Source organism: Anabrus simplex, chromosome 6 (assembly GCF_040414725.1).
Source record: "Anabrus simplex isolate iqAnaSimp1 chromosome 6, ASM4041472v1, whole genome shotgun sequence".
Classification (NCBI taxonomy): Eukaryota; Metazoa; Arthropoda; class Insecta; order Orthoptera; family Tettigoniidae; genus Anabrus; species Anabrus simplex.
Window position 1 is genome coordinate 268722661 of NC_090270.1, and position 111832 is coordinate 268834492.

The window sequence follows — 111832 nt, forward strand, 5'->3', positions numbered from 1 at the left end:
AAACCTTTGGAGAACGGAAATCTAGGTGTATGAATATTAAGAGCTCAGATGGAAAGCCACTTCTAGGGAGAGAAGACAAAGCAGAAAGATGGCAGGAACATATCCAACAGTTGTATCAAGGTAAAGATGTAGATAATTTGGTTCTGGAACATGAAGAGGCTGTTGATGCTGATGAAATGGGAGACCCAATTTTGAGGTCAGAGTTTGACAGAGCTGTGAGTGACCTAAATAGGAACAAGGCACCTGGAATTGATGACATTCCCTCTGAATTACTGACTGTCTTAGGAGAAACCAGCATGGCAAAGTTATTCCATTTAGTGTGTAAGATGTATGAGACAGGAGAAGTCCCATCCGATTTTCGGCAGAATGTTGTTGTACCTATTCCCAAGAAAGCCAGTGCTGACAGGTGTGAAAACTATCGCACCATTAGTTTAGTATCTCATGCCTGCAAAATTTTAACACGTATTATTTACAGGAGAATGGAAAAACAAGTTGAAGCTGAGTTGGGGGAAGATCAGTTTGGCTTCAGAAGAAATGTAGGAACACGTGAAGCAATCCTGACTTTACGTCTGATCTTAGAGGATAGAATCAAGAAGGACAAGCTCACGTACACGGCATTCGTAGATCTAGAAAAGGCATTCGATAATGTTGATTGGACCAGGCTATTTATGATTCTGAAGATGATAGGGATCAGATACCGAGAACGAAGAATTATCTACAATCTGTATAAAAACCAGTCTGCTGTGATAAGAATCGAGGGATTTGAAAAAGAAGCAGCAATCCAGAAGGGAGTGAGGCAAGGCTGCAGTTTGTCTCCTTTTCAGTGTTTACATAGAACAGGCAGTAAAGGAAATCAAAGAGAAATTTTGAAAGGGAATCAAACTCCAAGGAGAGGAAATCAAAACCTTGAGATTTGCCGATGATATTGTTATTTTATCTGAGACTGCAGAAGATCTCGAGAAGTTGCTGAATGGTATGGATGAAGTCTTGGGTAAGGAGTACAAGATGAAAATAAATAAGTCCAAAACAAAAGTAATGGAGTGCAGTCGAACGAAGGCAGGTGATGTAGGAAATATTAGATTAGGAAATGAAGTCTTAAAGGAAGTAGATGAATATTGTTACTTGGGTAGTAAAATGACTAATGATGGCAGAAGTAAGGAGGACATAAAATGCAGACTAGCACAAGCAAGGTAGAGCTTTTTTAAGAAAAGAAATTTGCTCACTTCAAGCATTGATATTGGAATTAGAAAGATGTTTGTGAAGACTTTCGTGTGGAGCGTGGCATTGTACGGAAGTGAAACATGGACGATAACTAGCTCAGAAAGAAAGAGAATAGAAGCTTTTGAAATGTGGTGTTACAGAAGAATGCTGAAGGTGAGATGGATAGATCGAATCACGAATGAAGAGATACTGAATCGAATTGGTGAGAGGAGATCGATTTGGCTAAATTTGACGAGAAGAAGAGATGGAATGATAGGACACATCTTAAGACACCCAGGACTTGTTCAGTTGGTTTTTAAAGGAAGTGTAGGTGGTAAGAACGGTAGGGGTAGACCAAGATATGAATATGACAAGCAGATTAGAGCAGATGTAGGATGCAATAGTTACGTAGAAATGAAAATGTTAGCACATGATAGGGTGGCATGGAGGGCTGCATCAAACCAGTCTATGGACTGATGACTCAAACAACAACACATTCCACTGAAGCTCAACTTGTAGGATTCCAGAAAGATATAGCAGATATCTTGGATTCTGGAAGTCAAATGGACTGTATCGCGATTGACCTGTCCAAAGCGTTTGATATGGTGGATCATGGGAGACTACTGGCAAAAATGAGTGCAATTGGACTAGACAAAAGAGTGACTCAATGGGTTGCTATATTTCTAGAAAATAGATCTCAGAGAATTAGAGTAGTTGAAGCTTTATCTGACCCTGTAATAATTAAGAGGGGAATTCCTCAAGGCAGTATTATCGGACCTTTATGTTTTCTTATATATATAAATGATATGAGTAAAGGAGTGGAATCGGAGGTAAGGCTTTTTGCGGATGATGTTATTCTCTATAGAGTGATAAATAAGTTAGAATTTTGTGAGCAACTGTAACGTGACCTCGAAAATGTTGTGAGATGGACAGCAAGCAATGGTATGTTGATAAACGGCGTTAAAAGTCAGGTTGTGAGTTTCACAAATAGGAAAAGTCCTCTCAGTTTTAATTACTGCGTTGATGGGGTGAAAGTTCTTTTTGGGGATCATTGCAAGTATCTAGATTTTAATATAAGGAAAGATCTTCATTGGGGTAATCACATAAATGGGATTGTAAATAAAGGGTACAGATCTTTGCACATGGTTATGAGAGTTTTTAGGGGTTGTAGTAAGGATGTAAAGGAGAGTGCATATAAGTCTCTGGTAAGACCCCAACTAGAGTATAGTTCCAGTGTATGGGACCCTCACCAGGATTACCTGATTCAAGAACTGGAAAGAATCCAAAGAAAAGCAGCTCGACTTGTTCTGGGTGATTTCCGACAAAAGAGTAGCGTTACAAAAATGTTGCAATGTTTGGGTTGGGAAGAATTGAGAGAAAGAAGAAGAGCTGCTCGACTTAGGGCCGGTTCTACCACCTACTGGTAAAGTAGCGCGTAATTTACCCTCCGCGTAAAAGGATATTTCCGTCCGACCACTCCCAGGTAGCGCTATCGGCAGCATAAATCGTCGTTACCCGGCGCGTAATTTATCGGCCACTTCGAGGGCCCGATAAGACTTTACCTGCCGGGAAAGTTCTGAGAGCTGAACATTATTAGCTGTATTTCTGGTGATATGCAACTCAAATTAGCTTAGTATACTGATAAAAGCAGTATACTGTAACTGTGATCGATATTGTATTGCAAGATTTTGAACATTAATGCTTCCCTCTAGTTGCAACGGTCACACCAGCCTCTCTCATCGGCAGCGCAAGGAACACATTTTATACGTCAAGCTTTCGTAAAGAAACTCTAAAAGGATATAAAATCAAAATCTATTTGGAAATCATTTCAAATGGGCTTTAATTTTCTACTTTTTCAGTTTTCGGACACGAGATATATATTAATGTATGTATCCTACCTAACTCAAGGGTTTTCGTAGCGTAATGGTTAACACGTTCGGTTCGTAATACGAAGTGTGCAGGTTCGAGTCTTTATTATGACGAGCCTTTTTTAATTCCATTATTAGCGTCGTGTTAATCTGTATACCTCTTTTCATACGTTCTTATCGCAATATTATGTCTATTAGGAAAATTGCTTTATATGTATGCTACTTATAGCAAGTGATGTTATGATTAATAGCACATAGGACTGTCGCCCAGGTAGCAGATTCCCTATTAGTTGTTTACATAGTCTTGTAAATTATTTCGAAGAAATTGGAAACTATTCCATTCCAGAATTCCTCTTCCTATGAATGGATATTTATCCCGATTAGTTCTTTACATTTACAGTACCGGTACCTTCCAACTTTATCTTCATAAAGTTAAAAATTAAAATGAAATGCTTTATCAATAAATGGAAGCATCTGGAACTAAACGAGGTCACATAACTAGTTGCAAATAGAGCATCGCGGAGATACTTAATCAATTCACAGAAGCCTGCAGATAGAATGCTCAAAGGCAATAAGTCCGTAAAGAAGATGTGTATGTATATACGTATATGGAAGCGCGTAAAAGAGAGTTAAGAACAACGACAGGGAACGGAAATACATTTTAAAATGTAAATTAGAAATACGATGAAAACCTGCGTACCTTCTATTACGGAACGAGTGACTTGACCAATCTACTACGAGAATACTTTTCAAAAACGCTGCCTTACATGACAGGTTATAACTGGCGTAAGAAAATGTAATCTCGAGATTTGAATCCCAATTAGGTATTGATATTGAAGATCATAGATTAAAATCACGGAAGCTTGACATGAATCGTTGTCCATAACTCTTAAGACTCCCCTTATTAGGCTTTTTGGTGATAATCAGCAGACGCAAGCACAGGGAAATAAGACAATCGAAATGGGTTTCATGCATCTGACGATAGATAGCACCACACTCGAAAGCGAGAAATCGCTGAAAATCAGTCTAGCCAACTTCGTATATCGGTGTCTAGCTCCGGGTAGCTACCTAGCGCTTGCGCGGAGGTGGTTGGACGCAAGCCAAAGTACCAGCCGATTTACACCTCCAGGTAGTTTACCTCCCGGGCAGCTGCCAGCCACTTTACCAGCAGATGGTAGAACCGGCCCTAAGTGGTATATTCCGAGCTGTCAGCGGAGAGATGGCGTGGAACGACATTAGTAGACGAATAAGTTTGAATGGCGTTTATAAAAGTAGGAAAGATCACAATATGAAGATAAAGTTGGAATTCAAGAGGACAAACTTGGGCAAATATTCATTTATAGGAAGGGGAGTTAGGGATTGGAATAACTTACCAAGGGAGATGTTCAATAAATTTCCAATTTCTTTGAAATCATTTAGGAAAAGGCTAGGAAAGCAATAGATAGGGAATCTGCCACCTGGGCGACTGCCCTAAATGCAGATCAGTATTGATTGATTGATTGATTGATTGATTGATTGATTGATTGATTGATTGATTGATTGAACTGTCATCCAGCATTCTCAAGTTTTGACTGGTCGCCGCAGGGCTCTCACTGGTGCGGCTTTAGTCAAAGAATATTTCCCTCCTAGTCTACTGAAGCTGTCATTGGCGCGGCACAAGGCAAGGAGCATCAAAGCCACACCGCATAGTAACATTTAGAGAAGCACAATAATGGCTATGCTGTCTTCGCGCTGCAACAATGGGGGTGGTGCGTCCGCAACATGGTGAAAATAAATCCTACAAAAACGCCAAGCGTCGGTTTAAATTTGGTCATCTTACTATTAACAATGCCCCACTGTCTTGGATAAACAAAATTAATTATATCAGATTAATTACGGACCGTGGTTTGTCCTAGAGACACAATAGGCCTACAGAACAGGCAGTATAACGAGCCATGGCACAGGTGGCTGCTCTGTGACCTGGGCTGTGGAATAAATATATATCTTTAAATATGAAGAGAAATAGTTACCTAGCATGTGTCAGACCCATCCTGCTGTATGGTTGTGGGGCCTGGGACTATATTCCTAAAACTCCACTTTCAAAATAACAAGTTTTCTAAATAAGACACTAAGAATGATGCTATTTTTTTGGCTATTTGTTTTACGTCGCCCCGACCCAGATAGGTCTTATGGCGACGATGGGATAGGAAAGGCCAAAGAATGGAAAGGAAGCGGCCGTGGCCTTAATTAGGGTACAGTCCCAGCATTTGTCTGATGTGAAAATGGGAAATCACGGAAAATCATTTTCAGGGCTGCCGACAGTGGGGTTCAAACCCACTATCTCCCGGATGCTAGCTTACAGCTAGCCTAATTGTCGTGCATGAGTACGAATTCAGGGCCAACACCGTATGCAGCAACCAACACACGCTGTAGTAGTATCCGCTCGAGTACCCCGCAGCGGTAAGATTACCACGGACGACGGCAAGATCCGTACGGCCATCAATACTGATGCCACCCCACACCATCACAGAATCTTGACCGAATCGGTCGCCTTCCTGGACAACATTTGACATGTACTGCTCACCACGGCGTCTCCATACACGTTGACATCCATCACGCTGTGTCAGGGGAAATCTGGACTCGTCTGTGAACAACACAGGTCTCCATTGGCGAAGTTGCCAGTTGACGTGGGTACGGGCAAACAGAAGGCGAGCTGTGCGATGTTGCTGCGTTAAACGGGGCACTCGAACAGGACGTCTAGGTCGTACGGACACTTATCTTAACCTCTTCCTTACTGCCTGGTCAGACACCGTGTCACCAGTGACCCTGCTGAGGTCTTGTTGCAGTTCTCTGGCAGTTGCTGAACGACGCCGCAACGCACTGATGGCCAGATATCGGTCATCCTGTGGGGTTGTCATGCGTCCATGACCTTGTTCAACTCTTCTTGTGAACTGGCCCGTCTCATTGTAGCGATTCCACAAGCAGTGAATAAATGATGGAGAGACATTGAGATCCACAGCAACACGACGAAAAGTCCATCCTCCCTGGAACAAAGTGACGGCCCTTGCGACTTTAACCTTGTTAAGATGTCTCATGGGATGTGCCGGTTGACGTACAACGTGCTCAAATGACTGCAGTAGTCTGTGTACCTCACAACGACACACGGACGCACCGCTATTCACTTTGTTTTGCGGGGTCACATGACTTTTTAATGTATGGCTGCGCATACAGATGGACTATAACTTCGATTTGACATACACTGAGTAGCTAAGGTCTCAAAATATGCTGTACGACCATTGGAACCCCCATTTACCAAATTAACGTTCACATACCAGACGTTACAAAACATGTTGCCCTAAGTTCTTTGAACTGTGTATTAAATATGACAACATCTAGAATCCTCCTTAGCCACTCAAACGATCCTAGTATCCTAAGCTTAAAACGGGTTGTAAGACCAAGAAGCCGAACACACGTTTCAAACACCGTGGCTCTTGGCTTACTTACGGCCTGTTTTAAATAGGAAACCTAAGTCGTTTCGGCCTTTTCTAAATTTTTAAAACTCTTTTCACTAACGAACTTCAAATTAAACCCCTGAAAGGGGCCGGTTGCTAAGAAAGGAGGTTTTTTCCTCCACTCTCCCTCACCCTCAACACACCCCGATCTCAAAATTTTATGAGTGAATTCAGTGATGATGGGGTTTCTTTTCTGACGGGAGCCGAAATACTGCCTATTTCTCTGCTATTTGCTGATAATAATAATAATAATAATAATAATAATAATAATAATAATAATAATAATAATAATGTTATTTGCTTTACGTCCCACTAACTACTTTTACGGTCTTCGGAGACGCCGAGGTGCCGGAATTTAGTCCCGCAGGAGTTCTTTTACGTGCCAGTAAATCTACCGACACGAGGCTGTCGTATTTGAGCACCTTCAAATACCACCGGACTGAGCCAGGATCGAACCTGCCAAGTTGGGGTTAGAAGGCCAGCGTCTTAATCGTCTGAGCTACTCAGCCCGGCTGCTATTTGCTTAACGCCGCACAGACACAGATAGGTCTTATGGCGACGATGGGACAAGAAAGGCCTAGGAATGGGAAGGAAGCGGCCGTGGCCTTAATTAAGGTACAGCCCCAGTATTTGCCTGGTGTGAAAATGGGAAACCACGGAAAACCACCTTCAGGGCTGCCGACAGTGGGGTTTTCCCGGATATGAGCTCACAGCTGCGCGCCCCTAACCGCATGGCCAACTCGCCCGGTAATACTGCCTATCTACTTTTTTTTTTTTTTTTTGCTATTTGTTTTACGTCGCACCGACACAGATAGGTCTTATGGCGACGATGGGACAGGAAAGGCCTAGGAACAGGAAGGAAGAGGCCGTGGCCTTAATTAAGGTACAGCCCCAGCATTTGCCTGGTGTGAAAATCGGAAACCACGGAAAAACATCTTCAGGGCTGCCGACAGTGGGGCTCGAACCCACTATCTCCCGAATAATGGATACAGGCCGCACTTAAGCGACTGCAGCTATCGAGCTCGGTATACTGCCTATCAGCCTGATCGATTTCTCCCCGCCAGTGCAGTAAAACAGATATTTTTTCGCACCCATCGGGTATTCTCGGAAACAGATGAGTAGTAGGGCATAGTTTTCGCCCTGGGACTCTCATTTCCTTGCGCTCAAAAAGAACAAAAGAACCTTTCCGAAACATGTATAACAGAAATATTTTTCTTTTTTTTTTCTTTCGCACACCTTGTTTCTATCCAAAAAAGTAATATTGAAGAAAAATTGAACAACGTGGTTTCCAGGTGGGAAAAGGTATTATTGTATTGTATAAGGCCTATATTTCGAGGTCATAGTCACTAGGATATTAAATAACAGAGTGTGATTGTAATCTGCGGATGTAGGATTTGAGAGATATAGCTCCACGTCCTCTAGCATTGCCAGTTGGACCGACCATGGCGATGAGAATTCCCTTGGTAATACGCGTTATTCTGCAGACTGTCATCGCCCTAGTTCTCGCAGAGGTAAGTATAGGAGGAAAAGACTATTATTTTTCATGCATGACGTAGGCTAACGTTTCTGTAGAATCCAAAACTTGAAGTGTTACCTATTTGGAGTTAATATTATGCCGGGATTACGATCCACTTAATGCAACACGAAGTAACACGAGATAAACTTTAGGAAATGGGTTCAAAGTCGGAAGAGGTAGTCGGATTCTTGAAGGGCAGAACAATGTCCATTCGACACTCCATATCGTACGGCGTCAGCGTGTCCGGTGACACATTTGGTGTTCATCCGACACATTTTTTACAACTCAGCCATAGATCACACAACAGAGATCCATATAACCTTCTGAACCCAATGTGGCAAGTTCGATCCTGGCTCAGTCCGGTGGTATTTGAAGATGCTCAAATACGTCAGCCTCCTGTCAGTAGATTTAATGGCACGTAAAAGAACTCCTGCGAGACAAAATTCCGGCACCTCCGCGTCTCCGAAAACCGTAAAAGCAGTTAGTGGGACGTAAAAAAAAAACCAAAATGGAACATCGAAATTGCGCGCAAGCTGTTAAAAACGAGTCAAATCAAAATACCTCCACACGGTCGCAGAGGCCATATTATTGTTATGATCTAGCATGTTCCGGCAAAAGAGTATAAGTCGAAAATATACTATTTCAGTAGAAGCATTTTTCTTTATTTAAGTAGTAGGCCTATATCTATTGCAAAACCATGCAAGTGTTTAAAAATGTTACGTTCTTAGTCTTATATCATTTTTACCGCAAGTGTGTGATCAGTGATCACTACGTCACAGAATCCGGACTTATCTCATTTTGGCAATTTTTGACTTATACTACTACTAAAAGGTTTTCATTCCTCCCCTGAAGGTGGAGGCGGGCCTTGTAGACGGTGACGCCGTCTCTCAGGCCGGGAGATTTGTTTTTTGTTTTTACGTCGCACCAACACAGATAGGTCTCATGGCGGCGATATGACAGGAAAGGGCTAGGGCTGGGGAAGGAAGCGGCTGTGGCCTTAATTAAGGAACAGCCCCAACATTTGCCTGGTGTGAAAGTGAGAAACCACGGAAAACCATCTTCAGGGTTGCCGACAGTGGGGTTCGAACCCACTATCTTCCGAATACTGGATACTGGCCACACTTAAGCGACTGCAGCTATCGAGCTCGGTCGAGATTTGTTACGGTGAAGGAGATGCACGGAGAAGTTGACGGGGTTGGTGGCCGTGGCCTATACTAGGAACTGTCCTGACATTCGCCTTTGTGCAGGAGAATGGAAAACCATGGACAACCATTCTCAGGACAGCCAACGGTTGGGGCCAGCCGTAGAGCCACGGTGGAGCCGTGGCCACCCTTCCTCTGCTCGGTTGGTCGGTCAGAGTGCAGAGCTGCGGACCAGCCGTGGCCATTTATGGCCCAAGACCCACTCTGCATCTACCGACGGACTAATACTCTTTTGCCCGGCCGAGTTGGCCGTGTGGTTGGGGTCCCGCAGCTGTGAGCTTGCATGCGGGAGATGGTGGGTTCGAATCCCACTGCCGGCAGCCCTGAAGATGGTTTTTAGTGGTTTCCCATTTTCACACCATGCAAATGCTGGGGCTGTACCTCAATTAAGGCCACGACCGCTAAATTCCTACTCCTAGCCTTGTTAAGGCTTTATTTTCCTGCTTAACAAAAGGAATGACTGACTCAACTTCGTTCATTTTCTGTGCACGCCATGGTTTGGTTGTCTGCTCAGAAAACGTTACATTGCTTTCAAAGAATGCAATGTTGACATCATCCTTCAAAATGTTAACGAGGCGCGATCGTGCTATCTCTGTGTTTGCCTTTTTAACGTCAACTCTTCCCAGGTTCGTTATATTTACTTTGATGATAACAGCTTGATAGATTCGTAAGTTCTTATTTTTCAGCGCAGACTTCGCAGTACCGAGCGAGTTGGCCATGCGGTTAGGGATGCGCAACTGCGAGCTTGCATTCGGGAGATAGTGGGCTCGAACTCCACTGTCGGCAGTCCTGAAGATGGTTTTCCGTGGTTTCGCGTTATTTCCCATTTTCACACCAGGCAAATGCTGGGGCTGTACCTTAATTAAGGCCACAGTCTATTCCTTCACATTCCTAGCCCTTTCCTATCTAATCGTCGCCATAAGATCTACCTGTGTCGGTGCGACGTAAAGTAACTAGTAAATATATTAAAACTTCGCAGTATGCATCCTGTCAAAAAGAAAAAGAAACCACCTTTCGCTTTTCGAAAATCAAATGGTCATAAGTATGTCTCCCGGTCATGGCCATCCAACGGCTGCTAATTTTATTTGGCACCTAACCATAAGACATATCCTGCACGGTTGATAGGTAACATTGTCTGACTATCCATCCATACCTTACACCACTGCCTGCACGGTTGCTATGTAACCTTGTCTGACCATCCATCCATACCTTACATCACTGCCTGCACGGTTGCTAGGTAACATTGTCTGACTACCCATCCATACCTTACATCACTGCCTGCACGGTTGCTAGGTAACCTTGTCTGACCATCCATCCATACCACAGTCTAATATACACAGTCGCGAAGCTCCTTAGTAATGAAATGGCATCCTGTTGTCAGGCGGAACGACACTAGCGCTCGTAGCGGCCAGCAAGCTGTAACTGTCCGGAACAATTCTCTACCCAACAGTTGAATGCACTTTCCCACGTAAATTATAAACTGTAACCACCTCGACAACTATATTAATCGTACATTTTAATAAAATACGTTGATACACTAGACTACAGCGTGGTAATAATACCGAAGGAAAACAACAATAGTTCATTTTCGAAGGAACAGCTTATCATACCACTGTAATTAAGGTCTTAGCCATTTTCGAAATCCTATTATTGAACTGAATTTGGTAATTTCACATACATCATAAAAATAGTAATGAACTATAAAACAATTCAAATAATATTCAAACATCTCAGGAACCTAAATGGCTGGATTTTGAGCTTTTTTGTTTTATGACACTGAAAACTTTCATTGCAAAATATCACGAGGTAATCTAATCTTAGTTTCACAAATAATTTCAACACTAATGACTTAGTACCTTCACAGCATTAATGTGGAAAATCAGGTGTTAACATTAGGGAATTAATAGTATACTACATCGAAGTTAGTGAGCATACAGCCCATGTTCTCTTGGCTCCTCTGACAATCGCGCAAGTGGCTGGGCGGCTTATCAGCTTACATTTCGGAGATAGTGGGTTCGAACTCCACTGTCGCCAGCCCTGAAGATGGGTTTCCGTGGTTTCCCATTGTCAAAACAGTCTGTACCTTAATTAAGGCCATGGTTTCTTCCTTCTCGCTCCAAGCCCTTTCCTATCCCACTGTTGCCAAAAGACCTATCTGAGTCGGTGCAACGTATGACTGTGTGTTGTGCTCCTTTGAGACGGGCTAATCTTCTCTTATCAATAACTTTCGGTTCGAAGAAATCTGCGGAGATTCCATACTAATTTCTTCTTCTCTGCTGACATAAACTGGCTGTCTCCAAAATGATTGGAACATAACGTGATGTTATTGTACAAATAGTTCACATTTTTCTTCAATAAATCATCCCCCCTACTATTTACAAGCAATGTTCTTGCCTTTCTTCCTTTCTTAATCCGTTTACCCTCCAGGGTTGGTTTTTCCTTCGGACTGAGTGAGGGATCCCACCTGTACCACCTCTAGGGCAGTGTCCTGGAGCGTGAGACTTTGGTTTGGGCGATAAAACTAGGGAGGAGGGCCAGTAGCTCGCCCAGGCGGCCTCACCAGCTATGCTGAAGAGGGGCCTTGTGGGGGATGGAAAGATTGGAAGGGATAGACAAGGGAGATGGAAGAAAGCGACCGTGGCCTTAACTTACGTACCATCCCGGCATTTGTCTGGACAAGTGGGAAACCACGGAAAACGACTTCGAAGATGGTTGAGGTGGGAATCGAACTCCCTTCTACTCAGTTAACTTCTCGAGGATGAATGGACCCCGTTCCAGCCCTCGTACCACTTCTTCAAATTTCGTGGTAGAGCCTGGAATCAAACCCGTGCCTCCGGGTGGTGGTAGCTAATCACATTAACCACTACACAGAGGCGACAAGCAATTTTCTACACATTGAAAATCAAAACACCGCTACGTGTTAGAGGTTACGGTTGTATTAAAACGTTATTTAAGTTCATATCATTGGATGGATTTCACTACGAGTTACATTCCTAAATTAGTGATGAACGAAATGCCTACTTATCTGAAGTTAATTTCTGAATCTTCACAATATTGTTCTCTTATCCGAAAATTTAAACAGTAATTAAGGCTTTAATGCTCAGGATCTTTAGACAGCCTAAAGAATGATAGCTCTGGTGTCTTCTTGTAACTGAGCAATTTATTGCGCCACTCACACCTCCTTTCGTACATACCATGTCAATTTAATAGTAAACCGATCATCTATAATGTAATTACCTCACGCTTACCTCGCAAAACGTATACAACTTACACATCCCAGAAGACCGGCAGCTTGCTGGCCACGTGGAGCGCTGCAGTCGCATGGATGAAAAAAATAAGCCGAGCTTCGCGACTGTGTATATTAGACTGTGATCCATACCTTACATCACTGCCTGCACGGTTGCTATCGTTACACTTCCGTCACACATCTTTGTCGCGTTACGTTACGCAAATTTTCGGATGACCCCCAGTCGAAGATGGTCTTGAATGGAAGATTAAAACGCATCAGCATTTCATAATTGTTGGCTGCCGTATAGCTGAAAGAAAAGCAAGTTCCTGAAGTAAATTCAAAAACTAAGTGACTTCAGAAAATAATCTTGTGCAATTGTGCTTTTCACGTCCGAAACATATAAACAATCCATTAAAAACATAAAACAGATATATTAAGTGTGGTAAAGTGACTGGTGATGAACAAATACAAGTGATTAATTACTCCTAACTGTGAGCGAAGTGAGTGCTGTGGTAGTTAGCTCTTTTGGAAGGGTTATACTGTAATATGTGTTCTGTGGTCCCCTCCGTGGCAGGGGCGGGGTTGATGATAGTCCCCATCGCCAAATGAAGATTTTCCTCCTTTACCGTCAACGTCAACAGACGAAACCTACTGTATATGTCCCACCATAACCACCAGTCAAATACCCGCGGTAGTACAATTACCGTCATGAATCCTGGAACCTTCGGTATTACACCGGAGATCCTGCAGCTTTTAAGGATTTAAACATTAATCTCCGGCCCGTAACTACTCCTCCAGTTACAACTACCAGGAAACCAATCATTGTAGTGTCATCTACAGTAACTTCAAAAATCCTCCTGCCGCTCCAGAATGGACTGAGAAATCGAGTAGGGCAAAACTATCCTTCCCCACAAGGGTTAGAAAGACAACGGCACAGAAAAATGCACGGAAAACAAGGCGTTTGAAGTATTCGCTGGGAGTAACCAGCTGAGCGGTACCTAACATGAAGCAGTCGGCTTCAACTGGAAATGAACCTAGTGTGCAAGCCAACACTCCCGCTACAAGTGAACCCATGACTGCAGTTACCAAGTCACAACTTGGGGATCCCATATCGGTCCCCAGCGAGGTCTCTCAAATGGATACTGAAACCACACCAGTGGTAAGTAAGGCTAGGGTACACCCCCCCCCCCTAAAAATTTAGCTGATTGCGAAAAGCTAAAAAAAATGTATTTTTTGAGACCTCTGCAGCTCCACACTACACACATCAGCTGCCCCACATGAGACCTTTAAAAGTAATAATTCGTAATTTAACTGAAACTGTCGATATTTATGATATTAAAATTGAATTAAATGAACTAGGGTATGCACCTATGGATGTGCACCAGTTCACCAAGAAAGACAACTCAACTAAGAGTTTTATCAAGCTCCCTGTTTTTTCACTCACCCTCCCAAGGGGTGAATTTTCTGAAACTATATGCCGCGTGCGGTACATCTGCGGCTGTAAAGTGAAATTTGAGGCATTCAAGAGTGGCAATATCCAATACTATATATGCCAGAGACTGGGTCACTCAGCAAATTACTGCTACATGCCCTTAAGGTATGTTAAGTGTGGTTCTTCACATGCACCAAACCAATGTTCTTTAAAACCAGAAGAAAAAGCACACTGTGTTAATTGTGATGGTGACCATCCTGTTTCCTGGGAAGGTTGTCAAGAGACTAAGACGCAAAAATCACCCGCACAAAGGCGATTGAGTATACAGCCATCAAGACCTGTAATAACATCACCTTCGCTAATGCTGCAGAAGGAAATGCCCCTCCTATCTCAGATATTCCAGGAAACGGGGCAAATGACCTCTGCGGTATAGGATAAATTCTATCCCTTCTCCGAGAAATTAACCTCCCCGGGTTACTTCCCATTTTAAGAGATACCGTACAGCTAACAAGCTAAGGCATATTTACAAAAATCTGAATACCAGGCTCACATTTGAGACTAAAGACAAAATAAACTTTGCTATTACACAGGATCACCTACTGATATATTCAGTAAAATTGAGTTACTAATAAACGCCTTTATGAGCAATTATGGCTCAGATTAGGCGACTGTCTGTCTATGGAGTCACTACATGTGCTTTTGTGAAGGTGTCACGGGACAGAAACTCGAACTCGAGGCTTTTGTCTCTGACAACGAATCGAACACGGCCGACTGGATCCCTCGCTGCGCTCCAAGGAGCTATCTAGAGCGACGCATCAAGTCGGCCGTGTATCGACATATAGGGCAATTCAAAATCATGGACCCGATTTCATAAATTTATTCTGTGAAGTCTAATAAACATATCGTAATGTGAGGCATGTGTTAAGAACTGTAAACTCTCAAAGTTTTATTTCAGTCATATCACAAGTGTTCCATGTGAGCACCTCGCGTAACACGACATACATCAAGCCGATAGTCTATCTCCTGCCAAACCTTGTGTAGTGTGTAGCGGTCAATCTCTGCGATGGCTGCTGTGATGCGGGCACGAAGGTCGTCCAATGTTAGTGGAAGAGGTGGTACGTAAACATGATCCTTTACGAAACCCCACAAGCAGAAATCACATGGGGTTAAGTCGGGGAACGCGGTGGCTAGCGAATGAGAGTTCGATCCTCCTGAGATGCACAACCTATCCATCGTTGTGCCAATGTCTCTTGCACCAGTTGCAAGCGGTAGGGTTTCATTCGTAAACGTTTCCGCAGAATACGCCAAACAGTTGCGTGTGGAAGTTCAAGTTGCCTCGCTGCCCGGTAGGCGGACTTCTGCGGACTCCGCACGAAACTGGCGCAAAAACATTTCACTGTCTCTTCCCCGGTCGAAGGACGGCCAGTAGACTTTCGCTTGATGCAGCCCGTGTCTCTGAATTTTGCATACCACGCACGAATGGTTTTACCAGCAGGTGGGTCTCTTCCATACCTGGTACGGAAATGCCGTTGACACTAATCACAGACTTGTTTACATCGTAATCAAGCACACAGAACGACTTCTGCTCTCCAGCCGCAGCATTTTCTTTACTCGCTTCCTGCGCGCTCGTAACGGCTGAATATGAAACCGCGTGGGATGAAATCTAAACTCAACTAAACTTTGAAAGTTTACCTTTCTTTCCGCATATCTCACAGATCTCATATGTTCATTAGATTTCATAGAATAAATTTATGAATTCGGGTCCATCTTTTTGAATTGCCCTGTACTATTATTATTGGAAACCTTTCTTAAACCACATATGAATTTTAAAATACGAAATACGACGATCTGCCGACTTGCCCAACTGAACCACCTCCACTACCGTACATATTCCGTTTATTCAAGACCTAAGAGTCCTCTGCTACCAGCAGACTTGGACTATTTACTAAATCAGAAAGATAGGGTTCCGATAATAATAGCTGGAGATCTGAGTTGATTTCAGTTCTGAGCACATAGACTTCAAATGTAGGGTTACTACTCCAAAGGGAACGCTAGTAAATTTTCTACGAGAGAGAAAAAAAAAGCTCTGATTTCCACTTCTGATGAGCCCACATATTTTAAGTATTCATCAAGTTGTAAGCCGGACATACTGGACGTAGTTCTGTGTAAACATTATTATAACCCGATTGAGGATAATGTTCACAGAGTACTAAATTCAGATCATCAACCCATAGTATTCAATATTACGTGGACCATTCAGTGAGCGTCTATGCCTGACGTCAGGCCTGATATAGATTTTCGTAAATATAATCGACATATTTATAAAAATCTGAATACCAGGTTCCTTTTTGAGAATGGAGACAAAATAGACTTTGCTATTACGCATTTTGAAAACAAATACGGTGACTATAAATAGCGTGTACCAGTAAGACCAGGCAAACACAGGATCACCTTTGCCTGGTATTGAACGTATTTTTAACTACGACTCGCCTGACCATAATACGTCCACAGAACTGAGTTAGCAGACAATAATTCACGGACTCCAGATCTCCTGGATTTGATTAAAATTAAAAGCATTGTCAGGAAGCGCTGGCAGAGATTTCGTGATCCTGCTGATAGAACTGAGTTCAAAGAATTAAAGAAACTCGTCCAGGAAATATTGTTTGAACGTAAGACTTAGAGATGGGAGTCGCTCACTGCGACTTTAGAAAAGAGCGAAAATGACTTTTGGCGTGTCACTCGCTCACAATCATGTAAACGTGCTGTTCACGGCAGACGAAGGCTAGCTTTCTCCCGTCTGGAAAAAGCCGAAGCTTTCGCAGACACATTAGAAAGTCAATTTACAGCCAACAGGGCTACGTACGACGATGACGTTGAGACCATTCACGACGATATTCTGCGGCAAGTTTCGAGACTTAGAAGACTTAAATTATGTTGACTATAATCAAATTTCTCCTATGGGAATTAGGCGGTCATTAGAAAACTCAGGGAGGGCAAAGCGGCTAGCCCTGACAGCATAAAGACAACGCATTTAAAGCATCTGCCTCCCAATGCATTGACATGCTGATATGTTCAATGCATGCATTTCGATTGGCTACTTTCCTAGCGAATGGAAAACTGCAAAGATCATAATGATCCCCAAGCGCGTTAAAGACCATCTTTTCCCGCAAAAATACCGTCCCATCTCACTGCTGTCCTACATTTCATAAACCTTTGAGAGATGCCTTCGTAAACTCCTGAACCGACACCTTACTAGCCATGATATCATCCAACCTGAGCAGTTTGGATTCAGATCCATGCGTTGTGCCCCTCTACAGGTACTGCGCTTGGCTTATGACATTACCACTGGTACTGACCTCAGATAGCCGGTTCCGGCGGTATTTATGGATATTGAACATGCATTTGATACAGTGTGGCACCCACCGTTATTATATAAAATGCACTTCATTGCTCATGTGCCGCCATACCTGCCTCGGATGGTAGCCAGCTTTCTGAGCAGAAAATCGTTCTTCGTGAGTGTAGATGGAAAGAGTTCCTCTATTCGCGGAATAGAAGCGGGAGTACCCCAAGGCAGTACTCTTTCACTGGTGCTGTACAGTCTTACGGGAAACGATCTCTCCAGGTTACCACATGTGCGTATAGCGCAATATGCTGATTATGTTGCACTGTACGCTATGGCTAGAGAGCACCTGAGCTTTACATATTTATCTGAATATTTAAAGCTCTTCGTGAACTGGTGCAACGTTAACTGTATGAATGTTAACACGACTAAAACAGTTGCCATGATGTTCACTAGAAGAAGACTGGACGTCCCACTCCTGATTTTAGATGATACTTCACTACCATAGCAACCCAGGACTAAGTATCTGGACATGAAGTTGCTCTGGCGCGATCACATTGCACAGGCTATCGTCAGAGCGAAAGTTCGTATGTGCGCTCTGCATCCTCGATTGAGAGACAGACATTTCGATTCAAAAAGAGGTTAACAGCCTGCATTAGGCCCGTCCTGATGTACGGCTGCGAAGCCTGGGGATATATCCCTAAAACCTATGTGGGAGCGCTACAAGTGGTTCAGAACAGGGTCATATTCATAATGATAAACCCCCCCACGATACACGAATTTACGAAAACTACACACATCCCTACAGAAACCGACGATACGCCGCTATATTAATAAGACAGCTCTAGGTGTACTTGAACGTATCCATGCTGGTCCTCATGATCGCGGCATTATATTAATTAGGAGACTTTCTCAAATTTCAAAATTGCCCACCAGGCGAAAAACCCGAGGACCGTGGCTTTTATATAAAAGATAAACTGATGTGTGTTAAAGTAGGGCTTTTTTCATTCTTATTATGTGTTTAATACATAAACGGCGAATTTATCCCCGATAGAGAATATCTTTAAGGTAAGTAGAGACCTACCTTAGGTGAGTTTCTCCTTCCTTAAAAAAGTCCCTAGCTTTGATACATACACGTAGAAGGACCAAGTTTAGGCCCAGGGATATGCAGATCCATAGGAGAGGTTAAAAAAGAAGACCCCCAGCCATAAGACATATTTACATCAAAATGTCTTCCTGTGATCCACCAAAAATGAGTTCCATTAAATCCTTTGGGATCTGTGGTCAGCTTCCGCGTTTTTACTTTTTCAGTGACTCCGAAAATACCATCACATGAAAGAAAAGTATGGTTCATTTGGGGAAATCGTGTGTTATTTCATCAAAATATCCCTTTGATACAAGTTTGACATACCTTGGTTCTTGTTCTGGCCGTTACAGTTGTCCGACCAGAGCACCAATCTTCTTTTGATCGGTGTTCAGTTGAGGAGTTACATAGTCGTAGAGGCAGATTGCTATTTCATTGCAGCCCCGTCTTCCTGCAATTTCCTCCCGTAAGTACATGCATGTACTGCCATTGTCTTCGAGATGAATACCAAAGTTTACGCACGCCAACTATCTCCGGTAGTAAATCTAGCCGTGGGTCAAAGGAGGTACACACATCTGCTTCTGTAAATCGTATGAAATAACTCACACTTCGGAGGATGACAGTTTAGCTGCTTTCCCGTCTACAGCCATAATTTTCTGTTTTGGCATGGTGTACGTCACGTTTGATGATGTTCATGCGGATTGGTGGAAGCTTCAATGTTGACTTTGGGCCGATAACAATTTGGCCATGTATCATCACGAGGAAGTTCAAACGACAGGATAAATTCAGTCTTGAAAATGTGATTTAACCAATGCCTGGGAACTTTTAGGCGTAATATTCTCTTCAGTCTCATATTTTTCAATGAAACACATCATCTATGTATGCGAAAACGTGCTCCAGTTTTCCAACTTCATCTCTGCTAATAAGTAAATAAGCTACTTTTCCTTACACTTTTCTTTCACCCCAGAAAAAGCAATGAAGTTTGTGAATGTTCAAATCTGGTGACAAGTAACCCCATTATGGTTATCCTCCACGCCATAATGGTTCTCCCTACAAGGTCTGCTTGCAACATATTTAATAACATTTTCCGTTCTAGGACTTCTCTTTTCTTCAGTGGATATATCATCACCAGAAGCCACTTTTGCACAGAGCAACTTCACTCTCGCTGATATGGCAAAGGAATCACAAAATGTTCTTCCAACACGAATTGAAGAATGTGGAAGGGGAAGAGAAAATGAAAATGTGTGTTGACGCTTACTGTCGTGTATCCTGATATGTTCAGTGATTTATCTATTAACAGCCATTGTGCGAATAGGATTTCTCAAAAAGCTATGTTGTTTAGTGTAACTTGAAAGAGTTCAAACGTCCTAAATACAACATGTCTTGCACTCACTTTTAATGCTGCGCAGTCATAGCTGCACTTGCAAGACATCTACAACAAAATTAAAATTGTGTTAAAAAGTACAAGGCCACAAAGAACTTTCAAGGGATGAGGTCGCTGAAAACAATACTGAAAACATTATTAAACACTCTTACCTCATCTGGAAGCTTTTCCCCAGAAACATAATGGTTAGATTTCGGTTTTTTGTAAGGCTTTTCTGCATTAGGTTTGAACGGACGCTTTTCACTACGAGATCCTTGTTTCGGTCTTTTTCTTGAATAAAGTCACAAACACAAGATGCCGCAATGAACACAACCTCTGAAGAGAGTGTATAAGAGGGCGGGAAGTGAACTCTTCTTCAATTTTATACCACTTCTAGCAACACTAGCGACGTATCACTTCGTGTGCAAGATAGAACGTAAATCGCCAAAAAAATTGTTTTAGTAACTGTTCATATGTTGATCACCCAACGAAAATGCATAAGCGTTACGCAGAACAGAAATAAAAAGAAAAACAATGTGACGAATAGCTTAAAATCACACAACAATGAGGCAAAGGTGAAAATATTATGGCAAAAATGAAGAAAAATAACTATGCATGTCTGTAATCAGGAGGCCATGATCAGGATTTATGTATAAGTTAGCATTGTGCACGAATTAAAGTAATAAATAATAATAATAATAATAATAATAATAATAATAATAATAATAATAATAATAATAATAATAATAATAATAATAATAATAATAATAATACCGAGCTCGATAGCTACAGTCGCTTAAGTGTGGCCAGTATCCAGTATTCGGAAGATAGTGGGTTCGAACCCCACTGTCGACGGCCCTGAAGATGTTTTTCCGTGGTTTCCCATTTTCACTCCAGGCAAATTCTGGGGCTGCAACGTAATTAAGGCTACGGTCGCTTCATTCCCATTCCTAGCCCCTTCTTGCCCCATCGTCGCCATAATTCTATCTGTGTCGGTGCGACGTAAAGCACTTGTAAAGTAATAATAATAATTTAGGCATAGGGATGTGGCGACCCCATCGTCCAGTGGGAAACCACTGCAATCAGCCACCCGATTGTTTACGGGAAAACTATAACCTTTTGGTTTTGAAGGAAATGCCTACCCACAGCCACGAACATCTCGAGGCACCTCTCGATCTCAACAATCGAGTTGTATTTTCGTGATATTTCCCAAAAGATCACCACTAGATGTATTTTCAAATTGTAACCCTGACATGATGGAACACACGCTACCAAAGCAACTACACCAGGCCCCGGACGCACGTCCGGTTTCTCCCGATCGTCGTATTCCGGGGGATCGGGAACATCATGCACCAGAGAAACATCGGAACTTCTTAAAATGTCTTCGCCCCCCCAAAAGGAACTTCCTTGGTACTATTAACATCAACACCCTGCTGAAAACTAAAAAGCTTAAACAACTGACTGACGCCCTGGACAAATTTGATATTCAAATCCTAGTGGTCCGAGAAACCAGGTTCCAAGATAAGAACCACTTTGACTCTGAAAACTTCAGGATATTTAAGGGTAAACCAACCATAAATATCAAAGGGAATTTATCAATACTCGGGACAGCCTTTGCAGTAAGGAAAACTATCCTAGATTCAGTTATCGACTTTACATCACAATGTGAAAGAATCTCAGTGCTTACAGTGAAATCAAGCAACAAAGAATATGAATTGATAAATGTCCGTGCCCCCCACTAACATAGACAATAAGAAAAATACAAGAAAGTAGAAGACTTTGGGGAACTGCTTGAAGAAACGACTAGCAAGACCCTTAGACATCACGTTCAAATATCGTTAGGGGATTTCAATGCGCAGGTTAGCAGAGAGAAGAAATACATATCAATCGTAGGACTTCATCCTGCACATCGGCGGAGTAATATGAATGGAGAACGTCCAATAAGCTTTTGTACATTATTCATGCTGAGAAGCATGTCCACGGACTTTATGAGAGCTTTACATAAAAATAAAACTTTGAGATCACCTAACCAATTACTAGGGGAATTCCAGATTGTTAATGTTGCTATTTCCGAAAAGAAAATGTTTGGGATTCAGAATGTTTTCACCTTTGCCTCATTATTGTGTGATTTTAAGCTATTCGTCACATTGTTTTTCTTTTTATTTCTGTTCTGCGTAACGCTTATGCATTTTCGTTGGGTAATCAACATATGAACAGTTACTAAAACATTTTTTTTGGCGATTTACGTTCTATCTTGCACACGAAGTGATACGTCGCTAGTGTTGCTAGAAGTGGTATAAAATTGAAGAAGAGTTCACTTCCCGCTCTCTTATACACTCTCTTCAGAGGTTGTGTTCATTGCGGCATCTTGTGTTTGTGACTTTATTCAAGAAAAAGACCGAAACAAGGATCTCGTAGTGAAAAGCGTCCGTTCAAACCTAATGCAGAAAAGCCTTACAAAAAACTGAAATCTAACCATTATGTTTCTGGGGAAAAGCTTCCAGATGAGGTAAGAGTGTTTAATAATGTTTTCAGTATTGTTTTCAGCGACTAGTACGGACGGAAGTTGTCGATTCGGATCACTACCTTACGCAGTCCGACTCGATGGCTGAACGGTCAGCGTTCTGGCCTTCGGTTCAGAGGGTCCCGGGTTTGATTCCCGGCCGGGTCCGGGATTTTAACCTTAATTGGTTAATTCCAATGGCACAGGGGCTGGGTGTACTTGTTGTCTTCATCATCATTTCAACCCCATCACGACGCGCAGGTCGCCTACGGGCCTCAAATAGAAAGACCTGCACCTGGCGAGCCGAACCCGTCCTGGGATATCCCGGCACTAAAAGCCATACGACATTTCATACTACCTTACGCAAATCAAGGATAGGTTCCAACCAAACAGATCCAGATCAAGTTCCTAAGGTGTGGCCAAATATTTGCAACACATTACAGTCATCAGCAATGACATTCGGGCAGCCACTCAGGAAATGTAAACACAGATGGTGAAACACAACCTGTGATGAAGCTATCAATGACAGAATCAAACAATGGAATCAATGGAATGGACACCGAACAGTCGATAGATCGGAGAATCTCCTGAAGACTCAAGAACTGACCTCAAAAACAATCCGCCGCGAAAAACGTACATGCGAGAATAACAAACTCCCAGAGATGGAACAGGATTTCCAGAAAACCAACACTCGGAATTTCTACAAGATATTCCATGAGGACTTGTCAGGGTACAAACCACCAATATTAAGTTTTCGTCGACCTAACGGATCACTAGAGACAAACAAGATACTGGATGACTATTTCCAAAATCTACTGAACTGCGATCCACCAATTGATGACTACCGTTTGAAAAACCTCCACCAAACTCAGACTCACAACCCCCAACAACTCAAGAAATAAAAGAGATAGTCCAATCGCTCAAAAATAATAAAGCCCCTGGGAACGATGGCAGAACTGCAGAGATGTTGAAAATAGGACGAAATGACCTCATCAGAAGAATTCATACACTCTTAACAGAAATGTAGCAGACCATGATGATTCCGAAGGACTGGAAGAAAGCCCTTATCCATCAGTTACATAAGAAAGGTGATCGGACAGACCCAGCAATTACAGAGGCATATCCCTTTTACCAGTTATATACAAGGTTTTATCTAAAACTCTGTTAAATAGAGTTGAACAACAAAGAGATCACTTGATTAGTGAATACCAAGCAGGCTTCAGAAAAGGTAGATCGTGTTCTAAGCAAATTTGGAGTCTGGAGACAATATTAAGGACACGCCGCAGTACCACCACATTTGTCACCTTTGTGGACTTTAAAAAGGCGTATGATTCTATCGACAGACAAACTGTCGTGGACAACCTAGGAAAGCTAAGTGTGGATAAGAAGACCACAGAATTAATCCGCCAGACTCTCACAGACACAACATCTCAAATGAAATTTCTAGGTGAACTATCAGAGCCTTTGGAAGTGCATACAGGAGTACGACAAGGAGATGGCCTCTCCCCGATCCTTTTTAAGTTAGTGTTAGACAGTGTCATCAGGGAATGGGGAAAAGAATTCGAAGGTATAAACATTGGTACTTGGGGACAAAGAATTAACGTGAAGTGCCTAGCTTTTGCTAATGATCTAGCTACCTTAACCAAGACTAGTGAAGAAACCAGGTATGCCATAAGAAGTTACATGAGATAGCAACAAAGACAGGCCCCCAAATATCGTATGAGAAGACTCATATCATGACTAATGGCTACCAGAATATCCGAAGATCCCCACTACAAACAAATTATGGAATAATCGCACAAGCCTCTTCCTTCAAATATCTAGGAGAAATCATTGTACCATCCGGATTGGACAGGAAATCTAATTTAGAAAGAGCCACCAAACTCCTGAAAGCATACCGAATAACATGGAATCACTACAATTAAAGAGTGATATCACGAAATGTAAAACTTAAGCATTACAAGACTGATGTTCTTCCGGAAGCTTTGTGCTGTATGTCTCAGAAAACACGTCTCTAGGAGGGCATTCTAAAATTGATGCAATTGAAAAACAAGAACGAAAAATTCGTAGAAAAATATATGGCCCCGTTCATGTAAATGGTATATGGATCAAAAGAAAAAGTGTAGATTTGTACAAAGCAATCTACAAGTTAACCGATACCGTATGCAGGAGACGATTGAAATTCTATGGCTACATTTGTAGAATGGACGACACTAGATATGCAAAAGTACTGCTTGTTATAATGAATTCAAAGAAGGTCAAAATCAGCTGGTTAGAGGAAATAAAGCAGAACATCACAGAAGATAACATCAGGGATCGCAAAACTTGTGGAACTTTGGTTACAAAGCACACGTTTACGGAAAAGGCTAAAAGAACCACAGGGAAACAATGGACTGAAGAACGCGGAAATAGCATAGCGAGTTTATGAAGAGATTTCGGGAGGAGAAGAAGAAAGGAAAACCATCATCAAGTTAACAAGTTCCAACGTGCTCTGTAAACGGGCATATCGAAGAAAGAAGAAGAAGTTAAAGGATGGCATATCATCAAAATTCGGGCCCTGATAATAAGTAAATACCAATACATCTCTGCTACAACCACGAAATATTATTATTAGTATCATCATACGGACGTCACCTTAATACATCAAAGGAGTATGCGAAAACGTACTCCAGTTTTCGAACTTGATCTGTAAGTATATAACCCCTTTTCATTACACTTTCCTCTCACCCAAGGAAAAACAAAGGGCACCTCTAAATGAACTCCTTTGATATGTTTGTTTGTTTGTTTGTTTGTTTGTTTGTTTGTTTGTTTTGTTAAGTCTTTAGCCCGGAGATAGGTTGCATCTTCAAATAGCACTACGGAATGTTATGTATTTATTGGGAAACCGCAAGAACCGATGGCAGCTCTATAATGAGACTTGTAAGGCGAGACGAGGAGTGAGGTAATTTGTAATTGCCTTCCTCACTGAGCCAGAAAGTGCTCATGCAGCACAAGCGAGCCTATGAGTAACAACTTTCAAATCATTCAGACGCACTAGCCGTGCTCCGAATGTCATTACTAAGCACCATTCAGTAGCTTTCATACTGCCACAGTCAGGTGGTGGTGGTGATTATTGTTTTAAGAGGAAGTAGAACTAGGCAACCATCCTCTATATAACACTAATCAGGGAGAAAAATGGAAGGGATCCGACACTTCGAAAAATGAAGATATCGGCCAAAGGAAGACAAGGGCCACGAAGGGCGTGAAAACGAAAGACTCCCTAGCCCTCGCAAACCTAATAGCGTCGGGGTCGGAAAAGAACAAGAGTTGACCAAGGGAGGTCGGATAGGATAGATGAAAGTGAGGAGCCTGGCACAAGTAAGTGGAAGAAATGCCAGGACTCAGCTGAGGGCCCCGTGGTCGCCAACCGACGCTCCAAAGTTCAGAGCCCCTGAGGCCCCTTTTAGTCGCCTCTTACGACAGGCAGGGGATACCGTGGGTGTTATTCTACCGCCCCCACCCACAGGGGGAACTGCCACAGTCATATACAAGACTGACTTCGGTGGAAGTACACTCAACCACACAAACATTGGCCGTCAGAGAAGATGACTTTCAAAACCATTTTGTTTGAAATAGGATGAACATATCGTGCAAGTGGTAGGATTCCAAGAATCATCTTTTCGGCCATCGACTATCCACAGTTTACGAATATCCTCACCTTTCGAGAACGTTTAAAAATGAATACAGTCGAGCTGTTATTTGCGACATCGCGTTTAACGACGTAATGAATATAACGGCGAAATCTAACGGTCCCGTCTAAATCCTATATATACACTGCGTTTAAAAACTCGCTTAGTAAGACGTCGCCTATTACGACATGTCGTATAAAACGACGTATTTTGATCACATTTTCGGAATAATGTATCAACTATAACGTCCTATGTTGAGTTTTTGTTACGTACCGTATTTGGGGATTGTTGGCAACAATGTAACGCTTATTATTGTTGATTTAAAATCAGTCTGTTAAACAGGCAAGATAAGCATCGCTGTGAAGACGTCGCAAAGTAAACGGAAAGTGTTTAATGTAGAAAAGTCACACACAATATGGCGACTTAATGTCCCACCATGGACTATTACTCTTCCAAAAATTAACTTTGAAATAAATTACAGTGTCAAAGATGAAACTGACAGATCTCACTACCATCAATTATTTCTTTACTATACTGATGGATCAAAATGTGAGGAAAGAAATGGATGTGGGATTGTATATCCTGAACGTGCCATGCTATACCGATTGCCTGACTACTATACAGTCTTCTCTAATGAGCTGTACGCAGTACAGCAGGCTATGCTATATATTTTGAAAACCAGCACCTGTAATAACTCCATCATTTTTTCTGATTCAAAAAGTGCATTAAACGCAATAGAAAGTCCATCATCGAAACACATCCTTGTACAAGAAATACAACTGTTGTTTAACAACATCATGAAAGAAGGCAAACAAGTCATCCTTGTGTGGATACCCTCTCATAGAGGTATTCAAGGCAATGAATCTGATGAACAAGCAGCTAAAGACGCTACTTACCTTCCGCTAGGCGATCTAACAATAGCCACCCCTCACACTGACATTATTGCCTATGCTAAAACAAAATTATACCAACAGTGGAAGATAAAATGGCTTCAAACTTCAAACAGCAAACTCCATGAAGTAACAACGGAATCTACAGTACAACACTATCTTCACACAGGCAAGTCCTAATAACTAGAATACTAGAATACGGCCACTCCAATAGTGTGTTGACTGTGAAGCACATCATAACAGACTGTTCACTGTATGACAAATGGCGCCAGCACCACGGTATGCCTAACGATATTAAGGGGACACACTCATCTCCTTCACTGTGCAAACAAATTATCAAGTTTTTCAAAGACACTGGTCTGTATTCAAAAATTTAACTGTTCAGTTTAAAATACCAACATCTTTTATATTTTTTTCATTCTTCACCCTACTGTAATTTAATGTAAATTCTACAGTTAGAGGTCACGATAAGACCTTAGGGTTAAAGTGACTCTAAATTATCTTAATAAAAAAACAATATGGCGATACAAACGATATAGGTATACAGCGTGCCAAAATATCTGAGGGAGACGTTGACCTAGATGTTAGGCCCCTTTATAACGACAAGCACCATCAGAATATCTGAGTAGAAAGATATTGAAGAATATTTACTTAGATGGCTTAAAAAGCGAAGTACAAATAATAATGTGCCGATCAGTGGACCTACTCTTCAAGCGAAAGCCAATTAAATTCCTCGCATTCACACTCCACAAATACTGTACTATAATTACAGTACTTCTTTCAGTTACATTTTTGTTTTGACTTAATTCTGTTACTTAACCATGTACGTGTGCAGCGTTAACCTTACAGATATGACATTTTAGCAACAAAACTAAAAAACCGGCGTTGCAATTATCGGCTATAACGACTGGTCCGTTTGGAGTCATTATAACGATTTCTACTATACTGGATTTCTTTGCCAGCCAATGTTTGTGCGGGTGAGTGTACACTCTACTCTGGTCTGTGCAACCAACAGCCAGCATTGATATGAGTGTAACTGTTAACGCCAATAGAACATGCAGCCTATTGTATGATTATTCTACACATTTTGCACAAGAATGGTTCATGCTGTGGGTTAATGTAGTCACGTCCTATTTCGTGAACCATGGGCAACGGCTGGGTGGATAATAAGTGGTCCTTAGGGTCGGGATACCAGTTGTTATGGAATGGGAGTGGGCATCTCGGACATATTCTGAGTCATGGCCCTCCTTGTTCTCAGGCGGCTAGGACTATACAACCCACCGTGGTCCCCAACCCGTTAGAGGAGATATCCTCACTTGGGCTATGTGTAAGAAGGGCAGCATCCTACTCCATGAATTTACCGAGCTCGGGACATTTTAAGTAAGCCTCGGACAATGGGAGTAACGGAGTTCCACTCCCATTTGACAGGCGAGGGACTCCTTGGAAACAACTTGGCGAACGAAATGGAATTCGATGGGGAGCTATCAATACTAATGGCGCTTATGGAAGAAAGAAAGTAGAACTGGCTGAGTCAGCAAAGAGGATGCATCTGGATGTCTAGGAGTAAGTGATATTCGGATAAGGGGAGATAACGAGGAAGAGATAGGAGATTATAAAGTGTACTTGGCGGGTGTTAGAAAAAGAAGGGCAGAGTGTAAAGTACGGCTATTTATCAGGAATACTATTGCACGCAACATAGCTTCTGTTAGGCACGTAAATGAGTGAATGATGTGGGTAGGTTTGGCAGTTGGAGGAATTAGGACGATAATTTGTACTGGTACCAACCAAACAAAAAGCTCCACAACGTGATCACAAGCTTACTAGGACTCAAACTGATAACGTTCACTTTTGTACCTGCACTAAACAGGGTGATTCTCATATACATATAATAATAATAATAATAATAATAATAATAATAATAATAATAATAATAATAATAATAATAATAATAATAATAATAATAATACATTATATAATATATAGATAATATTATATTATAATATATATATTAACTGCTGTAGCACCCAAGTGGCATCTACAGCTTTCTGGGCTCCCCAGTACATTTACACTTAATTAATTCAATGTTGTTGAACACAACTAACAAAAGGAAAACTGATTGGGTGCCAGTGTACTTGATGATACACAATATGAAATAAGCATGAGATTGTTATTATCCAGGGTGGGGCATTAGGCAGACGATATCCTGACTTGCTTACCTAACCTGATGGCTTGTTGAACTGAAAAAGGCATGACGATATACTGGCTAGGTTATATTCTTTTTTGAAATGACACACTGTCCACTAAAATATATAAATATTCTTCCAAACTTAACCACCTCAATATTCTTCACAACAGATATCAAAACGACAAGGCAAGAAATAGACACTAACAATTTGACCACATTGATACATGTATAGCATACCACCTCCAAAACACAAATTACAACATCATAAATACACTGTTTATATCTTCTTATTCACAATCCGTACTGAATTTACATGTCATAATAACAGACTCAATAAATTAGCTGGTACGACGACCTTGCTATCAAACATTATATTCGAACTTTCTCTGCCCTTCGCCACACGCTAAACTCAACTGTATATATATACACAAAACCTACTTAGCTTGAATTTACAGTATATGTAATCTGGCTAGTCTGAATAACGGGATCACGAACCTCAGCCCTATAACCCGCTACACCATCTCGATTTGATCTGTAATGAATGCCACCATATCTCGCCAAACTCGCCGATAACTTTGGTGACAAGTTCATGGTTTGTTATTTTATATTGAAAAACCATACTCACGTTATATTCAGCCAAGCTTAGCAAATTCATAGCAGACTTCTACCGTAAACAACATAATATGATGATCTCTAACCCTGTAGTGTGTCCCAACCGGACGTCCATCGACGAGACAAATCTCAAGAGGTAGACACACGCAGCATTCAATAGGACTAACTTCAAGTAGGACAACCAGCCGATCATAACATTTCCACTATTCAACGTCAATAAGACCAACCCTCCGTTTTTTCTCCAAACTAGCCATAAAATAAACTTCTTCAAGTAACATGATTTTCTCTGTCCTGGATAATCACAGTCTTCCATATCTGTCATATGTGGCACGCCGTTTTCGAAATTGTGACGCTCAACATTGGCGTATTGACGCCTTGAAAACTGTTGGGAGACACACGTTATGTTGGGCAAACAAACATCTTACCCAACTTTCTCTATATTTAGTACTCTTGCTTAACCAAGATTTCCTACTTTTGGCTACAGAATACCACGAATTTAATACAGAGTTCTTACAATGCCTAAATAACATTTATGATACATTAATATATACGTACAATATTCCTACAAGGAAATAAATTATATTGACAATACAAAATAAACACGTAATCTATACCATGGCGTAAATATTACCGTAAATAAAAAAAATGACTTGACGTGGGGTTGAATTTTGTACGATAGCAAACTGTCCCAGTGTATTCACCATGTGAGGGTGCAGATAAGGATGACGTTGACAAATTTTATGAAGCATTGAGTGACACAGTAGTCAGGATCGACAGCAAAGGTAGGATAGTGCTAGTGATTTCAATGCGAGAGTTGGAAATAGAACTGAAGGATACGAAAGGATGATTGGTAAATGTGGGGAAGATATGGAAGCTAATGGGAATGGGAAGTATTTGCTGGCCTTCTGTGCTAGTATGGGTTTAGCATTTACGAATAAATTTTTCAAGGATAAGGCTATTCTCCGCTGCACATGGGAAGCTAGGGGTACCAGATCCATAATAGACTATATCTTAACCGACTTCGAATTCAGGAAGTGTGTTAGGAATGTGCGGGTTTCCATTCTATTTTCGATTGTACAAACTACTATATGATGTGTAGTGAACTAAGTATCTCTAGGCCTAGGGTAGAGAAAGTGAAATCTGTCTGCAAACGAATAAGGGTAGACAATTTCCAGGATGAGGAAATTAGACAGAAGTACGTGGGTATGATTAGTATGATGTTTCGGACAGTGGACAGTAAGCAGGTTCAGGATATAGAAAGAGAATGAGTGAGTGGCATATAGGAATGCTATAGTAGTAACAGCAAGGGAATGCCTAGGAACAACTGTGTGTAAAGATGGGGAAAAGCGAACATCTTGGTGGAATGATGAAGTGAGAGCAGCTTGCAAACGTAAAAAGAAGGCTTATTAGAAATGGCTCCAAACAAGGGCTGATGCAGACAGGGAATTGTACGTAGATGAAAGAAATAGAGCGAAACAAATAGTTGTTGAATCAGATAACAAGTCGTGGGAAGATTTTGGTAATAACCTGGAAAGGCTAGGTCAAGCAGCAGAGAAACCTTTCTGGACAGTAATAAAGAATCTTAGGAAGGGAGGGGAAAAGGAAATGAACAGTGTTTTGGGTAATTCAGGTGAACTCGTCATAGATCCCAGGAAATCAGTGGAGAGATGGAGGGAATATTTTGAACATCTTCTCAACGTAAAAAGTATCTTCCTGGTGGTGTCGCGAACAACCGAGCTCATGGGGACGAGGAAAATGATGTTGGTGAAATTACATTTGAAGAAGTTGAAAGGATGGTAAACAAGACTCCATAGTCAAAAAGCAGCAGGAATAGATGAAATCAGTCCTAAAATGGTGAAGTATAGTGGGAAGGCAGGGATGAAAAGGTTTCATTGAGTAGTAAGATTAGCATGGAGTGTTGGTACGTCAACCGCACCATATAATTTTAGGCTACGTTTGCCTGTTCTGAAGACTTCACGTTCCTAGCGAACTCTTGTATCTGTTGTGAAATGTTACTCTTTCCCATCATGTGTTGCTACTACTACGTAATCTTTCCTTAGTTTGGTAGATGGTATCTCATGCGTTAACATAGGTCAAAGCATTTCTTTTCTGCCCCGTCTTGTTGGGTTATCTTTCTGGTTGGTTGTGTGGGGTTTTGAGTTGAGAAGATGGAAGCATTGGATTTTCAAGTCGCCTTTAAGGCGTATAAAAGATATTTTAACAGATTCAAGTTGTCTTTGTACATATCTCGACCTTTCGAGAATGTTAATTGCCTATGTATCTGAAGTGTTTATTTTTCTTTAATCTTTTCTTGGTTTTATTATTGCTTCGTTCTGTGCTCACCATGGTTGGGTTAGAAAGGTTTCTCTCATTACATGTGTTTCTAATTTATTTGTGTGTTAACATTGCTTTTACACGCTTCGTTCGGTATTTTCCTTTACCGATCCACTATGTTTGTTTTGAAGACAGAAGGTGACACGGATTCATATATATGTGTATGAGATTGGTTACTGTGTGCCGTCCGAGACCTTTCACTCATGTCGCTTCTTTAACATACCGCTTGAGCTCATGTTCTATTATTTTATCGCGTGTCCTGTAATTTCATGTCCACCACATTTGCGTGGTATGAATACAAGCTGACAAAGCGATTGGCCTGTTTCTGTGTGTTTTGGTGTTGGAGATACTTCGTCTCTCAAAGACGGACCACTTTCTGCTTCGTATTTTCTGTTTGAGCTCGAGAACGATATTTTATTTGTTATGTGCTGTGTGTTGACGTTCTTATACGTCCCTTTATTCGGCGACCTAGCCTCAATGGTCTCTGTGTGAGCGTGGGTGGTTCTGACCCTTGGCTCCGTGATACCTTTTATGTCTAATTTACGTATTTATTGTTCGTTTCGCATTGTCGTCATTGGCTTTCTTTACCTATTTTCTCGTTTAATTTGTTTTATACTTTACGGGACGTCTTTCCATTTTATCTTAGTTATTTGGCGTGAAAGCAGGGTAACCTCCCCCTTTCTCTTTTCTCTTCGATTTAATTTTATGAGCTCGGTGCAACTTCCCTCTTCTCCTGTTTTAAGCTCTTTTACTCAATGATCTTATATTCTCGGGGGACACGGATGTTTATTGTTGAGAGTGTTATGTCTTACCTTGTGATGGTGGTGGTGGTGATTATTGTTTTAGGAGGAACTACAACTGTGCAACCATCCTCTCTTACCTTATGAATTGCAAGGGAGAATGTTATGATAATGTTCTGTTTCTCCCTAAACTTATGGTTGTTTAAACCTGATGTGCATAAAAGAAATACTTTGCACCCACCTGAATTTATGTTCTTCATTTAATGATGGTAGATGCCAAGCGATTGTACCTAACTTTTCATAACGTCTTTTATTAAGGTAAGCGAGTGTGAAGGTCTGATAAACAGTGAATCATGTGTATTTTGATTATGGGCCACGTATGATTAATATTATCTATTTGATTTTTGGCTCCCTTGTTTCGCCTATGCGACGTTTTTGAATTTCTCTTCATAATAAATTTATGTTCTTTCCCTTATTCCTGTTATATTTTTATTTCTTTGCTTCTCCTATATGTATGTTATCTGTGTAAGAAGCCCGGGTCCAGTTCCTGGCAGTCTGCTGGTTTTTACCAAATTCACCGCATTGGGTCTTCGTCGTGTTCTTAGTGTCAGTTCATAAGGTACCTTCAGATTGGACAAAGCAATAATTGTACCTATCTCTAAGCAAGAGAATAGGAAGGATTGAATAACTATCGAGGTATCTCATTGATTAGTATACCAGACAAAGTATTCACTGGCATCTTGGAAGGGAGGGTGCGATCATTGGTTGAGAGGAAGTTCGATGAAAACCAGCGTGGTTTCAGACCACAGAGGAGCTGACAGGATCAGACTTTCAGTATGCGTCAGGTAATTGAAAAATGCTGTTGTGTTAATATTTCGTAGATCTAGAGAAAGCATATAACAGGGTACCGAAGGAAAAGATGTTCGCTATACTGGCGGACTATGAAATTAGGGTAGATTATTAAAATCAATCAAAGGCATTTATGTTGACAATTGGGCTGCAGTGAGAATTGATGGTAGAATTAGTTCTTGGTTCAGGGTACTCATAGGGTTTACACAAGGCTGTAATATTTTACCTTTGTTGTTCGTAGTTTACATGGATCATCTGCTAAAATATATAAAGTGGCAGGGAGGGATTCAGTTAGGTGGAAATGTGGTAAGCAGTCTGTCCTATCCTGAGGACTTGGTCTTAATGGCACATTGTGCCAAAAGGCTGCAGTGTCATATCTTGGAACTTGAAAATAGGTGCAATGAGTATGGTATAAAATTAGCCTTGCGAAGACTAAATTGGTGTCAGAAGGTAAGAAATTCAACTGAACTGAATATCATATTGGTGATACAAAGCTGAAACAGGTAGATAATTTCAAGTATTTAGGATGTGTATTCTCCCAGGATGGTAATATAGAAAGTGAGATTGAATCAAGGTGTAGTAAAGTTAATGCAGTGAGGCCACAGTTGCGATCAGCAGTGTTTTGTAAGAAGGAAGTCAGCTCCCGGACGAAACTATCTTTACATCGGTCTGTTTTCAGACTTGCTTTGCTGTGTTCTCCCAGGATGATAATATAATAAGTGAGATTGAATCAAGGTGTAGTAAAGTTAATGTAGTGAGGTCACAGTTGCGATCAGCAGTGTTTTGTAAGAAGGAAGTTAGCTCCCGGACGAAACTATCTTTACACCGGTCTGTTTTCAGACCTGCTTTGCTTTACGGGAGCGAAAGCCGGGTGGACTCAGGATATCTTATTCATAAGTTAGAAGTAACAGACATGAAAGTAGCGAGAATGATTGCTGGTACGAACAGGTGGGAACAATGGTAGGAGGGTACTCGAAATGAGGAGATAAAGGCTAAGTTATGAATGACCTCAATGGATGAAGCTATACGCATAAACCGGCTTCGGTGGTGGGGTCACGTGAGGCGAATGGAGGAGGATAGGTTACCTAGGAGAATAATGGACTTTGTTATGGAGGGTAAGAGAAGTAGAGGGAGATCAAGATGACGATGGTTAGACTCAGTTTCTAACGATTTGAAGATAAGAGGTATAGAACTAAATGATGGCATTTTGGTGACATTTAGTACATTCACAGAGGCTTGCAAACTGAACGCTGAAAGGCGTAACGGTCTATAATGATTATGTATGTATGTATGTATGTATGTATGTATGTATGTATGTATGTATGTATGTATGTATGTATGTACGTACGTATGTATGTATGTATGTATGTATATATGTATGTATGTATGTATGTATGTATGTATGTATGTATGTATTCAACCCTCGACCCTTCCTGCCTTTGAAATGTGGTGCCGGCTCGAGACATCCCAGGGTCGCTGACTGGGTACTACCCTCAGAGATATCTTCAGATATTATAAACTAACCTTAAATTAATCAAGCGGGAAGGATAAAAGAGAAGAAATAAAATAATTAAATAAAAATCCGAATGAGAACATTTACGAATGCAAAATTTATTGAAAAGGCTAAACTTTGGCAAAGCAAATATACTTCTATACAAACAATAAACTCTTCGGACCAAATATTGTTCACAACCTCTATCACCCTCGACTATAAAATATCAACCTCATGACTCATAGATTTCAAATCCTTCTAAACACATTACTTCATCTTATTACAATTCCCTTTCATCTTATTCATCAACTCTACTTCAGTACTTCAAAAATTTTAATCCAATTCCATTCCACACATATCTTGGTACCACCATATTTCAAAATTTTCAATAATAAAATATTATAATAATCTATCATCATGACCTTCGTTAATTTGTCAAAGTACCTTTTTAAAATGTTAATACAACCAAAACTTCTTCCGTTCATTCTTTGAATAACAAATTCATATTTGCTCTCCATACCTTTAAGTTATTTCCTCACCATATTATAAACCTTGTAGTTACCATTTACTAAATCCCAAATTATTTATTTAAATACACTCTTCGAAATGAAATGTATGAGGCTGTGTAAATTCATTAAGCAACATCCGCCGTGTAATTCACAACTCATCTTTAATTAATTAAATCCATTAAATTCATTATAATTTACCAATTCGCAGTTATCAATGTCGGTATAATTGTTACCTTGAAAATCATAAATTTATCCAATCACGTTTGTTAGATTTGGTAATTCAGTCCAAAATTTTATATATCATAAAATTATTCATCACAAATTTTATATAAAAAATAGTCCCTATTATTATTTGAGTCCGAAACTATTTAACTTATTCTTTCTCAGTACCATCCTTCCCTCATATAATGCTGATAATGTGGAACGCACGCACGAAATCGAAAAGTAACCCTGACATAAATAAATTTAATTCACCGATTCATCTAAAATTAAAAATATCTTGCATATGCCTAATTAGCTGTTTATCAACACAAAAACATCCTACCCTGTAGCAAGACCTACACTACAATGATAATGCACCTTAACCTACACTGAATTTACAGACAAGGGTCAGAACCTCAATGTCGCAAGTACATACAACCACATGAACTGAATTCAACATCAAAAAAAATATATTGCAACTGCAAAACAGAATTTACATTGCTCATACACTGAAGACCATATAACATAAACAAACACAACATAATTTCAATCATATAGTCACAGGGAAACTCATTATACACTGGCTCGGCCGGGCATTGAACTCCGACCCTCAACATGGCATCATTACAGTGACCTATCATTATGCTTGCCGTAATAAACTGTCACGAAATATATCTGTTATTAATCAATTTTATTGTGCTGTCCTAAGTTCTACAAAACAGAATTATCTAACAAATGACTGTAATATATTTTACTTCTAAGACCCTACTACAGCTACCATAGCTTCTCTAATACACAACACGCCGTCCTGGTCTGCTGCCTTATCTCACGTCCGACTCGTTTCATTGACACGGCATTCTAATTTGTCCGCACCCACTTAATATTCTCTCTCTCTCCGCTCTAAATGAAGCCATATGTTTCCTCCACGATATCTGCGTATTCTTACTCTCGGTGCGAACAGTAACTAATTATATATGACACTCTCAATACATCTCATTTTGTTCCATCTCTCACGTATATTTGTACTACCTTTTTCATTCAACATTCTCGGGAACACATATATCACTATGCCGGTATTTTACATCTGTGGCGTTGTACAATATCATTGGTTCGACCCTGCGGTTGGCAATCTGTGTCTTAGAGGTCCCTGCTTCAATACTAGCTAGCTATATTCCGGATAAATTAATAGAATGACACTTTATTTCCTACAGCACAAAATTTTAATTCACTGGTTAGCACTACCTGTTACTTACTGATGACATCTATTTCAAAATTTCCACTGTAATGTGCCGGAAAGATCCAGGTTCGAAACTTTGGTCATGGAAATTTTCTTGATGAACTTTCATGCGACATGCCAGGTTAATCTATCTATTCCCTCTAACTAATCCTTACTGATGCCTCCTACGTCATTAAATATTCACACACGCACACGCTAATATTTGCTAGAAGATCACGCACTGAGAAGAAAACAAAAAAAACCATGTTTCACACCCGTAATGGAAGATCATTATTTACACACATTATTTTCACACTCGCGAAGACCATATTTTAACACACGCTAATATCACAATATGTACACCCCCCTAGGCATCAGCATAAAATAAAACCTAAAAAAAAAACCTAACTATCCTTGCTACAGTACTTAAAAAGGAAAATAAACGAATAATCATGCATTAATTTATTTACAGTTAACAGCTAATCATGCACATGCTAGATAATGAATCAGGGTACTTATCGACTCGGCGACGCTCCATGCTCAGCTCCACGGCCTCATGGTTTCAGGTCGGCCCCATGATGTACTTAAGCCATCATGCTAACGGCCTCAAAACCTGAACCCATACCATTCTCCACAACCATGGTCTTCACTCTTGTTGCTTTCATGAAATCACACGCTCATCACTTCCTACTACACTAAAATACATATAAAAAAAACACAGATATAATTAAATTATTCTAGCACATACACTTATTCACAATTGTAATATACACTTTGTCTCTGCTTTCCGCGAGTTTACACGTGGCACTGCGATGCGTCCTTGTTTGATCTCGCTCCGATCCTAATTTTCAGTTAAGGTTGTAAAAATTCACCTTCTTGAATTTACAAAAATTTCGGTCATTATTGAGTTAAATGCAAAGTCTATCGGACCCGTAGTATCTTCGACAGCTAGTTATTTGATAGGAAATGCTCTAGATTAGGGTTCTCGTGAACCACATACACGTACGTCCGACACGTTCAAATTTCCGTAGCAGAGTGCCTGTTCTTAGCGGCTCGCGTCCTCTCCATGCACGCCGGATTCTGGGTATGGAGCTCGGGGAACCCCATTAACAATGATGTAACATCCCGTCACATATGCCTGCGATTATTTATTCCAATAACTTGTTGCAAATACGCCGTCTTTAATTATTGTTCTCAAAATGGTTTAATCTTGTTTTCACCTTATCCCCTGGTGGATTTAATTATTTTAGAAATCATTTATGCGGCACCCATCTTTAATTTACCCCCATCATTCCAAAACCTGCTCTGCTGCGATTCGCTGCCTGAAAATGTTGCCAACTTAAATCTGGTGACTTTGGTCATCACACCTCATGGAATATTCCACTGCTTTCCATTTCATCATAAGATGACCTTGACACGTGGAACTATCTTTAAACCTGGGCAAACGAAATGGCGCCACACATCCGGCCCATAATGTAACTGCGGCTATTCCCTCATATGCCATTTTTTTAATTTCCTAATATTTTTAAAGACAATGATATGAGCCAATTGGGCTCATCTTTCCCCCACTTTCTTTTTGGAAAAATTACTGACAAGGGATTTTTCCAACCACACATCTTCCAAATATATCATTGTCTTTCCATTATTTACTTAACAAATCCAGATTTTAGACTCAAATTTTCTTCCTTAAGACGAGTATTATTCATTGTTAACTTAGTAACCACCTTCTCCATCATTCCTCTTAATTCAATTAATTCTTCACAGGCACATTCTCCGCCAGAACTTTCGTTTTCATCCATTTCTCCTCTGGGCATCTCGTATGTAGTATCGTAGGTTAACATAACATCTTCTTCTTCTTCATCTTCCATCTCATCGTCTTCTCCACCATCTTCTTCTCCTCCTTCATCTTCTTCAGGATGTCCTTCAAGATCGTCTTCGTCAACCATTGTTTCCTGGTCAATATTTCTCCTTGTGGGATAATATAATTTCAAATTTCCAGCATTATAAGTGCTTTCAACTCCTGTCTCTAAGTTTTTGACTTTATAAGAATTATTCTCATAGTCCTGTATGACTTCATATGGCCCAATATAAAGTTCAGCAAATTTATGATAAAATTTTGAACTAGGATTTGAGACTGCAGGTTTCTTCACGAGCACCAATTCTCCCACACGTAAACTTCGGTGGAACCTCTTATTACGCATTCTTCGTAAACGTCGTTCAGCTTGTTCCTTGAGATGTTGAGATGTATTCTGGACGCAAAGCTCGTGTGAAGGTCTTGGATCACTTGGTAACGGGATTATACCTTCCCATGGTCTTTTTGGATACTCATTATGGTGTACGACAGCGGGTATCTGGCCTGTAGATTCATGTATCGTTGAATTAATACTCTCAGTTATGATTGGCAATACTCTGATCCATTTCCAATGTTCATTCCGACAATAAATTCTACAAAACTTCCCAATCTCTCTCATAATTCTCTCAGCAGGATTTGACTGGGGATTTCTAATTGAACTGAGTACATGTCCTATTCCCAAATTCTGAGTATCCCTTTTAAAAATTTCGGACGTAAACTGAGTCCCATGATCCGTTAGTACAAATTCCGGCTTTCCCATCTGAGGTATAATTTTGTTCTTTATTTGACTAATAACGGCTTTCGTAGTTGCTCTTTGGATAGGGCATAATGTCACAAATTTTGTAAACACATCAACGCATACCAGAATATATTTTAATCCTCTACTTGCACGTGGCAAAGGGCCGTAGAAATCCATTGCAAACAACTCTTTAGGCTTAGAGGGTAGCACTGGCCTAGGAATTTGTCTCATTAAAAATGGACAAGGTTTAATTCGCTGACATATATCACATGTCATTATGACTTTCCGCACCATGTCTTTCAAATTTGGCCAAATCAAGTTTTCCTTAATGGTCGCCGTCACCTTATCAATCCCAGCATGTCCTATCGAATGATGTGTAAGCCAGATCAATTCACATCTCAACTGTGGTGGTACAACAATTCTCAATTTCGTGTGCTCTTCATCAATGAATTTGTGAAGTATGCCATTAAAGAAACTGTAATTTATAGCTTGTTTTTCTGCTTCTCTATATTCAACTGTTCCCGACTGCAATTTCTTCTGAAAATAATCCCTCAATTTCTTGGTCTCATCCCACAACTCTTGTGCTTCCGAAATGTTCCTAAGTTTTTCCAAAAACTGATTATCCTCTTGTGTAATTTCAATCAAATTTACTTCTGCTTTTCCAGATTCAGGATTTCTACTCAACGCATCCGCAATCACATTTAACTTGCCGGCACAATGTTCAAGGGTAACATCATACTGCTGAACAAATAAGCCCCATCGGCTAACCCTCTCGCTTGACATAGTTGTCTTGAAAAGGAAGGTTAAGGCTTTATGATCCGTCCGAATGATAATAGGATAGCCATAAATATACTTCCTCCAATGTCCCAATGCTGTAACAATGGCAAGCATCTCCAACTCCGTCGTAGTGTACTTAATTTCATGAGACCGCAATTTGCGACTCATAAAAGCCAAATAATTTGCTTGGTGATCTTTGTTTTCCGACTCTTGATATAAGACTGCTCCAATTCCCACAACAGAGGCATCTGTCTGAACTATGAATGGTTTTCCGAAATCTGGGTACCCCAATTTCACACTATTAGCCAATAATTCCTTCGTCTTCAAAAATGCATTTTCACAATTTTCATCCCATTTCCATTTCTTATCCTTCTTTAACAAATCCTGAAGAGGCGCAACAACTTCCGTATACAAAGGACAATGGTCTGAGAAAAAGTTACACATTCCCAAGAACTGACGAACATGTTTGATTCTCATGGGTCTGGGGAAATTTTGTATTGATCTGATCTTTACAGGACTAGGTTTGACGCCATTACCGTCCACAATATGACCTAAAACATAATACTTCTTTGACAAAAGTGGGACTTTTCAAGATTTACTTTAAAATTTGCACGATTTAAATTTTCCAAAAGTTTGTGCAATACATCCAAATGCTCTTCCAAAGTCTCCGTTGCAATCATGATATCATCTACATATCTGACCGTAGAATCTTTGACTTACTGCGTTAAATTCTTATCTAGGGCTCGGATCAAAGCAGAACCAGCTGTCTTCAAACCAAAAGGTAATCGGTTAAAGATATACGTCTGTTGGTCGAACAAAAATCCTGTCAAAACCTTAGTAGCTTCATCCAACTCAATATGGTGATACGATGACGTTAAGTCAATAGTCGTAAAATAACGTTTGCCTCGGAATTTTTTCAACAATTCCTTGATAGGAGGGGCCTTATCGTATTCAGGCACAAGTCGTTGATTTATGGCCCTTGCGTCCAAGCAAACACGGATGCTTCCATTAGGTTTTTCAACAATCACCAAAGGATTCAAAAATGGTGTAGGTTTTTTAGATATTAAACCGTTATCCTCCATTTCCTTGATTACTTCTTTAACTTCAGGGTAAAACTTCTCTGCTACTGGATAAGGTCTTTGTTTAAACGGTTCCCAACTATTTACTTTCAACTCATATTTATAATTTGGAATCTTCCCCGGTTTGGATCCGAATACTGTTTTATGGTGGCCTAAAATCCCCTTTAATTTTGACTTATCTTCTTCTCCTATCATGGCTTCTGATACTTTATTTTTGACTTTGTCCCCGAAATCTGGTAACTCAGTCTCCCTTTCCAATGCGAAAATCATTTCCTCAAATTCTTCTAGAATAGCATCCTGATTTTGATGTATGTTTCTAACTATATCTTCCACCGATTGTTCTGCCAACCAAATTCTTTCTTCTCCCTCAACGTTTGGTAGTTGGTTTAACTGAATTTCTGACTGATCATCACTGAGATTGAAGCTTATTACATCCTTTTCCATATCAATAACTGCCTTAAATTCTCGGAGAAAGTCAGCCCCTATAATCATGTTGAATTCCATTCGGTTCATTATAATGAATGGGTGAGACATGATATTACTTCCAACTTCTACATCTACATAAGCTTGACTTTTACATGTTGTAACTTTGTCTGGTATTATGCCTCGAATTTTAACTGACGCTACTGGTATAATTGGTATTTGACATTTCCTCTGTAATTCATCGATTAAAACTTGCGATACCACGCTGACACTTGCCCCAGTATCCACCAAACACCTGACCCTCAGACTCCCAACTCTGACATAAATGACAGGTAACTTCTTTATTTCATTATTTACAAATCTATCTTTATCCTCTACAAGATCTTCTGGTCTAGCTATCCAAGAATCAATGGTTGCAATTGCCCATCCATGATTATCCTGATGGCGACATCCTGCGGTTGCACTATCTTGGAATACTACATTTCGGCCTTTTTTTTTAGCTCCACTTCCCTCCATTGAAAACCTCGGGGCATTTATATTTAATCCACCAGATTCCTCTCTACGTCTATGAGCCTGATATTCCCTACTCTCAGCTCCATGACTTCTGTCCTGATTCCCTTGTTGAATCGCACTCTTCCACTGGTCCGACGACACTCCTTTCGTGGCCAACTCCTCAACATATCTTCTAGACTCATTCCTGCGTTCTTGAAGATCCATTCTGTCATTTTCTTCTCTTCTTGGTCGACCTCTTGCATCACCTGGTCTATTATATGGTGGATATGGTCTTCTCATCTCTCCAAACCTTCCATATCTATATCGGTACCCTTGTCTTCTGTTTCCTCCATAATTCTGATTATAATTTGACTCATAACTTCTATCGTTGACTCGTCCTCTTCCAAAGGATTGAGCTTTCCAATTTCTTCCCTGGTATCCTCCTCGATACTCTCTGTTCTGATTATCATCGTTCTTATTGTTGTACGTGTTGGTTCCCTGGGTCTTCTTCTCTGATGAATTCTCTTCCTTGGTCAAGTCAATAGTATGGACTGCTTCAATATTCCGATTCCTAGGATGATACAAGTTCGATGTTTGATCTAATTGTCTCAACAATACTTCGGCCTCTACAGCTGTTTTCACGTTCGCAGCTATCAATGTCCTTTGCACATCCACAGGTAACTGTCTTTCGATTGATGCGATTAACTCTTCTTCTGGAGGCGGACAGTCTAACTCCCTAAGCTTCAAAAGTTGCCCACTGAAAAAGTCTGCGTATCTCGTGGGTACTGTGCTCTGGTATTTCCGTGAATACAGTTCAAGTCTGAGTCCTTGTTGAACCTCCTGACCCCAGTATTTTTGTAAAAAGGCACGCTTGAAACCTTCGTAGTCATCAAAACAATATTTGAATGCTTTAAACCAGATCAATGGTTGTCCATCTAGAAATCGCTCTACAATCCTCAACTGTCTATCCGGATGAATTCTATTGTCCTGAATATATTCTGTCATCTCTCTAAGGAAACTTTTCGGTGTTATCTCGGGCCCGCCAGTGAATTTCCTTGGCTTTCCCTCGGATAATCTCATCAATTCAAAATATGGAATTGGTCCCATAATCTGTGGCGTTGAAGTTCGTTCTTCAAATGGTTGGTTGGTAGTTTCAGGTAAACGGGTCTGATCTACTCCATTTCCCAATCCTACACTACTAGAATGGCTTCCTGCTTGCTCTAAGACATTTTGTTTATTTATCATCGATCGCATGAGCAGTTCTCCCTTAGTCTCCTGTAATTTCAATATCTCGACATCTTCCTTAAGTCCCTTGATTTGTCCGATCTCCTCTTTCATTTCTTTCATTAATTCTTCATGTATGTCCACCTTCACTTCCGTCTTATGGCATTTATGAGCCCATTCACTAATTTGCTTCGTTACTTCACAACCTTCAGCTCGAAGATCCGCTTGCACTCCATTTATTTCCTCCAAGAGTTCCTTCCTATTTTCAGCCATCTCTTCTTTCAGTTGGTCTTCTACCTTCTTAACTTCTCCATGGACATTATCTCTCAATTGCAACAACCGGTCATTGAATCCCTCGGCAGTCTTGACAAACGCTTCATGTGTTTCTATTTGTAGCTTGGTGACTTTGGCGTCTGTCAATACGATCGCTTCCTCAATATCAACCATCTTATCCTTGATCGAATTTACAGCTTTCTGTTGACCCTCGACGTTTATTTCGACTTGACTCAGTTTCTCCGACAACCTGGCATCTACTTGCGATACTGTTAAAGCGACCTGATCTATCTTTTCTTCCAACTTGTCACTGCGGGTAACTGCTTCCATTCGGACCTCTTCTATCTGCTTCTCTAATCTTTGAGCATTCCTATCGCAGCCCTCTTTAACTATAGTTATCTCTGTCGATAGCTGATCTTTGATACTGACCATCTGGTCCCTAACTTCTTTAAATTGTTCATTTGCACTCTCCTTAACTTCTTTAAATTGTTCATTGACACCTTGAAATTGTTGGTTAACACCTTGAAATTGTTGGTTAACACCTTGAAATTGTTCATTTGCACTCTCCTTAACTTCCCTAAATTGTTCACTAGTGCTCTCCTTCGCTTCCCTAAATTGTTCATTAGTGCTCTCCTTCGCTTCCCTAAATTGTTCATTCATGTCCTCCCTCAGTTCATTCATGAGTTCGGTCATAAGACCCTTCATCACCTCCACATCTACCATATTATCTTTCTGAGAAAACGGGCCTTCCCTCTAACCATGTGCCGTGGATATGAGAAAGAATAAGTTCAAATTTCCATAATTACTATTATATAATTTAATTCCAGCTTCTTTACTTTACGTTACGTGGATAATATCAATCAAAAATTTGGCCAAACATTGCCATCTAAAAGCTGTCCCTATTTCATCTACATTTTGCCAAAGTTTTATACAAAGAAAACAAAACCCGAAATAAATTCGCTAACAAATAATTAACACAGCCCCAAAGAAATTTAACATTGAACCACCGAATATCGCGATACTATCATTGGGCTTTCGAATTATTAAGTACTTCACATACAGTACATGCCAGTATACAAACACATGCCCTCAGCATTACGGCGGATATGACCGAAACAATGGCCCATATCGTCGTAAACTGACACCATAACATTTGTTACTGCCATCTTCCACAACTTGTGACCGAGGTCATCTCATCCTTCCAAGAAAATCTACAATTTCTTAAACTATTGCCCCTGGCTGAATTTATTTGAAGAATAAACCAGACATTTTTAACCTCGTTTGGATTTAACACAATCCCTCTATTCTTTTGGGCATTTCTATTAAGTGACTGCCATGAGCCTATGTCCATAACAATGGTACTCACGATCTGTTCTCATTCAGTTTCGCAAAATAATCTACATTTACATGTCACTCATAAAATATCTAACAAAAATCGTGAAACCCGAAATTTAGGATTTTTCCAAAAAATTTTCCAAAATTTCTATCATCACCATGATCAACTTGGTTCCACTTAATGGGTAAACACACAATCGTGCCCCACGTCACGGGCGCCAACTCAACCCTCTACCCTTCCTGCCTTTGAAATGTGGTGCCGGCTCGAGACATCCCAGGGTCGCTGACTGGGTACTACCCTCAGAGATATCTTCAGATATTATAAACTAACCTTAAATTAATCAAGCGGGAAGGATAAAAGAGAAGAAATAAAATAATTAAATAAAAATCCGAATGAGAACATTTACGAATGCAAAATTTATTGAAAAGGCTAAACTTTGGCAAAGCAAATATACTTCTATACAAACAATAAACTCTTCGGACCAAATATTGTTCACAACCTCTATCACCCTCGACTATAAAATATCAACCTCATGACTCATAGATTTCAAATCCTTCTAAACACATTACTTCATCTTATTACAATTCCCTTTCATCTTATTCATCAACTCTACTTCAGTACTTCAAAAATTTTAATCCAATTCCATTCCACACATATCTTGGTACCACCATATTTCAAAATTTTCAATAATAAAATATTATAATAATCTATCATCATGACCTTCGTTAATTTGTCAAAGTACCTTTTTAAAATGTTAATACAACCAAAACTTCTTCCGTTCATTCTTTGAATAACAAATTCATATTTGCTCTCCATACCTTTAAGTTATTTCCTCACCATATTATAAACCTTGTAGTTACCATTTACTAAATCCCAAATTATTTATTTAAATACACTCTTCGAAATGAAATGTATGAGGCTGTGTAAATTCATTAAGCAACATCCGCCGTGTAATTCACAACTCATCTTTAATTAATTAAATCCATTAAATTCATTATAATTTACCAATTCGCAGTTATCAATGTCGGTATAATTGTTACCTTGAAAATCATAAATTTATCCAATCACGTTTGTTAGATTTGGTAATTCAGTCCAAAATTTTATATATCATAAAATTATTCATCACAAATTTTATATAAAAAATAGTCCCTATTATTATTTGAGTCCGAAACTATTTAACTTATTCTTTCTCAGTACCATCCTTCCCTCATATAATGCTGATAATGTGGAACGCACGCACGAAATCGAAAAGTAACCCTGACATAAATAAATTAAGTTAATTCACCGATTCATCTAAAATTAAAAATATCTTGCATATGCCTAATTAGCTGTTTATCAACACAAAAACATCCTACCCTGTAGCAAGACCTACACTACAATGATAATGCACCTTAACCTACACTGAATTTACAGACAAGGGTCAGAACCTCAATGTCGCAAGTACATACAACCACATGAACTGAATTCAACATCAAAAAAAAATATATTGCAACTGCAAAACAGAATTTACATTGCTCATACACTGAAGACCATATAACATAAACAAACACAACATAATTTCAATCATATAGTCACAGGGAAACTCATTATACACTGGCTCGGCCGGGCATTGAACTCCGACCCTCAACATGGCATCATTACAGTGACCTATCATTATGCTTGCCGTAATAAACTGTCACGAAATATATCTGTTATTAATCAATTTTATTGTGCTGTCCTAAGTTCTACAAAACAGAATTATCTAACAAATGACTGTAATATATTTTACTTCTAAGACCCTACTACAGCTACCATAGCTTCTCTAATACACAACACGCCGTCCTGGTCTGCTGCCTTATCTCACGTCCGACTCGTTTCATTGACACGGCATTCTAATTTGTCCGCACCCACTTAATATTCTCTCTCTCTCCGCTCTAAATGAAGCCATATGTTTCCTCCACGATATCTGCGTATTCTTACTCTCGGTGCGAACAGTAACTAATTATATATGACACTCTCAATACATCTCATTTTGTTCCATCTCTCACGTATATTTGTACTACCTTTTTCATTCAACATTCTCGGGAACACATATATCACTATGCCGGTATTTTACATCTGTGGCGTTGTACAATATCATTGGTTCGACCCTGCGGTTGGCAATCTGTGTCTTAGAGGTCCCTGCTTCAATACTAGCTAGCTATATTCCGGATAAATTAATAGAATGACACTTTATTTCCTACAGCACAAAATTTTAATTCACTGGTTAGCACTACCTGTTACTTACTGATGACATCTATTTCAAAATTTCCACTGTAATGTGCCGGAAAGATCCAGGTTCGAAACTTTGGTCATGGAAATTTTCTTGATGAACTTTCATGCGACATGCCAGGTTAATCTATCTATTCCCTCTAACTAATCCTTACTGATGCCTCCTACGTCATTAAATATTCACACACGCACACGCTAATATTTGCTAGAAGATCACGCACTGAGAAGAAAACAAAAAAAACCATGTTTCACACCCGTAATGGAAGATCATTATTTACACACATTATTTTCACACTCGCGAAGACCATATTTTAACACACGCTAATATCACAATATGTACACCCCCCTAGGCATCAGCATAAAATAAAACCTAAAAAAAAAACCTAACTATCCTTGCTACAGTACTTAAAAAGGAAAATAAACGAATAATCATGCATTAATTTATTTACAGTTAACAGCTAATCATGCACATGCTAGATAATGAATCAGGGTACTTATCGACTCGGCGACGCTCCATGCTCAGCTCCACGGCCTCATGGTTTCAGGTCGGCCCCATGATGTACTTAAGCCATCATGCTAACGGCCTCAAAACCTGAACCCATACCATTCTCCACAACCATGGTCTTCACTCTTGTTGCTTTCATGAAATCACACGCTCATCACTTCCTACTACACTAAAATACATATAAAAAAAACACAGATATAATTAAATTATTCTAGCACATACACTTATTCACAATTGTAATATACACTTTGTCTCTGCTTTCCGCGAGTTTACACGTGGCACTGCGATGCGTCCTTGTTTGATCTCGCTCCGATCCTAATTTTCAGTTAAGGTTGTAAAAATTCACCTTCTTGAATTTACAAAAATTTCGGTCATTATTGAGTTAAATGCAAAGTCTATCGGACCCGTAGTATCTTCGACAGCTAGTTATTTGATAGGAAATGCTCTAGATTAGGGTTCTCGTGAACCACATACACGTACGTCCGACACGTTCAAATTTCCGTAGCAGAGTGCCTGTTCTTAGCGGCTCGCGTCCTCTCCATGCACGCCGGATTCTGGGTATGGAGCTCGGGGAACCCCATTAACAATGATGTAACATCCCGTCACATATGCCTGCGATTATTTATTCCAATAACTTGTTGCAAATACGCCGTCTTTAATTATTGTTCTCAAAATGGTTTAATCTTGTTTTCACCTTATCCCCTGGTGGATTTAATTATTTTAGAAATCATTTATGCGGCACCCATCTTTAATTTACCCCCATCATTCCAAAACCTGCTCTGCTGCGATTCGCTGCCTGAAAATGTTGCCAACTTAAATCTGGTGACTTTGGTCATCACACCTCATGGAATATTCCACTGCTTTCCATTTCATCATAAGATGACCTTGACACGTGGAACTATCTTTAAACCTGGGCAAACGAAATGGCGCCACACATCCGGCCCATAATGTAACTGCGGCTATTCCCTCATATGCCATTTTTTTAATTTCCTAATATTTTTAAAGACAATGATATGAGCCAATTGGGCTCATCTTTCCCCCACTTTCTTTTTGGAAAAATTACTGACAAGGGATTTTTCCAACCACACATCTTCCAAATATATCATTGTCTTTCCATTATTTACTTAACAAATCCAGATTTTAGACTCAAATTTTCTTCCTTAAGACGAGTATTATTCATTGTTAACTTAGTAACCACCTTCTCCATCATTCCTCTTAATTCAATTAATTCTTCACAGGCACATTCTCCGCCAGAACTTTCGTTTTCATCCATTTCTCCTCTGGGCATCTCGTATGTAGTATCGTAGGTTAACATAACATCTTCTTCTTCTTCATCTTCCATCTCATCGTCTTCTCCACCATCTTCTTCTCCTCCTTCATCTTCTTCAGGATGTCCTTCAAGATCGTCTTCGTCAACCATTGTTTCCTGGTCAATATTTCTCCTTGTGGGATAATATAATTTCAAATTTCCAGCATTATAAGTGCTTTCAACTCCTGTCTCTAAGTTTTTGACTTTATAAGAATTATTCTCATAGTCCTGTATGACTTCATATGGCCCAATATAAAGTTCAGCAAATTTATGATAAAATTTTGAACTAGGATTTGAGACTGCAGGTTTCTTCACGAGCACCAATTCTCCCACACGTAAACTTCGGTGGAACCTCTTATTACGCATTCTTCGTAAACGTCGTTCAGCTTGTTCCTTGAGATGTTGAGATGTATTCTGGACGCAAAGCTCGTGTGAAGGTCTTGGATCACTTGGTAACGGGATTATACCTTCCCATGGTCTTTTTGGATACTCATTATGGTGTACGACAGCGGGTATCTGGCCTGTAGATTCATGTATCGTTGAATTAATACTCTCAGTTATGATTGGCAATACTCTGATCCATTTCCAATGTTCATTCCGACAATAAATTCTACAAAACTTCCCAATCTCTCTCATAATTCTCTCAGCAGGATTTGACTGGGGATTTCTAATTGAACTGAGTACATGTCCTATTCCCAAATTCTGAGTATCCCTTTTAAAAATTTCGGACGTAAACTGAGTCCCATGATCCGTTAGTACAAATTCCGGCTTTCCCATCTGAGGTATAATTTTGTTCTTTATTTGACTAATAACGGCTTTCGTAGTTGCTCTTTGGATAGGGCATAATGTCACAAATTTTGTAAACACATCAACGCATACCAGAATATATTTTAATCCTCTACTTGCACGTGGCAAAGGGCCGTAGAAATCCATTGCAAACAACTCTTTAGGCTTAGAGGGTAGCACTGGCCTAGGAATTTGTCTCATTAAAAATGGACAAGGTTTAATTCGCTGACATATATCACATGTCATTATGACTTTCCGCACCATGTCTTTCAAATTTGGCCAAATCAAGTTTTCCTTAATGGTCGCCGTCACCTTATCAATCCCAGCATGTCCTATCGAATGATGTGTAAGCCAGATCAATTCACATCTCAACTGTGGTGGTACAACAATTCTCAATTTCGTGTGCTCTTCATCAATGAATTTGTGAAGTATGCCATTAAAGAAACTGTAATTTATAGCTTGTTTTTCTGCTTCTCTATATTCAACTGTTCCCGACTGCAATTTCTTCTGAAAATAATCCCTCAATTTCTTGGTCTCATCCCACAACTCTTGTGCTTCCGAAATGTTCCTAAGTTTTTCCAAAAACTGATTATCCTCTTGTGTAATTTCAATCAAATTTACTTCTGCTTTTCCAGATTCAGGATTTCTACTCAACGCATCCGCAATCACATTTAACTTGCCGGCACAATGTTCAAGGGTAACATCATACTGCTGAACAAATAAGCCCCATCGGCTAACCCTCTCGCTTGACATAGTTGTCTTGAAAAGGAAGGTTAAGGCTTTATGATCCGTCCGAATGATAATAGGATAGCCATAAATATACTTCCTCCAATGTCCCAATGCTGTAACAATGGCAAGCATCTCCAACTCCGTCGTAGTGTACTTAATTTCATGAGACCGCAATTTGCGACTCATAAAAGCCAAATAATTTGCTTGGTGATCTTTGTTTTCCGACTCTTGATATAAGACTGCTCCAATTCCCACAACAGAGGCATCTGTCTGAACTATGAATGGTTTTCCGAAATCTGGGTACCCCAATTTCACACTATTAGCCAATAATTCCTTCGTCTTCAAAAATGCATTTTCACAATTTTCATCCCATTTCCATTTCTTATCCTTCTTTAACAAATCCTGAAGAGGCGCAACAACTTCCGTATACAAAGGACAATGGTCTGAGAAAAAGTTACACATTCCCAAGAACTGACGAACATGTTTGATTCTCATGGGTCTGGGGAAATTTTGTATTGATCTGATCTTTACAGGACTAGGTTTGACGCCATTACCGTCCACAATATGACCTAAAACATAATACTTCTTTGACAAAAGTGGGACTTTTCAAGATTTACTTTAAAATTTGCACGATTTAAATTTTCCAAAAGTTTGTGCAATACATCCAAATGCTCTTCCAAAGTCTCCGTTGCAATCATGATATCATCTACATATCTGACCGTAGAATCTTTGACTTACTGCGTTAAATTCTTATCTAGGGCTCGGATCAAAGCAGAACCAGCTGTCTTCAAACCAAAAGGTAATCGGTTAAAGATATACGTCTGTTGGTCGAACAAAAATCCTGTCAAAACCTTAGTAGCTTCATCCAACTCAATATGGTGATACGATGACGTTAAGTCAATAGTCGTAAAATAACGTTTGCCTCGGAATTTTTTCAACAATTCCTTGATAGGAGGGGCCTTATCGTATTCAGGCACAAGTCGTTGATTTATGGCCCTTGCGTCCAAGCAAACACGGATGCTTCCATTAGGTTTTTCAACAATCACCAAAGGATTCAAAAATGGTGTAGGTTTTTTAGATATTAAACCGTTATCCTCCATTTCCTTGATTACTTCTTTAACTTCAGGGTAAAACTTCTCTGCTACTGGATAAGGTCTTTGTTTAAACGGTTCCCAACTATTTACTTTCAACTCATATTTATAATTTGGAATCTTCCCCGGTTTGGATCCGAATACTGTTTTATGGTGGCCTAAAATCCCCTTTAATTTTGACTTATCTTCTTCTCCTATCATGGCTTCTGATACTTTATTTTTGACTTTGTCCCCGAAATCTGGTAACTCAGTCTCCCTTTCCAATGCGAAAATCATTTCCTCAAATTCTTCTAGAATAGCATCCTGATTTTGATGTATGTTTCTAACTATATCTTCCACCGATTGTTCTGCCAACCAAATTCTTTCTTCTCCCTCAACGTTTGGTAGTTGGTTTAACTGAATTTCTGACTGATCATCACTGAGATTGAAGCTTATTACATCCTTTTCCATATCAATAACTGCCTTAAATTCTCGGAGAAAGTCAGCCCCTATAATCATGTTGAATTCCATTCGGTTCATTATAATGAATGGGTGAGACATGATATTACTTCCAACTTCTACATCTACATAAGCTTGACTTTTACATGTTGTAACTTTGTCTGGTATTATGCCTCGAATTTTAACTGACGCTACTGGTATAATTGGTATTTGACATTTCCTCTGTAATTCATCGATTAAAACTTGCGATACCACGCTGACACTTGCCCCAGTATCCACCAAACACCTGACCCTCAGACTCCCAACTCTGACATAAATGACAGGTAACTTCTTTATTTCATTATTTACAAATCTATCTTTATCCTCTACAAGATCTTCTGGTCTAGCTATCCAAGAATCAATGGTTGCAATTGCCCATCCATGATTATCCTGATGGCGACATCCTGCGGTTGCACTATCTTGGAATACTACATTTCGGCCTTTTTTTTTAGCTCCACTTCCCTCCATTGAAAACCTCGGGGCATTTATATTTAATCCACCAGATTCCTCTCTACGTCTATGAGCCTGATATTCCCTACTCTCAGCTCCATGACTTCTGTCCTGATTCCCTTGTTGAATCGCACTCTTCCACTGGTCCGACGACACTCCTTTCGTGGCCAACTCCTCAACATATCTTCTAGACTCATTCCTGCGTTCTTGAAGATCCATTCTGTCATTTTCTTCTCTTCTTGGTCGACCTCTTGCATCACCTGGTCTATTATATGGTGGATATGGTCTTCTCATCTCTCCAAACCTTCCATATCTATATCGGTACCCTTGTCTTCTGTTTCCTCCATAATTCTGATTATAATTTGACTCATAACTTCTATCGTTGACTCGTCCTCTTCCAAAGGATTGAGCTTTCCAATTTCTTCCCTGGTATCCTCCTCGATACTCTCTGTTCTGATTATCATCGTTCTTATTGTTGTACGTGTTGGTTCCCTGGGTCTTCTTCTCTGATGAATTCTCTTCCTTGGTCAAGTCAATAGTATGGACTGCTTCAATATTCCGATTCCTAGGATGATACAAGTTCGATGTTTGATCTAATTGTCTCAACAATACTTCGGCCTCTACAGCTGTTTTCACGTTCGCAGCTATCAATGTCCTTTGCACATCCACAGGTAACTGTCTTTCGATTGATGCGATTAACTCTTCTTCTGGAGGCGGACAGTCTAACTCCCTAAGCTTCAAAAGTTGCCCACTGAAAAAGTCTGCGTATCTCGTGGGTACTGTGCTCTGGTATTTCCGTGAATACAGTTCAAGTCTGAGTCCTTGTTGAACCTCCTGACCCCAGTATTTTTGTAAAAAGGCACGCTTGAAACCTTCGTAGTCATCAAAACAATATTTGAATGCTTTAAACCAGATCAATGGTTGTCCATCTAGAAATCGCTCTACAATCCTCAACTGTCTATCCGGATGAATTCTATTGTCCTGAATATATTCTGTCATCTCTCTAAGGAAACTTTTCGGTGTTATCTCGGGCCCGCCAGTGAATTTCCTTGGCTTTCCCTCGGATAATCTCATCAATTCAAAATATGGAATTGGTCCCATAATCTGTGGCGTTGAAGTTCGTTCTTCAAATGGTTGGTTGGTAGTTTCAGGTAAACGGGTCTGATCTACTCCATTTCCCAATCCTACACTACTAGAATGGCTTCCTGCTTGCTCTAAGACATTTTGTTTATTTATCATCGATCGCATGAGCAGTTCTCCCTTAGTCTCCTGTAATTTCAATATCTCGACATCTTCCTTAAGTCCCTTGATTTGTCCGATCTCCTCTTTCATTTCTTTCATTAATTCTTCATGTATGTCCACCTTCACTTCCGTCTTATGGCATTTATGAGCCCATTCACTAATTTGCTTCGTTACTTCACAACCTTCAGCTCGAAGATCCGCTTGCACTCCATTTATTTCCTCCAAGAGTTCCTTCCTATTTTCAGCCATCTCTTCTTTCAGTTGGTCTTCTACCTTCTTAACTTCTCCATGGACATTATCTCTCAATTGCAACAACCGGTCATTGAATCCCTCGGCAGTCTTGACAAACGCTTCATGTGTTTCTATTTGTAGCTTGGTGACTTTGGCGTCTGTCAATACGATCGCTTCCTCAATATCAACCATCTTATCCTTGATCGAATTTACAGCTTTCTGTTGACCCTCGACGTTTATTTCGACTTGACTCAGTTTCTCCGACAACCTGGCATCTACTTGCGATACTGTTAAAGCGACCTGATCTATCTTTTCTTCCAACTTGTCACTGCGGGTAACTGCTTCCATTCGGACCTCTTCTATCTGCTTCTCTAATCTTTGAGCATTCCTATCGCAGCCCTCTTTAACTATAGTTATCTCTGTCGATAGCTGATCTTTGATACTGACCATCTGGTCCCTAACTTCTTTAAATTGTTCATTTGCACTCTCCTTAACTTCTTTAAATTGTTCATTGACACCTTGAAATTGTTGGTTAACACCTTGAAATTGTTGGTTAACACCTTGAAATTGTTCATTTGCACTCTCCTTAACTTCCCTAAATTGTTCACTAGTGCTCTCCTTCGCTTCCCTAAATTGTTCATTAGTGCTCTCCTTCGCTTCCCTAAATTGTTCATTCATGTCCTCCCTCAGTTCATTCATGAGTTCGGTCATAAGACCCTTCATCACCTCCACATCTACCATATTATCTTTCTGAGAAAACGGGCCTTCCCTCTAACCATGTGCCGTGGATATGAGAAAGAATAAGTTCAAATTTCCATAATTACTATTATATAATTTAATTCCAGCTTCTTTACTTTACGTTACGTGGATAATATCAATCAAAAATTTGGCCAAACATTGCCATCTAAAAGCTGTCCCTATTTCATCTACATTTTGCCAAAGTTTTATACAAAGAAAACAAAACCCGAAATAAATTCGCTAACAAATAATTAACACAGCCCCAAAGAAATTTAACATTGAACCACCGAATATCGCGATACTATCATTGGGCTTTCGAATTATTAAGTACTTCACATACAGTACATGCCAGTATACAAACACATGCCCTCAGCATTACGGCGGATATGACCGAAACAATGGCCCATATCGTCGTAAACTGACACCATAACATTTGTTACTGCCATCTTCCACAACTTGTGACCGAGGTCATCTCATCCTTCCAAGAAAATCTACAATTTCTTAAACTATTGCCCCTGGCTGAATTTATTTGAAGAATAAACCAGACATTTTTAACCTCGTTTGGATTTAACACAATCCCTCTATTCTTTTGGGCATTTCTATTAAGTGACTGCCATGAGCCTATGTCCATAACAATGGTACTCACGATCTGTTCTCATTCAGTTTCGCAAAATAATCTACATTTACATGTCACTCATAAAATATCTAACAAAAATCGTGAAACCCGAAATTTAGGATTTTTCCAAAAAATTTTCCAAAATTTCTATCATCACCATGATCAACTTGGTTCCACTTAATGGGTAAACACACAATCGTGCCCCACGTCACGGGCGCCAACTCAACCCTCTACCCTTCCTGCCTTTGAAATGTGGTGCCGGCTCGAGACATCCCAGGGTCGCTGACTGGGTACTACCCTCAGAGATATCTTCAGATATTATAAACTAACCTTAAATTAATCAAGCGGGAAGGATAAAAGAGAAGAAATAAAATAATTAAATAAAAATCCGAATGAGAACATTTACGAATGCAAAATTTATTGAAAAGGCTAAACTTTGGCAAAGCAAATATACTTCTATACAAACAATAAACTCTTCGGACCAAATATTGTTCACAACCTCTATCACCCTCGACTATAAAATATCAACCTCATGACTCATAGATTTCAAATCCTTCTAAACACATTACTTCATCTTATTACAATTCCCTTTCATCTTATTCATCAACTCTACTTCAGTACTTCAAAAATTTTAATCCAATTCCATTCCACACATATCTTGGTACCACCATATTTCAAAATTTTCAATAATAAAATATTATAATAATCTATCATCATGACCTTCGTTAATTTGTCAAAGTACCTTTTTAAAATGTTAATACAACCAAAACTTCTTCCGTTCATTCTTTGAATAACAAATTCATATTTGCTCTCCATACCTTTAAGTTATTTCCTCACCATATTATAAACCTTGTAGTTACCATTTACTAAATCCCAAATTATTTATTTAAATACACTCTTCGAAATGAAATGTATGAGGCTGTGTAAATTCATTAAGCAACATCCGCCGTGTAATTCACAACTCATCTTTAATTAATTAAATCCATTAAATTCATTATAATTTACCAATTCGCAGTTATCAATGTCGGTATAATTGTTACCTTGAAAATCATAAATTTATCCAATCACGTTTGTTAGATTTGGTAATTCAGTCCAAAATTTTATATATCATAAAATTATTCATCACAAATTTTATATAAAAAATAGTCCCTATTATTATTTGAGTCCGAAACTATTTAACTTATTCTTTCTCAGTACCATCCTTCCCTCATATAATGCTGATAATGTGGAACGCACGCACGAAATCGAAAAGTAACCCTGACATAAATAAATTAAGTTAATTCACCGATTCATCTAAAATTAAAAATATCTTGCATATGCCTAATTAGCTGTTTATCAACACAAAAACATCCTACCCTGTAGCAAGACCTACACTACAATGATAATGCACCTTAACCTACACTGAATTTACAGACAAGGGTCAGAACCTCAATGTCGCAAGTACATACAACCACATGAACTGAATTCAACATCAAAAAAAAATATATTGCAACTGCAAAACAGAATTTACATTGCTCATACACTGAAGACCATATAACATAAACAAACACAACATAATTTCAATCATATAGTCACAGGGAAACTCATTATACACTGGCTCGGCCGGGCATTGAACTCCGACCCTCAACATGGCATCATTACAGTGACCTATCATTATGCTTGCCGTAATAAACTGTCACGAAATATATCTGTTATTAATCAATTTTATTGTGCTGTCCTAAGTTCTACAAAACAGAATTATCTAACAAATGACTGTAATATATTTTACTTCTAAGACCCTACTACAGCTACCATAGCTTCTCTAATACACAACACGCCGTCCTGGTCTGCTGCCTTATCTCACGTCCGACTCGTTTCATTGACACGGCATTCTAATTTGTCCGCACCCACTTAATATTCTCTCTCTCTCCGCTCTAAATGAAGCCATATGTTTCCTCCACGATATCTGCGTATTCTTACTCTCGGTGCGAACAGTAACTAATTATATATGACACTCTCAATACATCTCATTTTGTTCCATCTCTCACGTATATTTGTACTACCTTTTTCATTCAACATTCTCGGGAACACATATATCACTATGCCGGTATTTTACATCTGTGGCGTTGTACAATATCATTGGTTCGACCCTGCGGTTGGCAATCTGTGTCTTAGAGGTCCCTGCTTCAATACTAGCTAGCTATATTCCGGATAAATTAATAGAATGACACTTTATTTCCTACAGCACAAAATTTTAATTCACTGGTTAGCACTACCTGTTACTTACTGATGACATCTATTTCAAAATTTCCACTGTAATGTGCCGGAAAGATCCAGGTTCGAAACTTTGGTCATGGAAATTTTCTTGATGAACTTTCATGCGACATGCCAGGTTAATCTATCTATTCCCTCTAACTAATCCTTACTGATGCCTCCTACGTCATTAAATATTCACACACGCACACGCTAATATTTGCTAGAAGATCACGCACTGAGAAGAAAACAAAAAAAACCATGTTTCACACCCGTAATGGAAGATCATTATTTACACACATTATTTTCACACTCGCGAAGACCATATTTTAACACACGCTAATATCACAATATGTACACCCCCCTAGGCATCAGCATAAAATAAAACCTAAAAAAAACCTAACTATCCTTGCTACAGTACTTAAAAAGGAAAATAAACGAATAATCATGCATTAATTTATTTACTGTTAACAGCTAATCATGCACATGCTAGATAATGAATCAGGGTACTTATCGACTCGGCGACGCTCCATGCTCAGCTCCACGGCCTCATGGTTTCAGGTCGGCCCCATGATGTACTTAAGCCATCATGCTAACGGCCTCAAAACCTGAACCCATACCATTCTCCACAACCATGGTCTTCACTCTTGTTGCTTTCATGAAATCACACGCTCATCACTTCCTACTACACTAAAATACATATAAAAAAAACACAGATATAATTAAATTATTCTAGCACATACACTTATTCACAATTGTAATATACACTTTGTCTCTGCTTTCCGCGAGTTTACACGTGGCACTGCGATGCGTCCTTGTTTGATCTCGCTCCGATCCTAATTTTCAGTTAAGGTTGTAAAAATTCACCTTCTTGAATTTACAAAAATTTCGGTCATTATTGAGTTAAATGCAAAGTCTATCGGACCCGTAGTATCTTCGACAGCTAGTTATTTGATAGGAAATGCTCTAGATTAGGGTTCTCGTGAACCACATACACGTACGTCCGACACGTTCAAATTTCCGTAGCAGAGTGCCTGTTCTTAGCGGCTCGCGTCCTCTCCATGCACGCCGGATTCTGGGTATGGAGCTCGGGGAACCCCATTAACAATGATGTAACATCCCGTCACATATGCCTGCGATTATTTATTCCAATAACTTGTTGCAAATACGCCGTCTTTAATTATTGTTCTCAAAATGGTTTAATCTTGTTTTCACCTTATCCCCTGGTGGATTTAATTATTTTAGAAATCATTTATGCGGCACCCATCTTTAATTTACCCCCATCATTCCAAAACCTGCTCTGCTGCGATTCGCTGCCTGAAAATGTTGCCAACTTAAATCTGGTGACTTTGGTCATCACACCTCATGGAATATTCCACTGCTTTCCATTTCATCATAAAATGACCTTGACACGTGGAACTATCTTTAAACCTGGGCAAACGAAATGGCGCCACACATCCGGCCCATAATGTAACTGCGGCTATTCCCTCATATGCCATTTTTTTAATTTCCTAATATTTTTAAAGACAATGATATGAGCCAATTGGGCTCAGTATGTATGTATGTATGTATGTATGTATGTATGTATGTATGTATGTATGTATGTATTGAACCCGAACGGTTCATATCATTGGCACAGAATATCGTAAATTATAGAAAGTTACGGGAAGAATGGAGTACAGTTACATGATAGGCCGGATATGTGTTGCAATTCCGCTTGCCTAAGCTTGAAGCTAGAGTCCACGTGTCAGGGTCATTTGATGGCGTAATATCGAAGGAATGGAATATTCCACACTAGAGTGAGAGAGGTGTATGATTGAGGTACTCAGATTTTAAGTTGGCAGGACTTCTGAGTAGCGAATCAGAGCACAGCGAGCTCGAGGTGATGGGGGAAAGAAATATGGACGCCCGCGTGAAAGCCCTCCGATTTTGACAAAATCAGCCGAGGGAGAATGTAGAATAAATTTCAGGCTCTTCCGTAGATCAGAATTTAAGACGACATTTTCCTAATGAACTATCACGACTAATAAATGTAGCTATATACAACGGGATATTGCACCAATGATGAGGGGATTCCCTGAACTCCGTACCAGGAGGTCGGCGTGCAGGAAGAAGCCACGTGCTGCTTGGGAGATACACTCTCCTGCGCGATTTGGGGCGAGTCGGACGGAAGGCGCATGGTGTTCGCTGTAGACTAAAATCTTGAGCATTTCTCAGCCTAGTAACTTTAACTACCGATAAGATATAACTGGATCCGATAGATCTCATTTTCACTTAGATACTGGTGGTGGAAATAGTATAGAATTTGGAGAGATTGTCTCACAATATCAACTTTTGATGTGCAGTAAAAACCGGAACGATATCGAGATATGGGGCGCTTCGCAGTGCCACGTGTTGAGAATAGCAGAGACGGAGTATTTCTACTGTGTGAATAAGTGTTTAATGTGTAGTTATAAGTCATTCATGTTTTGTGTATTTTTGTGTGACAATGCATGTGAGGCTGTGTGAAATGTTAAAGCCAGCAAGAGTGAAGAACATGGGTATCAAGAAAGGCATTGGTTCACATGTTAATGCCACCAGTATGATGGAATAAACAACCCCATGGGGCCGACCTGAGGCCGAGGTGCTGTGTATCTGAACGTGGGACGTCACCGAACTCGATGAGTACCTCTGATTCATTATTCCGCTTATGCACTATTTGCTGTTAACTTGTAAATAATTTTCTTGCATGAAAGTTCACTTTACATTTCTTTTACTGTAGCAAGGGTAGTTAGTTGTAGGGAGTAACTTTTATACTGATGCCTTGGGGGGAGTGATTTATATTAGAAGCGTGTGTTGAATATGGTCTTCTTGAATAATAAGATAATCTGTGTGGAAATACGATCTTCTATAGTAATAAGATACGTGTGTGGAAATATGATTTTCATAGTGTGCGATCTTCTGATATGATACCCGCGTGTGTGTAATTATTTTAAGTAATATAGATGGCAATCGGTATGAGTTTTATAGTCATGGGAATAGGATAGGATAGTAGTGGCATTCTGCATGATATTAAGTTAAGATCGTCGAGAGAAAATTCATTGACCGTGGAGATACGAACCATTGGCCATCCATGCACAATACAGTGAAATTTTACAGTTTATTTCATCAATAAGTAACATGTGTTTAACCAGTAGATGAAAATGTGCTGTGAGGGAATAGATATTCTGTCATATAAGTATTGTGAGATTTAGTGAGATTAGCTTCGAAGTAAGGCCTTTAAGATACAAATGCCAGTAGCAGGAGACGAACCGACGATATTGTGGAGCGAAATATGTGATGACAGTGCCGGCAAAGTAATATAAATGTCTCTTAATATGTTATGAATCCCGTGAGGAGATTGTAATTAAATATGTGATGTACGGAATGTGCATTGGAAGCGTTGAATGCGTATAAATAATGGTTATTGTTCGCCCAGAGAGGCTCAGTGATTCAAAAGATTATTTAAAAGAGACATATGGAGTTAATTAAATGGAGAGATATTAATTTGGTGTTGACGAGAATATTGCCGAGTTAGTAAACAGATATGAGGTGCGCTCAAAGATAAGAAGTTCTTTTTTTCCGGCTGGACATGTATATTAAAGGAGTTTCAAGCTGCGTTGATTAGGGTCTTAAAAATGAAAGGATTAATGTAATTTATTATACAATTCTGCTTGAGAGATTTAGGAACAGCACATTGAAATTAAAATGCCAGATACACTTCGTGACAGTCCATTGTAATGTAGGGAATGATAGGCCACTGTAATGTTGCGATGTTGAGGGTCGGAGATCGATGCCCGGCCAGATCAATGATCTTGATTTTCCTGATGATTATGTATTTGACTGATATTGTGTTTGCTGCATATGTAATATGTGTTTTACTATGTATTGGGTAATGCAAATTCTGGTTTGCAGTTGCAAATTTTTGGTTGATGTGTGAATTCATTTCACTTATGGTTGATCTGTTGCGACAATATGGTTCTGTCCTATTGTCATAGATTCAGAGTAGAATAAGTATGGTGGTGGCATTTAAATTTAGTGTAGGTCCTTTGCTACAGAGTTTGTGTATATTTTACGTATTATTGAAACAGCTGATTGTGCGTATGTGAAATATTTTTCTTTAATGATGAATCAGAATAGTGGGTTAAATTTATTCGTGTCAGGGGTAATTATCGATTTGGTCACGTTCCGTGTTAATTGTATATAGATGAGAGGAGGAAGCTATATAAAAAAGAACGAGTTTAGATAAATTTCGGACTTAATAAAGTTGAGAATGAGTTAACAAAAGAATTGAGGACTTAATAACTTGATGATTTAACAAATTTGCGGACTTAATAATTTAATGATTTAACAAACTGGATGATTGAATAATTTTAATGATTTCAGATTTAATGATTTTTAATTATGCAATGACCTCAGACTGTTTGATCATTGATGATCTAATGATTTTAATTTAAATAATTGTAGAGTTCACGAATGATATAATAAAGGTCAGGATTTAATATTACAAACAGCTTTACGATTCCATAATGGAAAATATTGTAATTATTTAAATAATTTAACAATTATAATACGATCTTACAATTTAATGATTGAATAATTTTGAAAGTATGGAAAGTGGATACGGATTAATGAATTCATGAATAGATGGATGTATTTTGAATTTTTTTATTTCAAAAAGTCACTCTGACGAATTTGTTGGATGTAATGATGATCAACTACACCATTATTATTATTATTATTATTATTATTATTATTATTATTATTATTATTATTATTATTATTATTATTATTGGAATAAGGTGTCAGCCGAACATAATGAAAACCGAGATGAATTAGGTGATAGGAATTAGTGGAGTAAGGTAATATTGGTAGATGATAATGAAATATAATATGAGCTCAATTAAACGATGCATTTGGGTGAATTTGAATTCATGGATAAGATTGTTGGTTTTTCATGGTCAGGGTTGACATATTAGAAACATAAATTGTGGTAACTTAGGTTGACGAATTCTTAATAAATGATGTCGTACGGAGTGACTTAAAACAAATAATTGTGTAAAATTGAACCAAATTTTCATATGAGTTGACAAAGATAATGAATGACGTATCCATGTACAGCCCGAATTGTTGTCTATTTGTGTAGGAGCGTTACTTTGCCAAAGTTTAGCCTTTCTTTTTAATAAATCTGTGTTTTACTAAAAGGTTCTCATTCAAGTCTTTTTATTTAATTTTATCTTCTCTCTTATCCTTCCTGCTTAATTTAAGGTTAGTTTGTATATTCGAAGATGGCTCTGTGGGTAGTACCCAGTCAGCGACCCCGTGATTGTTTCATGCCGGTGCCACATTTCAGAGGCTGGAAGGATAGAAGGTAGAGTATGTATGTATTGCACCCATAATGCGAGTATGTATGTATGTATGTATGTATGTATGTATGTATGTATGTATGTATGTATGTATGTATGTATGTATGTATGTATGTATGTATGTATGTATGTATGTATGTTTTGCACATGATATTACAAAAAGGAAGTTTGTTGCAGAAAGACTACATTATACGAGTGGCTCCCATCCTAAATGCAAAAAACAGCTTATGCGACGCAAGTGGATTGCGTATCACCAGGTTCAACAAGAGCATGTCTATGTTGAACGGAACCTACATCATCAAGCAGAATTTACCCAACAGCTCATTGGTGAGTACTCCTTCAACCTACTTTTGACAAAGTGTGGATTTAAAATGTATATACCGGGTTGTTCACCAGCCCTTTACGGTTTACTTTTATGCTTCCCGCCACTTTTATTACAATTCTGATATACATCATTCCCTCTCCCTGAACCGTGGTAATATAACGAGATATGTGGTTACGGGCTAAAAACCAGCAGGCATCGTGAGCACCACTATTACATCAATATGAGTACCCAGAATGAACCTGTAAAACGAGCACAGATAAGAAGAATATATACCTTACAACAGGAGTTGCACACACTATCCAGAATCAAGTTTGAAACTGCGCGCTGCATGTCCAGCCTCGCAATAGCTCACTTGGCACGGAAGCGATGGATGTTGTGATAGTTGGCTGTGCTCGAAGGTTCGAATCCCATGCAAGTTATGTTTTTCCGCCGCCAATTGCCTGGGATGCGGTAAGGTTGCATACGTGATAGCTTGCTCAGACAAATTTGTTCATTTGGCCCTGAAAAGGGCCAATGGTATTGTGACATATGGTATGGAGTTGGGTTGGAAGAGGCTTGGAAACATGTGACAGGATTTCAGTTACCTGAGTCTTTTAACGCAGCACCTGCTCAAACTGACGACCTCCATGGTCGATACAGAGCTGCGCGCGATGTTGTAAGGAATGTCTGGCACGCTGCAACATCTCCGGCGTAACGGATCGGCATGCCTCGGTGATGAGTTGTCTGAGGTGACTAGGATTGCTCGGTTCCTGTGTATACACCAGTTGATTTACATGGTCCCACAGAAAAGAATCCAGGGGCATAAGATCGGGCGATCTGACGGGCCAGGGCACAGGTCCCTTTCCTATCCATTTATCAAGATACTTCGCATGGAGATGGTTCCAAACGACCACCGCCGAGTACGGTGGAGCTCCGTGATGTTCAAACAACATCTTTCAGAGGTCGAGAAGTGGCATATATTCCAAGAACGGTGGCAGGTTATCTTTTTTTTGCTATTGGCTTTACGTCGCACCGACACAGATATTATGTCTTACAGCGACGATGGGACAGGAAAGGGCTAGGACTGAGAAGGAAGCGGCCGTAGCCTTAATTAAGGCACAGCCCCAGCATTTGCCTGGTGTGAAAATGGGAAACCACGGAAAACCATCTTCAGGGCTGCCGACAGTAGGATACTGGCCGCACTTAAGCGACTGCAGGTATCGAGCTCGGTGGTAGGTTATCTTGGAGAAACCGCAATTAGCGTTCTCCCGTCAGAGGTCCGTCAAAGAAACGGAGACTAATGAGGTGATCACGCACCATGCCACTCCATATGTTCACGTCCCATTGTACCTGAAAAGCTGTCTGCCGTATCCAATGGGGATTATCCACCCTCCAGTAATGTATATTATGTCGATTAACGGTTCCATTGTTGTGGAACCGCGCTTCGTCCGTAAATAAGATGTTCGCTAAGAAAAACAGTATCAGTGACCACATGTTGTAGGGTCCATTGACAGAACGTCACCCTTGCTTCGAAATCATGACCATGGAGCTCCTGGTAAAAGTACAGATGGTACGGGTGAAACCGCTGTGTATGCAATATCCGCATAATAGACGCCCGGCTGATGTTCGTCTCCTGTGCAATGGCCCATGTGCAAGTGTGAGGGTTATGCCGGACAGCCTTCAATTCAACCTCTTTATTGTGAGCAGATATCACGGGATGGTCTCGAATAGACCGTCTCCTTTCCAGGGACGCAGTAGCCCGCAGCTGTCTTTACACACTCCGAAATGTTGGGCCTTTCTGTTGTCGTCTATCCGAATAGCGTTCTTGATACATGCGTTGTGCCTGGTATACATTCTGCATACTGTAGTTTCTCCCTAGGTGAGTAACATTTCCACATACTGGTCACTGGAATACATCACGACGCAGTGAATAACCTTTGTGTTCTGGTGTTACTTGCCTCGAAGGAGGGGAGTTCGTGCAGCTATATACACTGAAGAAAATGGAAATTGCAACACCCAGAAGGAGTAGTGCTACATTGCTGCAATTGAACATGCAGGACGAGTGTTCGGTTGTGATTCGATGATTATACTTTCAGGTCCCTCTGACCGCAAGTTTGGACAACAATCAATACAGGATATGCCCACCACGAGCTGCAATACATTGATGAATTCGTCGAGGCATTGAGTCAATAAGGCCCTGGATCGCTTCCTGAGGTATTGTGGCTCATGCTTGCTGCACTGCACGGGTGATTTGTTCCAGAGTTGTGGGAGGCTGAGGACGGTTGGCCAGTTGTCGACCCATCATGTCCCACACATGCTCAATAGGACTGAGGTCCGGGGATCTGGCGGGCCATTCTAAGGTTGTGATGTCGTGGAGAGCTTCTCTGGAGATGCGTGCAGTGTGAACCCGGGCATTGTCCTGCTGAAACATCCCATTAGCAATGTTCGCCATCATAGGGACAACCACTGGATTGAGTACCCTATCAACGTAGTGTCGAGCAGTCATAGTGCCCTCAACAAGGACTAATTGTGATTTCACATTAAAGCCAATAGCTCCCCAGACCATAATGCTTGGTGTTGACCCTGTGTGCCTCTCGACAATAAGATCTGGGCGGCCCCTCTCTCCGGTACGTCAGCGCACATCATTCCGGCCATCACTGTGGGCAAGACAGAAGCGCGATTCATCACTAAAGACGACCCTATGCCATTCGTCGACCCATGTCGATCTTTCTCGACACCAAGCCAGCCTTACACGTCGCTGTTGTGGGGTCAATGGAACACCTGTTCGTTGTGTAACGTGGGGTGCCACAGCTGCTCGAATTTGCGCTGCTGTTGCATGGGGTTCCACCTGGGCCATCCGAATGATGCGGCGATTCTCTCTTACAGTTGTCTGTCGCGCTGGGCCTGTGCCAGGTCTACGAGTGTGGGGTACCTTCATTTGACCACTGCTGCCATACACGTTGTACCATAGATGCCTGTCGGCCAACACGTGCAGCGACAGTCCTTAGCGATAATCCAGCCTCACACAGCCCAATTATCCGAGCCCTCTCAAACGGCGACAGTTGTTGATAGCGTGCTCTTCTCTGTCGTCGAGGCATGTTTGACGGAGAACACTTCACTGCACAGACTGCAAGTGAACTACGCTACACCAGAGTCCGTATACTGGAGTTGATTCCTCCGCGACCAATCACGTGGGGAGACCTGTAGCAACAATCCAATAGGTCTGAAACTTTGATCGTTTACATACCTACATGGCATCGTTCCATACCTTGAAAATCAACACAAACGACCAATGCCTTCATGGTGTTGCAATTTCCATTTTCTTAAGTGTACCTACGTGCCTTCGCATGCTGTTATCGTTCCAATGGGTCACACTTTGCCCTACCTCTGGTCTGCGAAACTTGAAACATGTACGACGTAGCTAATTGGTTGCCTGTGTCCTAGCCACAGACCATCACCACCTTATCATCGTCCAACCCAGCTCAGTACCCTATGCCACGATACATACTGTCCCTTACAGGGCCAAATAAACAAACCAGTCTGTGAAAGCTATAAAAATGCAACCTTATACATCCCAGGCAATTGGCAGAAAAATAAAAAGTAAGAACATTACCTAAGTGGGATTCGAACCTTCAAAGCACCGTCCACTGTTTCAACTCCCAACGCGCCCTTTCCAAGTGAGCTATTGCGAGGCTCGATACGCAGCGCGCAGTTCGTTGCCTATACAATACCTGCTCTGGTCTGTGTGTGCACCTCTTGCTGTAAGGTTCGTGTTCTTCGTATCTGTGCTCGTTTTACGGGTTCATTCAACGTAACCATAATGAATTAATAGTGACGCTCACGATCCCTGCTGTCTTCTAGCCCATAACCGCACATTTCGTTATATTACCCCGGTTTAGGGAGAGGGGCCGATGTATTTCAGAATTGTAGTAAATGCGGCGGGATGCTTGAAACTACATCGCAAGAGGCTGGTGAACCTCCCTGTATATTCCCAAAGATTCCCTAATATAATATGCGAATGCTGGACACTCTTTCTCTACGGAATATATATTTAAACTTAAGCAAGTGGACTTTGAGAATGGCGCGACTTGTGTGTGTGTGATTTATTCACCTACTAGCTATAGTAGCCTGCTCTGCTAGGGTACTTTTCTGAATGTTTAGATTTAGCATTTATTTTACCCGTTTGAAGTGAATGTTTCTAGTTTTCTTTATTGTGGTGTAGTGGTTAGTGTGATTAGCTGCCACTCCCGGAGGCCCGGGTTCGATTCCCGGCTCTGCCACGAAATTTGAAAAGTGGTATGAGGGGTGGAACGGAGTCCACCAGCCTCGGGAGGTGAACTGAGTAGAGGTCGGTTCGATTCACACCTCAGCCATCCTGGAAGTGGTTTTCCGCTGTTTCCAACTTCTCCTCCAGGCAAATGCCGGGATACCTAACTTAAGGCCACAGCCGCTTCCTTACCTCTTCCTTGTCTATCCCTTCCAATCTTCCCATCCCCAGCAAGGCCCCCTGTTCAGCATAGCGGGTGAGGCCACCTGGGCGAGTTACTGGTCATCCTCCCCAGTTGTATCCCCCGACTCAGAGTCTGAAGCTCCAGGACACTGCTCTTGAGGCGGTAGAGGTGGGATCCCTCACTGAGTCCGAGGGGAAAACCAACCCTGGAGGGTAAACAGATAAAGAAGAAGAAGAAGAAGAAGTGAAAAATTGATATTTTACGAACTCTTGTGTAGATTTATAATTATTCGTATGTGTTAACTTGAAGTTTCAATTTGATATCATTCAGTATCGCCTTAAAGTGGCAGCCGATATTGTCTGGGAAGCAGTTGACACTTTCTAATAAATAATGAAGGTAAGCTGTAATTTAATAAATATAGTCTATTATTTATGTGTTGCGCTATAGATTTGATGTACACGATTCCAACTGCCACCAGGACTGTAACTAATCAGTCTAGCGACCCGAAAACTTGGGATTCAAAATATTAATTATTTTGGCCACTTTCTTTCTTAACCCTTCTCAACTCCATACCGATAGAGGCTGTCGTGAACTTCAAAGGAATCCCGAGTGTCACGATTCGTCTTAACGACCCTCGAAAACAATAGATTCGACGCTAATATAGGTCGTTTTCGATTATTTTTACGCGCTACTCCCTCCTCTACGGATGCTCGGAATGTCTTACCCTCAGAGTGTTTTTTCCAGGTAGTAAGTTATATGTATACCAAGTTTGGTTGAGTGCGATGATGAAATATATACACCCATAAAAAAAATGCACAGCCTGTTTCCAGTCATTCGACCGGGTCAGGAATGGAGTGAATGAAGCCCCATCTAGCGACGAGGATACGAATTCTGCCGGCTGCCGAAGCCTGTCCCACTTCTCTGGGGCAATGATTAATGAATGACAGATGAAATGAAATGATATTGGAAAGTGTTGCTGGAATGAAATGTGACAGGGAAAACCGGAGTACCCGGAGAAAAACCTGTCCCGCCACCGCTTTTTGGAGCACATTGAATGACCGGGATTTGAACCACGGAACCCAGCGGTGGAAGGCCGGCGCACTGCCGCCTGAGCCACAGAGGCTCACACATCCATCTACAATCCCGGTCAATGTAGACATTTCTTTTTCATCTCTTGGATTTAAACGGCACCCCGAGTAACACTATTCATCACAACAACCCAGAAAAGTATGAATTCGACATTAATATTGGTCATTTTTTATTATTTTTGCATGTCACGCTTTCTTTAACCCCCCCGTATAGATGATAGGGGCGTATAAACCCAAAGTGTTTTTTTCTAGATAGGAAGTCATATGTGTACCAAGTTTGGTTGAGAGGTATAGTGGAACACACATACATACAGCGCATCCATTATCACGTCAGTTTGGACGTTCTATTTCCTTCTTTTCTCAACCCCTATCCTGTTTGGGACTGAACACTGACTTAACCGCCACCCTGAATGTCAGAATTCATATCAGCGACCCCGAAAACAACAGATTCGACACTTTGTACAATTTCATCCCCTACCCTAAGGGTGCTAGGTGTGTCTTACCACCGAACTATTTTTCCACATATGAAGTCATGTGTGTACCAGTTTGGTTGAGTGGTATAGTGGATCATATACACATACGTCCATAATATCGTCAATTCGGATGTTATTTTTGCGGCTGAAATTGGTCTTAAATGGCACCCAAAGTGTCACCATTCATCTCATCAACCCCAGAAGCGATGGGTTGTACGTTAATACTGGACGTTTTCCATTATTTTTATATTTCACCCCTTTTTCCATCCCCACCCCTAGTTGTGCTAGGAGTGTGTTACCCCCACAGTAGTTTTTCGTTTTTTTTTTTCAGTTATTAAGTCACATGACTACCAAGTTTGGTTGAGAGCTATGCTACTACATATGCAAACATATCGGTAATTTTGGACATTCTCTTTCACCCCCTTTCAACCCCTCTTCCGACTGGGGCTGAACATCGACATAAACGGCATCCAGAGTACCACAGGTCATCCCAGTTACCTGGGAAATTATGTATTCGACACTAATATAGGTCGTTTTCCGTTATTTTTATATTTCGCTCTTCCCCTAGGGGTGCTAATGGTGTCATACTCTCATAGTATTTTTTCGAGATAGTATCTTACATGTGTACCAAGTTTGGTTGACAGCTATGCTGGAACATACACACATTCATCCACAATCTCGGTCATTTTAGACATTTTCTCTCCGCCCCCTCATGTCCTTGGGGGCTGATTGTTCACTTAAACAACATCCGGGGTGACAATATCCATCACAGCGACGCCGAAAATTATGGATTGAACACTATTTTCGATTATTTTATGCCACCTCTACCCCTATGAGAGCTATGGAGTATTTTACCGCCAGAGTAATTTTGTTTCCAAATAGTATTATAATTATGTACCACGTCTGGTTAAAAGATATGCTGGAACATACATATATACATCCATAACTCGGTAATTTTGGACATTTTGTTTTTCAACCCTTCTTACTTATCGTGCCGATGGGGGATGAAGTTGGACTTGAACGACATCTAGAGTGTCACTATCCATATTAGCGACCCCGAAAAGTATGGATTTGACACTCTGCCGCTGGTCCCAATTCCCAGGCATGATCAACCGGTCTCACGTCATGTCAGAAGACACCGGACACCATTCCATATGTCACTTTGTAATGAGCCATTCCATAATATTGATATGGACCTCCGGCAGGATGTTGTTAACAAACTGGAAGTGCCATTGTCATCTTGCAGAACGAATCTGTCACTGATATGTTGTCAGTATGGCTGAGCGATGAGTCCATGGATTCTGTCCTGGTACTGTTCACTTGTTCTATTGTACTCAAAGACTTCCGACGTCCATACATGATGTATGACAGCACACATCGCAGTAGCGGCGATTGGGAATTAAAAGTGGGGGGGGGGGCAAAATTACGCACAACAAAAAGTACCCGGGTTAGAGCGGGATATAGCGGGCGGGGGTTTATATGCATGTAAACTGGAAGAAGAGTTACAAAGTGGTACATTTTTGTATGCTCTCTGGGCGAATTTCCACAGAGAGGTAAAGGTTTTACCAATTTAAGTGCGGTAATAACAGGTTTTGAGACGTTGATTCAATACTAGACTACTGAATGAAACTTTCGCCAAAGGAACAATATACATATGTGTTACAATTAAATAGAAGTACGGCAAGATTATACAATTAAAAATCATTTAGTATTTGTTTACACACAAAGAAACTAACAAACAATAAAGAGACTGCCAGACGGATGAATGCGCGTGCAAATCGGTGAATCATACCACAGTGTCCTTGATTTCGGCAAAAAGACATACCCCCGCTACCCTTTTGCATAGCACATGCAACGTCTCCACAACTTAATGAGGCTCTATGCAAGTCGGTTAGCAAGGACGAACGACATTTTGTACGTATTTCCGCTAATAATTAAAGAAAATAAAGTAAAGAGCTAGCTGATAAGATAACGGGGCCCGTGCATTTTTTTTTAAATAATTCCAATAATTCCTAGTTTCAGCCGGCTAAAATGGAATAAAAATGTAATGTTTTCTCCACAAAGTGTGTGTGGGGGGGGGGGGGGGGGGAGCAGTTGCAGTCGCCCCCGTTAGTCGCCCACTACTGCACATCAGCACATCCGGGATGGCGGGTTGATGCATCTATCAATGCCAACAGAGAGCATGTTGAACCTTGCATGCAAGAAAGAGTTTCATGTGATACCCTGGTACGTTTTGTTCCTGTGTGTTTCCCATTATTATTAATGCACTATGTAGAGTTGTAGGAAATGAGTTATAACATGGAAATAAAGCGTTTCCGGACCCACGCCCATGTAACATTTTCGCTTCTACGTGTCAGTAACGTGTCCTGAAAGTTTGACCCACCTTATTGTTACGTCATGTAAACTAACTTAATACAAGAACATACATTTAATTAAATTAAAATTCTGAATACAAACTTAAAGATCATGACACAAAGTACATAAACATCTAATATCAAGTATTGCAAACATTTCACTTGGTAAACTTGTTTGCAATAAGGAGCTGTGCTGATGGTTAACACGAAGGAGTTAGTCTAATTATCATAAATACTGCTACTGCAAGGGAAAGAAACTACTCAGACAAAAAACGAATAACAGTGGCTTATGAAAAATTTGATGGTTTAGCGAGCGTAGTTTGAAAAGGAGTTCTTCATTATTTAATGCTTGTTGTTCTATTTATAGCCGGCACCGCGGTGTAGGGGTAGCGTGCCTGCCTTTTACCCGGAGGCTCCGGGTTCGATTCCCGGGCAGGTCGGGGAATTTTACCTGCATCTGAGGGCTGGTTCGAGATCCACTCAGCCTACGTGATTACAATTGAGGAGCTATCTGACGGTGAGATGGCGGCCCCGTTCTAGAAAGCCAAGAATAACGGCCCAGAGGATCCGTCGTTCTGACCATACGACACCTCGTAATCTGCAGGCCTTCGGGCTGAGCAGCGGTCGCTTGGTAGGCCATGGCCCTTGGGGGCTGTAGTGCCCTGGGGTTTGGTTTGGTTCTGTTGTATTTATCCAGGAAGCAGGTCGTTAAGCATTTTTTGAGAAACGTCGTGTTGGCAGAATTCATAAATCGGTGAAGATCAAGCCGTGATGCTGTGCAGAGGTAAAATTAGTAGTATTTAGCAGTACGATGTATGTGAATCTGAAGTGTAGATTTTGTGTATAGGTTATTTCTAATAATAATAATAATTAATAATAATAATAATGTTACTGGCTTTACGTCCCACTAACTACTTTTACGGTTTTCGGAGACGCGGAGGTGCCGGAATTTAGTCCCGCAGGAGTTCTCTTACATGCCAGTAAATCTACCGACACGAGACTGACGTATTTGAGCACCTTTAAATACCACCGGACTGAGCCAGAATCGAACCTGCCAAGTTGTCCGTTATTCCTGTCATGGATGGCGTTCATGAACATTTTCAACACTAAGTCCGTACGGGACACGGACGAACTGTTTTCCTGGTTGTGGACGGCGCCCGTGGTATGGCATGCTTATAGGCAGCTGCACGAATCCCATACGGTTCCCGTCCCTTACCGCGGGATGGTGGTGGGGGGTGGGGGTGGGGGTAGTAGTTTGTCTAGTGTCCACTAGAATGTAGAAGTTATCGGGAAGTTTAAAATGAAACGATACAAAGGGCGCGCCAAGTCTGTCGCACTGTGAGCTGTGTTACTGTACAAAAATGTCCTCACGCCGGGTCATTGATAGTGATATCTGGGATATTTTGTCGGGAGTAGCGGGTTCAAAAGTACTGTAGATGACTGTAATGAAAATTCTGCTTACTAACTAGATCACATATCAAGTGATAGTACGGGCAAGATTTTTATTTATTACGTCACTTTCGAAAGTTTTAGCTGCATTATTTTACTTATGATACAAACGATAGAAATACTTCACCTCTCCAGAAATTCGTTTAGATGAAGAGACGTAGGCTGTACCGCGAAAAGAAAGTAGATGGTGATGTAAGGAGTGCAAGATTTGGACTGTGCAATGTTTTCAGGGCTACTGTACCAAAACGAAATATTCCTAGAGAGGTAAATTTTGTATTTCAAATATAATTGTATTTATTTGTGGCTTAAGTAGCCACAGTGAATGATTTATTTTTATTATTTGAGCAGGCTTATTGATATAACTTGAATGTAAAAGTTTCTCCGTACATTTTTTATGTTTTTCATAAGACTAGTATAATTAAATTATAATAGATATGTACTTCCTGATTAACATCTTCATTTTGGATGGGTGACACCTTTAATTGATACAAAAATCAGGTATGTACTATGTTTCGCTGTTGTGTAGCCAGATTCTGTTTCCTGAAGATGATTTACCAAGTTCCTATACACATCTTGATTTCTCAGCTCCTAGCAATGCATTAAAATTCAGGAAAAAGATCCAGTTTACTGCCACGGTCCATATTAAAATATGGTAGTGTTGAAATTGTTAATCAGAATAGGTTATAGAGATGACATGGGATCTCAGTATACAATACCGTATCTTGACAGGAACTAGCGCAATGCAGAGCTGCCCACGTTCTCAAAGTTTTAAGTACTGAGCTTGTACTGAAAAATACGAATGCGCTGTAACCGTAACCTCGCCACCTGAAATGAAGGATTTCAATTTTCTCGCAAAGACTCACTAAACAGGGCTCCAGAATAGTTAAGGAAAAGAAGACCCAAGAACACTGCCAAGGAAGAAAAGTATGTTTGGTTTATTTGATATGAAATGAGAACAGCAGGAAAAATGTCGTTCCTGGGCGAACTAGGAAGATGAATATCTGCAAGATATACCGGTACGGTATGTGGTTTAACTTTCACAGTTACATGGGAAGGGCATAGAGCTGTCTCTAGCCATATTCAAACCGATACTCATATTTCGGAAGCTCTAAGCAAGGTCGGCCCCAGAGTCCTGCTGCTCCGTGAAGGTATCGCCCTCCATTGAATCCTCACACATTCACTTCCTGTATTTTCTACGTTTTATCCGCAATGTCAGTCCTCGGTGAACACCACGTGGCCTCTCACACTGTTTAATAACAACGCAATTTTCTTCCTTTTTAACATGGATATGTTTTGGGGCTAGAGATCTATCTCGAATTAGCGTTATCAGTTTTTCGACACCATTATAGCCATGACAACCTGTGTTCGTCTACTGTGCGCTTTCTTCCTATAACGAAGAGCTTGATAAATCTCTCAGTCCAGAATTAAAATCCTTCTACTGGGCGGAAAACGAACCCAAGACCTTGGAACAAGACACAGGTACGCTGCCTCTGCACCACACGACTGGCTATTATTATTATTATTATTATTATTATTATTATTATTATTATTATTATTATTATTATTATTATTATTATTATTATTATTATTATTATTATTATTGGTAGTAGTAGTACCGGCCCCATGGTGTAGGAGTAGCGTGCCTGCCTCCTACCCGGAGGCCCCGGGTTCGATTCCCGGCGAGGTCAGGGATTGTTACCTGGACCTGAGGGCCGTTTCGAGATCCACTTAGCCTACGTGATTAGAATTGAGGAGCTATCTGACGATAGTAGTAGTAGTAGTTTTGACAGAAATATTTGAGAAATTATTGTAGACAACCTCGTATTTTTCAGTAGGCCTAATTAAGGACACTTTTTTTTTTCTCTCTGTCCCGTGGAGTAGGGAAAATAATAGTAATCCACCAGCTGTAATAATCACATAACCACATTTCAGTAGAATTGTAGTGAAGATCATCATCATCATCATCTGTTTACCCTCCAGGGTCGGTTTTTCCCACGGACTAAGCGTGGGATCCCACCTCTACCGCCTCAAGGGCAGTGTCCTGGAGCTTCAGACTTTGGGTCGGGGGATACAACTGGGGAGAATGACCAGTAGATTGGATGGGACAGGCAAGGAAGAGGGAAGGAAGCGGCCGTGGCCTTCAGTTAGGTACCATCCCGGCATTTGTCTGGAGGAGAAGTGGGAAACCACGGAAAACCACTTCTAGGATGGCTGAGGTGGGAATCGAACCCACCTCTACTCAGTTGACCTCCCGAGGCTGAGTGGACCCCGTTACAGCCCTCGTACCACTTTTCAAATTTCGTGGCAGAGCCGGGAATCGAACCCGGACCTCCAGGGGTGGCAGCTAATCACGCTAACCACTACACCACGGAGGTGGACTGTAGTGAAGATAAGGTATAATATATTAGACAGTATCTTGCCAGTTATATTCGTGTTTTTCTTTGTGTACGGCAATCCTTTTGATACTTAAGCATTTAACCAAACGCAGTGTAGTGTAGTGTAGATACATTGTAGTATAGATACAGTACATTTAGATAGTGCTGTATCTTGCCTGCTATATTCGTGTGTTATCTTTCGTGTGTATCTATTAGACCCTAATACTAATAATAATTTGTCTAAGCATTTAGCTTCGTTGGTAATCTTTGAGTACAGTAGTTCTTGTAAATTTCATTTCTGTTGTGCTTAGTAGTGACATACGGTACGGTACTGGTATCGTAATTAGGATACGTCTGAAAGTAGTTTAAAAATTACTGTAGTGCACTGTACAGTAGTATACGAGTAATATCCTATTAGAATTTAGTGTGCTTATTTTATTATTGTAAAATATTTGTGTAGTACTGGTGTAGTAGAGGTATCCGTAGAAACTCTTACTAAAATATTGTTGAAATTAGGATAGGCTTAATTGCAGTTTAGAATTGTGTAGTTCTTGTGTATTACTTTCGATATTCAGTAATTAACAGCAGTTTTTATCCTGTTAGGGGTTGTAGGATAAAAAAAATAGAGCACGACTAAGTAGTATTGTAGTGTAGTCGTATATTAATTATCTTATTGTTGTGTACTATCCCAGACAATATATCCCTCCGTAAAGAATGGCTAAGGAGCGCGAGTGTACTTATTGTGGGTGTGGTGAGGCATTGAGGGGTATGAGGGAGGAGTTGGAAAGTTTGAGGGAGATAATTAGGATTCTCACAGAAGATAGGACTCCCTCAAACAATGTACAGGTTACAGTAGGTGTACAAGAGGGAGGGGAAGGAAAGGGAGGAGTTGTAGAAGACAGGTGGTCTAATGTTCTAAGGGGAAGGAGATTGCAGGCCAAGGGCTCTATTCAGGATCAGAATTCAGGACAGGTGTCTGTGCGAAATCGGTACGAGTCACTCCAGGTAGAACAACAGAGGGAAGACGAGGGACAGGGAACTGTTGCTGAGATGCGTGGAAGTAGGAGGAAGGGAAAAGGTAGGAAAGGGAAATGTAGAGTAGAGGATAGGAAAAGACAGGTGGAACAGGGTCATGGGAAGGAGAAAAGGGAGGTGGAAGTAGCTTCTGCAGCTATCAGGAAAGATAGGGCTGACCAGGAGGGGAGGGGATCAAATGAGGTGGGTAGGGTTGAGGCTCTGGTCATGGGGGATTCCATCGTTAGACACGTGGGGAAAGTGTGTGGAGGAAAGGGAACCAGGGTAGAATGTTATCCAGGAATTAGGTTGAGGCAGATGTTGAGGAAAGTAGAAGAGAGGGAGGAGGGGAAGGAGAAGGTGGTAGTGTTTCACGTTGGTACCAACAACGTAAGGCAAGCTGATATAAGTACCAACATAGTTGGAGATGTGTGGGATCTGGTAAATGCAGCACGGGTGAAGTTTAAGAAAGCAGAGATTCTTATTAGTGGAATACTGTGTAGGAGGGATACTGACTGGAGGGTGATTGGGGATTTAAATGAGACTATGGAGTGGGTATGTGGGAAACTGGGAGTGAAATTTCTAGATCCTAATGGGTGGATAGGAGATAGGGATCTGCGCTCGGATGGCTTTCATTTAAACCGCAGTGGTACGTATAAGTTAGGAAATTTGTTTGGAAGGGTAATAGGGAGGTACATTCAGGGAAACGGGATGGCCTAGGGAGTGGTGATAAGGGAACAGGGAACTGGAAATCAAGTAGGGATGACATAAAATTGTTAGTGTTGAACTGTAGAGGTATTGTAAAGAAAGGAATAGAATTAAGTAATTTAATAGATATATATTTACCAGATATTGTAATAGGAGTTGAATCATGGCTTAGAAATGATATAATGGATGCAGAAATTTTCTCACGGCACTGGAGTGTGTATCGTAGAGATAGGATAGGAAAGGTGGGAGGGGGAGTTTTCATTCTGGTGAAAGAAGAATTTGTAAGCTACGAAAAAGTTAAAGATGAGACACACGAAATTCTAGGTGTAAGGCTCATTTCTAAAGATAATAGGCAACTTGATATATTTGGAGTGTACAGATCGGGAAAGGGTAGCACCAACGCGGATTCGGAATTATTTGATAGGATAGTCAGCTATGTGGGAAACGACATGGAAAGAAATGTGATTGTAGCGGGAGATCTGAATTTGCCAGATGTAAATTGGGAAGGAAATGCGAACGACAGGAAGCATGACCAACAAATGGCAAATAAGTTAATATGGGAAGGACAGCTGATTCAGAAAGTGATGGAACCAACCAGAGGGAAAAATATCCTGGATGTGGTGCTGATAAAACCAGATGAGCTCTATAGGGAAACTGAAGTAATAGATGGCATTAGTGATCATGAAGCTGTTTTTGTGGTAGTTAAAAATAAATGCGATAGAAAGGAAGGTCTTAAAAGTAGGACTGTTAGGCAGTACCATATGGCTGAACATCGTGGTCGTGTAGCCCCATGTGTGTGTGTGTGTGTGTGTGTGTGTGTGTGTGTGTGTGTTAGAATGTGCCTGATAACCTATGTTAATGTGATGTCTGTAGTAGTGTACTGTATTTGTAATTCAGGTGGGGAATTGGGATGGAGGCGGCCGTTATCGTAAGTAAGGAACCATCTCGACATTTCCCTGGAGTAGCGGTGGAAAACCACGGGAACACTTCCAGGATAGCTGAGATGGTTACCGAACCCATCTCTTCTCCGTTTTGCCTCACGAGGCGAAGTGTACCCCGTTCCAGCCCTCCAGCCAGAATTAAATTGCTTATCAGAGCCGGGAATTGAACCCGGACCACCGCGGCGACAGCTACGAATGCTAGCCGCTACACGTGATTAAGAAACTCGACAGGCTGCGGAGAAGAGTGGCTGTTTGTTGTTATTTCATTTCCGGGGATTTGACAGTGTGGTCATGAAGCCCCGTTTGCTGGGTGTGTGTGTGTAGTACAAAGCGCACCTCGTTTTGTGCTGGGCTATTTCAGACGAAGGAGCAGTGTTACGAATGCTGGATTATTTGGTTTGGGATAGTTTAGACATTATTAGGAGACAAACAGCTCGACTTAATTATGTGGGATGTTCAGAGCTAATCGTCGTGTGATGGCATCAACACTATCATTTATTTATTTTACACGCATTAATCTCCACGGAGCTCAAGCGCGACTGTAGTGGCGTGCATTCGGGAGAGCGCACGTTCGAGTTCTGCCTCGCCCAATCTGAAAGTGATTTTCATAGTGTCCCATGTTCAACACCAGGCAAATGCCGGATAGGTACCTTTGGTATAGGCCACGGCCGACGTCTTTTCCAAATCCTTCCCATCCCCATCCGTGAAAAATGACTCTAAACTGAGCGCAACCTATTACACATGGATGTCAAAACAAAACAAATTTAATTTCCCTTACCCGTTGTGTGTTTGCCAGTCATACAATAACGTTACACACCCAGGGTATGTTACGGTACATCACATTATGTTTACAGTACATGCCTGGTATCCGTTCTGTGGCTGGAATCAATGCCAGGAAGCAGCTTGCTTGCCAATACGTCCTTGGCCGACTGCACGTCGTCTGATGCGGCACGCAAAAGCCCAAATGCGGTTTTTATTAATATCTCATAAAGTAACTGTCCGATTTTGAAAATACTTACATATTTGAACTTGTACGCAGTTGAACTTTTAGGAGAGCTGTAGGAATTTGTGCAATTCTATTTAAAAATATGGAGTTAGTATCAATATCTCTGTTATTAATCATCCCATGAGACTAAGTAGCACGTTATTTTACACGACCGTGGGTAACATTTACGAATATGAAAACAGAATCCCGATATTTTTAATGGTTTAGAAGTTATTTCCGTGTAAAATGTTAGGTAAATAACCCTGAATATGCAAATACAGTTACTACGTTTACATGGAGTTTGAGGTCGATTTGAATACACTTACCGTATTGAATACGATCCCCGTTTACATGTAGTAGGCTATTTGAGTATCGTATTGAATCCGCCAGGCAATATCGACGTATACGAATGTTGCAGAATTGTAGTAGAATCGATATCACTTCTTAGAATTTAAAAACACCAAATGCAGTAGAAGCCGTAGGAGATAACTTTCAGTTTTGAAAGTATGTGTGGTATTCCAAATATAATTGGTACAATAGATGGAACGCACATTCCAATTTTACCCCCAACAGAAGGTTATCGTGAATTTGTTAATCGTAAGGGCGCGCCGTCTTATAATATGATTGCAGTTGCTGATCATTTATACAGGTAAATATATTTACTGGCTTCTTATGTTTGTTATTTTGAAAGAATTTTGATGATGATGATGATGATGATGATGATGATGATGATGATGTCGTCAGAACAAACCTGGAATGTGTGCGCAGTCGTTTTCAATACGATCTCAGTACGTTTACATGGAACTCAATTCGAACCGACTACGATACGATCCCAGATTTTACCTATCGACCTTGAGACTCAATTCGAACTGAGTCCCCGTTTACATGGCGTTTTCAATACGGGAACTGTACTCATATCGATCTGAATCCTGCATGTAAACGTACTAAATATGTACATACATTTTCTTGTCACGAGGGAAACGGAAGATAGACCACGAATCCCTCTGCACTTCATAGTTATTGCAGCCAAACGCAGCACATATCTTTCCTCTCATGTAGAGAGGAGATATAAAGGAATGACACACGCTACTATTTATTTATGTCAACTTACTGCAAAAGCATAAATAACGCCAAAAACTTCACAAACGAATACACGTGCTCTTATGATAGAATCAGTAACTCCAGGTCACTCCGCTAGACAGAGCTCTAATCGTTGTCCCTCGATATCTCGCAGACTGTCGCGTATTGTCTCTACTGTATTTGACACAGCAGAGCAATCTGCACTGTTGTCTGTCGCCAGGTCATTCCATCATTCGTGTTTGATTACAAACGTTCGTGGAAAAAGAGAAAATCTGCCACTTTTAATTTGATCGAGCATTTCATTAGATAACATTGCTTTTAACTCCTCTGACTCACCTACACATGTATAGATGTCCAGTGGCGTACGTAGAAATTATTTTACCGAGCTCGATAGCTGCAGTCGCTTAAGTACGGCCAGTATCCAGTATTCGGGAGATAGTAGGTTCGAACCCCACTGTCGGCAGCCCTGAAAATGGTTTTCCGTGGTTTCCCATTTTCACACCAGGCAAATGCTGGGGCTGTACCTTAATCTTTTGCTGATGACTTTGGGAATTACCTGCGAACTGCGATGTATTAACAACTGTAGAATATAACACAGACTGAAGGTGAAATGCCAGATCAAGTTCACTGTAACATTTGTTAATAGAAGCATCAGCACTTTTTTGACAAATAGCCTACCGGTACGTAACTTCAGATTAAAAGCAAAACAATGAGCCATCTAAAATCTTCATTTACATGGTTACCACAATTAATCACAAGTTCTAAATCACCCGCTTTGCGCACGCCTCTATAGATGTCTCATGTACTTGTTACTGATAGCAGCTCATTAATCTACGTACGCTCTCATTCTATTTTCTTTACATAGGCCTGTCCGACTCGTTGGCTGAATGGTCAGCGTACTGGCCTTCGGTTCAGTGGGTCCCGGGTTCGATTCCCGGCCGGATTGGGGATTTTAACCTTCATTGATTAATTCCAATGGCCCGGGGGCTGGGTGTTTGTGCTGTCCCCAACATCCCTGCAACTCACACACCACATATAACACTTTCCTCCACCACACTAACACGCAGTTACCTACAGATGGCAGATGCCGCCCACCCTCATCGGAGGTTCTGCCTTACAAGGGCTGCACTCGGCTAGAAATAGCCACACGAAATTATTAGGCTATTATTACATAGGCCTACATGCACACTGTGTCGGTGCGACGTTAAGCCCCTAGCAAAAAAAAAAAAACATGCACACTGTCTACAAGCAATGTGTCTTCGATTCCGACAGGCCTTGAAATCTTGTACTTGTAGCTTAAGTCAGAAGTATAACTTAACTATGTGATGTGCAGGTGAACTTCATCGCGAATGAACAGCAAGCTGATGGGAAATTTATGGAGAGTGGCATAGGAACCAGAAAGAACATTCCTATGTGCGAGTTCATCAAGACTGACAAAACGTACCAAGACATCAGCAAGTCGGGCAACATCCCAAAATCATGCCCAGTGAAGAAAGTAAGTAATTTAACTTAATCAATCAATCAATCAATCAATCAATCAATCAATCAATCAATCAATATTGATCTGCATTTAGGGCTGTCGCCCAGGTGGCAGATTCTCTAACGTTTCTTTAGCCAGTCTGTTCTTAATGATTTCAAAGAAGTTGGAAAATTATCAAACGTCTCCCTTGACAAATTATTCCAATCCCTAATTCCCCTTTCCAGTGGCGGTTCGTGACATTTTACTCTGGCAGGACTGTGCCACCATATCTTTCCCCTCCCCAATCGGTCCAAGTTTCACTGATCAGCACCACGATACTTTTAGATTAATAATAATAATAATAATAATAATAATAATAATAATAATAATAATAATAATAATAATAATAATAATAATAATAATAATAATGCGTTTACACTGGCTGAATAGAAATCTTCTCGCACTACAACATTAATTAATAAATTAACTACACTACAATGGCATTTATGCATACACGTTAATTACAGGTTAACAGCTAATGCAATCCCGACTATTATGGCACTGCACTGTTTCACTAATCACAATTGATAATAACAACATTCCTAAAAACAAATAAACAGTGCTTGCTCAAATTTCAGAGCATAACAACGCATTTAACAATTTGACCACCCTACAAATAATGCCGTCACGTTACGGTTATATTTTGAATATTTTAGCTTCTTTATACAACTGAATTGTTAAAATAGACAGTATAATGGAATTAATTGTTTTGTAAAATGTTTTGGAATTAATCTCTAACAACAGTCAATATAAGACCTGGGAGAAAAGGCCTAGGTACATTTTAAAATGGTTGGTTGCCAATGTTGCTGAGGGCTCCGCCCTTCAGCGTTTACACCCGCCTGCACTCATCCTTCCCCTGACAAGCCGACATCGTCCTTCCAGGCTCCTCCCGCACCCCGGACATTAGGAATGTATGGGACCTGCTCAGGGCTCTCCTGCCACAATCCGAATGCCTCACGACATCGTGCTTGCTGGACAGCAGCCACTGTCTGAAGCTCTTGCCATTTTCTTGAAAATAGAAAAGCGAAATGTTTACAGCCGAAATAATAAAAATAACATTGTATAACTGAATATCACACCGCATAATTTCGACTTCACTGCATTTGTCCATCTCTTTATGCAATCATTTACAGATGTTTTTTGAAAAGGCGGTGGGGCGGCGCCCGAAAGCCCTTCATGTACGCCACTGCCCATTTCTATAAACAAATATTTGCCCCAATTTGTTCTCTTGAATTCCAACTCGATCTTCATTTTCTTTTCTACTCCAAAATACCACTCAAGCTCAGTAGCGTAGCCAGGATTTCAGTTTGGGGGGGGGCCCATTCATCCAGAATTTTATTTTGATAGGTGTCCAAACTTCCATAGTTTAGGTGGTGTAGAATACCTTAAAAGGAAATGGGTGTCCTTGGATCCAAGTAAGAGTAGTGGATTCGTGCGGATTTCGGAAGCTTTTAGTAATTTCCTTCTTCTTCTTCTTCTTCTTCTTCTTCTTCTTCTTCTTCTTCTTCTTCTTCTTCCCCACTTTTCCCAAATCTGTGGGGTCGCGGGTGCGAAATGTGTCGCACATGTGGATTTGGCCCTGTTTTACGGCCGGATGTCCTTCCCGACGCCAACCCTATATAGAGGTGGTGGTGGTGATTATTGTTTTAAGAGGAAGTACAACTGGGCAATCATCCTCTATATAACACTAATCAGAGGGAAAATATGGAAGGGTTCCGACACTTCGAAAAATGAAGATATCGGTCAAAAGAAGACAAGGGCCACGAAGGGCGTGAAAATGAAAGACTCCCTAGCCCTCGCAAACCTAATAGCGTCGGGGTCGGAAGAGAACAAGAATTGACCAAGAGAGGTCGGATAGGATAGATGAAAGTGAGGAGCCTGGCACAAGTAAGTGGAAGCAATGCCAGGACTCAGCTGAGGGCCTCGTGGTCGCCAACCCACGCTCCAAAGTTCAGAGCCCCTGAGGCCTCTTTTAGTCGCCTCTTACGACAGACAGGGGATACCGTGGGTGTTATTCTACCGCCCCCACCCACAGGGGGGCCTATATAGAGGGATGTAATCAGTGTTGTGTGTTTATTTGGTGGTTGGTAATGTAGTATGTTGTCTGAATATGAATATGTTGGGACAAACACCCAGTCCCAAGCCAGAAGAATTATTCAGATGCGATTAAAATCCTCGAACCAGCCGGGAATCGAACCCGGAACCGTCTGAACCGAAGGCCTCAACACTGATCATTCAGCCAATGAGTCGGACTCCGGAAGCTAATATTAATGCACATTATATATAAAATGCTCAATAAAAGAACTTTAGTTAAAACTCCTGGGGTGTCTGGACTCCTTGGACGACAACCCACCCCCGGCTACCTCTGTTACTCCCATCGCAACATAACTGCAGCATTTCATATATTCCGCGTAGAAGTGAAATGAATGCAAGAATAAACACTTTGAGTAAGGATGAAATATTCTGGTTTAGAACAAATGCGGTAATGTTATAATAATAATGGTCATGTGATAAGCAATAAAGAAGTGACATTTTATACAAATAATACGGCAAAGATACACAAACACACACGCGCGCACTTGCGCGCGCGTCGAATACAGGTTTCTCGTCCTTCTTGTCCATGGCTAGATGATGTAGGCAAGAGAATGATGGTCCACCGTGACTCGTTATTTCGACATTATAAACAAACCCTAGATGACACAGACTTCGAATCTAACCGCATCTTAAGAAATCGCACAAAGCAGTTAATCAGAAATTTAAAAAATGCATATATTTTCGGATTTTAGCTAACAACTTAAATTCTAATCGCGCATGGGACCAACTTAGAGCTCTGGGAATAGGAAAACATCAACAGAGACAGACAACTCCTGACATTCCACTTGACGAACTGAACGATTACTTTAGTAGAATAAATATTCAACCTACCCAAATTAACTCCACCGACTCACCGCCCTCCCCTCCAGCCAATCCGCCATTCACATTTCACAGTGTCACAGAAAATCATGTTAAAAGGCTTTGTACTCGATTAAATCAAAGACTACAGGTGTATATGATATTTCTATTACTTTTATGCATAACATTACGGGTGCTATCTCGCCTATACTGACGCACATACTGAACTACTGTTTACTAAACGGAACTTTCCCTACTGTACGGAAAACAGCCAATATTATATCGGTACCTAAGAGTTTAGACCCACCATCACCCTCTGACTATCGTCCTATGTTCGTACTCCCTGCGCTTTCTAAAGACTTTGAACGTTTAGTATACGAGGAAGTTCTGGAATACCTAAATAAAAATGCTCTTTTGGACCCTTTGCAATCTGGATTTGAGAAGGGTCACAGTACCGCGACAACACTTTTGAAGGTTACCGAAGACATTAGAAACGCTATGGACAAACGACTGCTCACTATACGTATCCTTCTTGACTTCAGTAGCGCCTTTGACACTGTACTAATTCCGGCTATGATACAGAAAATGGAACTGCTAAATTTCGACCTGGCTGCGCTTAAGGTTTTTAGTTCTTATTTGAGTAACCGTCAACAGCGTGTAACAGTAAACGACAAGGCCTCTAAATGGAAAATGAAACTTAGTGTTGCCCCACAGGGCAGTATTCTACGGCCCCTACGTTTCTGTATTTATATCAATGACATACCATCTGTGACAGGAAATAACACACATGACCTCTGTGCTGACGATCTTTAAATAGGCTATATCGACACTGCAAGACAAGATATTATCAGGGACCTCCGACGACTCAGTGTATATGCACAACGAAGCTCTCTTGTACTCAACTGCAAAAAAACTCAGACAATTATAATTGGATCACGAAAATTACTGAGCTTCTCAAACAATGTCGCAATCCCGCCTATCCTACTGAATGGTAACATTATTCCCTACAGTAAAACGGTTAAAAATCCCGGCGTAATGATGAATGTAACAGTTGATTGGTCTGATCAAACGAAAGAAATACGTAAAAAGATTTTTGGAGTACTTCACCCTCTTAAACGACAGAGGAATGTATTTCCATTTGAGCTACAGGCCAAAGTAATACAGACACTCATTCTCCCTATTCTTGATTATTGTGACGTTGTTTTTGTTGACATGACGAGAGAAGAAACACTTAAACTTCAACGAGCACTGAATTCTTGTCAGCGATTTATTTACAATATCGGGTACGATGATCATATCACCCCATACTATCAGGCTGTCTCATGGCTGATGTCTGATAAACGTCGGCAGCTACACACTTTAACGATGGTGATCAGAGTGGTAGCTGAAAGTCAGGCAATGTATATTTCTTCTAAATTCATCTTTTTATCATCATTTCACAACTTAGTCTAAATACACGTTCTAGATCCATTCTTTCTATTCCACCGCACCGCACAAATAAAATTATTAGATCATTTGTGGTGACTGTCGCCAAATTATGGAATTCCCTGCCAGTTCAGGTCAGAGAAACTAGCTTTTTAAAATCACGATTTAAGGTCACCTGCCGAGACTACCTGCTGAGGACAGCTGACAGAATGGTTGAAGTATGAATGTGTGCGTTCCTGAGGATTAGCCATCTTTAAGAGTTTTTAATATTAATTAGTTCTAATATTAATTTAGTAAGTAATTTATTTAAATTTATTTTAAATTCTATTAATTTATGTAGTTTTAACTATTTTAAGAATCTCGGTATTTTATTTAAGATTTTGATTAGTATGTGGTTAAGTGTACAAGAGGGCCTGGAGCCCTAACTTCGCCACTGTACTGAAGGCACTAATAAATAAATAAATAAATAAATAAATAAATAAATAATGTAAAACGTATGGGTATAGATATTTTGTTAGTTGGTAAAGAAAAATACACGTTACAACAAATGCTATGTAGGGTTTACCTTGTCCTGTTAGTTTCCAACGCGGTTAGGGCCACGCAACTGTGAGCTTGCATCCGGGAGATAGTGGATTCGAACCCCACTGTCGGCAGCCCTGAAAATGTTTTCTCGTGATTTCCCATTTTTTCACCAAGCAAATGTTGGGGCCGTACCTTAATTAAGGACACGGCCGCCTTCTTCCCACTCCTAGGCATTTCCTATCCCGACGTCGCCATAAGACCTATCTGTGTCGGTGTGACGTAAAGTAAATTGTTACTTACTTTTCCACGCAAGTCTGGGATACAGAATATAGTAGTATAAAGTTAGAGTATGCCTTTGCTGGCAGGACCTAGTGTTTACAGTGCACTATGTCTTCTGGTATGGGCTAGAGCAATTTTGTTACTTTCATTGATCTGTCACTGTCTTATCCTTGGCTTAGACAATATGAAAGTGACTGAGGTATGAGCGCTGCTAGTAATGCCATTCCTTGTGCAACCAGTCCCTGCTATGAATGGTGTGAAAATGTTGCTCATAGGGTCGGTTGGTGCATGCATTTCAGTGGGCTTGGCAGACTGATATGTAATAGCAACTTCTGGCTTGGTGAGGAAAGCAACGGGAAACTACCTCACTCCTCATTTCCCTAGTACGCCTCTTCAGTGATGCCTAGGCCATCTATGACAGCTGATGGCAGAGCTGTTGAGGATCCAACCAGCCTTAGGGCTGAAGACTGAACATACATACATACAAAGTTAGAGTTTCGTGACGCTAATATTCGTATCTATAATTTTTATTAACGTGCCAGAAATCAACGACACTGAGCTGTTGCCATTTCAACACCGTGTTAAGGGTTACCGATCCAATCCGGGATTTGAACCTGCGAACTCACTCAGAAGGACAGCGACTCAACCAACTGAGCCACATGAAAAGGAGGCGCTTGTGATTATTGTTATAAATAGATGCAGCTAGTATTTTTACAAAGGTTTTATGAGGAGCATTTATTAAGGCGTACGTTTTCTTACTGTCCTAAATGCACGAGGCCGGACAGAAGAACTAGCTGGAAGCTAAGGAGCCTTGCAGGGGTGTCGCTTCCTTCTCTGTTCACTTTTCCAAATCAAACTCCATGACGTAACAGCCCCGAAGCGCCATCGCCTACCAAGCGACGGCTGTTCAGCCCGGAGGCCTGCAGATTACGAGGTGTTGTGTGGTCAGCACGACGAATCCTCTCCGCTGTTATTCCTGGCTTTCTAGACCGGAGCCGCCATCTCACCGTCAGATAGCTCCTCAATTATAAACACGTGGGCTAAGTGTACCTCGAACCAGCCCTCAGATCCAGGTAAAAGTCCCTGACCTGGCCGGGAATAGAACCCGGGGCCTCCGGTAAGAGGCAGGCACGCTACCCGTACACTGTGGGGCCGGCTGGTACTTTTAGGTCTCCTTATTTTCGAATTTGACTTAAGACATCCTACATTCGATTCCCGGCACTGACAGAGTTAAGAAAGGCATGGGATGGGGAGGATACAGCCTAGTTTTTGGGTGCAGTAGAGTTTTCCTTGAGTCTCTCGTAATCGAAATATATACGGCCTGGAAGGTAGTCACCTTCATGGTGGTTCCTTTTTTTTTAAGAAGACAAATTAAATGAAGATTCTACTTCCTCACAAAATAAGAACGATATTATCAATTTTACGAACAGTTTCAATAATGCAGCCGGTTTATGTTAAGGACCGGCTTTCTTTTCATATTCACCGGGCGAGTTGGCCGTGCAGGTGGGGCGCACCGCTGTGTGCTTGCATCCGGGAGATAGTGGGTTCAAACACCTTTGTCGGCAGCCCTAAATATGGTTTTCTGTGGTTTCCCATTTTCACACCAGGCAAATGCTGGGGCTGTGGCTTAATTAAGGCCACGGCCGCTTCTTCCCACTCTCAGCCCTTTCCTTTCCCATCGTCGCCATTGAAGATCTACGGTGCGACGTAAAGCAAAATCTAAATAAAAAATAAAACATCTTTTCAAACCCCTTCCAAGGAAAAGTTGTATCCACACTACTGGCCTGGACTGAAATTATTTTGTGGGTACGCCACTGCATCCACTCACCATTTAAGGTACAAGGTAAGTCCGAAGAATGGTTGGATACTCAAAATACACCACCATAAATGATGCGGTTCTGGCTCAAAAGTATAAAGAAAGGTAAGGAACGGGATCTAGTGTTTTAAGTAGAATTCGTATCAATAGAACGTGACTACCCATTTTAAAAATGTTTCATGTATCGACTGCGATTCAAGCCTGGGCCGTCCTGATGAGAAGATAGAAGCATTGGAACTGAGTTATCACGCCCGCCAATTACAAAGTATTTACCCGCACTTTTGATGGTGCCATTTGAGGTTCCAATCAGTCCCCGGGCATTTGACAAAATATATAGGCCTACCTATCGAACTTAGGCACGCATCCGCGATTGTCTTGGCATTGTAAGAATTAAAAAAAAAACTTTTTCATAACTTACCGAGGATGCACATAGTGTTGGCTTTTCAGTGACAAAACGGCCCCTCTTCAAAAAATGTTACTTATATGGCACAAAATGAGGAACTAAGGTGCAGATCACATTCCTGTCACAATCTTCCCAACGCTGCAACTCAAACACAGCACATCTCTCAACCACGGTGCAACCCGAGGATCCCTAGGACATTGTTGTTTCCTGGAACCGATCTGCAAAAGCTGACACGATGTTGTAAGCTTGCAGCTGTTTCTGGACGTGGCCCCCGTTATCTCGGTGGACACGTTCCGGCCCCCTACTGAGTAATCCCTTGCTAATTGGCCCTTTCTTCATGTCTTGACATTTGTCAATACACGGTTTCATTCCCAATACTGAGGCCTCTACAGGGAAATATCCTCGCGCATCACACTCCTAAGTGTCTTCCTTTCATTCAAGCAGTACAAATATGGAGAATTATGTATGTGCCTATTGAGTCCTACTAATAGATTCTTGTCGCTACGTTAATTTAACATTTCGGCGTACGTTTTTAAGTTGTTCGTACCGTACGTAAAACAACGGCTAATCCTCGCTCTAGTTTCAGAAAATATTTTGGGGGGGGCCCGGCCCCCCTGGGCCCCCCCCCTGGCTACGCCAGTGCTCAAGCTTATTCGTCTTCTAATATCATTCCACGTCTTCTCACCAATGGCAACTCGAAAAATTTCGCTTATTCGAACAGCTCTTCTCCTTACTCCCAGTTCTTCCCAGCCCAAAGTTTGCAACATTTTCGTAACACTACCCTTTTGCCAGAAATCACCCGAAACAAATCGTGCTGCTTTTCCTTGGATTTTTTCCAGTTCTCGTATCAAGTAATGCTGATAGCGGTCCCTTACACTAGTACCATACTCTAATTGGGGTCTTACCAGTGACTTACACGCGCTCTCTTTTACATCCTTACTACAACCCCTAAATACCCTCATAACCATATGAAGATATCAGTAACCCTTATTTAAAATCCCTTTTATGTGACAATCCCAATGAAGATCTTTCCTTATATTACCACCGGGGTGCTTACAGTAATCCCCATGAGTTACTGTCATCCCATCTAAATACTATATTAAAAGTGAGAGGACTTATCCTCTTTGTGAAACTTACAACCTGAATTTTTGCCACTTTAACCATCATACCACTGCCTGTTGTCCACCTCACAACTTTGTCTAGATCTTTTTGTAGTCGTTCACAGTCCTATGACTTATTTATTACTCCACAAAGTATATCATCATCCGCAAAGAGCCTTAGCTGTGATTCCAGGTCCTTACTAGCATCATTTATATAAGAAAACGCAGAGGTCCAAAACACTGCCTTGCCCTCCGCCCCCCCCCCCCCCAATCCCTAATCATTTCAGGATTAGATAACACTTCATCTACTCTAATTCCTTGAGGTCTACTTGGTAGGTTGCGAATAAGCAGCCCATCCTTTGGTTTCAGTACAGAAATAATTAATTTAACCCTCTACTGCATACTGTTGCTGTTACGCAACAAATAACATTTCACCTGTATAAATGGATAAATACAGTAGACAGAGGTAGTTTTACAGCACACCTTCAACTGTATAGTCAATTAAGCACATATCTCAGTGATGCCTTTTTTTTTCTTTTTCTTTTTTTACATAACATAAGACAAAACAGCCCTACAATCAAAGGTACTCCCTCCACCCCGTCAACATCCACGCGAACCAACCACCACGTTTATTTTACGTGGGTCCTCCCCATCACATTACCACACTGAACGTATGTTGAACGTTAAAGCTTGAAATTTTCTTCACCGAACGACAACGAAAAATAATTCATGCAGTAGTTCCCAGGTGTCCAATTGGAGTTAGATTGTTCGCTCTCTCATTTACATCCTTACTACAGCCCCTTAATACTCTCATAACCATATGAAGAGATCTGTAGCCTTTATTTACAACCTTGTTAATATGATCGCCCCAATGAAGATCTTTCCTTACATTAACAACTATGTTCTTATACTGATCTCCATGAATTACTTTCACTCAGTCAACACACAGATTAAAAGTAAGAGGACATTTCTTCTTGAAGAAACTAACAACCACCGAGCAAGTGGCTATCCAGTTTAGGTCACGTAGCTGTCAGCTCGCATTCGGGAGATAGAGGGTTCGAACCCCACTGTCGGCAGCCATGAAGATGGTTTTCCTTGGTTTCTCATTTTCACACCAGCAATGTTACGGCCACGAGTGCTTCCTTCCCACTACTAGCCCTTTCCTAAACCATCGTCGCCGTAAGACCTATCTGTGTCCGTGCCACGTAAGCAAATTGTAATAATAATAATAATAATACAATGGTAATTCTATCTTACCTTTAAAAAATGTATATTGTCCTCGTTCTTATGCCATTTTATGAAAGAAAGTGAGGACGGTCTCTTCACCTCACAAGGACGTAGCCGCGTCACAGCGTGCTGAACTTCTGGTATTTTTAATTTTTTTTATTAAACATCGAACATTACAGGCTCTTCGCCCAAATTAAGTTACATGTTCTCAAAACCAATGAACTGAACAATCTGAACTTCTGGTAGAGGCAGCAGAGCTCTTGGATTCTTCTACATTGCCCAGGTTTAGAGGATGCTAGAGAAATGTAGGATGGAGACGTATCTTTCAGTTGTATATCAACAACCAGACTTCAGGAACAATAGAGAAGCTTCAATTCATCCTGACCAGCAATTTACAAGACGTGTTCTCCCAGATTACCAGATTGTTGAGAATATTAGTCACAACACCCATTGGAGGTTTTGGGGTTTTCCGGACCAAATATCTCTCAGGGTTTAGGATGGAAATACCCATCGGGGGTAAGGGGTATGCAATTGATAACAAGAAAGGGAAGCTAAGCGAATACTGGAACCACAGATACTACAAAAGTTTACAGTCTATTAAATACCGTAATTTAAATTTAGTAATCTTCGTTACAGGCAAAAAGAAAAAAAAACTTGCTATTGGAAATCGACTATGCATTAACTTGAATAAAATGAAAAGTCTGTTAAATGCGCTTAATCTTGTGCTACTAGCTACCGATTACCGTTTGAATTTATACATTTATAAAGACAGAAGCCTGCTACTAGAAAGCTGGGCCGATGACCTTCGATGTTAGGCCCCTTAAAACAACAAGCAACAAGCTACTAGAAAGCAATTCTTAGTTGTGAAATAATTGACATAATTATCAACTTCCAGGTTGATTAGTATTTAGTACAAGCTATTGATTGGCTCTTAATCAATACGATTATAAAGACCAACGTTTGGTATTGGAGAACAACTTTTAGTTGCGAAATAATTAACATGATATTAGTACTGAGTACTCAGTATAAAGAGAACAGGCGTGGCCTTGACAATTTAATATCATACAAATAAAAAAATTAAAAAACGACAAAGTCCCATCATAATAATAATTCATACATTTGATAAAACTATTACAATAATATTTGAACAATTTATAAAGGAAATAGAAAAATTCTCCAAAACATGAAAGGGAGAAGATTTGCAAAAACCATTAAGGTTAGATGCTCGAAATGCCAGCAGGACTCTTCTTTTTCATTAAAAATACTTCTGAAAAGTATGAATACATATTTAACCCATTATCCATTTCGTGTTCAGTTCCTGAACAGAGCAGTCTTCAAACTTGCTACATGCAGTTTACAGAACGCCAGTTCGAGGCAGGAATTTGTCAAAGTTTCTAATAGCGAGGAACAGAAGTAGGAACGTCATTGAGTCGTTATGTAGAGCACAGAAGGCAGGATGCCTAAGGCGTGGTGCAAGGTGTTGGCAACCAAAGTGACCTTGATTGAATCCCAGTACCGGTGCGCTTAATTACGCTCCTCTCCTGGAGTGTTAAGGAAATAAGTAGAGGTGAAGTAATAGTAATAAGAAAAATACAGTTGAAGTAAAGATCTGTGAACACTGCTGTTCAGGCACACGGTGAATTAATGACGTAATGAGTTAAGGCTGTTAATATTAGTTCCAGCGGCAAGTGGTAAACCTGTACGGTTACTCATCCAATTACTGACCACGCCCAATGTTGCTTGGTGCTTATACAACACTGGGCCTTGGGTGATATGCATAAAAGTGAAGTGTTTACTCGGAGTTCCTACTCGGTAGTGGAAAAGGGGAAACACTCAACTGATAAATTGTATGTATAACATCTCGCTGCGCTGCATGAGTCTTTACTCAATGTTCCGAGTGTGTCTTTATGCATATCACTCCTTGTCGCTGGCTTTCGCGGCAAGAATATTATGCAGGTATTCTTGTGTGGTTTGAATTTTGGAAAGTGGCGTGGTGTTAGAGTGTCTTTAGATGCGTCCCGTTTCGGCGGTCTTTGGTTAGCTCTAGTGCTTCGGGTGCGTAGGCATTTTTCTGGGTTAGGATAGAGTTAAGAAGACTTGCGGCTAGAAGAAGTGAGACTTGTTGGGTGCAGGGTTACAGGGGGGGGGGGGGGGGGAATTGCTTGGTTTATTCAGGGTCTCGGCTACTCGATCCACCGATGTAGCCCTGAATTTATTGAAGAAGTTATGGAGTAGGAGTAGAATTTTATTGGTACCTTGGGTGGGAGTGGTGGGGGCGGTTGGGCAGAGTGGTTGTTCGTGTGGATGGGTACGGTTGTGGCGGTTTTAATTGCCTGTTTAATGTACGGGCAGCCTGGAAACGAGGTCGCCATAAGACCTATCTGCGTCGGTGCGATGTTAAGCAAAATGGTAAAATAGAATTAAATAAATAATTATCGGAAAGAACGTAAATAATATTCAACAATGTAGCCAATCAGAAACCAAAAGGTGAAGAAAAAGCGCCGCGGAAGAATGCATGATGTTATCTGGTACCAATAGCGATTGAAGTTGCCGTAGACGCGGTGCGAGTAAACCAATGAGAAATTTCAGTAATTATTATGAAAGGAGGAAGACATTGTGGCGGCATCCGGAAGAATGAACTCACCCCACATACAGAAGGCACCCTTGTACACTATGCAACATTGCATCAGGTTGTATAAGCTCTTGAAGGAGCGTCATTCGGTGTCGTCGATTATGTCTCAGCTACACGTCTCTTTGCAGTTTATCTTGTGTAACCGATGTATCCTATAAGCTAAGTGTACTAAAACTGTACGTGGTGACTATGTGTGAATAAGTCTGTTATCCATGAGGACTGATTCATTTATGGTAACGATGTGGAGCCGTCTACAAACAAAAACTCCATAACATATTTACCAAACAGAAAACTGTGGCAGTAGACAGTGAACCGCCAACAGGACAGGCCACGTCAACAGCAACTTCGTAAAGGATGAAATGGAGTGAAGAGGGACAATCCCTCATACAATAAGCAACTAATAATATGAATTTTGATTATAATAGATACCGTATTAAATAGGTATATCAAATTTGTAACCAAAAGGAAATTTGGAGAAAATGTAGGCTAGCTAAAAATATTTAACTTTCAGAATCTTCATGCAAGCACGAACACCCGTAACAGCAGCTGAAGAGAAGTATAGATTTAAAAAAACAAAAAACAAACGAAATTAACGTGAATGCAAGACCTTGTATACTTGAGGTGTTTCGATTCTTTCATACCCAGGAATAGGCCTATAATTTCAAGGACTGCTTATTCAGAGAATATGTACGGTAGTTGATCTCGTATCTGTTGGCTGTTGCCCATGAGTAACTCATGACACCATAGAGTGGTTTTGCACATATGATAGTAACACATTGTCACACAGTATATGTCTATTTATTTTATTTTAATTCAATTTATATACGATAAAACAGCGTAATTTAGAAGTGTTTATACCATAATCAATGGCTGACAGGTTGACACCGCTGGTGATAGTAAGATCAATGGTAATTTAATGATTGAGTCCCTGTCCTGATTCCCTCCGAACTCAGTATTCCATCTTAAAAATTTGTTTAAATTTATCACTGACAAAAGATCTTCCCTTTCATTAACCATCAGTAAAAATAAATACACTTGTATTGCACCTGAGGTACTGATCCAAATTCAAACAATTCTATTGACTAAATTAATATTTTCAGGGGATATATCGAATACGACGCTACATGTTGGACGAGTCTAGTCTGCCGGATCGAATCCCGCTAAAAGATCGATGGAGATTTGATATTATTGTGAAAGATGGTGAAAGGCAGGTGTGCAAACACATCGTACGTTTGTTGCTGGACCGCTCCAAGAAGAACCAGGGTTGACTTTATTTTATTTTTCTTGAGGTTAATAAAATCTTTTAAACAAGAAAAAAAAAATGTTTTCATCACCCAGCATTCTTATCCTGCTCCTCTTGTCCAACTAAACCAGGCTTGACCGACACGTTTTAAATAGTTTATTCTTTGGAAGTTGTAAACTTGTTCACATCTTGCCCTTCATTTAATATGAAATGTTACTCATACTTATGTCATTATAAGGTAATTTGCACACTGAATGTGTCTCTAATACTCTCAGACAGGCAACGTTTCACTGCACAGATGAAAGGTCGTTGAGAATTACTGTGGAAAATTACATGTATTTTAATTTTTTCAAATTAAAACGATCTTCTGTTCTCACTCTGCATAGCTTTAACCTGAAAAACTTCACTCAGCATCGCAGGATCTTAATGGAGCATATTTGAAAAAGTCAAATTATTGAATTCAGGCTTTCCTTGATCGACCGTTGCTGGCTTTCCATTGAGAGGGTCGCCAATCTTGTAGAACAGAGGTGCTCAGCTGGGTGCCCGTTGAGGCTAGCCCAGTGTGGCCGAGCTGGTCTCAAGTAAATGCGGGCAGCTTACGTAGCAAGCATAAGTCACAGTGAAGCGAGAGAGCGAACACAGTTTGCAGGAAAGGAAGCAATGACGTTCACTTGTGATTACGAAGCTCTTCTTCACTACTCAGTGAAATGCTTATTGGGGTACAGTAATTTTAAAAAACGCTATAATCGCAAGATATTTCGGTTTGATTCTAACTGCGCTCGTTATAAACAGTTTTATTTTCTTATATTTATACATTGAAAGAAAACTAACACGTTACTTTTTTTTTAGTTAAAAACTTCATGATTGTTCCGTATTGAATAGAGAAAATAAGATGTACAATATTATAGGGAAGGGTCCACCTTTCAATACTCCGTAGTAAAAAGTAGTTACAACCTGTTTAATGGGACCGGTTTCAACACATTTAGAGTGTCATCATCAGCCAATTAGCGAAGATCTTAACAATAACTAACATATTAAACACAGGCAAAATATTAACATTGTATCACATTGTGGCAATTCAGTTAATGTTCAAAACACAATAATCACAGTCAAGAGAGTAAACAGAACATCACATCACTATCTTGCGCCGAAAACAAATATATTTGAAGTTCATAAGCAGATCAAGTATGCACTTATGTAAAGTCGTTGCTTGGCAGGTCTTGTAGGCATTTGTTTCTCCGGCCGAAGGGTAAAAGGTGACGTGAATGAAGTCTTAGGGAAACAGTGTAGGATTTAATTTCGTCAAAATCAAAGTGGATATATAGGTTTTAAAATAATTTAAAACGTTAAAAAAGAATAAAGCCAAATAAAAATATATTAAAAATGGTAAGAAATAATGAAAGAAATACGAGGTTCAACTCGAAACAACTTGCCGTAGTAATTGATAAAGAAATGATAAATAGAGAAAGGGGGTGGGGGACGTTTATTAGAGGGTGGTGATGGTGGTTATTGTTATTAGAGGAAAATACAATTGGGCAACAATCCTTTATATAACACTAATTCGAGGAAAAAAAAAAAAAGAGGAAGAGAACCGACACTTCGAAAAATGAAGATATCGGTTAAAGGAAGACAAGGGCCACGAAGGGCGTGAAAATGAAAGACTCCCTAGCCCTCGCAAACCTAATAGCATCGGGGTCGGAAAAGAACAAGAGTTGACCAAGGGAGGTCGGACAGGATAGATGAAAGTGAGGAGCCTGGCACAAGTAAGTGGAAGTAATGCCAGGACTCAGCTAAGGGCCCCGTGGTCGCTAACCCACGCTCCGAAGTTCAGAGCCCCTGGGGGATGGAGGGTGGGAAGGAAAGAAAAATGGAAGGGATCCGATACTTCGAAAAATGAAGATATCAGCTAAAGGAAGACAAGGGCCACGAAGGACATGAAAATGAAAGACTCCCTAGCCCTCGGAAACCTAATAGGGGCTCTGATCTTCGGAGCGTGGGTTGGTGACCACGGGGCCCTTAGCTGAGTCCTGGCATTGCTTCCACTTACTTGTGCCAGGCTCCTCACTTTCATCTATCCTGTCCGACCTCCCTTGGTCAACTCTTGTTCTTTTCCGACCCCGATGCTATTAGGTTTGCGAGGGCTAGGGAGTCTTTCATTTTCACGCCCTTCGTGGCCCTTGTCTTCCTTTAACCGATATCTTCATTTTTCGAAGTGTCGGTTTTCTTCCTCTTTTTTTTTTTTTTCTTTCCTCGAATTAGTGTTATATAAAGGATTGTTGCCCAATTGTATTTTCCTCTAATAACAATAACCACCATCACCACCCTCTAATAAACGTCCCCCACCCCCTTTCTCTATTTATCATTTCTTTATCAATTACTACGGCAAGTTGTTTCGAGTTGAACCTCGTATTTCTTTCATTATTTCTTACCATTTTTAATATATTTTTATTTGGCTTTATTCTTTTTTAACGTTTTAAATTATTTTAAAACCTATATATCCACTTTGATTTTGACGAAATTAAATCCTACACTGTTTCCCTAAGACTTCATTCACGTCACCTTTTACTCTTCGGCCGGAGAAACAAATGCCTACAAGTCCTGCCTAGCAACGACTTTACATAAGTGCATACTTGATCTGCTTATGAACTTCAAATATATTTGTTTTCGGCGCAAGATAGTGATGTGATGTTCTGTTTACTCTCTTGACTGTGATTATTGTGTTTTGAACATTAACTGAATTGCCACAATGTGATACAATGTTAATATTTTGCCTGTGTTTAATATGTTAGTTATTGTTAAGATCTTCGCTAATTGGCTGATGATGACACTCTAAATGTGTTGAAACCGGTCCCATTAAACAGGTTGTAACTACTTTTTACTACGGAGTATTGAAAGGTGGACCCTTCCCTATAATATTGTACATCTTATTTACTTTTTTTTGTTACAGTTGACAAAGGTACAGGGTTTAAGCGTACAAGCTACGATTTATAATTCCTTGGATGGCAATGACAGTATTTCCATTTTTAAAAGTAAAATTCCTGTCGTTCATTTAGCGAAAGTAATATATTTACATAATTCAACAACTTTACTGCTTGATTTTGCAGTGTTGTAGTGTTCACTGAATTTCTGAAAATAGTATTTAAAATTTATCAGGCGTCCGATGATAATAGCTAGCCCCTAAATGGCGAGGAAGTTTCTTCATGAGTGAGGAAATAGATATTTACTATCCAAGAATGAAGTCTATTGAAGCTTTGTCTATACATTGCTCACAATTTTAAAAGAATGGCATTTCTGTATCGGACGAGTCCACAGTAACAAGCACATTTTAATTTTCCGTCATTTCTGTCTGTCTGTCTGTCTGTCTGTCTGTCTGTCTGTCTGTCTGCATGTATGTATGTACGCGAATCACGAGGAAATGGCTGGAGAGAATTTAATGAAAATCGGTATGTAAAGTCAGGGAATGAGCCGCTATAATCTACGCTATAAATCGTTTTATTCACGCTGAGTGAAATAGTAATTTAGGGGAAGGCCTGAAATTTAATTCTTAAATATTTATGTTATTAGTGATCCTATCGATAAATACTACATAACTAAAGTTAAATAGAATTACATTTCCGATCATTTATGTCTTATACATTTTTACCGTACCGGCTGTGATAACAGAGATATTCATGAATTTGTATTTTTGTTGCTTAGTACATATCATCGCCGAGCCATAATCAAGTGGGTAAGCAGAATTTTATGAAAATCGGTGTATAGAGTCGGGGATAAGAAACTACAGTCTAAGCTATAATAAAATGGTAGTTTAGGGGAAGGCGCCTAAAAATTAATTTTTAAATACCTATGTTATTGGTCCCATAGAAAAGTAATACATAACAAAAGTAAAGTTATAGAGAATACAATTTCCGATCATTTATGTTTTATTCAGTTTTACCGTACCGACTATGGTAAGAGTGATATTTCAGAGTCTGAATAAGACTGAATGTGAAGGTCTACAACACTGGCGTAGCCAGGGGCGGGGGAAGGAGCCAGGGGGGTTGCCCCCCCCCCCAAAATTTCCTGAAACTAGAGCGAGGATCAGCCGTTGTTTTACGTACGGTACGAACAAATTAAGAACTTACGCAGAAATGTTAAATTAACGTAGCGACAACGGATCTACTAGCGAGGCTCAGCAGGGCCATATACAATTCTCCATATCTGTACCGCTTGAAGGAGCTTGAATGGAAGGAAAGCACTTAGCATTGTGATGCGCAGGGATATTCCCTATTAGAAGTCTCAGTATTAGGAATATAATCGCGTGTTGACAAATGTCAAAAGATGAGGAGAAGGGCCATTAGCAAGGGATTACTCTGTAGGGGGACGGAACGTGACCACCGAGATAACGGTGATCACGGCCAGAAACAGTTGCAAGCTTACAACATCGTGTCAGATTTTGTATAAACTCGTTTCCTGGAAACAACGATGTCACGTGGTCGCGATTGTCGGTTTGTACCGTGCTTGAGAGATGTGCTGAATTTAACTTGCAGTGTTGGGGACGGTTGGGGAGACTGTGACAGGATTGTGAGCTGCAGGTTAGTTCATTTTGTGCCATATTAGTGACATTTTTGAAGATGGACCTTTTGTCATAAAGGAGCTAAAACTACGTACATCCTCGGTAAGTTATGAAAAAGTATTGTATTCTAACAGCAGCACTAGCATGTAGTAGCAAGACATGATCGCGGATGTGTGCGTAAGTTCCATAGGTAGGACTGTCTGTTTTATCAGATGCCCGGGGATCGATTGGAACTTCAAATAGCACCATCAAATGTGCAGGTAACTTGTGATAGTACATATATCACACCCCCAAATTATATGTAGAAGTTATAGATATTATTGTCAGTATTCGATTTATTATTATTAATAATAATTTCAATTGTATATTTGGCCATTTATATTGGTAAGCTGGAAGATATCCACATATGTAGGTATGAGTAATTTGTTTTGCATGAGTGGGAAAACATTGCTTTAATAAGTCTGGTAATTTGAATGAGTCATATGGCTACCCCAGTGTCTGTTGTGATGTACTTGTGTCGGGAAATTCATGAGTCATGTATATATCCCAGCCTGATGAGATGAGCTTGTTGTTGTACCAGGGAAATTTGATGATTCATGTAAAACTCCCGAGAGTTTGTTATTGTCTTGGGAGGTAGAAGTAGTTCAGGGCTTGGTCTTGACAAGAGGTTCACTCATGATTGGCTGGCAAGCACCAATCCAGACGTATCATCTGAGAGGAGGGGGATGTTGATGTCTATAAAGGTTGATCATACGGCAGCAACCAAGGAGACGGTATAGAACGTTGTAAGGGTGATTGTAAAGGTGAAGGTAAAGGAACGAGAAGGAAGATAACTACAACTACAACTGACGCACTGTACGGGAAGGAAGTGGTGCTGATACACGGTACTGGAGTGTAGTCTTGTTATGTTCGTAGAAAGTGGATGATTGTGGAGAGTGCTTGCGCATTAAGTATTGTAGCACTTGTGGCGGCCTAGCATTATATGTTGGTGAAAGCTATCTCCGACTTCCCATAATTTATGTTGAGGATCGACAGACGTGTGTATATATCTTTACAAGTGTTAAAATATGTGAACACAGTAGTACAAGGTACAGTATCTGTGTGATGTGATAACTGCCGATTATGAGAATCGGTAAGTCGAATTGATATAGAGACAGTGAAGGGTATTTATCTTCATACATGTACATTGTTCATCGGACCATCTACAAATGGTAGCTTAGTTCTCGCTTTCGTTTTCCCACGATTTTCATTATTATTGTTGTTGTTGTAAATATGGAGTCTTCCAGCAATATTTTGTGTGTGTATTATATGTATAATGTTGTATGTTGATGAGGTGCTCATGCACGGAATTTGTTCAGAATATAGTTAGCTATTTTAGAATCAGTGGAGTTATTGATGAACCTAGGTGCAGTTCCTACCTATTCAGTCGTTTTCAGGAGGTTAGGTAAGGCCTGCAGCAGATGTACCAGTACGCAGCATTATGTACACGCCCTGGGATACACAGTTTATCATGCTCTTATCTAAATTCGAGGGATCCATTCTGGTGAACTCTGGCGCCCATACTACGGACATTTCGGTTAATTATGCTTATTAATTTTTTTAAGTTTTTGAGTAATTTTATTTATATATTTGTATTCATGATTTTATAGTTATTATTATCATTAAAAAAAGTTACAAACTATTTCGTAATCGGCAAGCGTGATAGCTCAGTTCCAATGGTTCTATGTTCTCATCAAGACGGCCGAGGTATGAATCGCAGTTGATTCATGCAAAATTTTTGAAATGGGAAGTCACGTTTTGTGAATCTGGAGTCTACTTAAAACCGTAGATCCCGTCGCTAATGATTATAAGATTTAAAATACCATGAGCCCTAAGCTTGCTTACTAGTTTAGTACTTTTGAATCATTACATCATTTATGGTGGTGTGTTTTGAGTATCCAACAATTCTTCGGGCTTACCTTCTACCTTAAACTGTGAGTGGATTCAGTGGCGTACTCAGTGGGTGAGGTACAAATTCAGGCCAGTAGCGCGGATACAACTTTACCTCGAGAGGGGGATATGAAAAGAAAGCCGGTCCTGCCAAGTGCGGTGACGGATCTTCAATAAATATTGGTGGTTTTGATTGTTATGATATAATAATATCTAACAATCTAAATTATAGCTTCTGTACTGTTAAAATCAAGCGTCTGCAAAAGTTGAAAACTATAAAAGCAGCTGGAATTGATAAGATTTCTGGAGATATAGACTACTAAAGGCAATGGGTTGGGATATAGTACAATATCTGAAATAATTATTTGATTAATGTTTGGTTGAAGGAGCTATACCAAATGAATGGAGAGTTGCTATAGTAGCTGTATATGAAGGAAAGGGTGATAGACATAAAGTTGAAAATTACAGGCCAGTCAGTTTGACATGCATTGTATGTAAGCTTTAGGAAAGCATTCTTTCTGATTATATTAGACACGATTGCGAAATTAATAACTGGTTTGACAGAAGGCAGTTTGGGTTTAGGAAAGGTTATTCGACTGAAGCTCAGCTTGTGGGATTTCAACAAGGTATAGCAGATATCCTGGATTCAGGAGGCCAAATGGACTGTATTGCGATTGACCTATCTAAGGCATTTGATAGGGTAGATCATGGAAGAATGCTGGCAAAAATGAGTGCAAGTGGACTAGAAAAAAATAGTGACTGAATGGGTGGCTATATTTCTAAAAAATTGAACTCAGGGAATTAGAGTAGGCAAAGCTTTATCTGACCCTGCAATAATTAAGGCAGTATTATTGGACCTTTATGTTTTCTTATATATATCAATGACATGTGTAAAGAAGTGGAATCAGAGATAAGGCTGTTTGCAGATGATGTTATTCTGTACAGAGCAATAAATAAGTTACAAGATTGTGAGCGGCTGCAGGGTGAGCTCGATAGTGTTGTGAGATGGATGGTGGGCAATGGTATGATGATAAACGGGGTTAAAAGTCAGGTTGTGAGTTTCACAAATAAGAAAAGTCCTCTCACAAGGAAACATCGGCAATGGGTAAATCGCCGATCGCGATGAAACTTGGAAAACACATTGAGGTTCACGTAAAAATGATGTCGGCATCAATTTTGGGTGCCAACATTCATTAGGGCGTTAACTACGGGGCCTATAAGTTGCGACATTTCAAATTCCGTGCGATCAGTGGTGAATACCGGCTGGCCAATGCTAAGCTGGCACACTGCGTATCTGGAGACACGCCTCTGCAGCTCCTCCCCGCCCCGCTCCAGTTGGTTCGCCACCGCACGTTCGCCTTCTCCCCGCGCTTGCCGGCCGTTTAGCTGTCGAAGAGAACCGGTGCTACACTTTGCCTACTCTATCAGCCTACCTCATATCTCTACTTTGTAATTTCCACGTTCTATTAGTCAGTTTACGTTTTCTGAAATGTTTATGAAAACGTTTGCACCGGGCGAGTTGGCCCTGCGGTTAGAGGAGCGCGACTGTGAGCTTGCATCCGGGGGATAGTGGGTTCGAATCCCACTGTCCGCAGCCCTGAAGATGGTTTCCCATTTTCACACCAGGCAAATGCTGTGGTTGTACCTTAATTAAGGCCACGGCCGCTTCCTTCCAACTCCTAGGCCTTTCCTATCCCATCGTCGCCATATGACCTATCTTCATCTGTGCGACGTAAAGCAATTAGCAAAAAATGAGTACGGTGCCTGTTGTTAATTGTGATTTGTTTCCGTTTTCTTTTCACTAGTTGTTAATGTTTCGAATAGACCAAAGATTGTTTTTGTTGACTATCAGTTATTGACGGGAAGTTTGCCCGATGTAATTGTTACGGAGTCATTTATTGTGTTGCCTTGTAATTGTTTTTTGTTGTACCAGTTCGTACAATACCCATTTAACTTTTTGCGTATGTAACTGCCATTATACCCAGAAGGCTGTAGTGTGATACTTTAATATCGGTACTTGTTGAATACATAGACCTTCGTCAGCTATAACGTAAAAGTACTGGTATATTAAGACTACAGGTCTGCCTGTGATTACTGTATATCTATTGCATATATAAATGCACATCTTTTTTATGTTTCAAGGCTTTTCTTATTACGTCAAACTTTACTTCATTCCATGTCATACTCATATCGAAGTTGCCTATGCATTAAATTAATTTATATTCGACAACCATTGCTGTAATTGAAATGTGTTGTGCCTGTCACTGCAAAACATAAATAAATCGTTCAGTACAAACACAAATAAAAACATTCTACCTATAGGCCTATTCATTATACCAGAGTACGCAATACGGAAAATACCAGTAGTTTCAAACTCGGAGTTTATAATTGTTGTTGTTGTCGTCCGCGATGTCGTTTCGTTATGACACAACTGGTAGCGTACACAAAATGGGTGGGGGGAAGGGGTCATAAAAAGAAGATCTGGACCTATAACCAGGTTTTGATATCCCGAGGTACCGAATCTCATTACATTCATTGAGATCCTCTACCCGGGCATGTAATTTCTTTACATAAAACGCATTTAACGTTGTTTAAAGGTGGGAGATTTATTTAGTGGTGGGTGGTTTAATTTAATTAATTCCATATGTATGTCCACTCTAAAAGGACACTATCGACAGCTTTAAGGCGTTTTAGAAGTAAATAATAATTTAAGCGTAGGTAGGACGTGGTACCCCATCCCACGTTTCCGTGGCACTTAACTCGGAGTTGTACCCACGAATGTGACAACTCACCGGAATTAGCAGGAATGAAAATATAGCATTTGAATAAAATATGGGTATATTAATGTAGGTTATTTATTATCATTATGTGTGAAACGGAACGTAATTTAAAGGATTCCAATAATTACAGTACAAAAAGAAGCAGTCGGTCCCGTTGAACAGCTAAGCAGCCGGCAAGTGCGGGGAGAAGGGGAACGTGCGGTGGCGAACCAATTGGAGCGGGTTGGGGAGGAGCTGCAGAGGCGTGTCTCTAGATACGCAGTGTGCCAGCTTAGCATTGGCCAGCAGGTATTCATCGCTGATCGCGTGGAATTTGAAAAGCCGCAACTTATAGGCCCCATAGTTAACGCCCTAATGAATGTTGGCACCCAAATTTGATGCCGACATCATTTTTATGTGTACCTCAATGTGTTTTCCAAGTTTCATCGCGATCGGCGAGTTACCCATTGCCGATGTTCCCTTGTCAGTTTTAATTACTGCGTTGATGGGGTGAAAGTTCCTTTTGGGGATCATTGTAAATAACTAGGTCTTAATATAAGAAAATACCTTCATTGGGGTAATCACATAAATATGATTGTTGATAAAGGGTACAGATCTCTGCGCATGGTTATGAGGGTATTTAGGGGTTATAGTAAGGATGTAAAGGAGAGGGCATAGAAGTCTCTGGTAAGACCCCAACTAGAGTATGGCTCCAGTGTATGGGACCCTCACCAGGATTACTTGATTCAAGAACTGGAAAAAATCCAAAGAAAAGCAGCTCGATTTATTCTGGGTGATTTCCGACAAAAAGGTAGCGTTACAAAATGTTGTAAAGTTTGGGCTGGGAAGATTTGGGAGAAAGGAGATGAGCTGCTCGTTTAAATGGTATGTTCCGAGCTGTCAGAGGAGAGATGGCGTGGGAGGACATCAGTAGACGAATAAGTTTGAGTGGTGTCTTTAAAAGTAGGAAAGATCACAATATGAAGATAAAATTGGAATTCAAGAGGAGAAATTGGGGCAAATATTCGTTTATAGGAAGGGGAGTTAGGGATTGGAATGACTTACCAACGGAAATGTTCAATAATTTCCCAATTTCTTTGCGATCATTTAAGAAAAGGCTAGGAAAACAACAGATAGGGAATCTGCCATCTGGGTGACTGCCCTAAATGCAGATCAGTAGTGATTGATTGATACTGATCGTACATTAATAATATCCCTCTTCTTTTGTGAGGAAGTAGAATCTTCATTTAATTAATTTGTCTTTTTAAAAGGAACCACTTTCGTCTATACCCCGTGAAGGTGAAGCGTGTCATAGATATTTCGATTACGGGAGACTCAAGGCCAACTCTATTGCACTCACAAACAAGGCTGTATCTTCCCCATCCCATTCCTTTCTTAACTCTGTCAGTGCCGAGAATCGAATGCAGGATGCCTTAAGTCACATCCCTACAAGGCTCCTTAGCCTTCAGCTAATTCTTCCGTCCGGTTTCGTATATTTAGGACAGTTGGAATATGTACGTCTTAATAAATGCTCCTCACAAAACCTTTGTAAAAATAATAACTCTACCTACTTATAATAATAACTACAAACGCCTCCTTTTCATGTGGCTCAGTTGGTTGAGTAGCTGTCCTTCTGAGTCCGAATTCGCAGGTTCAAATCCAGGCTTGGGTTGGTAGCGCTTAAAAGGGTGCTGTAATTGCGGCAGCTCCGTGTCATTGGCTTCTGGCACGTTAAAAATTCTCCTGCGGTATAAACTTCTGACGCTCCGGTGTCTGTTAAGAACCAGTATTTGGGATGAAATTTACACACATAAAAGTACTATCTCCTTAAATACGCCACTGACACAGGCTACCGCATACTAGCACTGGCTCCAGGGTTACAAACCATAGAACGAGACTAACCCACAGGGAATCAGTCTACCAAGCAGTCGCTCTTCGTGTTAGAACTTAAACGGTTTGGAATGTCTACTGCCAAAATATGCGGTTAAGAAAGATTTTGGTAACATTGTGAAGGCGATTGAATTTTACGGAAGCGATCTTGAAAATGCAAACAAAGGCATTCTGGAGGCGGAGTGGCGTTTGTGGAAGCTGAAATGCAGAATCTCATCAGAAAATCAACCAAAGGCTGGGATTGAAGTTCTTAAAAAAAACGACAAGACCTCTTTTCCAAACATTGCTACTCTTCTTACAATCCTGGCTGTTATTCCAGTAACTACAGCATCTGTGGAGAGAATCTTCTCCACCCTGAAGAGGCAAAAACATAAAACGGGTGAGGAAAGGCTGACGGCTCTTGCACTCATGGCAGTACAAAGAGATATCAATGTGGATATTGGCGAGGTTGTGAAATATTATGGACATAGTGCTCGAAGACTATCTCTTTCTTAGAGGCAAACTGCTTGTTCTTAAACAATGTACTGATATACAGGATGTAAGGGTATGAGTATAAATATTTCTTGTAGCAGTCAAACCAATATACTATCATATACGATCATATTTTTGTAACCTGCGAAACTTATTTTCGGGAGCAAAGGAATACAGTTTTGGGAGAAGGCAATAGCTTGACTGCGACAGTAAACAGGTTCAGTGCCCCCGCACTACCCGCGCTCCCCCATCTGTTGTGTAACACGTAATTTAAAGACAAAAGGATGGATAGACGCAGTGCCCAAGTAAGAAAGTCATCAGGCGGGGGCGGGGCGGATAATCACAAACTTGAAATTATATACCTGATAAATAAGTACCCGGAAGCTGCAATATCGACATTGTTAGACATTGATCACGCCTAAGTAATAAAGAACAAAACATACAAACTGCACATACGTATATTAGCGTCACAAAACTGTATACTACCGAACTCGATAGCTGCAGTCGCTTAAGTGCGCCCAGTATCCAGTAATCGGGAGATAGTGGTTTCGAACCCCACTGTCGGCAACCCTGAAGATGGTTTTCCGTGGTTTCCCATTTTCACACCATGCAAATGCTGGGGCTGTACCTTAATTAAGGCCACGGCCGCTTCGTTCCCATTCCTAGGCCGTTCCTATCCTATCGTCGCCATAAGACATATCTGTGTCGGTGCGACGTAAAACAAATAGCAAAATAATAATAATAATAATAATAATAATAATAATAATAATAATAATAATAACTTTATACTACTATATTCTGTATCCCAGGCTTGCGAGGGAAAGTAATAGGTCGAGGTAAACCCTATCTAGCATACGTTGTGACATATATTTTTCTTTACGAACTAACAAAATACTCCTTATATTCTATATAGGGTATATATATATAGTGTGTGTGTGTGTACTTCTTCGCCGCATTCCTTGTTTGAAATGTTACTTCTTTATAGCTTACCTCATGACCATTATTACAATAAAATTATCGTATTTATTCTAGACCAGATTATTGCATCTTTACTCAGACAATTTATTCTTGCATTCATTTCACTTGTATTCAGAGTATATGAAATGCTGCAGTTATGTTGGGAAGGGAATAATAGATGAAGACAAGGGCGTGTCCATAGGTGGGGAGAGGGTGGGGAATGTCCAAAGAGTCCAGACACTCCCAGGAGTGTTAACAAATGTAGTTTTACTAAGCATGTATTTCACCCGACAGGGGCATGATCCAAGGACCTCTGGTTAATACTGGTCTTTGAAATTACAGACGCAATGATCTTTGAGGGAATAAAACCAAAACTAATTAATATCCATATCATTTAGACAGGTAAAATGAGCCTTTTAAATTTATTCTACGGGATTTCATTACTTGCGAGCTATTGCGCAATATCTTCCTTTGTGTAGCTGGGACCCGTGGCTGAAGCCAAGCCCACCTAGACTCGGGCGGGGCTGCAATCGGGGATTCACCATGACGTAACTCGAGAGAAGACATCCCTTCCCCACGACTAGGAGAATGAGGGGAAGCAAACATTTTCGAAACGAAATGTGGGAACCATCTTTAATTCAGACTAGCCAACTTAATTATCTACGATATAAAAATTAATGAAATCCGAATTCTGGAGTCGTCTCCCGATTTAAAAGAGATTGCTGTCACTGGTACATTTATTTAGAGTGTCTAATGTCCGCTTACTCGATAACTTTCAGATGAAGAAAGAATACTGTGTTGTTTCTGTGTGGAAAAGTACCGGGGGCCATCTGTTTAGTGTCATCACGCCTCCTTGACACGGGAGTTCACACTCGTGCGGAAGGGGAAGGCGAACAGACTTAAATTAATTACAGGAGATCCTACGAAAAATAATCGTACGGATATGTCTCAATCACAGCAGGTAAATACTGGTCTATTTGACCTTTAGTTGGCCGTGGATAGGCCATATGCTGATTTGGAGAAGGAGAACTCGCCTCCTTGTAAAAAGCACTTGCCGAGAGGGAAGCGGGTCATTCGGAAATCTCAGCTTACCGAGGGCGGAGCTATGTTTAGTTAAGCTCCCAACTGATCCATTGTTTAAGTGACTTTAAACTTAATTTTCAAGTGAAATAGCGTACTGTACGTAAATATTGCATAGATTTGGTGTACATGACGCCAGTGATTAAACTTCAAAAGAAACTGTGACGTGTCGCGAACTTTCAGCGCGAATCGTAATATTATTACTATTATTATTATTATTATTATTATTATTATTATTATTATTATTATTATTATTATTATTATTATTATTACGGCACTACTGTGTCGAGTAGTATCAAAGGTAGAGTGGCTGAGAGGTAAACGGAATCCGATACTGAACCGCGGATTACGAAGTAATATCCGAAATCGTGGCCGGACGTTCACGCTGAACGCAACTAAATAAATTTTGAAATAAATAGTGACGTGTTGTGTGCCTAGGATTACTGTCAGCGGCTTCATCAACCAGGAACTACGAACTTTCAGCCTGAAAGAAAGATGATATCGTCAGTGATCGCTTTGGTGCCAATGGATCAACACTAAAACTTGAAATGGATTTCCCGAGCTGACAACGTGTCATCATGTGATGGAGATGAGTATTTTTCATATTATATGGCCTGATTAGAGGGGACGGGAATTATTTATCATAAGCTGACGCTATCATGTTAGGGATAACTTAATTTAAATGCTGAAATGCCGAAATGGGGCACGTAGCTTTTATTTCTTATTTTATTTAATTAATAACAGGCCTGAGTGATTTAACTGTAAATAATTGTGACAATAATCTAATAGGTTTGCATGCGGTAGAAGATTTACTTAGTTTATTTTGGAAGACTTGTGTCCAGTAAGGCGTCAGGAGAGTAGTATTTTAGTAAATTTAAGGTAATTTAAGCTAGGCTGTAGTTGATCCTGTATCAATAAATTCATGACTGATGAATAATAAGTATCCAACGTGAGACCCCAGAGTCACGAGAAATATACATGGAACTGATGTCCCAGGCCTCCTTTGAAATATTTAGCTAGGGAGTGTTACAATTTAAGCTGGATTATTTGATCAAGTTTATCATAATTTACGTATAACCGTAGGAAGATAGTGTAATGATGAAACCAGCAATAATAATAATAAAAATTGTAATGATAGAAATCATGCGAATATTGGTATTCATGAATATTTAATTGAGTTAAATACCGCGTGAATATTTAATTGGATTAATCACTGTGTGAATATTTAGTTAGAAGTTAATTACAGTGTGAATATTTGATTGAGCTGATTAGCGTGTGAATATTTAATTAATTATTGTATTACCGTGTGACGATTTAATTAGAAATTAATTATGTGTTAATCATAAGTTGATTAGGGTTTAATTATGAATTAATTGCCGTTGGGTTATTTAATTACATCGTAATTACGAGGAAGTTTCAGTGCGATTACTCAGTATGATCTAATTATCAGGTAAATCACGTAGGAAGATAGTGTAATTATGAAACCAGCAATAATAATAATGATAAAAATTGTAATGATAGAAATCATGCGAATATTGGTATTCATAAAAACCGGTGTCTTGTTGTAAGATATTGGAAGTCATGACTGGGCCATTAATAATATATGTGTTGAATCGAGGTGATTTAGTCTATGGGAAGCCGATGCAATTTGCTTAATGAGGAATATACCTCAGTTATTGTGAACGTACCTCGGGACGGGGTGACTTTGGCTTGTTATGCCTGTGGAGGCCCAAGCTATTGATCGCCCTGGTAGGGGGTGGTTACGTCTGACCTTGCAAATATACTTGTTTTTGAGTGTGTGTGTGTGTCCGCCTCTGTAGAAAGGGGACCTGAGCTAAGAAAGAAGGCCAGTATGGATCGACTAATAATGGGAAATATTCAACACGCCAGAATGAAGCATTCGCTTATAAAAGACACGGTAATTGATACTAGTATTTGTTGGTTTACTGTTGTTACCCATTTGAGTATAATTTAGCTATGGATTTCAGTGTCCTACTTTCATCCCAAGGGGTTGTCAGTTCAGTTCTATACGCCGGCATTTGGTATTCCACAATGGGGAGCCTCACCAGTTCAGTGTGTATAATATGTGATTGCCTATGTAACATGTGACTATAATTAGCGTCGGCGATGGTTCTGACCCATCGGCGCGGCGAATTGCATTCTAGTGAGGGTTGGTTCAAACCCGGGCGTTTGTTCCACATTTATATAATTTCTTTAATGTTATTTCGTTGGGAAATAATTGTGTGTTTTTAGTACAGGGATCGCTCAGACTTGTTGCTTGAATGTTAATTGCATTTGTTAATAATGTCATATAGCCTCAGTGTTTATGGTAAATTTTTCCGTTCGTATCACTTCACTGCAAATCGCTTTGCGACAAACAATACTCGGATCCATCACACACGACTACAAGTGGATAATAAACCACAACAATTGTTAATAATTAATGTAATTCATTTATGAATATAGATGCGTCATTCCCATCGTCATCAAGGTCTAATAAACCCCTTGTATTAATTTAAACTTTAATTTGAATGTGTTCTCATTGTAGTTAAGTATGCCCCATTTCTCCTACCCTGTATGCCATTACGGTAATGTTAGATAAGCTCCTATTTTATTACATTTTCCACCCGTTAACGCCCTGTAGATCTCATGCCGAAGCCTTTTCTTGGTAGGGGCGGGTGCAGTATATTATTATTAGTTTCCGCAATCCGCACGAATCCACCGCTCTTACTAGCAACCAAGGAAACTAAATTCC

The 111832-nt window shown here is 40.4% G+C and overlaps 1 protein-coding gene across 1 annotated transcript; it reads left to right on the plus strand.

Moving 5' to 3' along the window:
- The first annotated feature begins 7998 nt into the window (after window positions 1–7998).
- LOC136875972 (uncharacterized) lies at window positions 7999–95464 on the plus strand. The gene is made up of 4 exons (XM_067149586.2): window positions 7999–8070; window positions 63337–63486; window positions 81715–81876; window positions 95297–95464. Exons 1-4 carry the CDS (start codon window positions 8002–8004, stop codon window positions 95462–95464), a joined length of 549 nt encoding a protein of 182 aa, XP_067005687.2. The 5' UTR covers window positions 7999–8001.
- Window positions 95465–111832: the final 16368 nt, after the last annotated feature.

Excerpts from the sequence above, each read along its gene's own strand:
- LOC136875972 (XM_067149586.2), top strand. The coding sequence starts at position 8,002 with ATGGCGATGAGAATTCCCTTGGTAATACGCGTTATTCTGCAGACTGTC. Across the intron at positions 63,487-81,714 it reads ATTTACCCAACAGCTCATTG|GTGAACTTCATCGCGAATGA; the intron begins GTGAGTACTCCT and ends TGTGATGTGCAG. Across the intron at positions 81,877-95,296 it reads AATCATGCCCAGTGAAGAAA|GGGATATATCGAATACGACG; the intron begins GTAAGTAATTTA and ends TAATATTTTCAG.